Source organism: Schistocerca piceifrons, unplaced genomic scaffold, assembly GCF_021461385.2.
Source record: "Schistocerca piceifrons isolate TAMUIC-IGC-003096 unplaced genomic scaffold, iqSchPice1.1 HiC_scaffold_1872, whole genome shotgun sequence".
Classification (NCBI taxonomy): Eukaryota; Metazoa; Arthropoda; class Insecta; order Orthoptera; family Acrididae; genus Schistocerca; species Schistocerca piceifrons.
In genome coordinates this window covers 2,180,730-2,324,908 of record NW_025727759.1, presented here as the reverse complement: position 1 = coordinate 2,324,908, position 144,179 = coordinate 2,180,730, and the positions used below count along the sequence as shown (strand labels likewise).

The window sequence follows — 144,179 nt, the reverse complement described above, 5'->3', positions numbered from 1 at the left end:
CGTAGTTGTTCGACAGCACACATGTTACTCAGACGATGTCCCCTGCAAAGTGCGTCATGCGTAACTCGTGCCGCTGTCGTCAAATGCATCATTGTCAGAGCGATTCAGACTTGGGATCAGCAGTCTGCACAACCGCCACACTTTGAGACAGGGACGACCAACTCGCATCTGCCGAGGCTAAAGGCACAGAACTCATCGCTGACTGCGAGCGTTCTCAAGCAGGGTGTATGGACTATGAATCGTCCTGTTTCCGATATGCAACAACAGTTTTCAGCGCACCAGACTCAAGTAGAGAACTCTGTCTCCACCAGATCTCCAGAAACGCAACGCTACGCGAACTAGCCGAAAACCCGGACAAGAAACCCAAAGTAAACAGGCAAAGCCGCCACAAACACGATACTCCAATTACAAAAAGTTTACACTCATCGAAATACATCTCGCGAAGAACAAGGTTTACAACTGGTTGGATGCAGTTGGAATTAAGGCACATCTAACACAACTTATGGCACTTTAGCAAACCCTACAATAAACTATAAACTAAGAAGGTGGTAAAGAAACAGCCAAATCGTTGTAACCTGCACTAAAACAGTTGCCTGGGCCACCAAGTCGTTCACAGAAAAAATCCGAAAAAATCTGCAAACATCACAACACACCCATCAGATATCGAAACCCGAGAGAACAGTTTGAGTTACTTACCGATCTGAAGCAACAGTAACAGAAATCACACCGCACGCCAAACACTAAGCAAAAGAGAACCCACAGAGACTCACGCTCGCCTTTCTGATAACCAATTTTGACCGTGATACAACAAACGAAAAAACTGAAGGGTACCTAAAGGTACCGGGAAACTAAATCAAAATTCCCCGCTATTCCTTCCAGTCATCTATAGTTACAAAGAACCAACTAACAAGCTACTTGTTCACCATTTCAGAATGCACTGTGTACCTCACAAGGTTGGACTATTTAAACACTACCTCCTCAATAACAGCAACGTCCATATTGCAACACTTTCCAATAAGACACGAAAAGCTGCGATATAATTTGAAATGTGGAGAACGGAGTCGAGCACATCGAATTTTTAATTGCAAAATATACCCGGAACAAGAAACACCAAAATGCAGGAGCTACAACACTGATAACGTTAATAGTGATGAGAGTCGCAAAGAAAGACCAAAACAGCCTATCTCAGCAAACAAAACTGAAAACATTAAGCGCATTGATGAAACTATCACGGTCTTCGTCCAAGAGTGCCACGAAAACAAACGGAAAACATACTCTGAGTCTTCACTACAGCCCTTCCCAACACGATATTTGAAAGAAGGGAAATAACAGCAGTTTCTAAAAAGCTCCTACTACGTTCTTTGGCGAACACGGATCCACGTCTATATCGCCATAATGATAGACAAGGAGGCCTATGCCCAACGTAGCCTGAGACACCAGGAAACAAGAATTAACCTTCACATTCAAGCCTAAGAAAGATATTGCCGCTATCTGCATAGTTAACACACTGGGTTTCTGCTCTAAAAACAAACTCCCTAAAGGCATAGTAAGAGAAAAAGAAGTTGGTATTATAGTCGCAGCACATACCTCATGAGCAGGTAGAGAAATCAATCTAGATAGCTGTATCTGTCACGCAAACCAGACCGTAGTAGAACCTGAGGTAATGCTTCAGAGTCTTTCATATAAAACACAACCACGATGCATCCTGCCGAGGAACTGCCAACTGATCTCGTTAATTATATACCCTCATTGTGCCCAGCTAAAGGAACAGGAGACTCAGTACTAGATCTGCGATATTTGCTGAAAAATTGAACAAGAAAGATATTAAACCTGTTGTAGCCATTTTGAATCACGCAAGACTCAGAAATGACTCGCCGCCTTCTATCAATCACTATGGCACTTCTATCTTAGAACATATACTAACAACATAGCTACCCAGATTCTGAAGCTACACTGAATTTGGCGACTACATAGCTAACGAACACCTATCATTTATTATGCTGTGTATCACAAAAACTAGGAAAAAACTTAAAACGATCATAAACTCACGAAATCGGATAGTCGAAAAAATCAGATTGATAAGTTTTAATACAAAACCTAGCGAATCAACTATTCAAACCACTCCTTAAGACTCCTGACGCACATAAGAAACAAAATTGAACAGTAGGGAAATTCTATAGACCATACGGCACTAAGCAAATGGATATCCTACGATTGCCTTGAACGTTTTTAATGACCTAATAAGAAGAGAAACCCAGCAAATGATGCGCGAGGTAATCACAAGAATTAGGTCCCACAATAGCAGTAGTTTTTGGAAAAAAGTTCCAACAGGTTATAGCACACCATTTGCGAACAGCCATCCTTAATAGCAGATGAGAATGTCATTCCTTACTGACAACCTCAAAAAAGTTCCTCAAAGTGCTACAAAAACATTCATGGTCATCCGTGGTATCCAAAATCCGATGAAACCGACGAAGAAATAATACTCGAAAATCCGAATGCAACCGCTTAACATCCACTACTTTATAAGACTGACGAATATGAAATGGAAAGAAAGCAGCTCAGAGACTGGAGGCACTGGAAGATAACAAAATAAATCACTCCTTTCACAAGACACCTGCTTCAAACACATCAGACGTTTCTTCATCGCGGCCATTAAACAAAATAGTCTCTCTAAAATAGAAGCAAGCTAAAATCAAGATGATTTCCCGAAAGACCAAAAAACAACACCAAATCATAGGTTACCGTGCTCTCAGTGACAGGGAAAGCTTTCGAGACAGACTAAAAATATTCAAGGAGTAGAGCAACATAATCGCACAAGAACAAGCCGGGTTCAGCGGCGACCCGGTCCCAGGACTGAGCAGCAGAGCGACGCAGGCTGAACGCAACACGGCAGGCGTGGCGCCAGCACGCTTTCTCGTGCACGGCGAACGCGCCTTCCATTGGTTGTGGCATGCTGGGCTGCTCTTTGAAACGTTACTTTTGAACTTCGCATGCCAAAGCGTGCAGATTACTAAAACCGTTGCTGGAAACAGGTAAGTACAAGCGCTGCTTGGTGATCACCATTGGACAAGTATTATGCCAGCCGCAGAGACGCCACGTGGGACAGTCACGTCTCCACTGCTACACACCAACAACACGGCTGACATCGCTAAAGGTCGAGGATCGAAAGAAGAGCCCTGTACACAGACGACACTGCGTACTGTTGTCAGGGCCCGACATGCGGCAGAATTAACGAGCAGGTCAGCCCCTTCACAAACAAGCAGGAATCATCGCTAAGCAAGTCGAGTAGATTAAAATACAGTGGATCCACGAAATCTATCCATCACCAACCTGTGATCTTCAACCACCCCTACTTTAAATAAATATGTATTCCTCACGTCATCTTCAGAGGTACTCTGACAGTCAGTTATAAACAATGAAGAAATACACCAACTGGAAAATAATATGTTATAACACAGAGAGATGTTGTTGCGCTCCTTAGTGTGAAGACTGGTTTTAAAAATAGCTCTCCATTCTACTCTATAACTTGCAGGCCTCTTCATCTCCAAGTACATACTGCAGCCCACATCCATCCCAATCTCCTTACTGTATTCACCACCTGGTCTTCCCCTACGATTTTCACCCACACTTCACTTCAATACTAAATTGGTTACCTGTCGACGTCTCGGAACGTGTACTAACAACCGACCCTCCATTTGGTCAGGTTGCGCCTCGCATGTTCCCACATTTCTCGGGAAACCAAACTTATCTTCCCTGAGGTCGGCGTCTATCAGTTTTTTCATTCTTCTGTGAAGAATTTGAGTTAGTGTTTTACAACGATCAGTTATTAAACCGATAGTTCAGTAATTTTCACACCTACCAGCAACTGCTTTCTTTGGAATTGATAACATTACATTCTTCGCCTGTCTCATACGCCTGGCACAACAGGTGGGAGAGCACCGCCGTGGCCGGCTCTCCCGAGGCTGCCTGTACTCCTGGCAGAAGACTGTTTACTCCCTGGGCCTCGTTTCGACTTGATATTTCAGAACACTGTCAAATTTGATCTCGCACAGTTACATCTCCCACCTCATTTACATCCATGACCACTTCCCTATCTGTAATCTTACCTTCAGTGAGATATAACTACATTAGCTGAAAACAGAACCTATGTAATGTCATGACAGCAGAAATTATTAATATGATGTAGCTATGCTATTGACTATACAAAGACATAGATCACTACACCATTCAGACAGCAGTTTCTCCCACATAACATAGCACTTACCTCCGACTTACAAAGTTGTCTTACAAATCCCTTCGTATCATACTAGAGATTAGTTCCTAAGCATTAGTCTTAAAGACTACTAGTACAATGTAACAGGACACAAAATGCCATAACGATCGACAAACAATCGCAGGTGATGCTTTTTTAAAGGAAGGTTTTAACCCACTCATAAGGCGAATGCCAGGACTCAGCTGTAAGAATAACATCGTCCTCCAATCCGCCAGGATTACACGCTGCGTCCAAACCAAATAAGAGCCTCAGATTAAAGATGAACAACGTCACCACATCATTAAGCACATTTCCGTTCAAAGAGTAACACGTTTGGTAAGCCACATTACTGCTTCTACTAAACTTAAATATTTTCATTTTCACCTCTCCCCTGTCAACAGTGACTGTAATTGGGATCAGAAAATCAGAAACAGACATTCTTTAACAAAGTCAGTCTGAAGTAGTCGACGAATGATCGTGTCCTTAATCACGTGTTATTAAGACCTGACTTATCAGGTGCTGGAGATAAGTGATCTTATGTATTACTAAAAGATTAAAACTAAATTATGAAACCTTTTAATTTTCTTGATCGCAAAAACACATTGCTTTACCATTCATTACACGTTTTGCTTGCCAATCAACTATTGTCAGGCTTGTAAAAGATACAAGAAACACGGAATTGCCTTAGATTTAACCAAATTTAATAAAGTTACTTTGTATTGCGTGATGATTTGCCAATCATGGTAAATACTACCTGGCTAAGAATTCTGCAGGCTTGAGCCCCATCACCTAATAGCATTTCCTGGAGCTGTGTAAGTAATTGGAAAGTACCTATCAGGTGAATGTGAATAGTAAACTGTTTTCAGATATTAAAGAAGTAAGCAAATAGAAATAATGAAAACATACCATTCTGACTAATGAGCCATGTTTTCTATAGACTGTTGGTTACACCTACGAAGCTACAGAGTGCAACTCACAACATATAGAAACAATCAAAACACACTCTTTCGTTAAAAACAAAGGCACTAGCCCAGCTTAAGAAGCCAAAGTAATTTAAGGAAGAGACACTCTCTCTAGTTACTTATATCGAAAATGAGTATGAGCAGAAATTAGTAAGTGTAGCTGCCTTTTTGGCCCTATCGGCTGTTCTCGACACTGCTTGGTGAGAAGCACTTCTTTAGAAATTCACGATTGTGTCGTAAATTTAAGGACTTACTTAACAATATGCTAAGCAATAGAGCATTTCATATCCATTCTCACAATGACAGATGCAGGGCACTTAAAACATATGATAGTTTACTTCAAATGTCTGTTCTGAGTCCACTACCTCTTTGGTCTGTACATGCACAGCTTACTAAAAGTCTTCAAAAAATTTATTTATGCTGATGACATTTGCTTGGTTGCTCAGAGTTGCTGAAACCTCTTTATCCACTGATATGGAAGTCTTAGATGTATACATCAAGAAATAGTGGCTCCACCTAAATCCACAGAAAATACTTGTAACTACATTACATCTATGCAGAAGACAGTCAGAGTGCACACCAGAAGACAGATTCAGAGACCAAGTCTCGTTGTACTGCATTACACCATAATACATAGGAAGAGCGCTAGATGGAACTCTTGACTTACAAGTAGCACCTAAAGTCAAAACGAGAAACAACAGTCTTCAAAAATTTGTTGGTATCTTATGGGGAGCTAATGCTCGTGTTTTGAGATCCATAGCTCTAACCCTATCATAGGTGCTCTGTTGCTGAAGATTACTGTTCGACCAGGATCAATAGTGCTCATACTAAGAAGATAGATGTCAAACTGAATCAGGTATTATGGGATGTATTCAGAGTACAATCGCTCGAAGACTTCCTGTTCTCAGCATCATCCCAACCCCAGCTCTAAGAAACCAGCTCTCCTAAAGGTCTGGAAGAACATTCTGACGAATCCTCAGCTGGCCAGTCATCGAGATGCTCTACAGGCAGAACATCAACACTTGAAATCGAGGAAACCCTCATCATGCACAGCAGAAAACCTCGTTGTGTTCTCTTTGATTGTCAACCATTTACAGAAAATTCAGTGGAATCCGGCATCAATAGTCAACAAGCATCTAGTCAAGGACCCATTCATGCAGACAGGATTCGATCTCCCCAGACATCAGTAGAGGATCTTGAAATGGATTAGCAGTGGAGAAGGCAGATGTGCTTATCTTAAGCATGGGGTGAGTGTTCTAATTACAGACAATTCAATGTCACTTTCTAAATATTCCAGTTTTAATGGCCTCAGTATTATCATAACAGAAACAGGGTCACATGTTGCAGCACGCTTGAGGCAGCTGCACGTCCTGCCCGCTGCTGTGACGTCACATGATGATCAAATCTAATGCTAATTCCAGAGATCTCTTTATCCTCACACGTGCTGATTCAATTATGTGCATGCTTAATCATCAGGATATGTAATTACCCAGGGGCTGTCTTCTGGATCCTGAGGTGTATGTCATAATTTCATCAAATAATTACATATGATTTATCAGTTATGCTTCTCCCACGGTCTTGGTCTCTGTATCCTGAGGTGAACTGGGCCGTGGATACTTAAATAGTACTTAGCGACGAGAGTCGTTGCACAGTGTCATTTTCACTATCTCTTCACTGCTCAGAAAGTGTGTTAACTGCCCTGCCATTGTGCTACACTATTTTTACATTTTATTGCATTAAGGCTTGCGATTTCGAGGTCATCTATACTGCAGAGAGGTATATAAACCATACAGCTCTCTTATATTGTCAGTTCATTTCAGAATGCTACTCTTTACCAGCACATACATGTTAGCTTATGGTTCAAAACATGTAAATGTAGGATTAAATTGTGATCGTGAGTGTAGAGCTATAGTAGAAACTGTGGATGTTCGTCGTAATGTAAAACACAATTTACAGGTATGAATTAGGGCGAGCAATGTTGGCCGATGAAGCACACTGAGAGGTTGAAGACAACACACTACTATCCATTTCAACTTCCTCTTGACATGAACATCTGTAGCAATAAGGCAACCATCATCGACCTGTATAAAACTCCTAATTAAAGTTCTCATCGTCAGCACTCTTCACAGTGTGTTTATTTAAAACTTTGAAGTGTCGTGAAGTTGTATTGGTTATGCAGTGCTCCATGCATTGCAACAGACAAATACGGTGGCAACTACATGTGAAAGCGTTATTAAACGATGTTGTATGTTATGTAAGTGAATGTTGCAAACAAGATGATTTAGAACAATATGTAAACATATGTATGCTTCCAGCACCAAAGGCTGCTACTATAATCCTATAAATATTGAAACTCTAGAGCCTGGTTCACAGACAGAGAACGGAAATACGTCGTTGCTCCTGTTGGTTTGAACACAATGGAAGCAGAATGTATAGCATAAAAAAACCAATTATTTAAAGAATAATGTAGAGATATAGGACAGATTGAATATTAAGAAATGTGTCAACAATTGCTTTTTATATTGTGCATGTGTGGTTCATGGTGTGGGTTCCTGTAGTCATGTCCTAGTTCATGAACCACGGGCAACGTATGAGTGGCCAAGTAAGTGGTCCCGACAGTCGGGATACCAGTTACTTTGGGATAAGGCTGGCCATCTCTGACATATTCTGAGTCGTGGTCACCTTTGTGCTCATACGGCAAAGACTACCAAATCCACCGGTTAGTCCCTCAGCCATTAGGGGTAAAACCCAATGGGACTCGGGGCAAGTAAGACTAGCAACCTGCTTCCCTGATACTTTAAACATGATGCTGGCAACAATCAGAGCAAAGTGCCTCGGACCTTTGGAGGTGACGGAGTCCCACCTCTAACTGACAAACCAAGGACTCCTAAGATACGACTTGGCAAACAAATAGTAATGAGATGGGGAGCTATTAATATCAATGGGGGCTACTCTGGGAAGAAGGTAGAGCTGGCAGAGGCTGCAAGTAAGATGGGGCTGGACGTTTTAGCTGTTAGTGACATCCGGATAAGGGGTGAGAAAGAAGAGGAAGTGGGAGAATACAAGGTCTACCTGTCAGGAGTCAAAGCAGGAATAGCACAATGGGGTGTAGGGCTTTACATCAGGAAAGAAATGGAACCCAGCGTAGTTGCAATAAGGTATGTAAACGAACGACTGATGTGGATAGATTTGACAGTGTCTAGCAAGAAAATTAGGATGGTGTCAGTATATTCGCATTGTGAAGGGACAGATCAAGATAAGATGGATAGTTTTTATGAGGCACTCAGTGATGTAGTTGTTAGAGTAAAGGACAAGGACAGTGTTCTGCTCATGGGTGATTTTAACGCCATGATTTGAAATCGAACAGAAGGGTATGAAAAGGTTATGGGTAAATTTGGAGAGGATATGGAGGCCAACAGGAACGGGAAACAACTCTTGGATTTCTGTGCCAGTATGGGCTTAGTAATCACAAACTCCCTTTTTAAACATAAGAACATTCACCGGTATACTTGGGAAGGCAGGGGAACCAGATCTGTCATTGACTATATATAAAAAGATCAGGAATTCAGGAAGGCTGTGAGGGACACACGTGTATTCAGGGGATTCTTTGATGACACTGATCATTATTTAATCTGCAGTGGAATTGGGATTGTGAGGCCAAAAGTGCACGCGGTCAGGTCCATATGTAGGAGGATAAGAGTGGAGAAACTTCAGGATAAGGAAATCAGGCACAAGTACATAACAGCGATCTCAGAAAGGTACCAGTTAGTTGAATGTAGTCAATTACAGTCATTGGAAAAGGAATGGACAAGGTACAGGGACACAGTACTAGAAGTGGCTAAAGAATGTCTTGGAACAGTAGTGTGTAGAAGTAGGATGAAGAAAACAGCTTGGTGGAATGATACAGTCAAGGCAGCCTGTAAAAGGAAAAAGAAGGTGTATCAAAAATGGCTACATACCAGAACCCAGGTAGATAGAGAAAGTTATGTTGAAGAAAGAAACAAAGCCAAACAGATAATTGCAGCATCCAAGAAGAAATAGTGGGAAGACTTTGGAAACAGGTTGTAGACTATGGGTCAAGCTGCTGGAAAACCATTCTGGAGTGTAATTAGCAGTCTTCGAAAGGGAGGTAAGAAGGAAATGACAAGCATTTTGGACAGGTCGGGAAAACTGCTGGTGAATCCTGTGGATGCCTTGGGCAGATGGAGGGAATATTTTGAAGAGTGGCTCAGTGTAGGTGAAAATACGATCAGTAATGTTTCAGATTTCGAGGTAGAATGGGATAGGAATGATGATGGAAATAGGATCACATTTGAGGAAGTGGAAAAAATGGTCAATAGATTGCAGTGCAATAAAGCGGCTGGGATGGATGAAATTAAGTCGGAACTCATCAAATACAGTGGAATGTCAGGTCTTAAATGGCTACACAGGATAATTGAAATGGCCTGGGAGTCGGGACAGGTTCCATCAGACTGGACAAAAGCAGTAATCACACCAATCTTTAAACATGGAAACAGAAAAGATTGTAACAACTGCAGAGGTATCTCTTTAATCAGCGTTGTGGGTAAAATCTTCTCAGGTATTGTTGAAAGGAAAGTGCGAGTATTAGTTGAGGACCAATTGGATGAAAATCAGTGTGGGTTTAGGCCTCTTAGAGGTTGTCAGGACCAGATCTTTAGCTTATGGCAAATAATGGAGTAGTGTTATGAGTGGAACAGGGAATTGTATCTAGGCTTTATAGATCTAGAAAAGGCATATGACTGGGTTCCTAGGAGGAAGTTATTGTCTGTTCTACAAGATTATGGAATAGGAGGCAAACTTTTGCAAGCAATTAAAGGTCTTTACATGGATAGTCAGGCAGCAGTTAGAGTTGATGGTAAATTGAGTTCATGGTTCAGAGTAGTTTCAGGGGTAAGACAAGGCTGCAACCTGTCTCCACTGTTGTTCATATTATTTATGGATCATATGTTGAAAACAATAGACTGGCTGGGTGAGATTAAGATATGTGAACACAAAATAAGCAGTCTTGCATATGCGGATGACTTAGTTGTGATGGCAGATTCGATTGAAAGTTCGCAAAGTAATATTTCAGAGCTAGATCAGAAATGTAAGGACTATGGTATGAAGATTAGCATCTCCAAAACGAAAGTAATGTCAGTGGGAAAGAAATATAAACGGATTGAGTGCCAAATAGGAGGAACAAAGTTAGAACAGGTGGACGTTTTCAAGTACTTAGGATGCATATTCTCACAGGATGGCAACATAGTGAAAGAACTGGAAGCGAGGTGTAGCAAAGCTAATGCAGTGAGCGCTCAGCTACGATCTACTCTCTTCTGCAAGAAGGAAGTCAGTACCAAGACTAAGTTATCTGTGCACCGTTCGATCTTACGACCAGCTTTGTTGTATGGAAGCGAAAGCTGGGTGGATTCAGGTTATCTTATCAACAAGGTTGAGGTTACGGATATGAAAGTAGCTAGGATGATTGCAGGTACTAGTAGATGGGAACAATGGCAGGAGGGTGTCCACAATGAGGAAATCAAAGAAAAACTGGGAATGAACTCTATAGATGTAGCAGTCAGGGCGAACAGGTTTAGATGGTGGGGTCATGTTACACGCATGGGAGAAGCACGGTTACCCAAGAGACTCATGGATTCAGCAGTAGAGGGTAGGAGGAGTCGGGGCAGACCGAGGAGAAGGTACCTAGATTCGGTTAAGAATGATTTTGAAGTAATAGGTTTAACATCAGAAGAAGCACCAATGTTAGCACTGAATAGGGGATCATGGAGAAACTGTATAAGGGGGGGCTATGCTCCAGACTGAACGCTGAAAGGCATAATCAGTCTTAAATGATGATGATGATGATGATGATGATGATTTTGTGCATGTAAAAAAACGTTAATAAACAAAGTTATTTAAAATGTGTATTTGTCTTTCATTGAAAGAGCACCAGTGCAAAACAAATATTATGCAAGACATTTACAGATATGATAAACACGTCATACTATTCTGCAAACCCTCAATCATACATACAGTAAATATAATCACTCATTGAGTGAATAGAGCCAGTATGGTACAGTGTCAAAAAATTTCGACGATATAAACACACATTTAAAACAGCTTATAAAGGGTTCAAGTTACTTGCAAATATCCACATACTTAAAACAGAGATATGAGCAACTGAAGACGGTATTGACTTTGTAAGAGGAGGTCCAACAATACTACCTTCAGGTTTTCTGTTAGGACAATGCTGAGCATTTGATGCTAAAAAGGTTTCCAAATCCTATCTGCCTGTAGATACACACATGAAAATGTATTACATCACATCGGTTCCGAGAGATCCACAACCTGTACAGAAACCTGGAATAGAATCAAGATAAACATAATTTCCGCCCATTTTATTGCTCATGAACACCATAAATTGCATATTGTTCCACCATACAGCGAGACCTTCAGAGGTGGTGGTCTAGATTGCTGTGCACAATGGTATCTCTAATACGCAGTAGCACGTCCTCTTGCAATGATGCATGTCTGTATTCAACGTGGAATACTATCCACAAGATCATCAAGGCACTGTTGGTCTACATTGTCCCACTCCTCAACAGCGATTCGGGGTACATCCCTCAGAGTGGTTGGTGGGTCACGTCTTCCATAAACAGCCCTTTTCAGTCTATCCCAGCCATGTTCGATTGGGCTTATGTCTGGAGAACGTGCTGGCCGTGAGATACAGGAGGATTCCAGTTACATTACGTTATAGTCAGGCAGAGGTTCCGAAATCAGGTATTGGATTGTAACGCATACCCAGGAGCAGTTATAGACTCAGCTCACAATTTAATAGTGGTGAAGAGTAGACTGAAGTTCGAAACATGTCAGGAAGAAACAATACGTAAAAAAGTGGAATACGTAAGTACTAAGTAATGGAGAGGCAAGCTTAAATGTCTCTGAAGCTACTGATACTGCAATATAGAGCATTAGCCAGTTCAGTAGAACAAGAATGGACACTTCTATAAAGGGCGATCAGAGAGAAACGGTCCAGTAAACGAAGTTCTAAAACGCATACCTTATGAGCTATGAGCACTTTTTCACGTTCGATACTGTGGAACGAGCACTAAATAGTTTACCTCTCACTCTTTTTGACGTGTCAGTCCTGTTGTATTTAGTTCTTTGTACCTTACGAATATGTCTATAGTAGTGGAAAAGGCCAATCACTTGTGTCCTGATAGCAAAGTTTAATCATCCTCCACTCGACCGTCATTTCAGCATCGGCAGAGTTCTGAGCTGCAGTGATCATGGTTCATGAAGTTACTTCCTCAGTTTGCACACATACCTGCAAATCCATCGCTATCTTCCGGTGGAAATGATTAAAGTAACTGTGGCTGTTGACATGTATGAACTACGCGTGGGCATTATCGAGGCATTTCGATTTGTGGAACAGAGAATAATTTTAGGAACTGGAAAATATTTTTTAGAAAATGCTGTTTGTTCCAGATATAGGCACAGAAGCTCAGGACAGCTCACGAGAAATATGCACAGACAGTCCAGTTACGCTGGATTCCCTGAAAAATTACAGCAATCTTAGATAAATAAGGGCATAAATGAGAACAGCGCAAGGGGAAGTGGCACCTCATCTTGGAATGATCAGAAGTCTGCAGTCCTGTGAATGAATTAGACACAATCTGGCCAAAGAGCGAGAAAGTGCAACAGGAAACTAGAGCGGAGATTTTGCGTCAGTGAGGAAATGACACATGCAGCGCGAAGGAGAAGTGAGAAAGAGTGGTCTGAAACCATGAAAGAGACTATGACAAAAAATTTTTTTTTCAGCTGTTCAACACCGCCATTCTACCATTTACCACTGTCGCCTAGTCTTACAGCTGTGTCGGCTGTGCAGGGGAGATTAAAGGCTCTCTCCAGCTTGCTGAGACTGTTGAGTCTGGTGGGCCCGGAAACCGAGGGGTCACTCGACGAACTCTCCTCGGGTTATCAGCCGAGTGGCGGCGTCGTCTCGTCGCAACGCTTCAATGAGTTTCGTACCCATCATCTTCTGGCGAAGTCACTTTGTAGAATCCCAGCACAGAAATTCTGAGTCTGCCTTCGAGTGAGCTTCACCTCTTGGGAATGAACATTGTGTAGAAGACGAAAGGAATGCAGCTCGTCAGTCGACAAACTAGTTTTACTAAAACTATCCGAAATGAGAAATCGCATCGTTTGTTAAAGGTGCAGAAATCACTGTTATACCTGCAAACCTCATATGGTGTATACAGTCGTTTTTTAAGTACCAATGCTTTCCATATTAATACAGAACAATGTTTATCAGCTACATAAGGTGTATGATATGTACTGCAATGACGATAGTTGTATGCTGTCGTCCGGAAGATCCTAGTTCGTTCTATTTGGTCTTGTTCATCGCCTATCTGGTATAGAAACCGAACCTTGCCATGAAGAACTGACAAATTAACAATGTGATGGAGCGTTTTGCAAAAATAAGTAAGCACCTACATCCCCACTCGTCAGACAGCTTGGTGGTGTGCGGCGGAGGATGCCTGCGACACCAAGGCCACTGTCGTCCCCACCGTGACGTCAGCCTAGCTGCTGCACATCCCCCCTCCACCGCCATGACAGCCAGTACTTTTCCGCAGGTGTGGCCGCACTGCGTCAGCTGCTCGGGGAAGCCCCGGCCTCTGTCGAGCTTCCTGCCGCCAGTAGAGACGGGTCGAACTCGTTCAGTCGCGTGAACTACTTCATTCATGTCACTCTTGCCGTGAAGCGTTCAAATGAAGTAGTTCATTCACGAAGTACGGAAGCCTGGCGAAGTTGCTCGGCCGCGGCTACGTTCGCTTCGCCTCGCTCGTACAATGAAGCTTCGTAATACTTCATAATTTTACCAACAGATGGCCGAACTATGCAGTAACGTGCAAGCAACGTTTTACACTCTTGCAGTGTCTGAGTTAACTTAAATAGAGCATGGTCGAAGGGGAGAAATGAAAGATAAACAAAGAAGCCTTTCACATAAAAAGAAGGTATTACATTTAATCTTGCTCGACATTTTCTCATGAAGCGCCCAAAAAAGTCTTTATCTGCCAAGTGAAACCTTATTTGTTGTATTCATGGACTGAAAACTAGGGCTACCAATGAAATGCCGTCCAATTTTATTCCTTTTAAAATTTAATCCAAAATAGAATGAGTATGTTTATCACTGTCAAAACGTCTATATACCTACGTTAAAGTAATTATTCAGAAGTTTTCCTATAGATTTTATTTGTTTTGAGAATAATAAACCTCCAGATTCAAAACGTAAACTGTAACCTGTAGTCATTTATACAATTTCAGGTAAAATCCCTCTTTATTTTATTCAGAAACCAGTTTTTGTGTCTGTTCACTCTTATACTATGGCTAGCAACTCGCGATCGCGTAAAAGTAGTGAATTTTGGGGTTTCTTCGCCGATTTAGGTGATGGGAAAGCAAAGTGCAGCTGTTGTTCTAAGTGTGTTTCATATAAAGGAGGAAATACATTTAATCTAGCACGTCATGTTCGAGTGCTGCATCCAACAGTGTAATTGTCAGTCAGGCGCTTAGTGCCCCCTGCTCCTGCATCTTCTGATATTTCTTGGACAAATAACGCGGACAATCCGGAACCAACACCAGCAATTGTCAGAAGCGAACAGCAGTCGGTGCCAGAAGATAACAGTATCACTTCATTATCAGACAGCAGGCATCAATAACACAGGACATTACCTACGTAATCTTCGAAACCTCTTTCGAACAAAAGAAATCAGGAGATAGATTTCACACTTCTGGAGATTGTTGTAAAGGATTATTTGCCCTTCAACATAGTGGAAAGCAAACATTTCCAAAGTTTTGTAGGCAAACTAAATGGTGCTTAGAGAATGCCAGCTCGGAAGACCATTTCCAATACACTACTACAACAACAGTACGCCATGATGAAAGAAATTTTGAGAGTCAAAATTAATTCTGCGGAAGCGGTTGTGCTGACAATGGATGGGTGGACCTCAACCACAGATGAGAGTTATTTGTCGGTGACAGCACACTACGTTTAAGACCTGTAGCTGGCGCCTTCCCTCCTACAGTGCTTTAAATACGACGAAAGGCACAGCACGCGTCAGAAAAACTCTCCGAAGAACTGTGTCGTGTCACAAGGGAATGGGGCATTCAAGAAAAAATCGTGTGTGTTGTTAGCTACAATGCTGCTAATATTGTGGCAGCTATAAGACTCACAGCCTGGAAACACAACCCCTGCTTTCCACACACAATCAATTTAATTGCTCAGAATAGGCTTCCACACATTCAACCCATTCTGAATAAAGTAAAAAAAAATTGTTCAATTTTTTAAAAGAAGTTCACAGGCCTGCATGAAACTGAAAATGATGCAGGAACAGTTAAATGAGCCAGTTCTGACACAAAGATAGGACACTGTTACAAGATGGAATTCAACCTATGATATGCTGCGAAGAATAATCGAGGTTAAGAATTCCCTAATGACAGTTATCACTCTGAGTTATCCGGATCTTCCAAGTCTGACTGCAGAGAACATTGCAAGTGTAACACAGGCCTGTGACCTGTTGAAAGTTTTCAAAGACTGCACAGAGGAAAGATCAAGTGAAAATGTTGTCACTGCTTCTAAAGTTATACTCCTTAGTCGCTCGTTGAAAAAATGGTGTTGCAGGTTTGTTAATAACACTGAAATTCATGTAGACGTGCAGCAAATGGCCGAAAAGCTAGCTAAGGACTTAAAATGACGGTTTCGAAATGTAGAGGAAGATTCAATTTTCGCAGAAGCAACTTCATTAAATCCCCAGTTCAAAGTACTGGTTTTCCTCATAAAAATTCTGCTGAGAAGGTGAAATTAAACCTGATCAGGCACTGTGAGAAATTTGTGACGAACACATCCACTGCTACTGCAACAATCTCAGTTCTAACCACTGTATCTACTTCTGGTCTCTGGTTCGAATTTGACGAAGTGTTTTCCAGGCTGCAGAGTAGTCCACACCCGAGAGCTGCTGCAATAGTGGAAGTGGACAAATATTTACAAGAGCCCCTGCTACAGAGACAAGGCAGTCCACTTCAGTGCTGGTCTGAACGGCTGTCAGTATACCCCTCGCTCTATGAACTTGCAAAAATACAACTGTGTATTGTTGCAACCTCCATGCCGCGTGAAAGAGTGTTCTCGAAGGCAGGACACCTTATAACTGACAGAAGAAATCGCCTGACAGGAAAAAGAGGAACAAATCGTGTTATCAAACGGAAATCTCTGAACATTCGCCAAATCCGTTGATGTTTATTCATAAATATATATGTATTTTTTAAATATAATTAGGACAATCCTTAAATTGACATTTAGTGTAATTATTTAAATAATGTGTACGAGATAAACAATCCTACATGAACAATTATCCTTCAGTGTGGATTTGACTCATGCTTCAGTTCCAGTCTCAGAAGGCAAGCATTTTACTTTCATGTTGGCTGTGCGTGCTCACACAGCCAGCCTCTTCGTTTGTATCTTTAATATTCATTTGTCTGCAAGCGCTGCCAACGGTAGGCTACCCGTAGACGCGAAGTATAACTGCACAAATAGTCACGGGTAATGTTGTGAGCCCTGCAGGAAGCAGCTGACGCTGCCTTCCCCTCGCCCCTCACCTTCCCAAACCCTTCCTAAACCTATCGTTCCCCGACAAACGCGCGCGATTCGTCGACAGGCAGTGGAGGGAGGACTGAAGGGAGGATGAGTGACGTAGCGCCGATGTAGTGGGAGAGGGAGAGGGAGAGGGGAAGAGAGTGAGTGAACTAGAGAAAAGTGTGGAGTGTGCTATCTGTGAAGAGTTTGAAGTACCAGTTCATTGAAACTGAGTGGTTAGTTCACACTTCACTGGAGTGTAGCGTTCATTTGAACGACTCATTCACGAGCTCCCCATCACTAGCCGGCAGTCAACTGTTTCGCGAAGGCGATCTACCTGCCCAGTCGTCAACCGGTCAGACTTTCGTGTCCTACATGAGACTTCAACCTTGAACCTTGACCCTAACTTCTTACCGGATGAGCAACCTGGACACATCTAACGACACTGGTCAAAACACATCTAGACGTGGAATGTTTACCTACGCCGTACGCTCATCTCCATGTGAAACGGTTCTGCACTGTGCCACGTCGGTTGTAGTTCACTGACGCTGTTAACGGGTTGCCAGAGTACAGACACACTTCTACAACTATGACTGGTGCCGCTTTTATTTTGACCAACGCTTTCCCTTAACAGGTAATTTTATATAGTCAAACTATGCCGTCTACTATTTGTAGAACTTTTGCCCTACTTCGTTTTCTAACACTAAAGTATCAGTTTTTATGTAAGAGGACTATTCTGAGCAAATCCCTACTTTTCTTTTGTTTCCATTCCATCACTTGGTAGCAAGGTGAATTGATGCGACGTAAGTGACGTCAATAAAATAACAACCTATGTCCACTTGAATTTTGAAATCGCTAAAAGATTCTTTTACACATGAAAATGAGAAAATATATAGAATTGCCAAATTCGCCTGTACTTCGCCTCTCCATAAACTGATGTCAATAGCGTTAGCAGATTTTTGTGAATCGCGCTTACACACTCCATGGTTAGCGGCGCCGTCTGGCAGTCGGCGCTTTCGTGTAGCAAAAACATACACACATATATACATTACATACGCTGCCAGTTCCCTGACGGCCGTAGTACAGCCGCTCCCTGGTTCCTGCAGCGTTGCGAGTGACGAGCCATAACTACATCTGCACACGGGCCGAGTGGTAGTTACCTCTGTCAGAGTCTGTACATTCCAACACAACAGTGGCAATATGAGCAGTGGACCTGTATGGTTGACGTTGCAGACTACATATCCAGTACGACCTACTTTCAGGACGGCGCTTCAATCCCGCGTCCAGCCATCCTGATTTAGGTTTTCTGTGATTTCCCTAAATCACTCCAGGTAAATGCTGGGATGGTTCCTTTCAAATGGCACGGCCGACTTGCTTCCCAATCCTTCCCCAATCCGATGAGACCGATGACCTCGCTGTTTGGTCTCTTCCCCCAAACAACCCAACCCTCCTTTCAGTGCTTTTTTTGTGACTGTACGCATAGGTTCTCCCTACTGGTGGTGTCTCGGTCCGGGAAAAAAAAGGATCGATACCGTAGATTTTGAGATCTGGTATGATAGAACTTTATGATTTTAGTAGAACAAATGTTGTACTGACACTTTTAAAATGCGCAGAAAAGTGTTAGAATACCGTTTTAAGAGGTCAATTGCAGAAACACTCCCCTACCCCCCCCCCCCCTCCCCGCTGCCACCCAGGAAGGTCACAGAATCAAAATGCTGACTGGGAATCGAACCCCACTCATACCATTGTTGACTACACACAAAGAGAAGTCAGCTACCGAATTTTTCTCCACCAGCATCTCGTAATAACGTCCTTGAACTTACAGTGACCTCGCAAATAGTTCTGTGTCTCACTGGGAGTCAAAAACGTCAGATATCGTTAGTATTGACAACGAATGAAAATACATTAAAAATCAAAATTATTGTCCACCAGCAGGTAGGTGTTCTGATGCTAGACCATGATAATACATAATGAAAACTTTAGTGCTGGGCCTGGATTCGAACCCATTCACGCTCAAACTTGAGGAATCTGCAGATTTTGAACAAACAGCAAATTGTAGTGGAGCTGCATTGTCACGAAGGGATCAAATTCCGCGTTAAGGGCGGTCTGAGTTACATTCCCAGTTGAGAAACAATTTTATCGACATACACAAGTCCAAATAAATGATGGAATATGTGTTCTTTGACCCTACATAGCCATTGTTTTGCAACTAGAAATAAATAACTAGTATAAGAAAGGTTACTGCTGATAATGTTTCTACATGTCGCCTCTCCCGACTTTATTGTTGTGCAACCTAACGTCTACTTGCTAGAGAAGGAATATCATATTTAATGTGATTTCAGATCACAATGCCTTCTTCATTTGGCGTAGCCAGAATAGAATAGAATCTGCTCTCTTATCAAAACCCATCAGCAGAAATTGGAATCAGACCCACACCATAAGTATATGAACCTATCAACAATCCAACAGACCAGCAAATCCTCTTCCCAGTGACTCATTCTTCTATCGTAACGCCGTTGCGCCGCACTGGGTGAGATTTCTGACACACAGACTCCCTGTGGTGGTCTGCAACGTGTTCAGTACATTCATTTACTTGCTTGACCGAATCACCATGAACTAGCTGCCTCGGCTACCCAGTGCATACATTCGACTCTATTTTGGAATCACCGAAATAAAATCACGTAACTGCCATCTACACAGAACTACCTACAGTGTAGGATGCAGAAATTTAAAAAGGAAGTGTTCCTTCCGACTTGAGCTACTCTATTGCGCTATCTGTTTGTTGAAAACCTCGTCCAAAGCAAAAGCTGTAACTGTCTGTCTCTCAGAAGTCTAGATCCGGCCATATGCATTATCTCACAGCACTGCGGAATACGCAAGTTCCGGAGGAATTGTTGTTAACTTCTGGAGCTGTTGTAGCTACGTGTAAGCTAGTTGCGTGTGTAAAAAGGGCTAACTTCTGCGACATTTCGTTCTTTTCATGTTCAACAGACGGCCATGCAGCAGATGCAAATCGAAACTTGTGTATTATGTATGGTGAGAGCACGTCGTGTCAAAATACGTCAGAAAAGTATTTTCTACATTAACTGTCATGTGGTAGTGGCATTTTATTCTCCTTCAAAGCTTGTTTGACAGCTTTCGGCTGGTTCCGGTGGAGGTTCGAGTCCTCCTTTGGGCATGGGTGTGTGTGTTTGTCCTTACGACAATTTAGGTTAAGTAGTGGGTAAGCTTAGAGACTGATGACCTTAGCAGTTAAGTCCCATAAGATTTCACACACATTTGAACATCTGAATTTGACAGCTTTAACTCAGAACAAGTTTTCTACATGCATGTAATCAATAAACTGCATGTGCTTCGTCAGACTGTTATAGATAACATCAGAGAATTCCCATATATCGTTGATGATTAATTTCTCTCTCTTGTTTTAACAACACTAAAAGAAACCTTACGAAAATTGTGCACTGTATTATCAGAAATGAAATAAAACTAGCCACGATAACCTTACGACGAAAGTCTGTTTTAATAATACTGAGTACCTGTACACAGTCGTGCCTCTATCGGCACGAATTAGTAAAATACTACTCACTTAGATTTCGATTGGGTCTGTGTTTAATTGGTATGCTGCGTCATACTCAAGAGGTATGCAAATGTGGCATTTCATAAATAAAGTTATGTATTCCCAGGAACCCAAAATTTGCTTGTCAGCAGCGGAAAGATGTGTTACCTGTTGTGCAACATTGTAAGTTTCCACCATTGCACTATGAGCCGAAAGTATTTTCTTGCGATTTCCTTACCCGTGTTCGATCTGACTGCTTGTAGCTCTTTCACAGAAGGGATAAGAACGTTGCAGGCAGCGAGACTGGAACCGCAGACCAGAACTGACGCTTTCTACAAGTCAGCACGATACCACACAGCTGGCGAAGAGGTATCTTTCTGGTCTTCCTCTTACGAGGCCAATTGTGGCTAGAGCTCGTAAACCGATATTTAAAGGACGAGATTAGTTGCGATTTCCACGTGCAGCTGAAAACCGTAAACTTCCAATCTTTTGTTACACCTCAAACTATAGTAACTCAGATTATTCAATGGAAATGACAGGGAAAATCAAGTGAACTTTGATGCTTAATTCCGTGCACACCAGGAAGTAACTTGTCGATCACAGAGTTGCCAAACATACCTTGCCTTGTTGCCAAATCTCAGTTACAGTACCAACAGGGAGAAGACGAACCAATATGTTGCTACAGTGGGCTGGAAAGTGGCCATAGGTGCCGTCTCAAAGACGTGGCTGCCACAGCCTGCAATACGTAATGCGTCTGATTCGCATTTCTGTAACTAGGTTTAGGGACTGAAGCGTAGTTACTAACAACACTCGGAACCGACTGCAAACTGAGCATCATAAATCGGTAAGGCTCGTAGTTGTTTTTATATTTCTTTCATAAGTTTAATCAAAACTAAGAAGCTCACTCATTGACGTTTTCGTGCCTGGCCGATAGTCGAGTACAAAAGACAAATAAAAAAATAGAATGTGTGTGTGTGAGAGAGAGAAGAGAGAGAGAGAGAGAGAGAGAGAGAGATAAAGATAAAAAAGAAAGAAAGATAGAGTAAAAAACTGTTGTAAAGAAATTGAATCACAGTATTTAAAGAAATCTTCCATTAAAATGACACATTCCATATCATTACGAAGTTTCGTATTCATGATCTATGGAACAAGTATTTATGTAATCAAATCATATCGTATTGCTGACTAGCCATGAAGAGTCATGAACTACCGAAATGTTCGTCAATGTCAGTAACCAAATTTAAACTTAAAAATTAAAGACGTCAATTTTTGTAATAAACTGGGACTTCTATGAAGACCCTTTCGTCCCTTTTAACTAACCACGAAAGATGTCTGATGTACCTACATTCAGAAGGAAAAAGTGAGCATGCATTTAAAGATGAAGAACATGATGTTAAGTGCTGTGATGGAGATACGAACTCAACACGTAATCCGATTGTTAACTAAGTGAAATCAAATGTTACGTATTGGTTTTTCTAACCAGCTGCTAGGTGTTTGAATATCGATACAAATTTTTGTACCTAAGCGACAATCGAACCGCACACCTACCGTCCTTCTTTATCATCCAAGAATATAGTTTAAGTATCAATTGCTTACTCACCAACAGTAAGATGTGTGCATGTTGGACCAGAAATAACGACACCTTTTTGGCGACACGTGAACAGACACTGAAAATGCATGTTAATTTTCACTAGCAAGCCAGTGTGCACGTGATAGGGCTTGAAATGAAATTATGAATACTTATGTGCTGGGTCAGGATTCGGACCCACATACTTACCTTTTGAGGACGCCTAGAGATGACTGCTGTCTTGGGAAAAGGAACGAATTGATTGAACTATACTGTTCCGAGAGATTCAGATCCTCAAAAGAGGAGATACGAATTAGAATCACAGTCCAGCACAAAATTTTTCAAAGTCTCTCGTTCAATCAAGTACAAGTAAAATAAGAGCCCTGTTCCTTTAAATGGCTATCGGTTCATCAAATAAACTAAAATATTCAAGTAAGTTTACTGACGACAGTATTTCTGTGTACCATGACTTTCGCCTATGTCATTTCCCAACGTAAACCGGATCTGCCCAGTTGGTAGTGAAGCAACGTGATGTTTGATGGGGATTCTGGATTACAACGTCTTTCTCTTGAGGTTACCAGAGGTAACGTAAATCTGTTTGTGCCTCTTAAGGGTAAATGCCTGAGCTCACGCACTGCACCTGTGATAGTTCGTTACTCCAGACCACTGTGGCCACATTTCCCAGTCACATGAGTGTGCTGTAACGGATGATGTGCTTTGCTTACAAAAGTAGTCACGGTGGAAATAATTCGAGTCTACGAAATGGTTAACTAGAAGCGAGCTTCTGCCTTGGATATTACGCTATTCTCATGTCAGTAGGATGTAAAGACTCTTCTAGGCATCATAGCCTCGATGTGAAGCCATTTTGAAATCACTAATTCAGCAAATTTCTTAGTTCTAGAAAATCCACTGTGAAGTGTGATGTTGCCGGATAATTCGATTATTACCGTCATTATTACTGTCATTTTCTCCATACCGCTGCTGGAACACATTTTCTTGAAGATATTTTAATGCCTTTTGGTGATTACAGAAAGTAGTTGCCCAAGAACAGGTTCTCTCCCTGTCTACGGAATCTTTTTGATGTTAATATCAGACATCAGAAATTACTCGTAGATTACATTAAAACCAAAGTAATTGACGAAGACGTTACTTGATAACAAAAACGCGCTGCCTTACTTCATTTACTTGGGCCTAGAAATGACTATCGAATACTGCCAAACCAAAAGCCAAGGGATCTTACTGCCTTCCGATATACATCGCTGTCAGTTCTTCCATATGATTTGGTCGACGTGACCTGTTTCAAGTTCTGTATGACAGAGAATGTTTTAGAAAATCAATTGTTTTCCTTTGCAATAAAAAGAAAGATTTTCCTGCTAAGGTTTCTGGGTAGCACTGTGGTCCGAGAGCCACGTTAAACTGTAGGTTCCCCCACTAACTGGGCAGGTAAGTCAACTCAAAGGTTGGTGGAAAGCAACGGCATACCACCTCCAACAGGACCGTGCCTATTAAAGCACTGTGGTGTTCAAACTAACCTTCCAACTGATGACCGCTTTTCTTCACTATGGGTTCCAAAGTTAATGATCTTCGGGTTATTAACATTTTTGTGTTTTCATCCTGCAGGTTTGACACCAGTAAACATAAGTAACCGGCCGAGCACTGTCACCGTTCAAGTTGTCAAGGTGGTAGACGACGATACTATCGACCCCAGTTACAATCTTGGTCATGGTGATGTTTCAGTGGAATACATCTATGTACCTTTCTGTGTATTTCAAGATACAATTTTATACACTTGGTTCGCATCCAAATTGATATCTGATAGAGCTGTATTTAGCAACACGAATCAGATATGTTTTCCGAGCAGTATATCGGGCAACACGTCAGTACAGCGAGATTTTGTTTGTTGTGTGTTGCGCATGGTGCCAGAAATATTCGTGTTTTGCTTGCTTCTGTGACAGGTTTCACCCCACTGAATGCGAACAAGCTCACGAATAGATTGTCAGTAATTGTAATTACGCAATTTAATACAGTTAAAAGGTGTATATTTTCATTATGTATCCCGACGAAAATAACTGTAAATAGAGTATATGCCTACTTGCTTATTATTCGCGCTTCTCGATGCTTCCCTCAAAAAATAAAAATAAAGAGAGAGAGAGAGAAACAGAGAAAGAAAACAGAAATGTATTTCAAATATCAGCTCAGTGACGCCATGTTCATCTCGTGATGTAAAGCAAAGATATATCTCGTACTAGCGATATGTATGACTACAGGGTTCCTTCTTTTCTCTCTGCAAACAACCAAACACAGAATTCAGTAACAAAGTGGTAAGAACACATATGCAGTACGCCAATTAAACACTCAGCCTTTCTTGGTTATTTTGTTAATCGTTAACAACTGTCTGTAATTCAGTAATCATCCTTGATTACTGATTTGTTAATACTACCATTGTTATTGTCATTCGTCACCTCACAACAGCTTTCCTATCACTCATTGCTGCCGATGCACGTAACGAATGGATCAGGATGAATGGAATGTGGGATGTTTCGTCACGGAGACTATACATATTAATCTCGGCGTCTTGTGTTCAGGGTAATATGAAAATCTCAGTAAGAGAAGACGACAACGGGATTCCGGTTATGCAGGCAATAATATCCAACTATTTCTGTCGACTTAACACCATGACAACAGAGAAATTGGCGTCTCAGTGTATTTTGATTATAATTCGTTAGCCTTCTTGCGACCTCGTTCTAATACCTCGTGGGAGCATGCATAATATTTTGCTTTTTGAACACCGAGCAATAACACACAAAGGTAGTAGATGAAAGTACACAAAGAAACAATCAGACTCATGGGTGTGGATCCAGTTCATCATTAGAAGACTAAACAAGAGGGAAAGATTACGAAAGCAAGAATACGCTGGCTAGTATACATTATTTGTATAGATCTGAAGATGAAAGATCGCAGGTCTGCACAGTGCCCGCATTGGCACTTTAGTTTCTGTCTTAATGGGCATAATTTTTAGTTTCTTCCCTTCAGAATTTTCAAATGAATTGATTATTATGTAGCACAGAATAATTAGCTAACTCTGTTTCTTATAGTTTCCATTCGCACCAACATTTTTCTGCATTCTCGTGCAATTCATGAAATTCTACTTCTATGATCACAAGACTGCACATACATGCAATCTATTCCGAGGTGCAAAATGTCTGTTATCTTACTTTTCGTGACAGGTGGGCAAAGTTGGCTTCCAAAGACTTTGTTGTACTGAAATAATCTTTTGTCACAAAGTAACCAGGTAACTGTTTTACTCGTATATATTTTGTGAGAAACTGTAATCATGATGGAAGATTATACACCTGAATGTTTCACACAACTGGTAAGAGAAAACGGTGCATATTAAACAAACCCCGTGCCTCCTCTCTGTATCCTATGACACGAGCACGGGATTCTCCTCGCATACTGCTGCAGAACTGTTCCTAGCACAGCTGATAATTGGTAACGTCATCACAAACATTTGGGAACACTGTAACAGTGCAATCGCTTCTGTGTATGGTACTGACATGACTCGCTAAATTCACTTGATATTCCCTTTCCTTTTGAATGACTCGTGCTTTATAATCATCATGTAAACTAAGACACTGAGACAGAAAATTCAATTTTTTGGCTAAAGAAATGCTGTACTTCACGTAAGTGACAACTTTTATTATCTTTCAGAATGCGTTATGAGGCTGAGCGACCAATGCCATGGTGACATTGGCATGCTGGCGGCAGTGTGTCTGTAGCCCTGTGGTACCGCCCGTGTCTCGTGTCGCAACAGCTCAATGAGTCATCAGTCCTAACCGTAGTAGGGGCCAGTGTGTGCGAGCTTCTCTTTCTGGTTTACTTTGTGGAGCTGCGAATTTCCAGAAAAAATTCTGTGGCGAAATCAGAAGAAAACCTTTACACATCAACTCCTTTGGTAGCTCGACTCAGTAAGTTGTGTTAATGGTCACAGATTTTGGCTTTCTTACTGCCAAGCTGCTTCACAATACAAGTGTTTCTGAAGAAATTCGAATCGACCATCAACGATACGAATTTCAGTATTGTTCTTCCCTTAATACTCACATGCCAGGGTGATAAGTATGAAGGAAATGAACCTCTTGATTACTATAGGGCCTGTATGCTAAATTTCCACAGTAGCAATTAGGAATTCTCTGCAGACATTTGCTAACAGCGGCTCTAGCAACTTACTTTTTCTCTGGGTAGCTTCAAATATGAGCAATTTTGTTGCCTTAAATCCAATTGAATATTTTAAATATCATTTTTGAACAGCATTCACTTCTCCATTAATTAATGTATGGACGTCATAACAAGCAATTTGCATGAGTAGCTGTAGAGCAGGTTATGAAAAGTATTGACACAATGTTTCGCATCCATTTACCATACGCAATCAAAGAAAGAAACCAAACACATTGCATTGCGTTTACTCTCTGTACCTTGACTAACACATATGAATCCATGACAAAAATAATGTATTTGAAGAATCTCCTTTGAAAGGAAAAAGAACAGGATGTTATGCTTTAATTATAGCGCATTGGATCAGAAACAATGAAATTAATTCTGTGCCACAGTGATGTATTGCATATTAGTGTAATAAAATACTCATCAAATAAAAACGGTTTTGTGCCTCCGTTGCTATCGAGTGTGAAACACAAATTGTAGACAGATTTTATGGGTCACCACTCAACAACATTCAAGCATTTTACACCGTCGAGAGTGAGGAGAGGAGCAGACGTTATCGGCAGAAGGCGAGGCAGTGCAGTGCCTCACCCCCCGCTGGTAGGCAGCAAACGGGTCCCAGAGAACTCAGCTGCATGTGGTGTACAGAGGCAGATGGTCGGCCAAGAAATCTCTCGCTAAAATATTGTTGAACCAAACAGTTATTACCAATGTGACAGAAACCGAAATATATTGTAGATTCGCTTGAATTACGCTCATAGCTTCAGCACCGAGAGGAAAGGGGCGGTAAAAATTTTGTCGACGTGTGCTTTCGGTTGCTGGACATTGTATTAGATAGTCTCGCGTTTTACCTCAAGACTAAGGTCGTAGTCAAGAGTGATGTTCTCAGACTGCAGTCAGGACTTCCTCCGGGAAGAGCCGCAGCCTAAAATGGTGCCGGATCGAGCATACTGGTAGACATAGAATTCTGAGGGGAGCACGACTATTGTTCACCTTACGTGAACGACTCAGCGGTCAATTTTTTTGTCTAAGACTGTACCTACAACACATATTGCACGCTGAAGACCCAGAAGAACTAAAAAAAATAATTTTGTGAGAGCAACTTTAACTATAGTGTTCGATGTATTAATAGTATTGTATACGTGTGTGTAAACGCCTTCCAGTGCCCAGTCAAGGAAGTCAAGGATACACAGTCTAGCTTCAATATTATAAATATGCCTCAGTTTGTGGATCAACTCAGACTTATGTTGATAATAATTTTGAATATTTAGCAGTACTGTACCCATCGGTGTTAAACTCGTTTTCAACCAATGATTCCCACAGCTACAGGAACACTACTTCTGATACCTCTTAGACAAAATACTTACGCAGTGCTATAAGAAGAAAAGATCAACCTGACACAAACTGTGGGAAGTTTGTTTTACAACCTTCGTACCTGGATAAAGATAAAGAGCGTTTCCTATTTGAGATACCTATGAACGTTGCTGCATAAGACGATTAAGAAGATACTAAATTCCTTCAGTTATGACAATGTTTGAAGAAATCGCCTTAACGGCACGAAAACGTGGTTTGTGAATCGTTTACCGCCCGTACTCTGCCGCATTGCGCTGGTTGGAAGGTAAAAAGCTCACTGACAAATTTCAGAGAAGGAAAAGGGGGACGAAATGTCTCCCAATGGACGGACATGTTTTATTTAAATTATTACAAAATTAGGTAAAACAAACAGTGAGGTTGTCAGTAAAAGCACATTACTGTTGTCAGTATGATGTTGCAGTGCCCACGGCCTGTAATTATAAAGTGCCCGTTTAGGTCAGGCATATTGTATACAGAAGTGGAAGAAAGAGCACCACTAAATTCCACAATTTATAAGCATTGCATACACACAGAAATTACTGTTACAGCGTACTTACGGAGTCCAGTGAGTGAATTGCGTATTTTCCGGTGAGAAACAGCACTGGCAAACAGTCTTCTCTACATTAGGTTACTTAAACTGGTGTCACTCTGAGCAAGGATTTATGGCCAGCGACTAAGCATAAGGTTAATGAGTCAGATGCGGGTTGTGCAACTGTGAAATGCTTTCCTACATTATAGAAGCAAATATTGAATTTGAGCTAATATTGCGAAAATTTTGTTCTTGGATAGGTTAGAATGAAAATCTTTCTGTTCATTGCAAAGGAAAACAATCGATTTTCTAAAACATTTTCTGTCATTTTGAAACAGTTCTCGTCGACAAATCATATGGAAGAACTGACAGCAACGTATATCGGAAGGCAGTAAGATCCCTTGCCAGCGCACTCCGGCGGCCGGGAAATATGACCACAGTGGTCTGCTGTAACGATCTATCACAGATAAAATGCGTGGGTTCTGGCATTTACTTTTAAGAGGCATGAACAGATTTACTTTACCTCTGGTAACCTCAAGAGAAAGACGTTATAATCCAGAATCACATTAAACATCACGTTCCTTCATTACCAACTGGGCGAGCCGGTTTATGTTGGGAAATGACATCGGCGTAAGTCATGGTAAACAGTAATACTGTCGCCAGTAAACCTACTTACATTAGAAAATTTTATTTGATGAACCAACAGCCATTTAAAAGAACATGGCTCTTATTTTACTTGTACTTGATTGAACTAGAGTCTCTGACAAACTTTGTGCTGGACTGTGATTCTAATTCGTATCTCCTCTTTTGAGGATCTGAATCTCTCGGAACAGTATAGTTCAATCATTTCTTTCCTTTTCCCAATACTGCAATCATCTCTAGGTGTCCTCCAAAGGTATGTATGTGGGTCCGAAACCTGATCCAGTACAAAAATATTCATAATTTCATTTCAAGCCCTATCATATGCACACTGGCCTGCTAGTGAAAATTAACGTGCAATTTTAATGTCTGTTCATGTTGTAACCTCCCCACAAAAGTCATTCACACTTAGTGTAACCTCAAAACAGAAAAATTCCTAAACCTCTCAACAGTAAAAATTATAATTATGTCGTTCACATTCAGTGTAACGTCCCTACAAAAAATAAATTCAGTAACCTGGTAATAATACAATGTAACTAACCTCTCAATTAAATTGTCGCTCACTTATAACTTTTCAATAATTGACTGTAAATTTAACCTGGTAAATTTTGGACGTCAGCAGTGCTGGGTCATGGCCCTGAAAGATCATTCTGAATAAAAAAAAAATTCTTATCTCAATGAAGTCGCCGGATAACGCATATATATCTGCTCTTACAATAAATTTTTCTGGCGCAGCCCTGTGCAATGCTGGCCGATAGATTTGTCATTTTTGAAAGGAAACAACTAATTTTTCTTTTGCAATAATCGAGATGATCATGGATTGGAGAAATTAGTAAATTCTTTAAATTGAAATGAAATGTTGTTAAAAGTTACTTTTCGTGAGAAAGATTATTATTAGGACATTTTTAAAACATTTACATGGGACTTGAGATGACATTACTGCATATGCGCGAGGCTTCTTTTCACCTTATACAATAATGCTCAGGCTCCGGCATCGCTGCACCACGACCGGCCCAGCCAACACGATACACCAGACCAGACTGCTAGCAACAACTTACTGCTACAGCTACACAGTTCCTACTGCAGTCAACACTGCTATCTGGTCTGAGATTCTCTTATACCTTACATATCGCAGGCAGCGCATGAGCAATACCTCGAAATTACATCTGAGTCAATTGGACTTGCCATGAGCAACAAATTTTTCTAAAATCTATTTAGTTACTAAGTCTACAGTCACAGAGTATATACATTATTGATAAGTGCAGAACATATTAAGTAATGAAATAGAGTGCACACGCACTGAGTACAGAATATACTAGAAAATGACAAAAAGTAAACGCAATGAGTATAAAAGATATTAACAAATAACAAAGTGCATAACATATCATGAAGTGAAATAAAGTGCACAAGCACTGAATACAAAATATATTAACAAATGACATAAAGTGCACACACACTTTATAAGTCTTTAGTATTTTTAGGACACCTGATCTTATTAACAAATGAAAAAAAAGTGCACACGCACTGTAAAAATCTTTAGCATTTTACAAGAATTGATTACCCTAAAAATGAAATAAAGTGCACACGCACTGTAGAAGTCTTTAGCATGTTTAAGACATATCATGGAGTGAAATAAAGTGCACACGCACTGTAGAAGCCTTTAGCATATTTACAACATATCATGGAGTGAAATAAAGTGCACACGCACTGTAGACGTCTTTAGCATATGTCAAGAACTAGGAAAGGAATGGGAAGGATTGCATCATGGTTGTAGCACAGTAGGTTGCACGTAGCTGCACTGAAAGTCCATATCTTTCTACAGAAGCACAGCACCAAGTGAGACAATATGAAGTTCTCTTCCCTGAAGTATTTATCAGTGCAGCCAAGACACTGATATGTTGTATTAATATTCAATGTTATCATTTTGCTAGTACATTAGCTACACCAAACAGTAGAACCATAATGACATCTCCATCGTTCAAGGTGGTGGACGGCTTGATACGTCAACACCACATTATTGTAGAATCCATACCCTTACATCAACGTAGAATTAGTGCAAAAACCAAATATAGTGCTCCATGAGGATGGACAGGACAAACGGATATTGCAGTAATTTCTGGTAATTAGGTCAGAAGGTGAAGGACATTAAGTCTTATGCTAGTCATCATTGAGAATTACACTAGTCTATCAACCAATCTGAACAATTACTGGCATTCATTGGCTATTTACAGAGCATTTAAGTAGCATGTATGAAGTATTACAGAACATTATTCATAAGTCATCTGATTACAGTAAATATTGGCACTCATTGGCCAGTTAAAAAGCATTGTTTTATGCATTATGCAGAAGTCATCATTCAAAATGAGTTAATTATTGGCATAGCATTTATACATAATTAATATAATTATAGTAATCATTGGCATTCATTGGCCAGTTACTAAACATGTAGCAAGTATGGAATATTACAAAACACTATTCATAACTCATCTGATTGCGGTAACTATTGGCACTCATTGGCCAGTTACAAAGTATTCATATAGTTTTACAAAACATTATTCAGTATTATTCAGAAGTCATCATTCAAAACAAGAGTTAATTATTGGCATAGCATTTATAGAATATAACAAAATTATTATTTATAGAAATTATTGGCATAGCATTTATGCATTATTACAAAACATCATTCAGTATTGCTCAGAACTCATCATTCAAGTGACATAGGACATATTTAAAATGTAACACACTGTAACTATTACTCAAGGTCTGTGGTCCAATAATACATAGATATAATGGATTCAATACATCTGAGAAATTTGCATTATATTTACGACTAGAAATACTTCAACTGGTAGCATTATTTGGTTGTATACTGGTAATAGTTGGGACTGGTAATAATTTTTTTTTTTTTTTTGCTAGCAATGCATTGCGTTGGGATCGATAATTAATTGCTGGGGCATGGAAATATTTGCTTTTGACTTATTGCTGGAAATAAGGATTAATAACGTCATTTGTCATGTGTCAGCTGTAGCAAGGTTACGAAACAAGTAGAGTACATGTGATCACATTCATGAATGATACACACAAATGGGTAAAAAAAATGCAAGTACTAGAAAAGGTTTAATGACTAACTGCTTATAGCACATTAATTTCATGAATAGCTTCTCTTGGAAAAAATACAAAATGGATTATTGAGCTGAAAGAAGAAACGCATATTATGCTGAAAAGTAGTGAACTTCGAATTAACAGGTAGTGAAACGTGTACTCAATATGTACGTTCTCTAGCTGTCGTTTCCAAAACATTCAGTCATTATACCATATGACATAGGACATACTGTCAAAACGAACTGCAACAAATACTTAAATAATTACATAGCATCTCTTAACTAATAGTAGATATATAAACTTCATCATTATCATCATCTGCAAAGAAAAACTTCATTATTAATATTACCATAACTTCATCACTATCATCACCTGCAAAGAAAAACCTCATTATTCATATTAGCATATTCTTCATACAACTATTCATCATCATTTATTATCATCTGCAAAAAATAGACACTTCATTATCCATTATTCATATTACCATTTACTTCATACAACTATTCATACTATAGAGTTTCTTATTTCTAGCATATTTCATCACTAAAACTAAGATGTGTAGTTCTATCTGACAGCTTGCTCAATCACCTCGTATTGTGAAAGAAAAATAATTAGTCAAGACTGCTATCATACGATGTGTGTAGTATATTCTGGTTAATGCTTGTTAATTCTGATCCATTTACTCTTCATGACAAGATATTGCATTTTCTTTCGTTCATTCCGAAGGTGAAATTCCATTTCAGCGTAAACCACTGTGGTTTGTTTGCTTTCTGAAAATGATGAATAAGGATTAATATCTTGTATTTAAATCATATACCCATTAGATAAAAACTTGTTTATAGTAGTATAATTAAGCATACAGCATAATATGACAGAAAACGTATTAGGTCAAAAACATAGACAGTTTTCAAGTGCAAAAAATGTACACATGGTATCATAATGTAGTGGCAAAAAGTGTAGAATAGTCAAGATATTGAGATATCATAAGGAAAAATGTCAAAGTCAACTGGTATTTGTTATATCTTAAAGATTACATAGTGCATACAGACAAAAATTCTACTTTCGATAGGAAAACAATCATACATACACAAAAAATGGAAAATGTGCACGGTCTGATATATAACGACAAGAAAAGCGACCTGCTAACCTTACCTTGCCGGGCACTTGCCAGGAAAAAATATGATAATCATCAGTAAGTGTTCATACAAATATCTGCAAATGGCATTACAGTGTGATAAATCATAAAGTATATTCATTCAATAAAGGGTTTAATATTGGAGACATGGTGATTGCCCTTGCTTTTTCTGGTTCTCAAAGTTTCGACGTTTACTACATTGGGGTGAGGAATGCTGCGAATTCGATAGGGACCTGCATATAGAAGCTCAAATTTACTACATCTACGTTTTCCTCTATTAGATAAATAATGTGTGCGTACTGATATCTTCTGTCCAATGTGAAAGTCACGGCGTGTACAAACCTGCTTTTGCTGTCTTCCTCGGCGCTGTGCGGCACGCTTGATGTTGTTGAGTGCAATGTCAATTATTTCATGGTGGCGTAGTCGACGAGATGTAGGAAAAGATACTAATTCTTTAATTTTGTTGGGTGGTTCAACATTTTTCAATACAACAGTCGGACATAGTAGATTCATTTGGTATGGAGTTAATTACATCCTGGAATGACAGTATATGTGTATCCCAATCAATATGTTTTTTATGGCAGTATATTCTACATAGTTTACCAATTTCTTTCATTAGTCGTTCACAAGGGTTCGAAGAAGCGTGATACCTGGATATATAGATCGGAGAAATGTTTCTTGCTCGTAACATACGTGTCCATATAGCAGATCGAAATTGCGGTCCATTGTCGGAAATTACTTTCAATGCATGCCCTACGTGAGATAAAAAATCTTTTACAAATGCATTCGAAATAGTTTTGGCAGTAGCTTTGCGCAACGGAGTGAAGGTAACAAATTTCGAAGTGAGTTCAACAGCGACAAAGATATAGCAAAAACCTCTATTAGTTCTGGAAATCGGACCAAAAATATCTACAGCGACCATGTGTCTCAATTTAACGGGTACAATGGGATGTAACGGAGGAATATGTGAAGTCGTGTCTGATTTAGCTTTCTGGCAGATTTTACATGACGCTAATACTCGTCGAATACGTTTCTCCATGTTGGCAAAATAACAGTTCTGTCTCAGTATAAGAAAACATTTTCTGGCTCCGTAATGTGCGTAACTTAAATGAGTGTACCAAATTAATTTGTTAACAAGTTCGTCAGGAATACATAATAACCAATTGTTGCTGTCAGGGTGAGAGCGGCGAAACAGAATGTTATTGCATACAGTGTAATGGTTTCTGATGGTAACATTATTCTTATCTTGCCAAAGGCGTTTAATTTCTTTCCATACGTTGTCTTTGTTCTGTTCTTGTGCTATGTCTCGTAATGATGACGAAATAAAATTTTCGAATGCAACTTGTTGAATATACATGACTCTAAAATTCGCTTGACAGAAGTTGGTTGCGATGTCTTGATGATTGTTGCTGAGAGAACGGGATAGTGCGTCTGCTACAATATTTTGTGTACCGGGAATGTGAACAATTGTAAAATTAAATTCCTGTAAATAAAGTTTCCATCTGCTTAATCTGTCGTGTGTAAATTTTGATGAAAGTAAAAACTGTTTAGATCTATGATCTGTGTAAACAGTGGTATGTCTTCCATAAAGAAAATGCCTAAATCTCGTAAATGCCCATACAACACATAATGTTTCAAGTTCTGTAACAGAGTAATTGCGTTCAGCAGGTGACAGAATGCGACTCGCAAAGGCGATGTTTTTAATTACTGTAGTACCGTCTTCTTCAATTTCCTGAAAAATGTGTACGCCTAAAGCGATGTTAGAACTGTCGGTGGCAATGGAAAAATTTCTGGTAAGGTCTGGGTGGTGCATTCAACTACAGAAATTTCATAGTAATGCTATTTATTCCACGTTTGATTTGAAATCGGGATTTTGGCAATTTCAGCTTCATCTGAACTGCAGAAAGTACACAGCATTTCTCTGTTTTGGTGACTCTTATCAATTTTGTAAATTACCGTTCGGTTTAACAATTTCTTCAGCAGCATTTATTCGCGGTTTGAATAGAATACTTCCGACAGAACTTAAAGACAGAATCACAACGTATGTAGACGACATTCTTATTGCAGAAGCTAACTGGTCTGAACATAATTTGATTCTTGAACAACTGTTACAAACTTTTCGTGCACAAGGGCTCACAGTTAATCTTAGCAAATCGCACTTTGGTAAAACTTCCATAAAATTTCTTGGACATGTAATTTCAGCAGAAGGCATTGCGCCTGACCCGGAAAAACTTCAAGCTTTACTTGACATTACTGTACCTACGACGAAGAAACAACTACGCATCTTGTTGGGTTTAATTAACTTTTTCCGTAAATTTATTCATTACTCTGCTTTAGACACCCCTAGATGATGCCAGTTGACGGGTAAAAACACTTTTATTAGGACATTTTTAAAACATTTACATGGGACTTGAGATAACAATACTAGATATGCGAGAGGCTGCTTTTTACCTTATACAATAATGCTCAGGCTCCGGCATCGCTGCACCACGACCGGCCCAGCCAACGCGATACACCAGACCAGGCTGCTAGCAACAACTTACTGCTACAGCTACACAGTTCCTACTGCAGTCAACACTGCTCTCTGGTCTGAGATTCTCTTATACCTTACATATCGCAGGCAGCGCGTGAGGAATGCATCGAAATTACATCTGCTCAGACCTCTAACATCCTACCCCACCCGCCATATTCTCCAGACATTGCTCCCTCTGACTATCACCTGTTTAGATCAATGGCGCATGGCCTGGCTGACCAACACTTCTGATCTCATGAAGAAGTCACAAATTGGATCACTACAAAAGATGAAAATTTTTTGGACGTGGGATTCGTACACTACCCGAAAGATGAGAGAAAGTAGAGGCCAGCGCTGGAAAATACTTTGAATGATACATGTGTAACCAATTTAATTCTTTAATGCCTCAGATGTTTGGGAAAAAACGGCGGAAGCCAAGTAGTACACCTTTTAATATTCGTTAAATTATATAAAAACCGTTATTTTTTCAGAACTTTTGGGGATAAGAACATCATTGCAGGTGATCAGATTACAGTGATAACTCGGTCTCCATCTGGAAGAAGTACACTCGTAGGGCAAGTGTTAAAAGGACATTTGGCACAATCTACACCCTTTGTGCCTGACGCGGATGAGATGTATCTCATTTCGCAGCTTCCTGTGATTAGTATACTGAAACTGCAGATCAAACTTGACTTTCAGTTTAAATTTATTGAGGTTTTAAAATCTTATGTAATGCCCAAGCTTTCCTCTTGACTGTTAATGCATAAAGTCAGCGCCGGCACGCCAATCGGCAGGGAAGAGAAGGCTGTGAGGAGAGGACAGCCAATCGCACGCTCACCGACCTCCCTCCAGGACGACAACGCTACAGCAGCGGCTCCTGCGTGAAGGGGACATAAGCGCCGCGCCCGTATGGTGGGAGCTCACTTCGGTAGCAGCTTCTACGTTAGCCACTTCGTTAGGAATCTTTATGTAGCTCAGACGAAGAAGATTGGTTGTTTTGTATGTCTCCCATTGCTTCCGCACATCTATCAAAGTTAAGTATTCTATTTGTTTTGTTGTAGTAAAACTCATTAATACGAGTTGTTTGTTTGTTTGTCTACCGAACCGAGTATGCAGGATTCCTAGACACAACATCCACCATCTTCACCAAGTGGCAGCACAGTTAAACAGCATGCAGTACGATACTACGAAAGCAGTGTATGATATTGTACTGAACAAGGTGAAGAAGAATGTTCTGTTACTCTTTTAGAGCTTTAATTGCCCCTTAATTATATTCCGTATAGAATTTGGGTTCATGGACTTTAACATTATGCACTAATATTAATTAAAATAATTTTTAACGATCATAGACACGGAGATTAGAATATAAAAAATAAGACATACCTTAAAGCAACTGCGAGTTTTTTTTCTGCACTGATACGTCGCCTCATAGATGTAGATGTGTTCCTTATAAATTCCGTCTCTGACCATGCTCAGAAGCATTTCAAATCAGTCAACAGACATGCTGTGGTATTCGAAAAATTTGTCTGGATTTGCCTTCAGTTTTCTGTGTAGAAACACAAATTTTCCCTTCGTTGATCTCTCGCTTAGCAAGGAATGAATACAGTGGATTTTCTCATTTCGTAGTTTCTGGCCCCTGTGGACAACTATCGCAGCTCATCATGCGAAAACCGCATTCTTATTCAATCAGCTTCCACTCACAGCTCCAGGAGGTGTTTCCGCAGCCTGCACCGGCGCGGCGCACTGCTGACGGGATTTCCCCGGGCTTCACACTGCGTGAGGAGTGCGCCCTGCGGCTACCACTGAACAGTCTTGAGTGTTGCGTGAATTACGTCACAGACGCGGGCGAAAAACGCGTTTGCGAGGCTGTAGCCTTGGAGCCTTCTATTTTCCTCAATATTTTTCTCTCTTCTTTCTCTGGTTATTCTGCACCAACTCTTCTTCCTGATGCGTCTCAGCAGCATATTCCAGCGTTTTTATTTTTACCATTCTTTTGTCCTATACGATTTACTAATCTCAATATCTTAGCTACAAGTACTTTGATAAACGTTGTAGGTACATATCTACACCTACGTCTATATGGATACTCTGCAAACCACATTTAAGTGTGTGGCAGAGGATTCATCAACCCACCTTCACAATTCTCTATTACTCCAATCTCATATATCGCGCGGAAAGAACGAACACCCATTTCTTTCCGTATGAGCTCTGATTTCCCTTATTTTATTATGGTGATCGTTTCTCCCTATGTAGCTCCGCGACAACAAAATATTTTCGCATTCGGAGGAGGAAGTTGGTGATTGAAATTTCTTGAGAAGATTCCGCCACAACGAAAACGCCCAAATCCTGTATGATTTGAGTGACACTCTCTACCCTATTTCGGGATAATACAAAACGTGCTGCCCTCCTTTGAACTTTTCGATGTACTCCGACAGTCCTATTTGGTAAGGATCCCACACCGCGCAGCAGTATTCTAAAACGGGACAAACAAGCGTACTGTAGGCAGTCTCTTTAGTGGATCTGTTACATTTCGTTAGCTTCCTCACAGTATTTTATACGTGTTCCTTCCAATTTAAGTTGTTCGTAACTAATTACTAGGTATTTGGTTGAATTTACGACCTTTAGATTCAACTGAGTTATCATGTAACCGAAGTTTAACAGATTCCTTTTACCACTCATGTGGATGACCTCACACTTTTCATTATTTACGGTCAATAGCCAATTTTTGCACCATGGAAATACCTTTTCTAAATCGTTTTGCAATTTATTTTGATCTTCTGATGACTTTACTAGTCGATAAACGACAACGTCATCTGAAAACAACCTAAGATGGCTGCTCATATTGTCTCCCAAATCCTTTTTACGTATAAGGAACAGCAAATGGCCTATAACACTACCTTGGGGAACGCCAGAAATCACTTCTGATTTACTCAATGACTTTCCCTCAATTACTACGAACTGCGTGGACGTGTCTGATGTCCTTAGGTTAGTTAGGTTTAAGTAGTTCTAAGTTCTAGGGGACTGATGACCACAGATGTTAACTCCCATAGTGCTCAGAGCCATTTGAACCATTTGAACCTTGCTAGATCGTCACAGTTCGTAGTAATTGACCTCACTGACAGGAAATTACGAATCCAGTCACATTACTAAGACGATATTCCATAAGCACGCAGTGTCAAAAGCCTTCTGGAAATCCAGAAATACGATATCAATTTGAAATCCCTTGTCAATAGCACTCGGCACTTCATGCGAGTAAAGAGCTAGTTGTGTTTTAATATTACTAAGAACTGCAAATAAAATGTGTCAAAAAAAAGGGAAAATCCAGAAATGACAAGTTCGAAACACTAGACAGCTGTATCATTCAGTTTTGGACCCCAATATGGATGCGTTGGAACCTGTGGCGTAGGGAAGGGGCGGAGGGCGGGGGGCAGGGGGCAGGGGGGGTGAGATAAGCACCCGCCAAGGGCGCTCGTAGAGAGGGGGCTCAAAAGCTGACCGCCAAACATTAATACAAACAAGACTGTTTAACAGTGCGCAATCCTCCTGAACTGGGGAACAGTTAATAATTAAATATTAATGAAATGCAGTTGCAAATTGCGAATGCGATTGTACAATTACAGTCATCTTCGTCTGCTTCGTTGCATCCACATTCGTCTCGTCCTCCAGCGTCACTTTCGTCGTCACAAAAGAGTCGGTCGAGGATCTACTCGTACGGCAATTTTTTCACAGCCATTTGCAGCAAAACTGTTTGACAAAATAAAAAAAAACTCTATCATTCATCCCTTGGACTTGTGTAGGTTATAATTATTAAAAGTTCCTCATCTTTTCACTTTGGACTTGTCTTCTTCCTTGCGTCCATATGTTTTTAAATTTCAAATTCATTCCTATTGAGTTCTTGGGCATGAAGTTATGTGCACTGATTTTCTTCTTGTATATTGTACAAGTAATTGTCAGTAGGTCAACACCGATTTCTTTAAAATCACTTCGGGTGTCTACTGGGCAGCGTAATTTAGATGGTCGGATCCTGTTGACGATGTGGAGGATTTTCTTGATCAAGCGAGAGTCGTCCACTCTTGCTATATGACCGTAGAATTCCATGTGCCTTTTCCGTGCAAGTGAGGTGAACCACTCAGTCAGCGAATATAGTTCTTCTGAGCGTTTGCGCTCCCAGATATCATTTGAATTTTGGGTCTAAATATTTTCTGTTTTGCCGTTCTATTTTCTCCGTGTCTTTGACATCGGTAGGCCCCTCCGTCACGTGGAGCACTTCTGTGAGGCGTCTGTGTGGTGGTGAAAAGGTTGGATCTGATGGGCAGCGACTTCTTGTTGTACACAAACCACGTAATTGCGCAGGCTTGCGCAGTTTTTGTTCACGTGTTTTGTAAGCTACTCTTCCGCTGTTAGTGTTTCCAGCATTTTCCTCTAGGTACTTCAACTGTTCTACTTGTGTGGTGTTACCATACTTGGTTGCAAGTGGGAGAATTTTGGGCTCTTGCAGTCTGTGTATTGCGTTTTTTCGTAAGAGATTTGGAATCCGGTCTTGATGACAGTCTCATGGCGTGGCTGGCTTCCTTGCTAGATCGTCAGCAAAAGCAAGGCACTCGATGTTCATTCGTTTACCTTCCGTTCCCATACTTATCGCAGGTATTTATTTCTCCCGAGTTTGGTGATCTTATTGAGTGCTGTTGAATAGGCATGGGGATAGTCCAGATCTAATTTGAAAAGTTTCGGAGATTTCGCCCATTAATGTTACTTTAGAGCTGTACCTGTCGGGGCCTGTTCGATTAACTTAGTCGTCTCGTTCTGCACACCGCATTCACGAAGTACATTGAACAGGGTGATGCGGTCGAATGAAACGCAACGCTGTTTTGAAGTCTATAAAAGTAGAAACTTTGCAGTTTGCAGTATCGTCTTGCGGTTCCAGATCTGTTGCGCATCTGGTCGGCCAGGTTGGAAGCCTGCCTGTCAAATGGTCTGTCTGCTGCTCCAGTCTGGTAAGCAGAGCACGTGAGACAATTGGTAGAAGTGAAATACCTCGGTAAATGTTTGGATCTGTATCACACGCCTTTGTGTGTAGTGGCTGGATCAAAGCAGTTTTCCAAAGCTGGTATTATGCTGTTTTCCCATATATTAGCAATGATGGTTGGTAATTTGTAAACCAAGAGTTCACTTCCGATCGTGAGCATTATTATTATTATTATTATTATTGACTTTTTTTTCTCAGACTTAAGTCTGGTTAAAAATGGAACGTGACGCGGACCTCGGTCAAGCGTGACTTCCTTGTAACTGTATGGTATATGTTATATTGCATTTAGGAACTTTCGGGTAATTGAACATGTATCAATAATTACAGATTTTTGTAGTTGTATATATATGTTTGGATGTAGCTGTATTGCATTGATGTACTGGTGAATATTGTGAGGTATGACTCCTGTAGTTGACAGTATAATTGGGATAATGTCGACTTTATCCTGATGCCACATGTCCTTGACTTCCTCAGCCAGTTGGATGTATTTTTCAATTTTTTCTCCGGTTTTCTTCTGTATATTTGTTGTGTTGGGTATGGATATTTCAATTAGTTGTGTTAATTTCTTCTTTTTATTGGTGAGTATGATGTCAGGTTTGTTATGTGGTGTTGTTTTATCTGTTATAATCGTTCTGTTCCAGTATAATTTGTATTCATCATTCTCCAGTACATTTTGTGGTGCATACTTGTATGTGGGAACGTGTTGTTTTATTAGTTTATGTTTTATGGCAAGTTGTTGATGTATTATTTTTGCTACATTGTCATGTCTTCTAGGGTATTCTGTATTTGCTAGTATTGTACATCCACTTGTGATGTGATCTACTGTTTCTATTTGTTGTTTGCAAAGTCTGCATTTATCTGTTGTGGTATTGGGATCTTTAATAATATGCTTGCTGTAATATCTGGTGTTTATTGTTTGATCCTGTATTGCGATCATGAATCCTTCCGTCTCACTGTATATATTGCCTTTTCTTAGCCATGTGTTGGATGCGTCTTGGTCGATGTGTGGCTGTGTTAGATGATACGGGTGCTTGCCGTGTAGTGTTTTCTTTTTCCAATTTACTTTCTTTGTATCTGTTGATGTTATGTGATCTAAAGGGTTGTAGAAGTGGTTATGAAATTGCAATGGTGTAGCTGATGTATTTATATGAGTGATTGCTTTGTGTATTTTGCTAGTTTCTGCTCGTTCTAGAAAGAATTTTCTTAAATTGTCTACCTGTCCATAATGTAGGTTTTTTATATCTATAAATCCCCTTCCACCTTCCTTTCTGCTTAATGTGAATCTTTCTGTTGCTGAATGTATGTGATGTATTCTATATTTGTGGCATTGTGATCGTGTAAGTGTATTGAGTGCTTCTAGGTCTGTGTCACTCCATTTCACTACTCCAAATGAGTGGGTCAATACTGGTATAGCATAAGTATTTATAGCTTTTGTCTTGTTTCTTGCTGTCAATTCTGTTTTCAGTATTTTTGTTAGTCTTTGTCTATATTTTTCTTTTAGTTCTTCTTTAATATTTGTATTATCTATTCCTATTTTTTGTCTGTATCCTAGGTATTTATAGGCATCTGTTTTTTCCATGCTTCTATGCAGTCGCTGTGGTTATCCAATATGTAATCTTCTTGTTTAGTGTGTTTGCCCTTGACTATGCTATTTTTCTTACATTTGTCTGTTCTAAAAGCCATATTTATATCATTGCTGAATACTTCTGTTATCTTTAGTAATTGGTTGAGTTGTTGATTTGTTGCTGCCAGTAGTTTTAGATCATCCATGTATAGCAAATGTGTGATTTTGTGTGGGTATGTTCCAGTAATATTGTATCCATAATTTGTATTATTTAGCATGTTGGATAGTGGGTTCAGAGCAAGACAGAACCAGAAAGGACTTAATGAGTTTCCTTGGTATATTCCACGCTTAATCTGTATTGGCTGTGATGTGATGTTATCTGAATTTGTTTGGATATTAACCGTGGTTTTCCAGTTTTTCATTACTGTGTTTAGAAACTGTATCAATTTAGGATCTACTTTGTATATTTCCAATATCTGTAGTAACCATGAGTGGGGTACACTATCAAAGGCTTTTTGGTAATCAATGTATGCGTAGTGTAGGGACCTTTGTTTAGTTTTAGCTTGATATGTCACCTCTGTATCAATTATCAGTTGCTCTTTACATCCTCGTGCTCCTTTGCAGCAGCCTTTTTGTTCTTCATTTATAATTTTGTTCTGTGTTGTATGTGTCATTAATTTCTGTGTGATGACTGAAGTTAATATTTTGTATATTGTTGGTAGGCATGTTATGGGGCGATATTTAGCTGGGTTTGCTGTATCTGCTTGATCTTTAGGTTTCAGATAGGTTATTCCATGTGCAAGTGTATCAGGGAATGTGTATGGGTCTGCAATGTAACTGTTAAATAACTTAGTTAGATGTGAATGTGTTGAGGTGAACTTCTTTAGCCAGTAATTTGCTATTTTATCATTTCCAGGGGCTTTCCAATTGTGTGTAGAATTAATTGCTCGGGTGACTTCATGTTGCAAAATTATCACTTCAGGCATTTGTGGTATCATCTTGTACGTGTCTGTTTCTGCTTGTATCCACCGTGCATGCCTGTTATGTTGTACCGGGTTTGACCATATGCTGCTCCAGAAGTGTTCCATGTCTGTTATGTTTGGTGGATTGTCTATTTTAATGTGTGTGTTATCCATTGTTTGGTAAAATCTCTTTTGGTGTGTGTTGAATGTTTGGTTTTGTTTCCTTCTATTTTCACTTTTTTTGTATCTTCTAAGTCGTTTGGCCAATGCTTGCAATTTCTGCTTTTTTTCATCTAATTGCTCTATTGCTTCTTGTTGTGAGATTTTACCTAACCTTTTTCGTTTTTTGTCTGATATTTCATTTCTTATAAATTGTGTTAGCTGTCCGATGTCTTTTCTCAGTTTTTTTATTCTGACCTGTAACCTGTGTTGCCATGCTGGTTTTGTGGGTTTTTTTCTGTGTGTTGGTTTGTTCTGATCTCTGCCTAGTGTGTATATTTAGTGTAGTGAGTGCTCCTATATAAACCAGTAGTTGTAACTCTTCCATAGTTGTGTTTTCATTTATTTTGTTGTGTATGATTGTGTTGATAGTTTTTATTGTTGTTTCGACTTGTGGGTTATTTGGCGGTCTATGCAAGAATGGTCTAATGTCTGTATTTGTGTCTTTGTATTCTATATATGTCAGCTGAAATTTCTCTTCTATATCTAACACGTGTGTCTCTTCGTGTTCTATTTGTGCTTGTTCTGGTGGCTGTCTTAAGATTTAGTTTTCCTCTGATTGTTTAATTGATGCGTGTTGGTCTTTGTTTGTTTGGGATGTTTGAGTCCATTACTGTGTTTTCTTCTTCTTCTGATTGCACATTATTTTGTTCCAGTATTTGTTGTACTTGTTGTTTGATGTTTTCTAATTCTGACTGGGGTATCCTGTTATTTTTTATTATTACACGGATCTGATCAGCTAGTCGTTGTTCTGTTAAAAATTTTAATTCCGGGTATCTGGTAATAAATGTTGTGTATACTTGTGATCTGTATCCAGTTGTGTTGGTTCCTAGGGTTGTTGCTTGGTAATAACAGAACATGAGGTGTCGATTAACTTCATCTGACCATCTCATCCTCTGTCTTTGTTTTCCTTCTAGGGTGGTTGCAGGAAGCATATCCTGCAAAACACCTCTATTCGGATTTAAATCATTTTCCAGTTGGCTAGCAGTGTCGTTACCATTGTGGGCGGGCATAGGGTTCACGCGTCGTCCCCGACCATGACGGCGCTTGTCCGAGGCGTCTATAGTTCTGTCCTGAACCAAGTAATCACACTAAAAGGGGGCTTAGCCCTATTACTGGTTTGTTCTTTTCGTCGCCTTTTACGACTGGCAGAACATACTGGAGGCCTATTCTTTTCCCGGGCCTCCACGGGGTTTATTATTATTATTATTATTATTATTATTACTATTATTGACGAATTCTCCTCAGAAATGGCTGACGTTAAGCAAATAACTCGATCAATGTTTCTTTGAGTTCTTCTTGTTCCTCCAATAGGCTTTCACTCTTTCCGAAAATGCTTGTTTAGGCTCATCCTACCACTTAGGCCGGTACTGTTTTTCTTTTGGTTGTTCTGATATAACTTCCCATTCGTCTACTTTGTGTCTGAAGGTGTCTCTTTCTAGAATGTCGACTGGTCTTATGTTTGCATTATTTATGTCCTTTCGAATTTCATCTAGCCAAGGTGTGGAATTCTTAAGTGAGGTTACATAATCTATTATTCTCTTCAGTTACATAATCTACTATTCTCTTCGTCAATAGATTTTCTGGTGGTCAGCTGAGATGCCCAAGATATTTAATTCTCCTTTTCCTAATATCACTTTTGATGTTTGAAAACTTTTCTGTTGTTTAAATTGATTGTAGCCTATAATCGTATTGGGTATGTCTTCCTCCTAGAATTTTCCTGATGATCTTTCTCTCTTATTTTTTGATGTCTTGAAGTTATTGTTTTCTGTTAGGGATTAGTGTTTCACTTGCATAGAGGATTGCTGGTTTGATGACAGTATTGTAGTGTCGAATTTTTGCCCCTCTTCACACTGACATTTTGTTGTAGAAGTTTTGCGTTAACCATAATCCTTTTTTAATTTTGCAGGCGTTATTCTGAGACGTTTTCAATACCTGTCGGTTCGGTGAATTCTGCAGGGTTTTAAAGTATGGGACCCTGTTAAGTTTACTATATTTTGTTTTCAAGCTTGCAATTTCTGTTTTTGAACAAATAAATTCAGTCTTCTCAAATGAAGTTTGTAAACCTACTTTTTCTGCACATGATTTGAGTATTTCCAGCTGTTTGAGTGCAGTCTGCTCATCCTCTGTTAGTATCGCCACATCGTCCGCAAATGCAAGATATGGTATGTAGAGGTTGTTTTTGGCAATGCCCAGTCGGATTGGCTCCCAAAACCCACATTTCTTGAGCTCTTTCCCCCATTCTTCCATGACTTTGTCTAGAACTACGTTGAACAGAATAGGAGAGATTCCATCACCTTGTCTCAAACCTGTTTGAATGTCGATGGATTCTGAGACGACTCCCATAAATTTTTATTCGGATTTCGTGCCAATTAGTGTTTGTTTTATTATTTCTCGTGTTTTGGGATATAATCCCCTCTCTTCTAAAATTTGGAATAGTGAGGGCCTGTCTTTTGAATCGTATGATTTTTTGAAATCTACAAATGTGCATACTACACCCGTTTTTGTCTGAGAGCTCGCATTTTGAGTGTGGTTTTGAGGTTGAAAATTTTTCCAGACATAATCTGTTCAGTCTGAATTCTGCTTGATATTCTGCTACTTAGGGTTCTATTTGCTGTTGTGTTGTATTCAAGAGACAAGCTGATTCAATTTTGTAGGTGACTGGTAATAGAGAGATTCGCCTATAGTTGTTTACATCTGATTTATTACTTTTTTATGTAGTGGATGAATAGAGCAATCTTCCAGTCATCCAGGATTTTTTCGGTTTGCCATTATTATTATTATTATTATTATTATTATTATTATTACTATTATTGCTATTAATTGGAAAACTAGTACAGTTTCATATTGCAGTAAAAGAACTACATAAAAACGGAAATGTGGTAAGAAACGCTTAATGGCTACACTATACTGGGATAGGTGGTGCCTGAACAATACTGATACCTGATAGTGAAAAACACAACTATTTCAAAAAAGATTGGACCTGCTACAGGAGCGTAACTACGTACAGTCTTGAGGACCGTGGGGTGAATACCCACAGTGAGTACCCCTCTGTCTCCTGCTTGTCCACCCCAATGCCGACTAAATAAAACGTCACCCACACATTGGTTCTCGTCTCTGTATCACGTTTAGACCAAAAAATTTGTAGATATTCTACACCACTCATGATAAATGCTCCGTTATAGTGTTGGCCAGTCCGCAACTCGTTGTCTAGTCACTAGCGTTGCTGAATGTGGATCACGGGTTCGATTCCCGGCCGGGTTGGGGATTTTCTCTGTCCGAGGACTAGGTGTTTGTGCTGTCCTCATCATTTCGCCCTCATCATCATCATTCGTGACAGCGGCTAGATTGGACTGCGTAAAAAAATGGATTGCGTAAAAATTGGGACTTTGTACGGGCGCTGATGACCGCGCACTTGAGAGCCCCACAAACCAAACATCATCATCATTGTGTTGGCCAAAACACTTGCTCACGTCTGGACGCCTTTCGTTCTATATATTCAATGAACTGATGTCCGAGATCGATTTCAGACCTGGGTAATAGAGGTAAATGATTCTGCTATCTTAATGGGACCACACCATGGTTCAAGTAGAAAAAAATCGATTTTCGGTTTTCATCATATTTCGGTAGATCACGGTTTTATTCAAGTACTCTGAAAAATTTTTTCCCGGCATTTAAAGAGCATTTTCCTACCACATGTGTTTATGAGCCACGCCCACTTTTCTGTCACCCAGTTTTCTGCATATATTTTAGATCTTTATATCCCCTACATTGCACGTTGGGGATTTTTTTACTCCCAAGTGTGTTGGCTATCCTTGGAATGCAACGGCCGGTATTCTTTTGTTTCTGCAGTTTGTAAAATTGTTTGTAAAACTGTTCACAGGACAAGGTTGGTTAACTAAAACTGAAATAGAAAACTTGCAGGTATACTGTGGGCAGGCAATTAGGAGAAACAAAACAAAAATCTGGAGGCAATGAAGAGATATGTTTGGGCCATATTCTTCCATAAGTCCTCTACTGATGATAAGCCATTGTGTTCATCAGGAGGAAATTTGTGGCGCAAATACAATAGGGCTCAGGCAACTGGAGAATCTTATTCTCACCAGCATTCTCTTCCTGCTGCTGTTATTACAGGAATTAAATTTATTTTCAAAGACTTGGCTCATCCTGGCCTTCTAACGAAATGTGTGGAGGGGCAGACACAGAACCCAAATGAATGTTTCAACAGCATAATTTGAAACTGCCTTCCTAAAACTGTATTTGTAGGCATACATACAATGAAACTAGGAGTTCATAATGCTGTTATTACATTCAGTTGTAGTAATATTGGAAAGTGTTGGGTACTGAAAAAGCTGGAAATTAGTCCTGGTGAAAATACGATCACTGGGCAGCAACACTGCGATAAAATGAGGATACCCGATGCAGACAGGTCTGCATCTAATATGGCCAAGAAAGCAAGACAAACGTCCAGCAAGATGAAAAAGAGGGTGGAAGACCTGCTAGTAAGCCAAAGAAGGGCCATCATGTGCAGCAGGACAGTTTTAATTAACTGTAACTAACAAATTTCAAAAGTTTTTTCTTTAAGGTCAATTTCCCACAAACTAAAATTTTCAGCACATATGCCGCATTATATCAGAAACTATCATAGATAAATGAATGAAGTTTTCAGAGACTCTGCGTAACATAAAAAGCCACCTCTGGTACTACATTCATTAATATTCCCCCATTAGGAAGTTAACAAAAAGATATTTTCTGCAGAAAAGCTTAATATTTTTGTTAATAAATTTAAAAAAGTATTTCTTAAAATCTATAAAATGGATATAGTAGATTTTAGTACTGTTAACTCTATTAGCATCACGTAACATACAGTAAAAATATTAAGGTCCTGCATGAATTAGTTTTTTCATAAATGGGTCAAATACTTGCCTAAATTAACATGGGTTAGATAGGCCGAATGTGGTCCCCTTAACAGCTGAAAGATTTCCAAAACAATGCTGCCAGTTGAGTATATATATATATATATATATATATATATATATATATAAAGCACAATCTAACTTCTGCATCATTTTGGTGCAGTAATGTGTTCACTGTAAATAAGTATTGTTGTAGTTCTATTATATGTTTATTACCTTATATATAAAAACATTTTTTTTAATTTTGAATTCAGCACACTAATGCGATCTTAGTAAATGAGTGTTGCAAAATGCACGTTTCATATAGTTTCAATTCTAAAAAAAAAAATAAAAAAAAAATGACAATCATTCCATTTGGGACCTGTGGAAGGTATATTAGTTTATTTGTTGTAGTTGTAAATATTTGTCATGTGTTATTGCTTTTCTGAGATGTTCTACTTCCTAGAGGACCTCCTCACTACGGATCAATCGGAATGAAAGTTAATCTCATGAAATCTAATCTATCGATAGATCGGGTTTTGCTAGGCACAGCCTGCGTGTCGATAGGTATGGGATGAGGAGTTGGCAAAGCTTATAGGTGACAGTGTAGTGGGGGAGGGTGGGATCGCTTATGGGAAAATTCCCGTAGTTGTTGGTGCTAGAGTTGTGCCTTTTTTGGATTGAAGTCGGCTGGCCTGCTGGGGTGGCCGAGCGGTTCTAGGAGCTTCAGTCTGGAACCGCGCGACTGCTACGGTCGTAGGTTCGAATCCTGCCTCGGGCATGGATGTGTGTGATGTCCTTAGGTTAGTTAGGTTTAAGTAGTCCTAGGTTCTAGAGGACTGATGACCTTAGTAGTTAAGTCCCATAGTGCTCAGAGCCATTTGAACCATTTTTGAAGTCGGCTGATAGGTATCTCAGCTTAAGGGAAGTCTCTCTAATCAAGAATTCACCTTTAGAAAAAGTCAGGTATCTACGTAATGAAGGAATTAGCACATTTCATCAAATATAGGAAGTAATAGGGTTAAAATTAGTGAAATGCATATAGATGTTGATACTGCCATTGCTGGAATATCAGAGCATCACTTAAATAATGTGAAAGTTCATAGGCGTCCTTTACCAGTTTACAGATTAGCTGGCTAGTTTTCAAGGAGCTCTTCTCAGAGTGGGGTATGGACATGTACGTGAAAAATGGTATTCCATTTCAGTCTGTTAACACAGCAAAGCACTGCACCGTATTGTGTCTTCGAGTGTTCTGCTGAGGCAGTCGAATTTAGTGAAATTGAAGTTTTAATTACAGTTATTGATAGGTCCCCTAACTCTGATTTTAGGACATTTTCGTTCCAGCTAAGAAGAGCTCTTGGTTCACTTTACAGAAAGCACCAAAAATTACAATGTGTACAACTTTGCTTCCGCCGTTTGCCGATAGGTGGCTACAACGGTAAGTAGCGGTCGAAAGAAACAGACCGCAGACGTCAGGCAGTTAGCTTGGAACTCGGTCAACATTTGTCTATTTGTGTCTGCATCATAAAGTTGTTCTCGATTGAAAATGTCAGTTTACGAGCATAATCATCGTCATTTGCGAGAGGCGTTACTGTTTTGTTTCAGTATGAAGAAAACAGCGGCTGCGTCTCATCGACTGGTCTCAAGTACGTCTGGCAGAGACGCTATTAGTGAAAGAAAGTGTCGTGAGTGGTTTCAACGGTTCAAGAACCGTGATTTTAACGTCGTAGACCGGCATAGTGGTGGAAGAGAGAATGTTTTCGAAGATGCAGAATTGGGAACATTGCTGAGTGAAGACTCGCGTCAAACTCAAGAAGAATTGGCACAATTAGTGGGAGTGACACAGCAAGTCATTTCAAAACGTCTCAAAGCTATGGACATGATTCAGAAAGAAGGAAGTTTGGTCCCGTGTGAGCTGAAACCAAGAGACGTTGAACGACGTTTGTGTGTTTGTGAACAGTTGCTTCAGAGGCAAAAACGGAAGGGATTTCTGCATCGCATTGTGACCGGGGACGAAAAATGGGTTCATTACGATACACCAAAGGCAAAAAATCATGGGCATATCCGGGCCATGCTTCCACGTTGACGGCCAAACCGAATATTCACGGCTCCAAGATCATGCCCTGCATTTGGTGGCACCAGCGCGGTGTCGTGTACTGTGAGGTTTTAAAACCCAGTGAAACAATGACAGGTGCTCGATATCGAACGCAATCAATGTGTTTGAGCAGAGCATTAAAAGACAAACGGCCGGAATACAGCGAGAGGCACGATAAGGTGATTTTGCAGCACGACAACGCTCGACCCCACGTTGCAAAAGAAGTCAAAACGTTCTTGGAAACGTTAAAATGGGAAGTCCTGCCCCAGCCGCCGTATTCTCCAGACATTGCTCCCTCTGACTGTCACCTGTTTAGATCAATGGCGCATGGCCTGGCTGACATTTCACTTCCGGTCTCATGAAGAGGCCACAAATTGGATCGGTTCGTGGATCGTTTGTAAAGATGAACAATTTTTTCGACGTGGGATTCGTACACTGCCCGAAAGATGGGAGAAAGTAGTGGACAGCGATGGAAAATACTATGAATAATAGATGCGTGACCAATTTGTTTGATGAAAGCCTCAAATGTTAGGGAAAAAGACGGCGGAAACAAAAGTTGTACACCTTGTAGTTTGCGTGGTGACTTTAATATTAATTATACAAGTGACTGTGCAACAAAAAGAATGCTGAAAGATCTCCTAAATTCACATCATCTAATGCAGATTATATTCTTTGTAACAAGAGTGCAGGGGAACGGTAGCACAACCAAGGACAACATTCTGTTTCATTCTTCATTGCTAGAGAGGCATTCTGTTTGTGAAAGGGTGAATACCCTTCAAAACATGACACACAAATGTTAATGGTAAAAGAATCTGTGCGTACACAAATGTTAAATATAATTGCAAACTACACTCCTGCAAATTGAAATAAGAACACCGTGAATTCATTGTCCCAGGAAGGGGAAACTTTATTGACACATTCCTGGGGTCAGATACATCACATGATCACACTGACAGAACCACAGGCACATAGACACAGGCAACAGAGCATGCACAATGTCGGCACTAGTACAGTGTATATCCACCTTTCGCAGCAATGCAGGCTGCTATTCTCCCATGGGGACGATCGTAGAGATGCTGGATGTAGTCCTGTGGAACGGCTTGCCATGCCAGTCCCACCTGGCGCCTCAGTTGGACCAGCGTTCGTGCTGGACGTGCAGACCGCGTGAGACGACGCTTCATCCAGTCCCAAACATGCTCAATGGGCGACAGATCCGGAGATCTTGCTGGCCAGGGTAGTTGACTTACACCTTCTAGAGCACGTTGGGTGGCACGGGATACATGCGGACGTGCATTGTCCTGTTGGAACAGCAGGTTCCCTTGCCGGTCTAGGAATGGTAGAACGATGGGTTCGATGACGGTTTGGATCACCAGTGGTGTACGGCCAGTGTAGGAGATCGCTCCCCACACCATGATGCCAGGTGTTGGCCCTGTGTGCCTCGGTCGTATGCAGTCCTGATTGTGGCGCTCACCTGCACGGCGCCAAACACGCATACGACCATCATTGGCACCAAGGCAGAAGCGACTCTCATCGCTGAAGACGACACGTCTCCATTCGTCCCTTCATTCACGCCTGTCGCGACACCACTGGAGGCGGGCTGCACGATGTTGGGGCGTGAGCGGAAGACGGCCTAACGGTGTGCGGGACCGTAGCCCAGCTTCATGGAGACGGTTGCGAATGGTCCTCGCCGATACCCCAGGAGCAACAGTGTCCCTAATTTGCTGGGAAGTGGCGGTGTGGTCCCCTACGGCACTGCGTAGGATCCTACGGTCTTGGCGTGCATCCGTGCGTCGCTGCGGTCCGGTCCCAGGTCGACGGGCACGTGCACCTTCCGCCGACCACTGGCGACAACATCGATGTACTGTGGAGACCTCACGCCCCACGTGTTGAGCAATTCGGCGGTACGTCCAACCGGCCTCCCGCATGCCCACTATACGCCCTCGCTCAAAGTCCGTCAACTGCACATACGGTTCACGTCCACGCTGTCGCGACATGCTACCAGTGTTAAAGACTGCGATGGAGCTCCGTATGCCACGGCAAACTGGCTGACACTGACGGCGGCGGTGCACAAATGCTGCGCAGCTAGCGCCGTTCGACGGCCAACACCGCGGTTCCTGGTGTGTCCGCTGTGCCGTGCGTGTGATCATTGCTTGTACAGCCCTCTCGCAGTGTCCGAAGCAAGTATGGTGGGTCTGACACACCGGTGTCAATGTGTTCTTTTTTCCATTTCCAGGAGTGTATTTAGAAAAGTTAATCCAGCGCCAACAGACGTTTTTTCGAACCTCATTAAAGAAGAAGAGTGGCAGGACGTTTACACTGCTGGTAACATAGACGACTGACAAAAAAACGCTTTCCTTATCACATTTCTCATGGCGTTTGGAAGTCGCTTTCCATTAGAACACTGAAAACAGGATACTAGCACTAACAGGCAATCTAGGTGGCTGACTAGTGGGAATTTATAATGTTAGAAACAGCCACAATCGAGTTGCAGTAGCCCGTCACGAACAGAACTGTACACTGCTTAAAAGTGTTATTATGGAGGCAAAAAGCGTGATATGCAAATACAATACCGAATTCTCTGGATAAAATTAAAACCATATGAGCAATATAGCAGGTGAATTAAATAAAACTTAGGCTTTTCGAGACTGCATTCTGAAACACGCTTCAGTTATACTGACAGAGGGGGGACTGAGTCAATACTTAGATCGCTGCAGACTAAGGGCTCTCGTAGATATGACGTGGTACGTAGCGGAATACTAAAGCACTGTGATGCGTATGTTATACTAGTAATTTTTCCTTTAGTAATGGTCAGTTTTCTGAACGATTTAAGTACTCAGAAGTGAGACCACTTTATAAAGAAGGAGAATGGGATAATCTCGACAATTTGAGACCTTTTTCTATGGCATCGACGTTTGTTGAAGTTGTCGGAAAGACTGTACATATAAGCTTAATTGATCATTTTAGTTTACATAATTTTCTGTCAAGTGATCAGCTTCATTTTAGAAGTGCTTTAACAACTAAAAATGCTGTATTCTTTTTTCTCTGTGACTCACTTAACGCAATAAACAAAAATTCGCGAACACCAGGGATGTTCTTTGATTTAACTAGGGTGATTCATTGTGTTGGTCACAAAATGTTATTACAGAAGTTGGGCCATTATGGAATAAGATGAGTAACACACAACTGGTTCTACTCATATCTTAAGAACATACAGCGGACTCTGACTGGGAGACGGTTATGTAAAGCAGGGGCAGAGGGGGGGGGGGGGGGGGGGCTGAGAGGTCGGTGCTGGGACCGTTCCTGTTCCTTATATATGTGAATGATATATGTTTATATCACAGGTGATTATGAGATATTTCTGTTTACTGATGACGCTAACTTCATAGAGAAGGATGTCGAGTGCAACATAGGCAACGTATCAAATGGTGCAGTTCAAGAATTAAGTTCATAGCTTGTAGAAACAAAACTGATGCTAAATCACAATAAGACTCAAATTTTACGCTTTCTATCAGACAGTTCAATCAAAACTGTCGTTCTGATTACACAGCGTGGGCAAATAATAAGTGAATCTGAACACTCAAAATTCCTAAGAACTATGCGGTCATGGAAAGCCCGTGTTCAAAAACATGATGCTGCTTTATTTACTATTAGTACAGTATCTGCAATAAGTGGTAGTCGAACGTGGAAATTAGTCTACTTTGTTCATTTATTTATGGCATGTAATATTACTTTCTCTGGGGTAACTCTTCTTGTTTTCAAAGGGTATTTTTGGCTCAGAAATGGGAAGCTCGAGCAAAATGTGGTGCACGATTGCGAACCTCTTGTAGACGCCTGGAATTCTGTCACTGGCCTCTCAACAGGCATTTTCTTCAGTTCCGTTCGCTGTTAACAACATGAGCCTACTGCCGAGGAGCAGCAGCTGTCCGCTCGGTTAATACCAGGCAGGAATCCAGTCTGCACTTGGCCCGCACCTCATTTACCGCTGTACTCCGGTGCATCCATTTTCGGTAAGCTGCCACGAAGAAAACAGCTCACTCCTTCTAGTATGTCATGGAGTTCCTGGATAAAAGAAAGAAAATTCGTGTGTTATATTGTTGATTATGCTAGTTTTTGCTCATCATCGTGTAGATGTTATCTGTTGTCAACGTTTCTGATGTTAATTTCATGTACTGTCTCGTTCCATGACCACGGACATTTCCTCGTAAATTTGGTCCTAATGAACTAGACGTGTAAAATAAAAAAAAAAAAAAATAAACTACTTGGCAGAATGCAATTTTCACTCTGAACAGAGCGACCGTTGATGTGAAATTCCTGGCAGATTAAAACTGTGTGCCAGACCGAGAATCGAACTCGGCAGCTTTGCCATTTGCGGGCGAGTGGTCTACCAGCTGAGCTACCCAAGTAGGACTCACGCCCCGCCCTCACAGCCGTACTTCCGCCAGTACCTCGTCTCCTACATTCCAAACTTCACAGAGGCTCTCCTGCGAAACGTGCAAGACCGGCGCTCCTGGAAGAAAGAAACTTGCGGAGGCGTTGCTTGGCTTCAGCCTGGAGCTACGCCGTGTCTCCGCAATATCCTTTCTTTCACGACTCCCGGTCTTGCATGTTTCGCAGGAGAGCCTCTGTGATGTTCGGAAAGTGTTAGACGGGGCAGGAAGTAAGGCTGTGCGGGCGTTGTTTTCGGCGAAATTGCCCCGGACACCACAGCCCATATACGCCTCCTGTAATTATACGGCGATAATTGTCCTCATACCCTCTTAGAGTAAACAACAGCAATCGCGACGTGACACAGTTTTCAACAATACAGGAGCCTCTCCGACGCCCCGTGTCGTGTCTTAGCAACAGTCTGAGACGAGTCGAATGGCGAGCATCACGAATGGTTCTGTCCGCGTTCAGCAAAACCTTAAAAAACCGTGAAATGCTGTAGCGGCACGGGCAACGCCAATAGCCGTCTCTGGTAAGTCTTGAACCAGCATCTGTTTTCCGCCAATCCTTGGCAGCCAAACCACAGGCGTTAAATCGCTGCACGATACCGCGGACGCATAACTTTACTTCTCACATCACGTATGTTGGGTGACTACGGTCTTCGACACAGCGGTTATATTCGAGGTAATTTAGTTTTGCAAAACAGGCGTCCAGACTTTTTATTACGATTCGTCTAAAGCAGTTTGTGTTGGAGAACCGTTAACTTCATAAATCATGTAATTAGAGTAAGCTCGGAATTACTACAAATTATATATGGTGCCACGAAGATGCCCATCCGAAGTGCTTGCTGTATTCGCTCGCGTAGACAACGTGACGTGTTCAGTACATCACCGTGCTGCCGTGAAACACACATTTTCCAGGGCAATATCGTAAGAAGCAACGTATTTTAAACACTTCCTAACTTATTTTAAATGAATTTCGGGCATTAAATTCTATGTTGAAGCAAATCTATCGTCCGTTTCTACCTGTCAGCTTTGACCAATGACATCCCGAGTGAAGGACGCCATGAGTTTACGATGTTCAAGTGACTTGTTATTAAATTTTATCTGTGGTTGTCTTAGTGTCTGATGTAAACTACGCTGTTTATTATAAACATATCTCGATTTACTAGGTTGTGGTTAGTCAAGAACCTAAGTGCACAGGTTAAGTTGCTGCGTGTCAATCAAGTAGCAATCGTATTTATAATCGTGTTCTCGTAAATATATATGGCTATTTTCTCCTAATACGCCATGATTTCCGATGGCGGGGTTGGACAGGAACTTAAAGAGTGTAGCTGAAATTGCTGCGTGTGAGGCGACCCTCAGTTGCACCTGTAATCTTGCTCCCCACAAATATTTGGCCGTTTTCTTCCGAATGTACCACGATTGCCGAGGGTGAGGTGTGGCAGCAACCAAAGACGACAGTTACATAGGTCAATTCTAGTTCTCCACCCCTCGGTTCGTTATTTTTCGTGGTTTTTCAAAAGTGTTATTTCTTCTAGGATTATTTACTTATTTATTGTCTGATATACGCTAGGTTAAGTGTAGTTGTCGATTCCAAAGTTAGTAATGTTTTTCGTGCTTCCAAGAGCATAGCAAGCGATACGAAAAAGTTAAACCCTTGACGAAATAATTAACAGCCAATAAAAATCATGAATAATAATAGAACGTGGAATCAACAAATGAAGTGATACCATACATGGCAATACTCAAAGAATGGACAGTACACAGCTACAGTAACAATAGTAGTACCGAAAGCAACACCAAAACAGATGTTGTTGTGGTCTACAGTCCAGAGACTGGCATGGTATAACAAACCATTGCACGCACACTCCTGCTATGCACTCTTTTAGAATTTTCAAGTCGGTGTCGCTCTCATTATTGACTCCACGTTCCTTTATTACGTCATTTTCAGGAGGCGTGAGTCCCTAGTTCTTTTAGGACTTATCTGTACTCCGTCAATTCTCTCTGGTAAGGATCCCTCACCGGGCAACACTATTCTAAGAGACGGCGGACAAGCGTAGTGTAGGCAGCCTCTTTAGTAGATCTGTTACATTTCGTGTCCTGCCAATAAAACGCAGTCTTTGGTTAGCCTTCCCCACAACATTTTGTGCGTATTCCTTCCAATTTAAGTTGTTTGTAATTGTAATTCCTAGGTATTTTGTTGAATTTACGGCCCTTGGATTCGACTGTTCTATCGTGTAACCGAAGTTTAACGGTTTTCCTTTAGCACTCATGTGGTTGACGTCACACTTTTCGTTATTCAGGGTCAACTGCCAGTTTTCGCACCATACAGTCATTCACCATGATGACTTCGCACGGCGCCGTTAATGTTTCAGGCTGCCCTATATTGCACTTCTTGTTCTTCAACTGTTCACTGTACCTATTTTGCTTTTTTTTCCACAGTCCAGTACAGCGTCTTCCTGTTTTCATGCTTGGTCTGTGTTCAGTTTTTGACGGGCTATCCTATTCACTGGGCCATCTTACCACTAAATATGACGGAGGTGCGATGGGGAGTTAACGTTGTAAGTAGCGACCGTGACTTAGGTATGACGTCATTGGTGGAAGCCGACAGTTGGAAACGGAAGCGAGAATTTATCCTCTATTTTCGACAGAACGCTTATTTGCCATTTCAATCATAGCTGTCTAGTTCATGGAACGAAATGCCTTTCGAAATTGTTTTCCTGTTCAAGGGGACCACACCCTGCCTATCTAACCCATGTTAATTTAGGCAAGTATTTGACTCATTTCTGAAATAAATTATTTGATGCAAGACGTTAATATTTTTACTGTATGTTACATGAGAGTCAACTGTACTAAAATCTACTTTATCCATTTTATAGTCTTCAAGATATACTTTTTAAATTTATTAACAAAAAATATCAAGTTTTTTCAGCAGAAAATATTTTTTTGTTAACTTTCTAATGGGTAAATATTAATGAATGTAGTACCAGAGTTGGCTTTTTATGTTATGCAAAGTCTCTGAAAATTTCATTCATTTATCTATGACAGTTTCAGATATAAGGGGCATATGTACTGAAAGTTTTAGTTTGCGGAAAATTGACTTTAAAGAAAAAACTTTTGAAATTTGTTATTTACAGTTAATTAAAACTGTCCTGCTGCATATGATGACCCTTCTTTGGCCTCTAGCAGGTCTTCCAGCTTCTTTTTCACCTTGCTGGATGTCTGTCTAACTTTCTTGGCCATGTTAGATGCAGACCTGTCTGCATCGGCTATCCTCATTTTAACGCAATGTTGCAGCCCAGTGATCATATTTTCACCAGGATTAATTCCCAGCTTTTTCAGTACTCAACACTTTCCAGTATTACCACAACTGAATGTAATAACAGCATCATGAACTCCAAGTTTCATTGTATTCATGCCTACAAATACAGTTTTAGGAAGGTGGTTCCAAGTTATGCTGTTGAAACATTCATTTGGGTTCTGTGTCTGCCCCTGCAGACATTTCGTTAGAAGGTCAGGATGAGCCAAGTCTCTGAAAATAGGTTTAATTACTGTAATAACAGCAGCAGGAAGAAAATGCTGGTGAGAATAAGATTCTCCAGTTGCCTGAGCCCTATTGTATTTGCACCACGAATTTTCTCCTGATGGACACAATCCATGCCATGGCCTATCATCAGTAGAGGGCTTATGGAAGGATATGGCCCAAACATCTCTCTTCATTGCCTACAGATTTTCTTTATTTCTCCTAATTGCCTGCCCATAGCATACCTGCAAGTTTTCTATAACAACTACTCGCAATCACACCTGAACAAAACTAACCGCGTTTTTGAAAGTGTGTTGTTTACAAACAGCAGAAACAAAAGAACACCGACTGTTGCATTCCAAGAATAGCCAACACACTCGGAAGTAAAAGAAAATCCTAACGTGCAGTGTAGGGGATATAAAGATCTAAAATATATGCAGAAAAGTGGGTGACAGAAAAGTGGGCGTGTCACATGAACACACGTGGTAGGAAAATGCTCGAAAAAAATTTTTTTCAGCACAAGCCTTTTCGGATTTTTTAAATAAACCCTAAATCCATCGAAATATGATGAAAACCGAAAATCGACTATTTTCGACCTGAACCACGGTATGGTCCCTATAAGTGTCGTTAACTAAGGTGGAGTGTTTTATCGCCTTTGTGCTAGTGCAGTTCACATTCTTAATAATAGTTTAGTGCTCCCACATTTCCTTGGCTTCTCGTCTCCTTTGTAATGAAGTGGCAGCGTTCGCTCGAATTCCAGCTGCTGATAGGTGATTCATTTTGCATTCAGGTCGTACTGTGCGCCATGTGCCAAACGCCATAGTCGTCATTGCTTATAGTAAAACAGGAGCTGAAATCTGTTAAACCTTTCTTTAAAGTCAGTACCGATATTAGACTGTTGTTTATCTGGTGTTACATTTACACTTACAAGATAAATATCGCTTCAAAGTGCCATTATCAAGTGTTTTAAGTGTTTGCCTAAGATGGCATACTGTCGTATTTAAAATACACTATTAGACACATTGTCTAAGGGTCGATATTTCTGGTAAAGCCTACTGCTTTGTTTCATCACTGAGTATACCATCTTGCAAATGAACGACAGTCTAATGGCGGTACTGACTTTAAGGAAATATATTATGACTGGCCCCGCATTATGAAAAATAAATCGGTTAAACATGCTTTGGAATGTCTCCGGTTGGAAACCGTAACATATCAACTATGATGGTATTCAAATTTAAGTTATTTACTCTTTTTTCTCCTGGCCTGTGTCCTATATCTTCACAGGGTCAGTATATTAATCTGTTAGTGGTATAAGGTGGCAGGATTAATTAATTCTGCCAACTTATATGTCTTACAACGAATTTTATGCTGTGCTGCGATGATTGTCATTAGTTAATTTTCCTCAAAACTGCCGGAACGAAGTGCTCACGACAAGTCAAACCTCTTCATGCAAGATATGTGTTTTTGCTAACTCATGCCCCGATCCCCAGAACTCCTGAAGATAGACGTTGACTGTGGATATTGTATCACAGACACATTCCTCTTGACTAAACCCGCCCAAAGGTGTAAACAACCATGCCTGTTAGACGTCGGGGGACCGACAGCCGATCAGTTCCAGACATTCCATCAAGAAGAAGGTACACGGCTCGTGTTGTCTGTAGTTCAACCATGCCTAGACGGTCAATACCGCGGTTCGATCGCGTCCGCATTGTTACTTTGTGCCAGAAAGCGCTCCCAACAAGTGAAGTGTCCAGGCGTCTCGGAATGAACCAAAGCGATGTGTTCGGACATGGAGGAGATACAGAGAGACAGGAACTGTCGATGTCATGCCTCGCTCAGGTCGGCCAAGGGCTACTACTGCAGTGGGTGACCGCTACCTACGGATTATGGCTCGGAGGAACCCTGACAGCAACGCAGCCATGTTGAATAATGCTTTTCGTGCAGCCACAGGACGTCGTGTTACCACTCAAACTGTACGCAATGGGCTGCATGATGCGCAACTTCACTCGCGATGTCCATGGCGAGATCCATCTTTGCAACCACGACACCGTGCAGTGCGGTAGAGATGGGCCCAACAACATGCCGAATGGACCGATCAGGTTTGGTATCACGTTCTCTGCACTGATGAGTGTCGCATATGCCTTCAACCACACAATTGTCGGAGACGTGTTTGGAGGCAGCCCAGTCAGGCTGAACGAATTAGACGCACTGTTCAGCGAGTGCAGCAAGGTGGAGGTTCCCTGATGTTTTGGGGTGGCACTATATGGGGCCGACGTACGCCACTGGTGGTCACGGAAGGCTCCGTAACGGCTGTGCGAAACGTGAATGCCGTCCTCCGACCGATAATGCAACCATATCGGCAGCGTATTCCCGAGGCATTCGTCTTCACGTGCGACAATTCGCGCCCCCGTCGTGCACATCTTGTGAATAACTCCCTTCAGGATGACTACATCATTTGACTAGAGTGGCCAGCATGTTCTCCACATATGAACTCTATCGAACATGCCTGGGGTACATTGAAAAGGGCTGTTTATGGACGCCGAATCACCGTTGAGGAGTGGGACAATCTGGACCGGCAGTGGCTTGATGAACATGTGGATAGTTTGCCACAACGAATACAGGCATGCATCAATGCAAGAGCACGTGCTACTGGGTACCGGTGTGCGCAGCAATCTGGACCACCACCTCTGAAGGTCTCGCTGTATGGTGGTGCAACATGCAATGTGTGGTTTTCATGAGCAATAAAAAGGGCGGAAATGGTGTTTATGTTGACCTCTATTCCAGTTTTCTGTACAGGTTCCGAAACTCTCGGAACCGACGTGATGCAAAACTTTTTTTGATGTGTATAAATAGCGTCATATCAATGGCTGGAAAAATTTGGAGGATTATTTCTGTAAACATACAGGTTGACAGAGGGCTAGTGGAATCGGCGGTGCTATTTACAAAACTATACATTACTTCAGTTAATATATTTTATATTTAGCTCATGTCAAAATTCTGTACGACTGATGCACATCTTTCAGTAATATTCGCTGCGAGATTGGTATTCCCGCCACGTATTATTTACTCTCTGAGCGTTTTCCGCGACGAATAATTTCTCTCTGAATGGCGTATTTATACGAGCAGCTGTCGGTTTGCGACACTTGTCTTGTTGCGCTGCCCTCGAGAGTGCGATACGACGCGATTTCGAAGCTTGCAGAATTCTACAACAGAGTTCTGTAACAGAAGCTTTTATTTTCGGTTTCCAGCGTCCACCAGAAAATTCTCTCGGCGAAAAGGTAAGAGATACTCAACTTTTGTAGCGCAAGACGTGGCTGACGCGTAATCAATAGCGATCGTGCTCATAGGTAGTTGCGAAAATGTGTGATGTTGGTGTTCTTCTAGGATGTTAAGGCTTTTGCGTCTTTATTAGACATGTCAACATATATGAAAAACATACGTGGTCTAAATGCACGCAGTTTCTCGTGTTCTGCAGCTTCTGGGACAGTCATTTCCTTCGTGATCACCCATAAGCAAAATCGCTACGATAACTGAAATGGTGTTTCTTTTGGTTGTCAGTGGCTTGGAATAGTAAAAAACTAGCTGCGTGTGTCTTTAGTGTCGCTGCTCCGTAGTAAGTTCCTGGTCGGTTTTACGTTCATGATCTACTGCCTGTCGAGTTAATGTTCAAAACTTACAGCCGGCCGGAGTGGCCGTGCGGTTCTAGGCGCTACACTCTGTAGCCGAGCGACCACTACGGTCGCAGGTTCGAATCCTGTCTCTGGCATGGACGTGTGTGATGTCCTTAGGTTAGTCAGGTTTAATTAGTTCTAAGTTCTAGGCGACTGATGACGTCAGAAGTTAAGTCGCATAGTGCTCAGAGCCATTTGAACAATTTTTTTTTCGAAACTTACAAACATTCTGTTGATGGCAATGACTGCCTTGTAGTTTAGTACCACTCAGCTGGTGCTATAGTTCCGTGAGGCGTTTTCTCTAGAATGCGTTTAGTCAGTCTTGGCACTATGTGCAATAATGTAAATTTTTTGTTAGCAGGTTGCGTAAAAGTTTCATGAGTTCATTTTTGACAGTGTATTTGAGCGCGCAAACTCGCGCATGCGCACACCTACACGCTTTCATGTGCACGCACGGACGTGTGTGTGTGTCTCTCAAGATGGGAATTTTGCGCACCCCCCCACCCCCAAACCCCCCCTCCCCACCACACAGTCACAGCCCCCTCTTCACGGAGTAACATTAGATGCAACTTCAACGGCATTTTAATGAAAAATTCGTATTCCTCTGCTACAAGTTTCAGGTCACAAATATAAAGCGGGTTTCTATCAGTTACGTAGTCTCTTGTCATAATATAATAAATGGTAGATGTCTTAGGTTTCGTGATCATTTCTGAGAAGGTATTTGTTAATGTGTGGCTGCAATTGAGGTTTTTCTGTCGAGTTGTAAATTACATCATGAGAACTATTGGGACAAAAATTCTGCTTTATCTCCATCCAGACTGTCTACTCTAATCATCCTGATTTAGTGACCGTTTTTTCTCAGCAGTTGTCCGCTGAAGCGTATAACCATTCTGAACGGATATTCAAATACACCCGATCTGTGTTGGTCAGATGGAATCTTTCAATACAGATACAGCAGAGTTCGCATCTCGGCAGTAAGTGCAGAGAGCGCCTATACGCTCATAGTTAACTGCACAACGCAAGGCGTCCCTCTACAGTAATTGCTGATCACAGTCGTAGCGAAATCTTCTTTACGTGACCTGATGAACGGTGAAGAGTTTCTTCTTGATAATTCTAAACTACAGGTTATCAGAAACCTTAGGAGCTCCCGTAATTAGAGCAAACGCAGCAGGGGTCTATGGAAACCAGGCGCGAAAGAAGCAGCGATCTTTCAGGTAGGAATACGTCCTCTTGGGAGTACAGTCAAAAAACTTAGGCCATTGTGTAAACATCTACAATTGTAGATCTAGTTTACTGTGCGAGGGATAATTGTTTGAAACAGGGTTGTGGCAGCTGTTCCAGAGAGTGAGGACCCGATGCTCGATGGCCTCCAACCACTTTTGAGGAGGCGGGTGTGCGACGCATTCGGTGAGTGAACTTCGTTTGATTATCTAACGTCTGTCTCGTGTAGGTCATCACGGAATACCCGCCCTATTTTGTCTTTGTGCTACAAGTACCCATGGGGCGAAACGTCTCTACACCACGTACACTATGTGATCAAAAGTATCCGGGCACCTGGCTGAAAATGACTTACAAGTACGTGGCACCCTCCATCAGCAATGCTGGAATTCAGTATGGTGTTGGCCCACCCTTAGCCCTGATGACAGCTTCCACTCTCGCAGGCACACGTTCAGTCAGGTGCTGGAAGGTTTCTTGTGGAATGGCAGCCCATTCTTCACGGAGTGCTGTACTGAGGAGAGGTATCGATGTCATTTGGAAAGACCTGACACGAAGTCGGCGTTCCAAAACATCCCAAAGGTGTTCTGTAGGATTCAGGTCAGGACTCTACGCAGGCCAGTCCATTACAGGGATGTTATTGTCGTGGAACCACTCCGCCACATGGCGTGCATTATGAACAGAAGTTCGATCGTGTTGAAAGATACAGTCACCATCCCCAAATTTCTCTTCAACAGTGGGAAGCGAGAAGGTGCTTAAAACATCAATGTAGGCCTGTGCTGTGATAGTGCCACGCCTAACAACAAAGGGTGTAAGCCCCCTCCGTGAAAAACACGACACACCACAACACCACTGCCTCCGAATTTTACTGTTGGCACTAAACACGCTTGCAGATGTCATTCACCGGGCATTCTCCATACCCACACCCTGCCATCAGATCGCCACATTGTGTACCGTCACTCCACACAAAGTTTTTCCACTGTTTGATCCATGAATGTTTACACTCCTTACACCAAGCGAGGCTTTGTTTAGTATTTACCGGCGTGATGTGTGGCTTACAAGCAGCTGGTCGACCATGAAATCCAAGTTTTCTCACCTCCCGCCTAACTGTCATAGCGCTTGCAATGGATCCTGATGGAGTTTGGAATTCCTGTGTGATGGTCTGAACAGATGTCTGCCTATTACACATTATGACACTGTTCAACTGTCGGCAGTGTCTGTCAGTCAACAGACGAGGTCGGCCTGAACGCTTTTATGCTGTACGTGTCCCTTCACGTTTCCACCTCACTATCTCATCGGAAACAGTGGACCTAGGGATGTTTAGGAGTGTGGTGATCTCGCGTACAGACTTAGGACACAAATGACACCCAATCACCTGACCACGTTCGAAGTCAGTGAGTTCTGCGGAGCACCCCTTTCTGGTCTCTCACGATGTCTAATGACTACTGAGGTCGCTGATATGGAGTACCTGGAAGTAGGTGGCAGTACAATGCACCTAATATGAAAAACGTATGTTTTGGGTATGTCGGTATATTTTTGATGACATAGCGTATGTGCGTGCATTCCAAGTCACAAAATTGCTGAATTCGTGCACAAACATCATATACTTGTTTTCTCCTCGACTAAGGCAACCCAGAAGTCTGAGTGACAGAATTCACGCAGATTTTGGGCAGTCTGTCAGGATCATTTAATACGAGTAATGTCACCTTCCTAACTATGATCATCGTTCTACTGAGAAAGGGAAAATTTATGACTGGGACTAATGAACCTTAAACGACAGCATTTCAGACGAAAGTGAGACATATTTATCAATTTAATCCACCAATATAATTCAGCAATAATATTGCAACAGAGTTTCTGTGTTGATCATACATACATCAGATAAGGTCATAGACCATCTTTTTCTTTTCTGTGCAGCAACTGCGCTTAACTCAGTGTCTGCGTAATCAACGAATACGTGATCGAAAAATCAGAGTTACGATATCACAAACTTCAACTAGCTAAACATACTGACGGAAAAAAATCGCAATACATCTGAAAAAAGGTTGTTGTTGTTGTGGTCTTCAGTCCAGAGACTGGTTTGACGCAGCTCTCCATGCTACTGTATCCTGTGCAAGCTTCTTCATCTCCCAGTACCTACTGCAACCTACGTCCTTCTGAATCTGTTTAGTGTATTCCTCTCTTGGTCTGCCTCTACGATTTTTACCCTCCACGCTGCGCTCCAAAACTAAATTGGTGATCGCTTGATGCTCAGAACATGTCCTACCAACCGATCCCTTCTTCTAGTCAAGTTGTGCCACAAACTCCTCTTCTCTCCAGTTCTATTCAGTACCTCCTCATTAGTTATGTGGTCTACCCACCTTATCTTCAGCATTCTTCTGTAGCACCACATTTCCAAAGCTTCTATTCTCTTCTAGTTTAAACTATTTATCGTCCACGTTTCACTTCCATACCTGGCTACACTCCATACAAATACTTTCAGAAACGACTTCCTGACACTTAAATCTACACTCGATGTTAACAAATTTATCTTCTTCAGAAACGCTTTTCTTGCCATTGCCAGTCAACATTTTATTTCCTCTCCACTTCGACAATCCTCAGTTTTCTTACTCTCCAAATACCAAAACTCCTTTACTTCTTTAAGCGTCTCATTTCCTAGCCTAATACCCTCAGCATCCCCCGATTTAATTCTACTACATTCCATTATCCTCGTTTTGCTTTTGTTGATGTTCATCTTATACCCTCGTTTCAAGACACTGTCCATTCCGTTCAACTGCTCTTCCAGGTCCTTTGCTGTCTCTGACAGAATTACAATGTCATTGGCGAACCTCAAAGTTTTTATTTCTTGTCCGTGGATTTTAATACCTACTCCGAACTTTTCTTTTGTTTCCTTCACTGCTTGCTCAATATACAGATTAAATAACATTGGGGACAGGCTTCAACCCTGTCTCACTCCCTTCCCAACCGCTGCTTCCCTTTCATGCCCCTCGACTCTTATAACTGCCATCTGGTTTCTGTACAAATTGTAAATAGCCTTTCGCTCCCTGTATTTTACCCCTGCCACCTTCAGAATATGAAAGAGAGTATTCCAGTCGACATTGTCAAAAGCTTTCTCTAAGTACAAATGCTAGAAACGTAGGCTTGCCTTTCCTTAATCTATTTTCTAATATAAGTCGTAGGGTCAGTATTGCCTCACGTGTTCCAACATTTCTACGGAATCCAAACTGATCTTCTCCGAGGTCCGCTTCTACCAGTTTTTCCATTCGTCTGTAAAGAATTCATGTTAGTATTTTGCAGCCGTGGCTTATTAAACTGATAGTTCGGTAATTTTCACATCTGTCAACACCTGCTTTCTTTGGGACTGGAATATTCTTCTTGAAGGCTGAGGGTGTTTCGCCTGTCTCATACATCTGAAAAATGATGTATGTTTCAATTTCTTGCCAGTCGCATAGGAGTGGCGATAGCTGCGCCACTACGAGACAGCAAATCAGGTTTGCTCTAAATACGCGCTGTAACGGTCTTCAGCGTTAGTTACCTTTGAGACTGGACGTGGCGAGTTGATGTTAGTCGAGAGAGCCTTTAAGGCGAGAACGACGCCATTATCAACTGGTGACGGCTATCCGGGAGACCCTCCATACTCTTGTCCATTGCTGCCACTGTGTGGTCTCTGCGTGGACCCCGGGTCGTGTCGGCATCCCTTGAAACGGACGTGTCGGCGCGCCCGCCAAACGGGCTGTCGGTGCACCGGCTTCGGAGGTCGGCCTTTCGGAGAGTGACCTCGGGTCAGTTTTGCGGCAGAGGGTACTTCACACCTGGGGTGAAGAATGGCGCGCCCTTCCTTCACCCGACAAACTTCAGGCCACCGAGGCGGCTACCGGTGCGTGGCGCTTCTCCTCGCGGGTCTCTAGTGAGGACTCTGTTGTCCTCTGCCGGCTGTGCATGGGCCACACCAGGATGACACACAGCTATTTACTGAACCGCGAGGATCCACCTTTATGTCCCTCCGGGTCAGCTTCGGCGGTGGTCCACATCTTGTCGGACTGCCCGCTTTTAACTCCGCTCGGGCTGACTTTTGCGCTGCCGGGTGCGCTTCCTGCGCTTTTATCGGACGATGTTGCAATGGCAGATTTAGTTTTGAGTTTTATTCGTGCAGGGTTTTTTTATCGCTCGATCTAAGCGTTTGTCCCTTTTTTTGTGTGGAGTCTGGCCTTTGGCCTACGGTTTTAGACTGGGTTTTTTAGTGCGTTACTCGGTGGTTGGCTTTTTCTTTCCGTCCAATGTTACACTCGGTGTGATTTTACACTACTGGCTATTAGAATTGCTACACCAAGAAGAAATGCAGATGATAAACGGCTATTCATTGGACAAATATATTATAGTACAACTCACATGTGATTACATTTTCACGCAATTTGGTTGCATAGATCCTGTGAAACCAGTACCCAGAAGAACCACCTCTGGCCGTAATAAGCGGCCCTGGAATGCCTTGGCATTGAGTCAAACAGAGCTTGGATGGCGTGTACAGGTACAGCTGCCCATGCAGCTTCAACACGATACCACAGTTCATCGAGAGTAGTGACTGGAATATTGTGACGAGCCAGTTACTCGGCCACCGCTGACCAGACGTTATCAATTGGTGAGAGATCTGGAGAATGTGCTGGCCAGGGCAGCAGTCGAACATTTTCTGCATCCAGAAAGGCCCGTACAGGACCTGCAACATGCGGTCGTGCACTATCCTGCTGAAATGTAGTGTTTCGCAGGGATCGAATGAAGGGTAGAGCCACGGGTCGTAACACGTCTGAAATGTGACGTCCACTGTTCAAAGTGCCGTCAATGCGAAAAAGAGGTGACTGAGACGTGTAACCAATGGCACCCTATACCATTACGCCAGGTGATACGCCAGTATGGCGATGACGAATACACGCTTCCAATGTGCGTTCACCGCGATGTCGTCAAACACGATGTGATCATGCTCTAAACAGAACCTGGATTCATCCGAAAAAATGACGTTTTGCCATTCGTGCACCTAAGTTCGTCGTCGAGAACACCAGCACTGTGATGCAGCGTCAAGGATAACCGCAGCCACGGTCTCCGACCTGATAGTCCGTGCTGCTGCGAACGTCGTCGAACTGTTCGTGCAGATGGTTGTTGTCTTGCAAACGTCTCCATCTGTTGACTTAGGGATCGAGGCGTGGCTGCACGATCCGTTACAGCCGTGCGGATAAGATGTCCGTCATCTCGACTGCTAGTGATACGAGGCCGTTGCGATCCTGCACGGCGTTCCGTATTACCCTCCTGAACCCACCGATTCCATATTCTGCCAACAGTCATTGGATCTCTACCAACGCGAGCAGCAATGTCGCGATACGATAAAGTGCAATCTCGATAGGCTACAATCCGACCTTTATGAAAGTCCTCCTTACATGAGGCACAACAACGTTTCACCAGACAACGCCGGTCAACTGTGTATGAGAATTCGGTTGGAATCTTTCCTAATGTCAGCACGTTGTAGGTGTCGCCACCGGCGCCAACCTTGTGTGAATGCTCTGAAAAGCTAATCATCTGCATATCACAGCATCTTCTTCCTGTCGGTTAAATTTCGCGTCTGCAGCACGTCATCTTCGTGGTGTAGCAATTTCAATGGCCAGTAGTGTAATTCCTTTTTTCTGGTCTCTGTCTGTGTCTTTCTTGTTCTGTGTCGTCTCTTTTCATCTCCATTGTTTGTTCTTATTCTTTGTGGGTGTTTCAAGTTCAGTTTGGTAAGCCGTACGTAAGTAACCAGTATCTGGCATGTGCCTATCATTCCGCCTGAAGGAACGCTCGTCATTATCTTAGTACTACTCCGATGAAGAGAAGGAATAAAATCGTTTGGTAAGTTTCCATTCCAGTGGCTCAGTGTTAAAAATACGATGGGTTACTGGAATTCCACAAAAATTCCAAAAGAATTGGCAATCTATTTTTGTGTTAATTGTTAACCTTTTCTCATTCGAAGAAGCATTACCGTTTGTGAGTAACGGCCATATTTCTCTTGGTGACTGGTTTAATTGTACGTCCTTTGTCACAGTGTAATTTGACAAACTCATCTCACAGTAGCTATTGCGACAGAATTCCGAAACGGAGTGCCTCATTAAACAAGTAATTGGCAATCACAGAGCAACAATAGCTTACGAAAAACCTCATAGTGTTGGTTTGCAGTAACATACAAGAAGAAATTTCATGTTTATTTTCATACTAGGAAGCTCTTGTTTCGCTAGCTGTCGATAACTCTTAAAAAATTAGTCACTGGAGTGAAATAAATAGAAAGGGAAGTATAAGTACTGATATATCGCCATAGATGAGAAACTTCCGTGTGCTTAAGAGTTGGCAAAACACTCTCCTCCTTGTGTGCTATCATTCGCCAAACTTTCGTTTCGATGTCTCGAGCGGTTTAGAAGATATGAGAGATGTTGCGAGTCTTTCATTCTCGCGGGCGTGAGATCGGAAGTGAACGCGCTACGTAGGATCCATTTTCTCGAGATCGGAGGCAGATAGTGTAAACAACAATTCAGCATGTTAGCTAAATTTCATACGCAGCAACATATGGTGTAATACGTACCAAACGCAAAATCACAGCGACCCCTAATTTTCGTTGCAATCTTTTTGAGTTTTGCGTAGTGTCTTACTAAAACGGGTACATCACAAATGGTTCAAATGGCTCTGAGCACTATGGGACTTAACATCTGTGGTCATCAGTCCCCTAGAACTTAGAACTACTAAAACCTAACTAACTTAAGGACATCATACACATCCATGCCCGAGGCAGGATTCGAACCTGCGACCGTAGCGGTCACACGGTTCCAAACTGAAGCGCCTAGAACCGCACGGCCACACCGAACGTCATGAGCACTTCCTCTCATTTTCCGTCAAATATTTTCTTTCGAATTTTTCCTTACAAGCGAAAGGTCAAAATTTAATTTCCACCTGCGGTCCCCCTGCAGGAGCAGCCTGTGCTTCTACAAGTAATTCCACACTCATCGTGTCTCCTTCACTTAGGTCTGCACTCAGATGGTCGATAACCCATGGCGTGTGTTCACCCACCGACTTACATTGCAGGACATTCACAACGGGTACCACAACTCTAGAGACCTCGCTACTACTATTCTGCGAAGAGAAGATAAACTACACCAACGTTGCCTTTAACATGTGGATAACTGAAAACCACTTTCTGTTACTTGGTAAGTAATTACATGACTAATTTTTTACACATTAAATGCCATTATCTCACACACTCATTACAGATTCATACACGTCATGTAGTAATACGCTTATTCTCCTGTTGTTCATCAGCAGCATGACAAGTACCGCCTGTCTGCCACCATTAACTCTGCAGTCGACTGCCTTTCATCTGCAAACAGAACATGCCCTGCTCGAAAGCTGCCCTGGAGATGTAGGGATGTGTCTTTCTTTCTTTAATTTGATAAAAATGATATCTACAAATTCCTATACGAAATGTAGTTAATGTACACAGATGGGTTACTGCTGCTACGATGGCAGCTTATCAACATTTAAGTGAGTCTGAACGTGGTGTTATAGTCGGCGCACCAGCGATGGAACACAGCAACTTCGAAGCAGCGATGAGGTGGGGATTTTCCGGGACGACCATTTCAGTGGTGTACCTACGATATCAGGATACAGGAAAACATCAAATCTCCAACGTCGCTGCGGTCTAAAAAACATCCTGCAAGAACAGGAGCATCAACGACTGAAGAAAATCGTTCAACGTGACAGAAGTGCAATCCTTCCGCAAATTTCTGCAGATTGCAATGCTGGGCCATCAGCAGGTGTCGGCGTGCCAACCACCCAACGAAGAATCATCGAAAAGGGGTTTCGGATGCGAAGGCTCACTCGTGTACCCTTGATGACTGCACGACACAAAGCTTTACGACCGTCAACACCATCACTGGACTGTTGATGATTGGAAACACGTTGCCTGGTCGGACGAATCTCCTTCCACATTGTATCGAGTGGATGGACGCGTACGGGTGTGGATACAACCTCATGAATCTGTGGACCCTGCATTTCAGCAGGGGACTGTTCCAGCTGGTGGAGGCACTGTAATGGTGCAGCTGGAGTGATACGGGACCCGTGACACGTCTAGATACGACCCTGACAGGTGACAAGTACGTAACCAGACTGTCTGATCACCTGTGTCCATTCACGTCCGTTGTGCACAACGACGGACTTGGGCAATTCCAGCAGGACAATGCGACATCCTGCTCGTCCAGAGATGCTACAGAGTGGCTACAGGAACACTCTTCTGATTTTAGACACTTCCGCTGGCTGTCAAACTTGCAGCATACTGGTCAGAGGAGATCTCCACCCCCCTCGTTCTCTTACGAATTTACGGACAGCCCTGCGGGATTCATGGTGTCAGTTCCCTCCAGCACTACTTCAGACATTAGGCGAGTCCATGCCACGCCGTGTTGCGGCACTTCTGCATAAAATATGTCGACTTGAACAGCAAATTATACGTGTGTCTTTAGGTTTACATCTACTCCTTTTCCTGAAACTGCTCCTCTATCGTTATTCTTTTCTAATGGGACTGTAGGGCAAGAATTATTCGGATTGCGTTTATTACATGCTACGTCACTAATCAATGTAACTGGAGATCCATAGTCAATTACTGCGGTGAAATTACGTGAGTCAATTGATATGTTGATAATCGCACGATACACATTCTCTTGTGGCTGTTCTTTTCCCTGCAATAACGTGTCTATTATATCTTCCAGTGTGATAATACGTTCTGTTACTGTGTTCATATTGTAAAAATGTGCAAACTGATTAAATCCTCAACCTAACTATTGATCTACTAAATAAAAAGAAAGTGGTCCTCGTGTGTTAATGCTCCTGTTGGTGAAATGATCCCTGTCCATTGACGATTTTCGTAGCAAACAGATCCTGGAATGAAAATATCTCACCTCGTAATGTAACTGTTTTGTAAGTAGTGTCGCCTACTCGCTCATAAATTATTGTGCAGAACGCTTCGTCCATTTCGTGCTCAGGTGAACGCCAAGTAAAGTTACAAATGTTGTTCACATATGTGTTCAGGTGTACTCAGAATACGTTACATTTCGTTTGAAAGAAGTGTGCACAAATGAAGAAAATGGTTACATTGATGGCATTATTTTTTGTCGTTTTGCTGCACAAAATCTCGTGAGACTTGTTGTGATTATATTGTCTTTTAGTCGTAGCAAATATGTATCGAAGCAATGTCTTTTCGTGGTTTTCACACACGCAGCTGTTGGCCTGAGAGTACCCAGCACGCTATGCAGCACATGTTGAAGTGTCTTCCAGCACTCGTGACGTTGTAACACCTCACCAGGTGAAAGCGTCGTATCGTGACTGTGTGGGAGGCGGCTGAGAGCAGACTTGGTGCACTCCGTACGTGTCAGTGACAAACCCAGTGGCAACTCGGAGCCAGACCGCTCACAGAAGGTACCTCCGTGTCACTTTTAACAAAATGTCTGTCAAGTCACCAAAAATCACGATAATCGATGCGGCATGTCGTGGTGTAGAAAACGTTAATAATACCTCCAACTTTCTCACAGTCCAGACAATAACTATACTCGAGTCCCCGAATGTGCCGCTTTCACAAAGTACGTATATTCTGTTACGATACAGTGAAACAAAATAAAGCTAAGACGTTTATACTGTGCGAGAGAAAAGGAACATTAAGATATAGTAATAATTACATGTACAATGCATTGTGAAAATATCGATAGGCAAACATTGTTATCAGTCTTCCTACATTTTACACGTGCATGAGTCGACCACTCGTGTTGTTATGCAAGAGTACAATAGTTATTTCTGCACAGTGTATGTTTTTATATACTTGAGTACACTCGTGGAAGGATACAGCCTAAAGGGAAGGACAGGAAAGAAATGTGAACAATATTTTACTGCTGTAGAGGAAAAAAAGAAATTATCACATTTGTCTGCCATCTGTCAGTCATAAAACATAAAGCAAATGAAAATGTATTCCGAAAACTTTAACTTATGCACACGCCAATTACTTATAGTTACCCCAAATGCAAAATTTAAGTAGTATCAAGACGAGTACTTAATGTCTGTGAACAAGTAAAGTCAACGTGCAGAATGAAAATAAATAGGAAATTCTCTCTTTCCGATGAAGTCGACTAACTATAGGCGGAAAACAATGACAAATGATATTATCCTGTGAATGAGAAGAAAACCGATTAGCTCAAGCAAAGTCACAAATCGATCAAAGCAAGTACATGGCATGGCAATAAGGGTCTTCAATCCTTCACGTTGCCGTTCACAAAAAGATGCATTCTGCTGAATGAAAGTGTTTATCTTCTCGTAACTTCATAGCCTCGTATTATCGTTTTGCAACACCTTGTCACAGGCCGTTGGAAATAGCAGTCGTCAGAGATACGCAGCAAAACACAATCAACAAATCACGCACCAAGGCTAAAAACATCATGTAATCCCTAACAACTTCTAGCATCAATATGCCACACTTCATATAAATCATAAACGCCTGCATAATAGTCATAAAAAGTTCGCTATCCTCACTTCCTACTATTTCATCACATCTTCAATATAAAATTCCATAATTCATTGCTACACATACTTCATCTATAATTAATCCTTGTCATCACTTAACATACGACATCTATAGTAAATCTCTTACAGTCAGTGAAGAAACCCTGATTGTACCTCCGTGTTAGAGTATCTCAGTGGAAGACGCTGAAATCAAATATCTCCTCCGACTGTTGAGAGTACGTGTTATGCCTGTGCAAATAAATGTACTCTACCTGTTTTCTCAGTACTATCTGGAATCCGTTACTGCATACTTCTGTACGTTATCCTGTAAGAGAAAATGCATTACGACGAGCAAAATTCGATGTTATTGTTTCTCATGTTGCTTTTATCTTCTGTGATGCCTTTTCTTCTTCGAAAAACTCATTGCTGTCTTCTTTTACGTAATCTTTGCTTGTAAAATGATGTATTCTAAAGATCTGGGTGAGTTATGTTAGAACATGACGTGGTATATGCTCTGTAACAATCATTGTATCTGTTACATAAAAGTCGTAAGGCAGTGAAAATAGACGTACGAAATGGCTTGTACTTATAGTACTGTATCAGGAAAAATATTATTTTCGTCATTTACATGCGAATGAAAGAAAACTCATAGAAACAGCTTGACTACTGTGTACAAACGGTTGATGTCATACGAAAATGAAATACGTGTTGTCAGAACATAATTGTTATATGTCGGTATGGTGCTGTCATCATTAAGGAGAAGGAAGTCAACCAATTATTTAGTGAACGGTTTTATATTGGTGATGTGATGAAGACCTCTCGAAGCTTTCGTTGTGAGTGTTTCAAGATGTCCTGCGTTCGGAAGTGGGATTCGTCGAGTCCGAAATTGTCCGTTATAAAGTAATACAAATTTCTGACACCTGTTCTTTGCTTTACCAGATAATGGATGTGCTCGAACTAAAACTGTTTGTCGAACTTGAGATATTCCAGTGTGATTTACCTTCTTTTGTAACATTTCCTCTTCTCACCTGCCTCTTTTGTATTAGCCATTGCAATGTCAATGAGTTCACGATGACGTAGACGCTGTGACCAGGGGAAAGAAACAAGTTCTTTTATTTTGACCGGCGGATTTTTATTCTTCAAAACTAAATGTGGCGAGAGCAAAGTTGAATCAGTAGGAAGTGTATTAACGGTGTGCTGAAAAATCTGTCCCATTCAGTGTGTTGTTGGGACCGTCTGTTGGTGCTTAAAAGCTGTCAACTTTGTCTTCGATTACACACCTGCATTGTCGGTAGCAAAAGACGTGTCAGTGGAAAATTGTGTACACCATTGTGTGTTGTTGTGCGCGAAAAAAGCTCTAGTCTGTTAATTTCTCGTTCGTCCATTGAAAAGCTCGGCTGAAACTGTAATGCCGGTTGCTGGTGAGTCATCATACCTGGTTCACATTTTTAATTTTACATTCTGCTACCTCAAATGCTATGTCCTGATTCCTATATGAAATTCAATAACAGAGCTGTTCTTTATCAGCAGGTTAACGACCATAGTGTGGCTGCCACCATTTACTCTGCCATCGAGTGCGTTTTATCTGCAACGGGAAGATGCAGTAGTCGAAAGCTGGACTTGAGATGACGGAAAATGAGAATCTGTTTCGTTTGATAAGTAATTGCATCTGGTTAACATTGTCAACTTTACATTCTGCCACTTCAAATTCTGTCTAGACGTTCGTATGTAAACAATAGTAATAGAATCGTTGTGCAGTTCTTTATCATTATTCATGGGGTTAACGAGGATCTTCTCGCTGCCACCGTTTACTCTGATCTCGACTGCGTTTTATTTGCAAAGTGAAGACGCCCTGCCCGGAAGCACGCTTTTAAACGTACACAAATCAGTACCTCCCTCTTTCTTTTGGTAAGAAAGTACATCTGGTTAATATTTTTTTTTTTTATCCCGCCTGGAGGGCGGCGCGTGGGTCTGCTCCTGAAACGGAAACGTTGGACGAATGAAGGAAGTGAGTAGGAGCAGGAAAAGGTAAAACTCGTCGGTACTGCAAATAAGTAAAAGTGGTTTACTGGTGCATGGATATATACAGAGGCATGCCTAACTTTGTGCGTGGGTGCGAAGCCTTAGACGCGTCGTAAGCAGAGCGGAGTGCCGACAGGGGGCGCAGTGTCCCGGCCGCCTGCCCCTGATCAAGTGGGCTGAACGCGCAGCGCAGCAGAGCAGCACAGCGCCGGCCGGCTAGAAGCCGCTGTTCGGCGTGCCGCCACCTTGGGAACTTGCACCTACGCCGTGACAGCGTAGCTATCGATACCACAGTTTTTACTACATTAACAGTGTTGAAATTTCGTGATAATAACGGAAAAGAAAAATGTTGTTATTTAATGTCGTATTACCAAGACCTTCGTGAGTGTCTCTGCTGTTTCTTTGCGATAGTCTATCGTTAACTGAAGACCATGGCATGCGCCTCTTGCTCTCACACTGTGGTGACGTCATAACACCACCGTCACACACGCTGGCCCCGTTGCCTCTCACCGGAACAACAAGTCAACACTTTGAAGTCTGGAAACAAACTGAAAGGCATTTACTAAAAAATATCTTAATACACAACTAAATTAAATTACAATTTTTTATAAATAATTTGTATACGTAATTGGCTTTCGTGTGAAATGGTTCAAAGCATTCTGGCATGCACAGCGCAACATCACACACTGGACAACAGTATGTTGTTTCTTTCCTTTCCCACACTCCAGTTTCTTTTTTAGCTTTGCTACCAGACACTTTACACCATCTCCACGGCCTCGCTTTGCTGTCAGTTGGAGGAAATTGTTTTCCAAAATGTCTCCCAGTTAGTCTGTCGCCTGCAGTCGAAGGCTTCGCCCCTACTTGTTCCTTTCCAGCTACTGTGGCCAGTGTTTCTCCAGTTAACACACATGAGTTTATGTTGAGGATGTGGTTACCTGTGCAGCATTTTATACATAATATAACTGCTTACTACCCCCCGAACGAAAATTCTGTAAATAAGTAAGTCGTATCTAGGACTTGCCTACATGTTATGTATTATTTACAGTCTGATATGTCACGTTATCGAATTATTTTTTTGAGTGATGTAGTGGCAATTACTAATTATTCTTACAACTTTGAAATAATTCAAAATGAAATTCACGCTTTACTTCAATCCTGTAGGCGAAATTTGTAAATAATTTCCGGACACCGGGTTTTGCAAGGTTCAGCCGCCACTCACTCGCGTTACTGAAGAAACGTTTCCATTTAATCCAGGATTTGTAGCGAGCAATTAAATCCATATTCACCCATGTTATGTGGAGGAGGTTACAATTTAATTTCCAGTATCCTCTGCCAATTATTTTGGGACGAGGTAGACCTTTTACTTTCTCACTTACAGTGTCACGGTCAGAGAAGCTGACAGGGGCTGCGTCGTAATCCTGCACAGTTGCTCACAGCCCGCTGTGGTGTGGAGTCTGTCAGGCCTCGAAGCCGACACTGGCGAGGCGTGCGTGCAGTGAGTACGTGTAACGGCGCGCCGCTCAGCTGCGGCTTCCGTGTCCAGACCTGCAGTCAGATTTTGCAGGGCGCCACAGAAGGGTGTCGCGCCTTCTGAGTCGATGGCTGAAAAATCTTTCCCTTGGAGCTCTCTTGTTTGATGCGGAGGGAGTGCAGAGGTTTAGAGAGGTGACCACATTCGCAACGCCTGTCACAATGCGTCCTCCCGGCTCTTTTTCTGCATCCTTTAGTTACTGTGTTCGTGAAGAGTTACTCACCGCAAAAGGCGCAAAATCTGCATTACGAAACTCTCCACTTGGCCGGTGGCCACCCGAGCGAGAAGCAGAAGGCGTACTTCTGCGCATGCGCGGGCGTATCGAATCCCTCTGCTGGTTCTGTGATGCTGGCACCCTTTCTGCCTCCAGACGGCTGTCGCGCTGGACCTGTCCCGTACGTTTTTGACAGTTCGGTCACTCTCTTAATAGTAACTGATTCCAGAACAGAGGAGCGTTCCGTTCACACAGCTAGGCCAACAAATTTAATTACCATCAACGTTCATGTCCACTGTAAGGTACAGTGATTGTCACAATGTATCTGTGAAAATATATCATTTCAGAGGTTCCAAATACGTAAATGAAGTCTAAACATGAAGATGAACAATCTTCAGGGCCAACATTTTAATCAGAGTAATTTGTTTTGCAGACAAATGACATATACAAATTACACTGAAATCGGCCTGCTCTCTCGCAGGCGAATTGTTCGATATACTGAGTAGCCTCTAATTCGCATCGTGTAGCGTGTGCTTCGCATACACACATTTACCAAAAGACGTGTGACATCCTGATTAAAAAATAGTCCGATCGTGCATGTGTAACGTCAGTCCCAGATGGCGCGTAAATATTTAAGCGGAATGTCTCAGCGACAGAACATGCAATTGCACGTCTGCTGGGATAAAGTTGGACGTTTTCAGGTGTAAACCCATCCCTTAAAAGAACTGCCGTTGCGCTGTTTATTTCTGCATCGATAGTAATGACAGCTTGAAAGCCAGCGGATGTTCCTACAGCTGCCGTTGAGACTTGCTGCAAAAATAAAACATTACATGTATTAAATCATCCAGAGCACTAATTTTAACAGAGGTTGTTATCGAAATAATGTTTAGTGTTAGTACGTAGTGGACTGCCATTAGACAGATGTAGCGTGCTCTGACATAACTGCGAAATTGCTGCGAGAGCGGGAGAAAATATCTTTGTAATACCGGGACATTAAATGGCAGCCGGACGCTGGCGTCTGCGATCATCACTGATTTATAAACTGTTGAGTACAACTGTAGCTCTAATCGCTAAACAGTGTTACACATTTTATGCGGGAAGTGATCGTCCTGATTTAGTTTCGGCCCCCCTGTCGTGTGGCCGGTCTTTTCTCCGCCGCCGTGGTCGGACCGCCCCTACCGCCTGCTCCAAACCCCTCCGCTGCTTCTGCGCATGCGCGGCCCTCTGCCGGATTCGCTGCCCGCATTCTGCGTCGCTCCCCCACCTGCGAGTTTCCCCTCGGCGACTGCGCCGGCCGTTAGCGCGGCCAGTCTGACGCCACCTGTTGCTGTTTGCACGTGAATAACAGTGCTGTAAGCGTTTCTGCATTACAGACAAGACTGAATGTTTACACAGGCTTTCGTTACGTAGAGAGTAATGCAACATGTTACAGATACGTTGCTCTTTCCAGAAACAACTGTTTCTTTGGCGTCATTTTTATCGATGAAATTCGGATCTCGGAAATTCCTTTGTTATCTCGTGATCTGGCGTGCGCAGACGCGCACTTAAATGAAACGAAGTGCTGTAAACTCATCGCTGTGAAACTGGGCTTGAAACGCATTTGGTCGGTACACACCTGTCTGCAGCGTAATTCACAATGCTCTTCAACTGCTTCCACTGATACCCGCGCTGTTGCTGCTGCAGAGGTAAGGAAACCTGAAGCCTGTTTCTCGTCGCTCTTGCTAAGCACAATAATATTCCCAACTTATTTTCTATTTATGTTTACGGTCGTATTCAGTGACACTGTAACGCTCCTGTCATAGCTGATTCCCCGTTCTACCCTAACAGATTCGAAAAGTTCGGGTCTATTTGTCACTCGCAAGTCTAAGATGCTGTCTTCACGACTCGTTTCTCAGATTAATGGCCCGAGGTAGTTTTTGAGTGAAGCACTTGGATCAGTTTCTCACGATTCCCTGGTCCTGCCGTCAGTCTCAGCCACCTATGTCGCCCACTGCAGAGGTGGCAGGTTAAAGGTTCCACCTAAACCTGTAACATGGCGAGGAAATGCACCCCAGATGTTCTCCGGGTTTCTTACTTTCCATTCAGAGCTCTTAATAGACGAGTAGTTCAAAGATATTTCTAGCATCGCGACTGCAACAGGAAAAGGCCGGAACAGCTGTGGTACTCAAACTGTCCTCCGCCACACACCAGAATGTATCTGTGAAATTATCATTTCAGACTTTCCGAATCCCTAAATTATTTCAGAAAGGCGTTATCTTGTGAATTTTGGAGCAGTTTTGACACAAAGCGGGATGCGTTACATTTTATCTTCATTTGCACTATAAATACGATAGCAGATCTGGTGCAGTTATTGTTTACAAGTCTGAAGATAAAGATTTACAATATTCAGGGCAAATATTTTAAATTGAGTTATCTGTTTTGCAGATAAATTACATTGAAAACGACCTCCTCTCTCGCAGGCGAATTGTTTGTACCGGCTAGCCTGGATTTCGCATCGTGTAGCGTGTGCTTCGCATACTTCGGAACAAAATTTTATTTCTAGACTTTTCTGTCGCACTGGACTGAGATTTACGTATTTCGATATCAAAATAAATTTTAGCCATTTCTCAGATACCAACCACACACTTACAAGCACTAGTTTAAATAAATGCGAACACGTTTCAAAATATATGTCGTCCGTTTCGACAGCGGATGTCTGGCGTGAGTGCTATTGTGTTTGACGATGCGAAGAACGCAGGTGGAGTTCTGGGCTGTTTTCCGTCTGCTGACGCGTGCCATACCGTTCGAAAGTGCCGTAATAGCAGAGTGCAACAGGTGAATGGCGTTAGGCGCGATCCGAATTTTGGGGAGTCACCGTTTTTTTAGGACGCTCTAGCGCGGTCACCACTCGTTGTCAGAAAATCACTGCTGATTGCTGCATGTTGTATACTCCATTCACCGAAACAAGAGACGTACTGTAAACACGGCAAGGCGCGTGACCACAGCGCTGCCATCGAGGGGTGTACAAGGCTGGGGCGTCAGAAACTAAAAAATGAAAGCCGTGTTTTTTATAATTTGGCACCTGCACATGATAAAGTGATCCGAGAACTACCATCCAACACCTTTATTTACATCACATTAAAATTTATTGTCCGCCCTCGTGGTCTCGCGGTAGCGTTCTCGCTTCCCGAGCACGGGGTCCCGGGTTCGATTCCCGGCGGGGTCAGAGATTTTTCCTGCCTCGAGATGACTGGGTGTTGTTGTGTCATCTTCATCATCATCATTCATCCCCATTACGGTCGGAGGAAGGCAATGGCAAACCACCTCCATTAGGACCATTAGGACCTTGCCCGGCATCGTTCCCCTACGCTCTGTAAAGAAGCATGGGACTTCATTTCCATTCCAAAATTTATTGTCACTCAAAAAGAGAAATATTTAAGCTTTCAGGAAAAGTTGGTTTTTCGCGTTACTCTATATTTATCACGCCATATCTCCTAAACTGTGTGTCGCACAGCAAAATAATTTTATAATTGCCTTCAGTGCTATATGTTGATGACGTCTGCAAATTTTCTGCCCAATAGAGTCAGTAATAGTGAAGCAATGAATTTAAATCTCATGTCTGATATAGAACTTTTACCAAATCATCATCCGAAATATAGTAAGCGACAAACTTTTTCCCTTTAAATTCTTTTGTGGGGGTGTAAGCGACAAAAGTTTCAGAAAGGTATGAATTTAATTTTCTAGTTTGTTCGAATGTGATGGGTGCAACCGTTTGTCCTTTATGAACGATGCATTGTGCGGTCCGCAGGCGCGGCGCTCAGTCAGTGTGGCCGCCTCAGTTCTACATCTACATTTATACTCCGCAAGCCACCCAACGGTGTGTGGCGGAAGGCACTTTACGTGCCACTGTCATTACCTCCCTTTCCTGTTCCAGTCGCGTATGGTTCGCGGGAAGAACGACTGTCTGAAAGCCTCTGTGCGCGCTCTAATCTCTCTAATTTTACATTCGTGATCTCCTCGGGAGGTATAAGTGGGGGGAAGCAGTATATTCGATACCTCATCCAGAAACGCACCCTCTCGAAACCTGGCGAGCAAGCTACACCGCGATGCAGAGCGCCTCTCTTGCAGAGTCTGCCACTTGAGTTTATTAAACATCTCCGTAACGCTATCACGGTTACCAAATAACCCTGTGACGAAACGCGCCGCTCTTCTTTGGATCTTCTCTATCTCCTCCGTCAGACCGATCTGGTACGGATCCCACACTGATGAGCAATACTCAAGTACAGGTCGAACGAGTGTTTTGTAAGCCACCTCCTTTGTTGATGGACTACATTTTCTAAGGACTCTCCCAATGAATCTCATGTATGTGTGAGCTCGTTAGTGCGTGTTGTACAGCGGCGATTTTAGGATATCTTAAGTTCCTCTGAAAAGACACTTGAAAGACTAGTTGTTGATTATTAGAGTAAGTATATGTGTTTGTAGTCACGCTGAGCATTCACTGTTTATGTGCGCATCCAATAGCATCACATGGTTTCTTATTTTATATATTCACTTATTTCATTAGCATCACATACGGCTGTCATTATGTCATCCACGGATTCAGCGAGAGAGGTCGACGAGTCAGAAACTGAGTCCACCAAAGAAGCGAGCAAAAAAGAAAACATTAAGTTCTTCTGAGAAGCACATGGTGCTTAATGTGTATAAAACGGAACATTTACATCCAGAGCAGTCGATGAGTGACATTGTTTCGAAAACAGCTGCAGTTACAGGTGTTGGACGTTCTTCAGTGTATCGTGTGATAAGTGAGTACAAGACCACACACTCTTTGAAGTCTACCAAGAAATGAAAATTACGACAAACTTTCTGAAAATGTTGATGATTTCGATAGAAATGCGATACGAAGGAAAGTTCACGAATTTTTTTTTCGTAACGAATTGCCATCAATTGAGAAAGTGGTTACGGTCGTGAACGAAGATGCAGATCTGGTCAATTTTCGGAGAACTACATTTTATAAGTTATTGAGAGAAATGAATTTCATAATGTCCGGCGTGCGCGCGATAGCATGCTACTAGACAGGGACGACATCTTTTTATGGAGGCGGCGTTATCTTCGAACCATTAAACGGTTGAGAGATGAAGGCAGACCCATTTACAATTTGGACGAGACGTGGGTGAACGCAGGACATACACGAAGTTACGTCTGGGTAGATGACACTATAAATTCCTCAAAACGAACGTTTCTGTCCGGGCTATCCACCGGCAGCAAGGGCCCGTCAGGTAAAGGGAAACGCCTGATTATCGCACACATTGGCAGCAAAGCAGGGTTCGTTGAAGGATGTTTGTGGACTTTCGAGTCCAAGAAAAGTGGAGATTATCATGAGGAGATGTGCGCCGAAACCTTCGAGAAGTGGTTTCAAGATGTTCTTCCTTGGCTTGCAGTTGTTGTTCTTGATAACGCGCCGTACCATTCTCGGAGAAAAGAAAAAGTTCCCAATGCGAATTCCAATAAGCACGAAATATCAGAGTGGCTAAAATCTAAAAACATCGATTTCGAAGACGGTATGTTGAAGAAAGAACTTTTAGATGTAGTTAAAAATCACAGAACAGCGCACAACGAATACGCAATAGATGAAATGGCGAATAATGCAGGGAAAACAGTTCTCATAATTCCTCCGTACCACTGTGAATTAAACGCCACCGTCTTAGTGTGGGCCAGAATCAAAGGCTATGTTGCAGCGAAAAGGAAAACATACAAAATGCCGGAAGTTAAAGTACTACTAGAAAAAGCAGTAAGAACAGTGACTGCAGACGATTGGAACAAGTGCGTCCTCCATGTCGTAGAAGAAGTGGAAACTGAAATGTAGAAATTAGACTGCGTTATAAAGGAGAGAGAGGAGCGGTTTGTTATAAACCTCAATGAAAGCAGTCCAAGTTCTACAGAGTGAACCTTGTTTCGTCCTTTATCATTATTATTACTGGTATTGTTATTAAAATTAACAATTAATTGTGTTTTAATAGAGCGTTTTGTTAGCAACCTGAATGAAAATAAATCTGCTTCAACAGAATGAACTCAGTTTAACATTATTTTAACATTATTGTTAAATTTATTTCGTAGATTTTTGCCCAGGTTTCTCACGGTCCGCTGTGACAGCTCGGCAGCCAGCCGAACGCCGCCAGCTGCAAAGCGTGCGCCAAGGATTTTCCACACCCCTACGTATCACGTGAACACCGAATGCTTTCTCCGGAAACGAGCGTAGTCGCTCACGTGACACTGTTTATGTTTCGTCCCAGCTCTCGGTGAATAGACTATAGAAGAGTTTGTCCAATTTAATTTTGTGTTGAGTTTTCAACTTTGAGAAACACGTAGTCTTTGTGAAATAAATGAAAATCTGAGAAAAGTCGGAAAATTTTGAGGCTTTCGTTGTGAAGTCGACATACTATAGGGCAGGAAGCACGAAATTTGGATTTAGGAGCCCAAAACATGTGATTATGGAATCGCTGAGAAAAGATGTACTGCAATTTGTTACCAATTGGTATTTTTGGTCATTGCACGTAGCGTCGCTCTGGATAGTTACTGCTAGATATTTTACGGTAGGTAACTTACTGTTTCCAGCAATTTGTGATCAGCAGTGTAATTGTACAGTAGTGGATTTCTTTTCCTGTGTATGTAAGGTATATTACATTTATTTATGTTGAGGATGAAGTATTCATCAATGCCGTGGAGGTCACTCACCAAGTCAATACTGCCTTCTGGCGCCGCTGCTTCCTCACAGAGAATGTTAAGGAGCTTCCGTGTGTAACGCCGCCACATGAGGGCCACAGAGGCTCTTGTTCAGAATGCAGTCTGCCACTTTGGTCACACATGCACGCATGGGGATGCCAAGTCTAATTGTATCACAGCAGACAGGGGAATGAATGTTCCAAATGTGGTCTGCTTCCAAAACGTCTACAGAGACGCAAAAGTGTACTTTGGGAAACTGCCGTATAATTCCAGTGATCGCTCCATGTTTCACGTGATTGAGTATAATTCCTTGAGAGATGGTAGTTTGTTCTGTAAGAGCAGCAAGGGAGGTGTTTAGGAGTCTAATGATTTTAGGTGGTTGTTCAATTCTCTTTATTTGAAGGTGAGCTGGCAGGAAGGCTGCAGATGGTGTGAGCATTATGTGGTGTGAGCACTGCTACCAATGTGACATTACAGTTAAACATGAAAAGTACTTGTGTAGTGCAGGCACAGAAGTGAATTCAGTGTGAAATCTGAAGATACATTCTAAGTGAACAGCTTATATGGCAGTAATATGAGTATGGTGCCGTTTGCAGTGATGCAATGTAGCAACACAGACACTGCTAGCAAATAGTTTGCAGTAATTAGGTAATGTAGCGGATTGGTGGAAAGAAGTGACGTTATCGCGGCTGGGCGACGTGTTACACAACAACCGGTATTCTCGCATTTGTCTCTTGGAAGAGATTGCGTGTTTACGTTTCGAAATACAGGCGGTTGTGAAAGACGTCGGCTGTATTCTTGTAAGCTGTTTGAATATTGTATGTGGGACGAGAAACACAAGAGAGGGAGAGAGAAGTGGAGTTTATGAATGATGGAGTGTTTGTCAATTGTTGCTGAGCTTTTGCAGAAATTGATTGTGAAATGTTTTACAGAGTGAATTCTCAAAAGGAAGGTTTGTCACGTTGGTTTACAGATATCTCCTGTTGTTGCAGTAGTTGTGGTGTTACTGGAGTAATTGTGTGGACTGCAAAAGGTAGAAATGAATAGAGAAAGCGATCTTTTCTTTCAATTTTTTATTTTAATATTATGTACAATGAAGTACATGTAATTTCCTCTACTGGCACGTATTAACGCTCTGTTAGCATCTCGACGAGCTGCTGCCGGTTTCGCTGCCTGGCGTAGTCCAGGGGGGTTAGCCCCCAACCATCCCTCACCCGCCTGTCGGCTCCGGCCTGCAGCAACGCAGCTGCCGCTTCCGCATGGCCATTCCATGCCGCCAAGTGCAGCGGCGTCAGCCCCCCCTGATCCCTGGCGTTGGAGTCGGACGCCGCAGAGAGCAGCAGCCGCACCACAGCCGCGTCGCCTCTCGCTGCAGCGCAGTGCAGGGCGGTGAACCCGTACCCGCCCCTCGCCCCCACGTCCGCCCCAGCCGCGAGCAACGCAAGCACCTCCTCCACCGCCCCCTCCTCAGCCGCCTCTCTCAGCCTCCTGCCTCGCTCTGCATCAGAAAGGCTCCTGCACAAAACATCGACACATTTACTCTCAACTATCGAGACACACACACCAAATGAAAGAAACTGTCACAGCCGCAAAACTGCCAACAATTCGGAATACACTTCTTCCGAGCGACAAGTCACAAATCTAGAAATCTCGCTTCTGCGATACGGGTTAACCAGCGTATTACAGGCAGATCCACAGCACTAGCCCATAATCAAAAACTTCACCCATCTCCCATTAAAAATAGGTGCACTCCATCCCGTAACAAATACATTTGGCACATTCCCTCATAGTTCACTCCACAGATCCGCCTCCTTTCACCTCGGCATGCAGTTGCTACCCAATCCTTCATCTACATTCAAACACACCCCAAAACTACCTTCTCTGGGTACCAATTCCTTCAGTCACTTAGGAAGAAAACAATAGAAACTAAATGCATCTGTAAGCACTGAAATACTACTTCCTCACCAGACAGCTAAGTGATTCAGACCAGTAACATGGAAATTTCCTGACATACCGACATAAAATATAAAAGTCACTGCTTCGTACACAATAAGTCGGTCGACATATTTCAAATACAACAAGGGCACCAGGTCGACTCTCCCTGACAGACACACACACACACACACACACACACACACACACACACACACAAACTACCCGCTGCATAATAATCGTCACATGTGCTCATATAATCATGCATGCAACAAGAGCTACATCCACTGGAACATTCATTTCCATCTACTTACACACTTTGCAAGCCACCATATGGTCTGTGGCAGGCGGTATCCTGCACAACTACTATATTCAGTCATGTTAACTTTGTGCAACTTTTTGCATTTTCTGAAAATTCTGGACACAAAATAAGTTACACACCACTACAGAAGGCGTAAAACTTTACATTTATACTTAAAAAGGTCTAAGTAAACTTAAAGTGTACACCAGCTACGCTGCTTCCGAGTAAAATTTCTCTTTCAGTAGTAGTACAAACACTTAAACCGTAACTTTAGACCAGTCTCAAAAAAGTACTGTATTTCCTGTATCTAATGCAATGCATAAATTAGATCATGCCAGAAAGAAATCAGGTGCCTGTAAGAAATACAAACAGAGTGTTGATTCATTATCGCATGTACACTTACAAATATCAAAATACTTGTATAGATCTGGCATTGCTGAACTTTAACCAATGTCGCGGGAACCTCTCTCCACAGCTGATGCAAGTTAAAGGCTAATCCCAAGCGAGAGAGCCAGTAAGAAGCTCCAAAGACAAGTGAAATACCAACTAGAAACTACAGACGTAATAAAACTGCTGCATTCAGTACAAAATAATCAATGTAGGTGGAGCAGCAACCATATGAAACAATAGTAGTAACTGGTACATATAAAAAGTTCTCAACTGACTGCAGTCATCTGCTTTTTCCGTTCCGCTCCCAAGTAGAGCGAGAAAGAAACGACTGCCTGTATGCCTCTGTACGAGCGACAATGCCTCTCAGACTGCCAGTATGCCTCTGTACGAGCGACAATGCCTCTCACCCTATCTTCACACGCCTTGCCTCAAGTGTACATTGCCACAACTAGAATTGTTCTGCAGTCAGCCTCGAAAGACGGTTCTCTAAATTTTCTCAACAGAGTTCCTCGAAAAGAACGTTGCCTCCCCTCCAGTGATTCCGATTCGAGTTCCTGAAGCTTCTGCACAATACCTCTGCGTCACTCTAAACTACCGGTAGCAAATCTAGCAGCTCAGCTCTCAGTCCTATAGCTGTCTTCCTTTAATTATACCTGTTGCGAATACCAAACACTCTAGCAGTACTCGAGAATAGGTCGCACCAGCGGCCTACATGCAGCCTCATCTACAGGCCAACCACACATTCCTAAAATTCTCCCAACAAACTAAAGTCTACCTCCCGCCTTCCCTACCACAGTCCTCTCAACCTCGTTCCATTTCGTATCACTTTGCGAACTCTCGCTCAGACATTTAAGCGACACCTCTGTGTCTAGCGGAACACCTCAACACTACGTGTCTGTTTTTCCTACTCACCTGCATCAACTTACAGATGGCTGCCATTCGACACACCAACTAGAAATTTTGTCCAACTCGCCTTGTGTCCTCCTACACTCACTCAACGACGACATCTTACTGTACACTAGGGGACCATCAGCAAACAGCCGCAGATACCTGTCCACCAGACCATTTATGTATACAAACAGTAACAGCGGTCCCACCACCCTTTTCTGGAGAACTCCTGCCTCTGGTGAACGCTCGCCACTGAGGACAACATACTGGGTTCTGTCACTTAAGAGCTGAGGTCCACTCACATACATGGGAACCTAATCCACACGTTTCTATCTCCTTCAACAGTCGACAGTAATCCACCGTGTGAAATGCTCTGTGGACATGTACGAATATGTTATTCAGACATGATCGACAAGTGCACCACATCACAGGAAAATCTGCATAATGCAAAGAATTACGATCTTTGGGGTAAAAATGGCTCAGTCACCTCTGTTGCAATCACGGATTGTATTAAAGAGTCAGCACAGAGAGAACTGGGGGCTAATGTTGCCAGTCTCAAAAAGAAAGGATTGTAGTTTACACACAAGTCAGCCTTGCCGCTATTGGACCCATCAGAAAGGCGACCGAAAATAAACCACGCGGTTTGCCAGAGCCGCCAAGAAAGTGCACTACGAAATTTGGAGTATAAATCCATCATTGCAAGCAGCTTCTCAAAATCGGTAATTTGATTAATCATAGGGACTTTTGTATGGCTAAAAACTAGTGCTGACATTACACAAATTAGTTGCCATAAAAACAAAAAAAATTATTTTCCTTCGAAGAAAGCTGTTTAGCGTAAGACACTGCATGAAATGCGATTTACTTGAAACAGACCTCTAAGTAAAGGAAACATCCCTCTAGAGAGAAGTGATGACTGACTGGCGATGCAAATACTTGATACAAGTCAGGAAATTAACAGAACTCTTATGTCGACGAAACTTGGGTGGTGAACCAACGACATTCCTCTTAGAAGACGGTGACAGGGTCGTGACATTGGCACCAAAATGGACAATATGATAGTGGAAGAAACAGCGGTGAATGTTGAATCCAATACTTGGTTTATTTATTGGTCTCCATCAATGTCGTCTCACCAAAATATTTCCCATTACATATTATACATTTATTCCAGTGGTTCTTGCAATGCTTAAAACTGTTCTGGAACAATCCTTACGGTAGCGTTTAGTTCTCTCAGATGTGCAGTTTGAATCTCTTATCTTCTGTAAAAGACAGCTCTTTAAGGTTTGTCGTTATTTTTGGGAACAAATGTCACACATGGAGCGAACGTGGGGCCAAGGACATCACTACAGTATTGTTTCTAGCCAAACATGCACAAGCACGCACAAGCACGCAATGAAGTGTGAGCAGGTGCGTTATCGCAGTGCAGAAACGGTGAATTGTTCCGCCACAAAGCGGGACACCTTTCCGCGTTGCTTCAAGCCATCTGGGTTGAGCTGGTGAGAAGATCTGCCTACTGGCCGTTTCATCTTGGGACAAGGAGTCGTGGTGCACTGTACTGTTAAAACCAACGATTACCGTCAGACACGTAACATTCACATTTCAGTGGTCTCGGCCATCTGTCACCGAGACGATCGAGTGTTGGTTTACGCATCGTTTGGTTTGACTCTCAGTTCGTCTTCTATTACGACCTTCTCGTCATCTTCATCTTCTTCTAAATGTTTATACCACTCATAAACACCTATTTCACTCGTAGTATACTCACCAAAAGCAGTATATAATATTTTTAAAACCATGATGCATTTTAATCGGTTGTCATAGCAAATTTTAATACAAATGCGGTAATCCGTTTTTAAACAAATAATTGCTGATACTCTTAAAATACCAGTAACCTTTCTAACACGTGACAACACACTAAATAACCGATACACATAACATTGTACACACAATGACAAAAAGGAAGTAGGAATCTGAGTAATAAAACGCGTGAAATGACGAGTTTCCCGTATCACAAGAATGGTAATGTTTCAATCCACCCAATCAAGGGGAACTTTTACCTCTTAGAGGAAACACAATGGAAGAGCAAGTCTTCAGTTGTCCGGCATAATTACACCACATTTCGTTTATAATCGCTTCGGAATATATCCATCCATTTTGGAGGAAATTGTAGATGAAAATGCATTCAGATGAACAGGCATTCGGTTCTGACGTATATTCGTAATAGATGTGGCAACCCTGGCTTTTGATTTCTGTTCCTGTGTTGATGTAATTTACTCCACAATGTTGTGTTTCGGGAGATGGCTATCGACTGCTGTCTCGCAGTGGTGCCAACTCATTTACCTAAAAATGAACGCTGCCCGGATGGGTCTGCACAGTGCGTCGCCACCGATTTAAGGCGCGCGCCGCGGAATCGCCGGCACGGCATTTCGGAACCGAGGCAGATAGAAAAAGCAGGCAGGCCATTCCGGCCCCTAGCGAGTAAAAAACTCGCAGACGCCCTCGCGCGCCTTGACGTCACGGAGAGGAGGCTGCAGTGCCGAGCATTCAGTTTTGAGACAGCCACGAGCAAGGCTCGCTGTAAGTGTGCCGTGGCACATTGCATTAACAGTGTTCGGACGACGACGGACGTTACGTATCACGTTTTTCCCAAGGATGAGCACTTGCGACGTGAATGGATGGTTCGATGTAAACGCAAGGATAAAGTGAATGTGGAAACTGCACGTGTGTGGTCAGCTCATTATCGGCCAGAAGATTGTGAACGGGATTTGAGAAATGAGCTAGGGTTACCTTCAAGAAAGAAGTTATCACTAGCAGCAATCCCCTGCATAAACATTCCGAACTGGCGTGGACAAGAAATTGCGGAAAGCGGTGATGCAAACGGAAGGGTAAGACGTCTGCACATACGTAACACATTCAATAATTGAAACTGAAAAATTACCGTAATACAAACGAATTCACATAAATGCAATGCTTTTTGACGCATTACTATATTGCTTTACGGGAGTGAATCACTCGCTATATTGCACAGGCAATAAATAATGTTGCTTAAGTGTATTTGCTTTTCCTCCTGGATATAATAGCTACAGTTGTCTTAGAAATAGCCGTTTTTTTAAGTATTCTCGATATGTTAACTATTTTAAAGCTAGTATATAGTTAAAATGACAAAATCATCATATTTCGCGTAATTTGTTTACATTTACTTCTGAAGCAATAGCTGATGCTGACCAGTTGACTTCGCAGCGTAGTGGTATGGTTTCTGACTCCCATCTTGGAGGTTAAGCGTTCGTATACTTGTATTTTCTATTACATTTTTATTTTATCAAACTAAGCTATTGTAGCCGCTTATGCCACTCATATTGCATCGCTTTTGTCAATTGATCTGATTTTTAGTGAGAAATTAATGCAGTTGCATAGTACTTGGTCAAAAATTTTACGAATAGTAGGCCCACTCCGTAAATAATTTTAGGAATAATAAAATTAAAATCAAATTCATTCCTTAGGGATCCGGAAGTCGTGCACAACGCTGTGGAGCAACAAGTTTGCAAAAGCGAGCTTTGACGGCTTTAGAAACTGTGTCACCGAAAAAAAAAGAAAGTCGACTGAAGCACATGTACAGACTGCGTTCATGAACCCGCTGAAGTAGTGAATAAGGATTTGGAAATTAAGGAACTCAGGGCCGAGATTGAACTTTTAAAAAAACTGAATGCACAGAAAGAAGCGGCACTAGAAAATGTGATGCAGCCTTACGAAGTAAAACGAAAGATCTCAGACACGTTCTTTCGTTGAAGCGGGCAGAAAAGTCATCTGACGTGAAAGCAAAAGTCGTATTGCACAAAAGTGTAAATAGTGTATTGTCAAAGTGTTTTACACCGGCACAAATAAGATGTCTATTAAATGAAAATAAAAGGGCAAAGTGGAATTCGGAGGACATTGCCCATGCATTAACTTTAAGAGCTCTGTCACCTAAAGCATACACTTATTTGCGAAAGCGAAAAATTGCTTTGCCTTGCAGGGCAACCCTTCAGAAACGGACGAAGGAATTTAAATGCAGAGCGGGTATTCTTTAAGATATCCTGTGTTTATTGAATGAGGGGTCAGCCAGACGAGTGTCACTCGCACCTCGCATTTACATTGATGCCACCCTTACCATCTCAGACTCCACTGGGAATTCCTGAGGACGTGATTTTGAACGTGGCTCAAAATTTTGTCTTTCTGCACTGCAGTGCATGGCAAACGATTCTGAAAATGTGCACTCACTTCATCAGGTAGAATACTAACGGTATTGAATTACCAATGTATGATTTGGCACAATACGAAATTATACTGTGGGACCTTCCTTCAACCACGGTGTGATTAAATGGAAACACGTATGCACATATTCTTACTAACATTCAGCCTGTTCTTCTGGAGGTAGTTCTGTGGACAAGCGACAGTGTATGTGGATCCAACACGACCGCTGCCCAGAGTCTTCGCCTGCTCCAAAGTGACCAATGAATGGAAAGTTTCCTGGCCGTTGAATGGGACGGAATGCTGCAGTACATAGGCCAGCCAGGTACCCTGATCTGACTCAAATGGATTTCTTTCTACGGGGAGCACTGAAAGATACAGTCTGACATGAACCCCAGGTATGTCAGATGATACGCGCGAGACCACACAACGACGTAACATCCAATGTAGCTTGTCCAGTTTATCTCTCTCTCTCTCTCTCTCTCTCTCTCTCTCTCTCTCTCTCTCTCTCTCTCACACACACACACACACACACACACACACACACACACACACAGCCATTCCAAATGTGTCTAGCAGTCGATGGTGTGCAATTTGACCATATTGTTCATTAAAATGTGAAACCATACTTCACTAAGGAAAGTATTTAGTTTGTGGATGACAAGGCATCACTTGTTTTGAATAAATGTTTAGCTTCTTTAAAATCTATTCCGTCTACGTACAATTTCGAGTAGTTTCTGATTTCTAATTGACAGCAGGTCTTTTGCGCTGTAGAACCACCCGGGTGCTTCCAGGCAGAGACAGGCTGAGCTGACAGAAGGTCATGGGATAGCGATATCTACGCATACAGATGGCAGCAGTATCGCGTATGCAAGGTATAAAAGGGCGGCGTGTTGGCGCCGCTGTCACCTGTACTGAGGTGGCTCCAGGGAAAGGCTTTCCGACGTCTTGATGGCCGCACGAGGGGAATTAACAGACTTCGATTGCGGGATTATAGAACTTGTTTATGACTGTTCATATTTTTAAAATGTAGTTTCTGATGTATCGAAATTTAATAAAATGCCGTTGTGGCCTTTTGTAAATGCTCTGCAAACAAAGTGCAGTCTTTGTTTCACCCTCGCCACAATATTATCTGTGTGGTCATTCCAATTTAAGTAGCTCGTAATTGTAATTCCTAGGTATTTAGTCGAATTGACAGCCCATAGATTTGTGCGATTCATCGTATGCCCAAAATGTATTGGATTTCTTTTAGTACTCGTGTGGATGACCTTGCACTTTTCTTTGCTTAGTGCCAATTGCCACTTGTCACACCACACAGAAGTCTCTCTAGTTCATTTTGTAATTGGAATTGATCATCCGATGATTTTAGTAGACTGTAAATTACAGTGTCATCTGCAAACAATCTAAGAGGGCTGCTCAGATTATCTCATAGATCATTTATTTAAATCAGGAACAGCAGAGGGCCTTTGACACTACCTGGCGGAACGCCTGATATCACTTCAGTTCTACTCTATGTTTTGCCGTCTATCTGAGCTGTGACCTCTGTGAGAGGAAATCACGAATCCAGTCACACAACTGAGGCGATACTTCACACGCACCCAATTTGATTAATGCATGGTGTCTACGCACAGAAGGAAAAAAATTCCCGGATTTTTCCCAGATCTTCCGATTAAAAATACAGACTCCTCCGGGTGAAAAAGACTTTCTCCCAGGTGAAAATACACTTTTTCCGTGTTAAGTGAGAGTATACTTTCCCTCTGAACCGTAAAATTTATCAATCATTTGAATGGTTATGGTTTTATACAGCGGCTTAGAATTTCCCGGTACTTCAGGAAAGGGAACACAGGGGGGAAAACACGTTTTGGGAAGTTCTTTGATGTGCAGCAACATATACGTTGCATATTTTAGTATTACAAAAGTACGAATTCGAATTTCACAAAACACTGCATGTTACGTTCCGAAGCATTGAAGTGGACATTGTTATGCGCTTTTGTAAGCAGTCACAGCTCATGTCACGTGATCTCGCCAGCTGATGACAGTGGGTATTCAGAACATAGGACACGTGATATAGTCAGCGAATAGCAACATCACTCAATTAGGGCAAAAACACAAACTGGACAAGTTAACGGTTTAAACTAATTACATAGTGTTGGTACAGGAAAAGCAAAGCTTTCATATATAATATTTGTCGCGAAGATGAATAAGCTACAAGAGAAGCTAAGCTTTCACATATAATGTCAATCTTTCTTGCGCGTTTGCACTTTAAGATACATCACACAATGTGCCAGTAAAATGTTTAACACCAACATAAATCTCTGATGTTCTGGGTTCGAAATTTTTCTAAATGGCTTGTCATCAAAGAGTTGGTCTTTAAATTAGAGCCAAAGGCTCTGCGATTTAAGAAATTCATCGTAAATTTTCGCACATAGTTCATGGTAGAGGGAGACCGAGAGATGAATACAGTAAGCAGTTCAGAAGGATGTAGGCTGCAGTAGGTACTGGGAGATGAAGGAGCTTGCACAGGATAGAGTAGCATGGAGAGCTGTATCAAACCCGCCTCAGGACTGAAGACCACAACAACAACAGTTCATCTTGTGTAAAAGGAAATTTACTTTGAAGATAATGCTTTTCAAACCACAATTCGTAATATTTCCCCTCGATCTGTCAGAAATAGATTTGTTCCAGCAGCTGCCAGAGAGCTTCAGGTAAGAGGCGTCCCTGCGCTTGCGCAGCTATGACGACGTAGGAATCCCGTATGTTCTTATGAGTAAAACATTAAAACATCTTACATTATGTCATAAAAGGAACAAGGGATCAGAGGATAATACAAGAGAGCTGGAATTTCTTGAACCATACTGAAATGAATAATTTGCGTTGAAGTGCACATGCGTATGTCCACATTCCCAACGAAGTAGGCTTCTATCTGATATTAAGCTTTTCAGTGTGCTTTTCGGGGTGTAAATTTTCTTGGAGTACCAGCACTGTATTGTCACATGTTTGGTTCTTTATTATGGCGTAATGCCACACGTGCTAAAAAATGAAAACTTGCACTTGAAATGAAGCGAACAGTCGAATCTAGCCGATAGTGTGGAATTAAACACATAATTTCAAACAAACAGGCTGACTCCGTGGAAAAGATAAATAAAAGCCGAATTTCTTTAGCAAAGTGACAAAAATAATTTCGTTGTTATGCAAGGCGATTAATGCTCGACAGTCAGAAAGGTGGATATTATATTAAAATCTGGAACTAGTAAATTATTTTAGCCTTACGTAATTATGTGAATGTATTTTAATTCACTTGGTAGTTCCCAACGACAGAAATCTTTTTTTTTCCATTCGCGTGAGAAAAGTAAACGAAGAGGAAACAGCAAAATCACTAAATGTAAACACCCCCCCCCCCCCCCACAAACCACTGTAAGTCAAACAGCTCTGCACATCAGCCCCAGATCTATGATATTTCGTACCAGGGCAATACTGGACGGTTAGATGGTGGCGCCACCCTAGCCGCTTTGTGAAACAAGGTTATTTCTCCTCAAGAATACGAATTTCCCCCCCCCCCCCCCCCGGCCCCCTCCGCCGAAATTGCCGCCCGGTTCAGATATTCCGGTTTGCTGCGTACACAACCAACAGCGACATTCCTGTTTCCAGAAGCGGGAGAAGATACTACTCAGACGCGACTCAACTGCGCATGCGCGTGATTCCGCTTGTAACTGCTTAAATTAATCTGATGTAAACAGTTGTGACTTAACGCTCATCGGAGGTAATTTGTTGTTACGAAGCATTGCATTGTCTTCCTACAGCCTTTCACACATTTTGCTGTTGGCAGACGCTTGTATGAGCACTGTGTTTTATTATATACACTCTTGGAAATTGAAATAAGAACACCGTGAATTCATTGTCCCAGGAAGGGGAAACTTTATTGACACATTCCTGGGGTCAGATACATCACATGATCACACTGACAGAACCACAGGCACATAGACACAGGCAACAGAGCATGCACAATGTCGGCACTAGTACAGTGTATATCCACCTTTCGCAGCAATGTAGGCTGCTATTCTCCCATGGAGACGATCGTAGAGATGCTGGATGTAGTCCTGTGGAACGGCTTGCCATGCCATTTCCACCTGGCGCCTCAGTTGGACCAGCGTTCGTGCTGGACGTGCAGACCGCGTGAGACGACGCTTCATCCAGTCCCAAACATGCTCAATGGGGGACAGATCCGGAGATCTTGCTGGCCAGGGTAGTTGACTTACACCTTCTAGAGCACGTTGGGTGGCACGGGATACATGCGGACGTGCATTGTCCTGTTGGAACAGCAAGTTCCCTTGCCGGTCTAGGAATGGTAGAACGATGGGTTCGATGACGGTTTGGATGTACCGTGCACTACTCAGTGTCCCCTCGACGATCACCAGTGGTGTACGGCCAGTGTAGGAGATCGCTCCCCACACCATGATGATGTGTTGGCCCTGTGTGCCTCAGTCGTATGCAGTCCTGATTGTGGCGCTCAACTGCACGGCGCCAAACACGCATACGACCATCATTGGCACCAAGGCAGAAGCGACACTCATCGCTGAAGACGACACGTCTCCATTCGTCCCTCCATTCACGCCTGTCGCGACACCACTGGAGGTGGGCTGCACGATGTTGGGGCGTGAGAGGAAGACGGCCTAAGGGTGTGCGGGACCGTAGCCCAGCTTCATGGAGACGGTTGCGAATGGTCCTCGCCGATACCCCAGGAGCAACAGTGTCCCTAATTTGCTGGGAAGTGGCGGTGCGGTCCCCTATGGCACTGCGTAGGATCCTACGGTCTTGGCGTGCATCTGTGCGTCGCTGCGGTCCGGTCCCAGGTCGACGGGGACGTGCACCTTCCGCCGACCACTGGCGACAACATCGATGTACTGTGGAGACCTCACGCCCCACGTGTTGAGCAATTCAGCGGTATGTCCACCCGGCCTCCCGCATGCCCACTATACGCCCTCGCTCAAAGTCCGTCAACTGCACATACGGTTCACGTCCACGCTGTCGCGGCATGCTACCAGTGTTAAAGACTGCGATGGAGCTCCGTATGCCACGGCAAACTGGCTGACACTGACGGCGGCGGTGCACAAATGCTGCGCAGCTAGCGCCATTCGACGGCCAACACCGCGGTTCCTGGTGTGTCCGCTGTGCCGTGCGTGTGATCATTACTTGTACAGCCCTCTCGCAGTGTCCGGAGCAAGTATGGTGGGTCTGACACACCGGTGTCAATGTGTTCTTTTTTCCATTTCCAGGAGTGTATATATATGATGCATTTCCTTTGCAATTTAAGTTTCTTTCTCTCGTTCATATTTTGTAGATGCAGTATTATTCTGCAGTAGCAGGATACAGTAATACCCTTTGTTAGAGTATCGGTTCTTAACAGTCAAAATGACAAAAATTAACTGAAAACAAAAGCAATGAAAAACTCCCAGATTTCTAAAAAATCCAAGGTTTTTCCCAGTTTTCTTCGGGATGAAAAAATTCCCGAGTCTTTCCCAGATGTCCCAGGACGTATACACCCTGTAACAGTCTCTTTTGATACCATTCCTCACAAGCCTTCTGGAAATTTAGGAATATGGAATCGGTCTGAGATCCCTTGTTGACAGCACTCATTATTTCATGGGAATAAAGAGCTAGCTGTGTTTCAAAAGAACAATAGTTCCTGAATCTGTGTTGGTTATGTATCAGTAAGTCATTTTCTTCAGGATGACTCATAATGTTAGAGTACAGTATATTCTCCAAAATCCTACGGCAAATTGAGGTCAATAATATGCATCTGTAATTCAATAGGTTACTCCTATTTCCTTTCTTGAGTATTGGTGTGACCTGTGCTACTTTCCATTCTTTAGGAACAGACCTTTTGTCAAGTCAACGGTTGTATATGATTGCTAAGAAAAGCACTATTGCGTCTGCATACTCTGAAAGGAACCTGATTCGTATTCCATCTGGACCACAAGACTTGCCTTTCTTAAGTGATTTGAGTTGTTTCACAACACCTAAAATATGTACTTTTACGTCACTCATGCTAACTGTGGTGTCACCGCCAGACACCACACTTGCTAGGTGGTAGCCTTTAAATCGGCCGCGGTCCGGTAGTATACGTCGGACCCGCGTGTCGCTACTGTCAGTGACTGCAGACCGAGCGCCGCCACACGGCAGGTCTAGAGAGACTTACTAGCACTCGCCTCAGTTGGAGTTGTACAGACGACTTTGCCAGAAGGGCATCACTGACAATTACACTCTTATTAACCGAGACGATAGTTAGCATAGCCTTCAGCTACGTCATTTGCTACGACCTAGCAAGGCGCCATTATCCTTTGTTATTATTGCTATTATACTTCTGTGTCATCAAGAGCGATGTTCTACAAATGTGGATTAAAGTTAAGTATTACAAGATTTTCGTACTTTATTGCAATTCTAAAGACATTGTCCTGTTCCAGACCTCACGCCAGTCTGCGTGTATGTAAACGCGTGCATTTCGGCCTCCTCTAAAAATACAGCACTAACAGCTGTTCTGGTTTCGAATTCTTGAATAGTTACTTTGCCTTTTTTCGTGAAGGAATTAAGGAAAACTGTATTTAGTAACTCCGCTGCAGTGGCACCACCATCGGGAACATTTCCATTGCTATCACACGGTGACGGTGTTGACTGTTTTTTGCCACTGGTGTACTTTACATACGACCAGAATGTCTTTGGGCTTTCTACCACATTTTGAGACAATGTTTCATTGTGGAAACTATTAAAAGGGAATAAGTCGAGTCCATTCAAAAGACTCCTGCCACATTATCCACATTAAATTACTTGTTTGGCTCCCACGTTTCCCTTTGTATAGGGGAGAAAATTTCTGTATTATACAATAGCTTATTGCATTCTGCTCTGGTTAATTTCAAAAGGCATGTCGAAGAGTCTCACTGCTGTTGGTCCCAGGTGTGTGTGTGTGTGTGTGTGTGTGTGTGTGTGTGTGTGTGTGTGTGTGTGTGTGTGTTACTGAAGCATAAATTTGAAATCCACCAGCTATTGAGCCATTTTGCAAACATGTCAGTTCACTTTGAGATGGCAGTATATTTTCAGTAGGACCAACTATCTTTGCCCACATCGGTTGCCCTTTTCTAAAAATAATAGTTAACTATACCATGGAATTATGCAAAACTTCTCCTCGGTGAATCAAATCCACTACTCATCACACCTGGTGACCATCATCCATCGAATACAGGAGTTTGTTTACGAGTGACGAGCCATACAGTGCTGTACGCACCTCCACTCAGCCACACCCACTGCATTTCTCACTTCTCGAGAGCAGATACCTCAACCATTAGACCAGCTGGATGCTTTTGCTGGCGTAGAATTACCATTGTGGATGATGTTTTTTACCCATGATTTGCTAACACTACCAGCAGAGATTCTGATGTACATCCTCTGAAGTAAGATAACACATCCACCGATTCAATTTCCCTCTTGCTACTCTTCCCAAAAGTGGATAAACTCTAGAGCAAGTGTCGATGAGGTGTGCTCAGGCAGCCTACTGCTCAAGGAGACTGCCTGCAATAAGCAGCTAATCTGGGTTCCTGTTACAGTGCGGCACGGATTTCCAATAGTCACTACAGATGTAACTGACCAGGGAACCATTTAAGGAATATTCGAATTACATTTTAAGACATACCCAAAACAAGCTGTATCCTCATTACTGTACTAAATATTAACTTTTTGTCATTATTACTTGTATTTCTGTTTTCCTTTCTTTCGCCATTTCTTCCTGAGTGTCTTCAACAACATATATCTACAACCATTCACATAGGTTTTGTTGAGTGGAATTGAGTGAAAAATCCCGTTTCCACACCCATTTACTTCAGAACCAATTTGTAAGACACACAAACATCACTAAAAACAAAATCTATATTAAACACATCAATACATAAAGAATTTGGAAATGGGTATGATTTGAATGGGACACTTCCTATGTAACTACTGTTGAGTGACTCTGAACTGAACGTAATTCTCACGGCAAATACAGAGAACGAGAAATCTTCTGCATATGTGCTCAGTCTTCAAAATATCATAGCCAAAAAATTGAGAAAGGAGTAATGTTTAATGCCAACTGTAACCTCTATCCAAAAACTGAAGGAATCTGTATTTTATTTTATTTCTATATTGGCTGGTTAATGCCAAAATAAGCAGTACTGTTGAGGGTAAGACTTGGGCACGTGTGGCAACACAACTCACCGGAAGCGAGAGACGGCTGCATCATCAGGTGGAGGGGTGTGTCGGGCAGACGTGGGAGGCGCAGCTGCAGCAGGAGTCTGGCTGTGGCCGCTGTAGGGTTGACGGTCAGAGTTGGGGGTGGGCCCGCCCCCTGTGGCGGTCGGCGAGCTGCACAGAGAAACACTGTGTGGGTGGGCGTGTTCACATAGGGGCTCACTGCAGGCGGTACAGCTGAGGGACTGACCACCGGGGCAACAGAAAACACAGTGCCAACAACACCAGCCTGTCACTTAACATGACTGTACCACCAATTAACTCGTCTTTTTCTGCACTACTTCTGCTATATTCTCCACTGGTCTAGCTTAAGATGCAAAACAACAGATTGTTCACAATGAAGCACAAACCAAATCCCAAACATAAGGACCAACAATTTTGCTGCCCTGACAGAACAACTATCAGACAGAATTTAGAAGCAGTTAAAGTCAACTGGCTGCTACTTTTGGTTGTGCGGTAATTTGGAAATTGATGTATGGATGCTGAATTATATCACTGCAGCCAGAGAGGCAGAGAGAGAAAGAGAGAGAGGCAGAGGCAGAGAGAGAGAGAGAGAGAGAGAGAGAGAGAGAGAGAGAGAGAGAGAGAGAGAGAGGCAGAGACAGAGAGAGAGAGGCAGAGACAGAGAGAGAGAGAGAGAGAGAGAGAGAGAGAGAGAGAGAGGCAGAGAGAGAGGCAGAGAGAGAGAGATAGAGAGAGAGAGAGAGGCAGAGAGACCCAGCGATAGAGAAACAAACTGGTGAGTTGGGGTATCAACTTACTGTTGAAACTATATGGTCATGGATATGCAAGGGCTGTTTCATGTGAAGCCCAAGGGAATGAAGAAGATGGACAAGAATTACAAGAGCTATGCTATGAAAGTTATGAAGAGTATATTCAAAATTTGCATTTGAGTAAAGCAAATAGAACTATATATATGCATGTAATGTCTCCACAATTCGATTAATTGAAAAGACAGCAGTGGTGATGTGTTTCTTAAACAACAATTTTCGTGTTGAGCAGTTTACAGTAGAGGCCACCATTAAAAGAAAAAAATGGGTTACGCAGTGTATGCAATTTTATCTGATGGACAATGTTTACAACTTGTGAAGTAACCTGTAGTTTATTGAATATGGATTTTTTTTAATTGAAAAGGAAACAATAGAAACTTGTATGGAGCATATGTATCCGAGAGACAGAGGCAACAAATGATAGCTGGATGAAAACATCACATCAATACTGACGTTGTGGGAGATATGTCGTACACCTGTAGGTGGACAGCGAATATAATCTGCTGTATCCCAATAGCAGGAAACCTGATAGGATTCCCTGGACGACCTCTGGTAACACCACAGGGAACTTCAAACAAGAAAGGGGGGCAGAGATTTCCTGTCTGTTTAGTGAAAGGGAATGCACGGAAAAAATTCGGGGCGATAGCTGAACAGAGACGAGAAGGAAAAGTGATTGTAAGACACAGCATTGAGTGTGACAATGTTATTGTGCTGCCTGGAGCATTCTCTTCTTGTTTGCCCCCAGTGTGCATGAGTAGCCCCAGTGTTCATAGCTCCTGCTTTACTGGACATCTCATCTCCAGGAGTCATACCCTACTCTTTGGGGTCAGTCACTTAGGGGTAGCGTCTTTTTTAGTAATCAGGAAAGTCTTCAGTCCCAGGTTTGAACCTCACCAACACTTGAATTTTGAATACGAATAATCAGCATTAGTGTCTGAAGACTTCCACCATCAGGTGTCACCCTCTTTCAGTGAACAGCCTTTCCAAAGAGGGCGGAGGGGCCGACAGAGGTTCAGGGCACTCTCTTTCCCTTGAGGCCTGAAACTGCTCCTAAATGAGGAAGAATTGGCAATGATCAACAACGTGAGGATACAGAAGGCAATGTAAACCACTGCATAAAGTTACGTAACGTGCATCAACATGTCATGTGGCATGTGATTCAATAAGAGCCATAACGGTCTCTCCATTAGCAAAAGACTAGTCCCCCATTCAAACCTCCAGGCGAGGAGGCCCAAGAGGGAGGTGACACGAGAAAAAGGTTGAGTAACCAACGAAAGGATAACATTCTATGATTCGGGAGCTGGAAAGTGAGGAGTTCGAATGTGGTTGGGAGGCCAGAAAATAAGAAACGGATTTCTGGTCACATGAGAATAGGGTAGTAGCAACAGCAGTAGGATTCAGTATCAATAGAAAGGCAGGACAGAAAGTGAGTATAGATATGTTCTCTTGAGAATCAAAAGCAAACCAACAACATGCATAGTTCAGGTATACATGATGACGTCGCAAGTTGAAGGAGAAGAGGGAGAAAAAGTGAGGATATTGAACAGGTAATTCAGTACTATGTAATAGTCATGGAGGGACTGAAACACAATCGTAGGGGAAGGAGTAGAAGAAAGGGTTACACGAGAATATGTACTTGATAATAGGAATAGGAGAGAAGAAAGGCTAGTTAAGCTCTACAGTAAATTTATCCTAGTAATAGCTGGTATAGTATATTCAATAATCACTAGACGAGGGGGTATACTTGGAAAATGACCGAAATATGGGAGGTTTAAAGTCACACTATATTATTGTCAGGCAAACATTTTGAAATCAGATACTGGACTGTAAAGCATACCCAGGAGTAGATATAGAGACATAACAATTTAGCAGTGATTAAGAGTAGGCTGAATTTTACGAGACTCGCCAGCAGCCATCGATGTACAAAGAAGTGGAATACAGTAGTACTAAGGAAACAAGAGATGAGATTTATGTTCTCTGAGGCTACAGATACTGCACTAATAAGCAGCTCAATAGGTAGTTCAGTTGAAGAGGAATGGATATCTTTAACAACGACAGTAACAGAAATTGGAAAGAAAAACGTAGGTACAAAGAAGCTAACTGCGAAGAAACAATGGAAAACATAAGAAATCCTTCAGTTGATCAATCAAAGAAAGAAGTTCAAAAATATTCAGGAAAATTCAGTAATAGAGAAATATGTCACTTAACGATGCAATGAATAGGAAGTACAGAGAAGCTAATGTGAATTGGCTGCACGAAAAATGTGAAAAAATCGAAGAAGAAATTATTCTTGGGACGACTGACACAGCATATAGAAAAGTCAAAGCAATCTTCCACGGAATTAGAGGCAAGAGTGGTAACATTAAGAGCACAATGGGAATTCGAGTGTTAAATACAGAGGCGAGATCGGATAGTTGGAAAGAGTACACTGAAGGCCTCTCTTATTGGAACAACTTGTCCGATGGCGTGACAGAAGAACAAAGAGGAGTCGGTATGGAAAATATTGGTGATTAGAATCAGATTTTAAAAGCGCTTTGGAAAATTTAAAATCAAAGAAGGCATAAGGTATAGACAGCATTCAATCAGAAGTTCTAAAATCACTGGGGGAGGTGGCAAAAGGTCTATTCTCACTGGTGTATAGAATGTATGAGTCTGGCAATATACAATCTGACAGAGAGAAATATAATCATCACGATTTGGGAGACTGCAAGAGCAGAGAAGCGTGAGAATTATCGCACAATCAACTTAACAGCTGAAGCATCCACGTTTCTGACAAGGATAATACACAGGAGAACGGAAAAGAAAATTGAAGTTCCGTGACGTTCATAGGATTTGTGGTCCTGGAGAAAGCGTTCGGCAATATCAAGTGGTGCAAGATGTTAGAAATTCTGACAAAAATACATGTAAGCTATAGGAAAAGACGAGTTATTTGCAATATGTACAAGAGGCAAGAAGGTAAAATAAGAGTGGAAGACCAAGAATGAAGTATTCGGATTAAAAAGGGTGTCAGACAGGGATGTAATCCTTCGCCCCTACTGTTCAATCTATACATCGAAGAAGCGATGACGGAAATAATGGAAAGATTGTAGAGTCGAATTAAAATTCAGGCTGAAATGACATAAGATTTGCTGATGACTGGTTCCCTCAGTGACAGTGAAGAACAATTAACGGGTTTGCTGAATGGAATGAACAGTCTAATTAGTACAGAATATGGAATCAGAGTAAATCAGAGATAGGCGAAATTGATAAGAAGCAGAAGAAGTGAAAACAGCGAGAGACTTAGCATCGTGACCGATGATCAGTAAGTAGATGACATTAAGGTATTATGCTATGTACGCAGCGAACAAACCAAGGCCGAACGAACCAAGGCCGAACGAACCAAGGCCGAACGAACCAAGGACGAACAAAGCAAGGACGAACAAAGCAAGGACGACGTCAAATTCACACTAGCACTGCCAAAAAGGGAATCATGCTTACCTGGCTTCTGCTGGTGGCTCACCGAGCATACTGCAGACTTCAATGACTTCTTGCGGGTACTCGAGCACAGCGTCCGCAAAGCCCCGCGTGGCCATCACCTGCGGGTGGTCCTTTATGAAGGCGACGGCAGCCCTCGTGGCGTCCGGGCACGAGTGCCTCACTGCCCTGATGGCCGTCGCCACTGCGGTCTCCACGGCCAACTGCGCGATCAGCTGCCGCTCGCAGGCAGCCTTCAGGGCCGACAAGCCGTATTTGTCGGCTGCCGAGAGCAGCTGGGGGGCCGTGTCGGGCAGCTGGGGGGCCTGCAGGGTATACGTGTAGGCCACCAGGAGCCTGAGCACCGGGCCCTCCACGTCGTCGATGCTCACCTGGCCGCAGCTGGCCTCCAGCATGTCGTGCGCGAACATCGCTGCGAACACGGGGCTCGCAGCTGCCAACACGGCCCTGTGAGCCGCCACCCTCGTCTCGCCCGCAACCAATGTCACCAGGGCGCCTTCACCCCCGTCTACCAGGGCGGCCAGGGCCTCGGTTGTGGTGTTCTGAACCTCCGGAACTGCCGACATGGTGGGTGGTCCTGAAACACAGTGCCACTGAGCAGCCCTCGCACTGCACCCTCAACACTTAAACGAGGCGCATGCATACCTGTATGAAACATCAGCTGTTAAAGTGTTGTACACCCTAAATCAATTGCAACGTCACCAGTTTCCTTCAAATGACAAGGGTCCGTACTGCTTCGTGATCACCTAAGGTTTGTGTCCGTACTGCTTTGTGATCACCTAAGGTTTATAACTACCAGTGTGGTGCTATGATAGACTGCTTTCACCTTCTACAAGTGTTATTGTTCTCAGTCAAAAGATGGTTTATTTATGTCTCAGCAAAAAAATTGGGAAAGCAACAAACTTCTTTCAGCCCTAAAGTTACACGACATTTAAATCCAAGCTCGTGGCACCTCTGAGAAAAATTTTCTTACTCCTTATCTCAGGTTCCTCAGACCCGTGACACGTCATCAGAAGCAATGCACATGTAATGCAGAAATCAGTTTCGTCGGTGAATTTCTCAGGGTAGGCACAATTAAACTTGACCTGCCATGGTGGCCAAGCGGTTCTAGTCGCTTCAATCCGGAACTGCGCGCCTGATACGGTCGAAGGTTAGAATCCAGCCTCGGGCATCGATGTGTGTGATGTTCTTAGGTTAGTTAGGTTTAAGTAGTTCTATTGGACTGATGACCTCTGATGTTAAGTCCCAGAGCCATTTGAACTGTTTTGAACCACTGTAACAGTCTAAATTCATTGGTATGTTTAAATCTCCTTTGAACAGATTGATATCTGCGTCTTCTTTCTTAAGAAAAAGATGCAGCGCCCACCTCCGTGGTAAAGAATGCTGCATAATACAATCATAAATCATGTCGCCATTTTATCCGATTGTTGCGAGCTATGGTGTACCCAGGTATTTCCAGGTTGAGCAGTTTTGCAATGGAACTCGTTGCCTCCATTTCCAGAACGTGTGTTGTGGAACTTTCGCACAAATATATATTTGTATCTCCTTTTGGCGTGGATCTGTTTGTATACCATCTTTGCCCCACAGAACGTTCGGATACTTATTAGATGACAGATATGTCATGGCTAAACCAAAGTAAGCTCTATCACAGCTCCGACATCACTCTTGACTCTCCTGGTCGTATGAGGGGGCAAACGACAGAGTCCGTGAAATAGTTCCACACCCTACACTGTAAACTGGTTTCCGAAATTCAGACAAGTGGGTTTCACGAGCACGGCGTCCACTTTTTTCGAAACGTGCCGACTTAGCATCTCCATTACACCAGCGTAAGAGGTCTGCCGGATTGTTACGGTGCTAGCAGAGCGCCTAAGAATTCGTCCCAAGGCTTCTGTCACGCCCGCTCGACGTGGATGGAGACGCCGAGGCAGTGCTGTACAGAGCGTAGCGCCGGAAGTCAGCGCAGGGTCGCAGGCCAACACGTCCACTGCAGGCTTCTGGAAGCCACCCGACAAACCCAAGTCTTCCTTTCACATCCCTCATTAGTTAGTTGTACATTTGCTTCCGTTTTATATCGCTTTGCGGTTTTTTTCGCCTCCCCATACCAAGTATGGACTCAATGTTATAGGCTCAAAACTTTGGACACTGGCGTTGTAATCGCATAATGAACGACTTTTTACTGTTGTTTAAAGGTGTTGTTACCGTATTTTCCTACATCCAAGTGGTGCTGCATGTAAATAAACGTTGCGGTAAAAGCTGTAAAGCGGTTTACATTTCCATACAGTCTTCGAGCATCGATATGTTCCTCGTCTAAGAAACAGACCTTCAGCATATTTTGGAGACACAATCTTCGTGCGTGTCTGCGCCATGTAACCGACAGAGAAACGTGTGTGAAACTCTAGTGGACTGGATATGCAGGGCGCGGCGGTGAGACACTCTGGACTCACATTCGGGAGGACAGTGGTTCGTCCACACACCGTGCAGTGGTCTGCAGCAGGTCTTCAGACGAAGGGCGAATGCGTGGACGTGGCTGCTTCTCATTTGTGTCTTCTGCACCGGTTTTCTGTTTGCTGTCCACCCACACAGGTTTTTCTTCATAGAGTCTCTCTCAATCGGAGTGCCGTGATGGTGCCCTAGGAGAGGCATGACCTTTAAGGCAGCCCTACCGGTCTTCATTACCGAATGTTCCACAAATTGCAACAGGTATTTAGCTGTCGGTGTGTCGTTTCCCAGGAAAACCGTGAGGAAGTGGTCTCATTTCGTCCATCATTAAAGTTGTTTACAAGCTTTCCAATGAGTACGACGTGCATTAAACCACTTTTCAATATTTATATAACTTCCAATGGTGGTGATGGTTTCTTCTTCAGTGCAATTTCCGTGTGTGGGTCACACAAGTCAGAAACGATTTCACGGTGCCATCAATTTGGAATCTTTACAGTCGCCTCATCAGTATGAATTGCAGACTTCTTTATTCTTTTTCCATCCAAATTCAAAATTAATCAGCCTTCTCGAAGGTTTTTTTTATGAATAAACACTTGGCTGAGCTTTTGATATATTAATATCAATTTCTTCCACCCCTCAGAGGCGTTTTCGATGTGATGGGGCCTTCCACTGCAATTCCACATATCTGATGGCATCTGGTCGTCATCAACCAACAACTGGTCCAGAAATGGTCAAATAATCGACGAAACACTAGTTTTTCACACAGTATTTTCTGAATAGACAACCAACCATTATCCAATATTTCTAAGACAATATATCGTACTCTGGATAGATTGTTAGAGAACAATGTCTTTCTTCGTTTTTCTTAAGAGGGGACTTCTTTCCACGTTGTTGATTAAAATGAAAATTGCAACTCGTAATCTCTGGTTCAGGAAATAAATTTCCAGCTGATTGGAATGGGCATTAGCAATTTCCAGAGTCATTATGAGAGAACAAGGTTCGATCCGAGCACATTTTTATTTGTTAAGTAATAGTAAATATTAGGACTATGTAGTTTGTCTCAAACAGTGAGGTGCATTCTGACTCCTAACATGTACACAATTGTCTTTCATGATTCAAACCAACTGTTAGCAGTGGTTAAATTGTGCTCTGTGCAAAATTCTGCCAGGCAGCTTCCCCTTTCATTCCCTTACTTCAGTTCTTTTTCCTCCAACTTTTCTTCCACTTCGTATTCCGACTATCGATTTCGAATGCCGCATCACAAGTTTTCATCTCGCTTAACGATCTGACCAATTTCTTTTCTCTCAAAAAGCATTTCCTTAATCTCTTCGTCATTTTCGGAACCAGTTGACGTGCAGGCCAGTACTTCTGTAACTGGTTTGGCTGTGTGTCTGTCCTGGCTGTGGTAGCGACTTCACTGTGCAGCTCAGATAGCAGTAAGATGTTAGTGTTTTCGGCCGAGAACGATATTAAACAAATTTCCAGTGACCTCAGGGAGGAGGAGCTATTCTCAAACACACGCATTTCTTGCTACCAGATGCCGAGAAGAAGACAGGCATTGTGAAGAATCTAGCCACACCAAGATCAAGGACCCTGATTAAAATACATAAGAATAATCATCCTACTGAGCTAATTATAAAACTCCGGAGGCATTCGATCTGCGACTCTACACTTTTTTCTCGGCCAATTTCTGTTGGAAAAATGTGAAATTTGTGAGACATCGTGGAATATTCCCTATTCAGCCCCTACAGCTTCATGAAATTCCATCAGCTGACAGCACTGTATGTAGCCTCCAAAATGGCGTCCGTAAAGGAGGTGCTACCCAAGCTGAGAGCTGTCACTGAGTTTCTTTAGGATGAAAACCAGAGCATCGGAGATCTACATATCCGCTTGCAGAATGTCTGAGGAGATTTGGCAGTGAGTCGTAGTGGGAGGTGTCTGTCAGCGTCAGAAGAGCTCACTGGTGATCCACGCCTAGCCTAGCAGCGCCATCGTCGCAACAAGGTTGTGCATATCTGGCCGACCCCCGCGTGTCGGTCAGCTGCAGACGGCTGTGACTCCTGCGATGTGGGAACGTGCTCTCATTCAAGGTGACCGGTGGATCACTCAGAGCTGAACAACCCGCATCTCGCACCTTCCGACTTCCGTCTGTTTGGTCCAACGAAGGATGCACTCCACGGCAAGCAGTACACGGATGATGGGCAGCTCACTGACGCAGCAAGACGTGAGTGGCTAATCAACTGTTTACTCACTCGGTCAGTTTTATCAGTTGAATGAAACAACCAGATGAAACTGGCCATGTCAGCTATATGAACACTTTTTCAACCACTTTCTGGGTTTGCAATGTAGCTAATTATTACGAATTGTCATCTTACATTGAAAGCGTAGCTTACCACGGAGCTGGGAGGAGAGCAGAATTTTGGTTCTCACGCTGGCCCAGCTGATTTCAAGTGAATAACTTCAGTACTTTCGGAGATATAAATTTTTACCTAAGGGACGACTGTGATGGATTCATCTATAGTATCAATTGAAACTACAACTACAAGTACTGGTCCATAAAATTTAATTGTCCGGAATTTTCTTTCGTTTCATTACGACAGATTTCTGACTAAAAAAAAAAGTACTTTGGAAAATTATTATCTCATCATGTTTTGCCTATGCACGTGTTTTGGCCATGCACGTGTTTTGGCTACGCACGTGTTTTGGTTACGTAAGTGTTTTGCAGGGTCTGAGGAGATACGTTGAAATTTCATGGAAATTAAGTAAATGTATGTGTGAGAACGTTTCTTGTACAATAGTGGAATTTGTGGCGTATGCTCGACTTAGGTAGATTTCGTAAAAGGCAGCCAGAAGGGTCGTTGAGCATTAAACTTGTAAGTAATTTATGTTAGGGAATGGAATCTAATTTTGTCTTCATTAAATTTTATTTTGTTTCGGAATCACGTGATTTCTCGTCTAAATTACCTGCAGTAATCTGATTGGCTGACATTCAAAATACCTTAAGTATACAAGTGCTCGAAATGATCTGATTGGCTGTTTAACATATTAGCCAATAGGAATTAAGCATATCCCGTGCGTACGAGTATGGCTTTGTGCCTCCTATCTAGGAGTCAATTAAGTCTTCTGGTAAACGCCTGTGTTAAATCGCACTGATCAAATTTATTCCAAAATAAAGAAATTTGCGCGTTTTATTGCTTCTCTTGCCGTTGACACTGCGCGGCGTGTTTCGTGCAGATTACGAGACATTATATGCATTATAGGAATGTTTCTATACTGAGTCTGGGTGAGTGATTTCACTGACTTTTGTTTTCAAGGTTTATTGGATTGCCGCATTTGTTAAATGAGCCCAGAATTTTGCCATTCTGCATGCTTTTCGAGGAGCTAAGGACTGCACTCAATGCAGGTGATTTCCGGAGGAGACAGTATTCCATAAAACCACATTTAGAAAGTCTGTAGAACCAACGTCAAATCCTGACTCTGCGAATACATCTTAACTCCATTCGTATGGCTCTCGCAGAGATCACGAAGACAAGTTTAGACTGATTACTGCACACACAGAGGCACTTTAATGATTCTTCACACACCCCTGAACGTGAATGGACCATGAGAAAGTCCTAGTAAGTGATACAATGGATGTACTCACTGCCATGCACTTCACAGTCGTTTCAAGAGTGTAGGTAAGTGAGACTCAGTTTTGGAGGAGGAAGAATCACACTACCCTTTAAAAGACTAACTGATTGGTTTATCCAGTAAATACAAGGGCCTTGCTGCTCTCACACGTAAACAACTCAGGTAATACATAACGAGTCCGTAATTATGACCAATACATCATCCATCCGCGGTAACTATAGACTTTGCATTACTGTACTGAAACTTCCTGCAGAGCTGAAAGGAACATTTAGAACTTAACGGTCGTTAAATACTGGAAGAAACCCATAGTGTGTGGCTCTTTCAGTCCTTATTACGACCATGTGCTCCCTCTGAACATCATCACGTCATCAGCGCACACAAATGCAACTGTGAGGCTACATAAATGGACGGCTGTGTGTCTATCAAACGTCAGTTTTCGTCATTTGGTTTTTTTCCCTGTATGCAGACATCGTGAAGTGATCAATGGGCAGAATTACTCACAACAGAGTCAGTGCCCATACTGACACATACGATGAGTTTCATTATGCACTTAGTCGGGGAACTGCGATTGTGCAGCACTATTGCATTGTAGGTAACATATGAGACACGTCGCCCGGCTAAAAACCAGGACGCCCTACCTGCTGAAAAAGACACACGCGAGATTCTCCTGTCCTCCGGCAAAGTGGCTCTGCTTCCCCACTCTAACCACCAACCTCCGAAAACCATGCAGTCCTTAAAGGACTGCTTAACACCTGTTCGTGGCTCAAAGTCAGAACCCATATCAGTGAAGAGCCGTCGAATGACTAATCAGTTGGGTGGAAAAAGCTAGTCAAGAGGTATCCATTACATTTACCAAATCACCCACCAAATGTCTGAAGTACGGCAAGCTGCAATCATTCTAGAGTGTTATACATGTGAGAAACATTTCCTCTGGAAAAAATTAACAGCAGCTACTGCACCTTACAAACACATTTTCTTTTGCGAACTTCCAGCATGTTGCAGTACCTTAGGGCAACAACTACTATCAGTAGCATAAAAGAACAGCGCAAGTTGCAAATTTTTACTTTTTATTCATACGATGACCAGTTTCGAGCCGAGACCCATTTTGAAATCGTCATAACATAATCGGAAATGACATTTCCGAAAATACCAATGTGCAACAAACATTTTTGACATGTTCGTAAATACTATTTTTGATTTGTGATTTGAAAATGGGTCTCGGCCCGAAATTAGTCATCGAATAAATAAAAAGTAAAAATTTGCTACTCTGACTGGTTTCCCATTCTACTGACTGTTTTTTTGCCACTGAGTTTTTGGTCGTAAGTTTGTCTTTATAATAAATGCCTATGAAAAATCTACACGAGACAAAATTCTAACTTCAATAAAAGTCGAACTGAAGAATCGTTAATCTCGCAAACTAAGAATCAAAAGTAGTCTTGCCTCACCTGGGTTCCACGAGTTCCGGAACCTGTACAGAAAAATGGAGTAGACAGCAACATGAACATCATTTCCGCCCTTTTTATTGCTCATGAAAGCCACACATTGCATGATGTACCACCACACAGCGAGACCTTCAGAGGTGGTGGTCCAGGTTGTAATACCTCTAATACCCAATAGCACGTCCTCTTGCATTGATGCATGCCTGTATTCGTCGTGGCATACCATCCACAAGTTCATGAAGGCACTGTTGGTCCAGATTGTCCCACTCCTCTATGGTGATTCGGCGTAGATCCGGCAGAGTGGTTGGTGGGTTACGTCGTCCATAAACAGCGCTTTTCAATATGTCCCAGGCAAGTTTGGTAGGGTTCATGACTGGAGAACTTGCTCGCCACTAGTCGAGCGATGTCGTTATCCTGATGGAAGTCATTCACAATATCTGCACGATGGGGGCGCGAATTGTCGTCCATCAAGACGAATGCCTCGCCAATATGCTACCGATATGGTTGCACTATCGGTCGGAGGATGGCATTCACGTATCGTACAGCCGTTACGGCGCCTTCCGTGACCACCAGCGGCATACGTCGGTCGGCCCACCACATAATGCCACCCCATAACAGCAGCGAACCTCCACCTTGCTACACTCGCTGGACAGTGTGCCTAAGGCGTTCAGACTGACCGGGTTGTCTCCAAACATGTCTCGGGCAAATTGTCTGGTTGAAGGCATATGCGACACTCATCGGTGAAGAGAACGTGATGCCAATCCTGAGTGGTCCATTTGGCATGTTGTCGGGCCCATCTGTTCCACGCTGCGCGGTGTCGTGGTTGCGAAGATGGACGTCGGGAGTGAAGTTGCGCATCATGCAGTGTATTGCGCACAGTGAGTCTTAACACGACGTCCTGTGGCTGCACGAAAAGCATTATTCAACATGGTGGCGTTGCTGTCAGAGTTATTGCGACGCATAATCCGTAGGCAGCGGCCACCCACTACGGCCTGAGCGAGGCACGTCCTCGACAGTTCCTGTGTCTCTGTATCTCCTCTATGTCCGAACAACATCGCTTTGGTTCACTCCGAGATGCCTGGACACTTCCCTTGTTGAGAGCCCTTCCTGGCACAAAGGGACAATGCGGACGCGATCGAACTGCGGTATTTACCGTCTAGGCATGGCTGAACTACATAGAACACGAGCCGTGTACCCCCTTCGAGGTGGAATGGCTGGAACTGATTGGCTGTCGGACCCGCTCTGTCTAATAGGTGCTGCCCATGCATAGTTGTTTACATTTTTGGGTGGGTTTGGTGACATCTCTGAACAGTCAAAAGGACTGTGTCTGTGATACCATATCCACAGTGAACGTCTATCTTCAGGAGTTCTGGGAACCGCAAAACTTTTGGTGTGTGTGTGTGTGTGTGTGTGTGTGTGTGTGTGTGTGTGTGTGGAGGGGGGGGGGTTGTAGTTACACTCACCGCACGAGAGGGCTCCCATGAAAAGTGAGCCATGGTAGGGCAATGAAACAACGTTGAAACATTTGTTAGGACATGGGGAAGAGCAACAGTGTACAAACCATTAAAAATGGCATTTTAATTTCCACATGAGAGGGTAAACGTTAATTGCGTTCAGTGTTTACATTCCGCGTTACGAACTTCGGTCAGTGTGGAGACGGTGTGCATCGGCGGCAGCCCCGTCAGCTCACCACGCCTCCCCTGGACACGCGCGGCCCCGCCTCTTCCCCACGGCGCCACGGGCAGTGCTGACGCGGCCCGCGCCACCGGCAGAGTTGAGGCGCGCCGAGTCACAGCCTCCTGGGTGCTACGGACGTGCGTACAGCTAGGCACGGCGAACGCCAGGTCTGCTGCAGGCAGAAACGCCTGGGCGTGCTTATCACTATAAATCTCTTATTTTGGGGCGAACTGTTTGGTATTGTTTTGGATTCTGCAGTTTTATTCAGATGAAAGATTTTCTTACTATCGTAAAGCTACAAATGTGATCATACTTCTCAATTACTGAATCCTGTTGAAACAAACGTAGATCAACATGAGAAGATGATTTGCCCCATTGAAAGCTTCGGAAATTTTACATTCAAGAAACTACATTTACTTGATCTATTTTGTTATCGAAACTTACCCCAACCCCCTTACAATGAACTCGTTTCTTTTATTTATTTTCGTTTCACATCCTCATTGAAAATGCGAACTAATTTACATGTGTAAAAGTCCAACTGTTGCCAGTCATTAGATTACAGTCGTTTTCAACGAAAGGAATACTAAACAGGAAATAAAATAGCTTCGTACATCGAAAATGCTGCTGAGCTTAAACTTTTTTAAACATGCACATTAGAAAAGATAAATATTCCCCTCTTGCAAGTGAAAGGAGAAACTTTACAAGATAAAAAAATTTTATTTGATAAAACAAGTATCTCTCTCTTGCCTCCTCTTCTGTCCCCGACCCTCTCCTCCAGCGTGTACAATCGCAAGATATTTCATTAACATTCAGTGCTCCTCACCCCATAGTCAACCAAGATACCTAAAGAAGAGCACCAATATGTTCACAGTTTCGTGTAAAAGCAACCCAGTACAAACCTAACTTCCTCAGATTTACAAATAAGGTAAAGAAGCACAAATTCTGTTGTTTTTGTATGTCCGTCCCTAAAACAAGTGGAAATTTAAGTTCAGGAGTACACTATTTGTGAACAAGTGTAATGAACTGCATAATTAATTGATTGCAGAAATCTCTCAGAACAATGTGTGTTGGTCAGCTACCGCCAATAGTTTCACATTTTCCTTTGTCAGGGTGGGAGACACCACCATTACGTTTCTCCCTGCAACAGACCTGGCGTTCGCCGTGCCTAGCTGACGTGACGTCACCAACAAGCGCCGAGGCCTTCCTTTGAGTCGGTGTTGCCGCGACCAGGCAAGTGGATGTTTCTTTTTTTTTCCACAGTGTGCTTGTCCGTGACGTTCATAAAGGTACAAATATTTTGTGAATCTATTTTGATATTCTGTTGCAAAAACGTTCTTGTCTCTTACAGTCTCGCATCATCTTCGGATGATGAACTAGTGATAGACTCCTTGGTGCCGAGTATAAGCAACTTTATTTCTCCATAATTTTTCAGAACCGGACAGCCGATAACTGAAAACTATCCTCTCACGATTTAGCACCTTCCGACTACAGGTGTTCATGAAATATGCTTTATGGCGAAAGCTTCATGTCCTATAAAACATACGGTAGTTTGTAACCCGTAACACAAGATTCACACGTCATTTTTAACTTATTTTTCTTCAGCCTTTTGTAAAATATTGTGTTTCCAATATCACTGTTACCGTGAATGACCGAAATTGGAGAATGTCGACTTTCTACGGTGAATGCCAACAGATACCAAATACGTCGGTGAAAGATCGAATATTTCATTACACTGTTGTACATTCGGACCCTGTCCGGTGTGTGTCGACAGTCACAGATATGTTCTGGTGGAGGTCCAAAACAGAAGAGTCAAAAAAACAAGCGACTGGCTCTCTACCGCCAAATCCTTTGTTCTGCTCGGAGTCAATCAGCTTTGTCAGTCTTACGCAAGCTTTGATAACGCCAGCAACGTTTTCGTAATTTTTTCCGGTACCCTAATTTATACTAAATGGATATTGCAGTAAATCGTGATCTTTTTCAAGTAAAGTTAAATGCATTAATTGCGGGTAATGGAGAAGACACCCTGTTTTTATTTTTCTCAAGAAAAGTGCTCTAAAACGCTTTCTGAAGTGGTTTCCGCTAAAATTAAATGCAACATACCTTTGGATCGCTGACGATTAAAACGTTTTGATGTTTTAAAAATTAATGACGAAGAGAAGTTAATACTACCATTAAAACCAGGGGAAACAAAACATACAGTATTATCTTACCAATGAAGAATTGTACAGTATAGTCTAGTATATGAAACATCAGAATAGGCCACCGAGGAAGAACACGCATGCTTAAAGAGTTGCAAGTTAAATACAAAAATATTACGTATGGACTTGTAATGTTGTATTTAAATTTATGCAAACAGTGTCAAATGAAACGCAGTGCACCTAAGAAAGGTATTGTTGTGAAGCCAATGGTTAGTTCTGAATTAAACTCAAGATGTCAAGTTGATCTGATAGATCTGCAGTCCAACAGAGATGGCGGATATATGTTCATAATAGTGTATCAAGATTATTTAACCAAGTTTGTCCAGCTAAGACCTTTGAAAACTAAAAGAGCTGAAGAAGTAGCGCATCACGTTCTTTGAATATTTTTAACATTTGGTGCACCAGCAATATTGCAGTCAGATAATGGTAGAGATTTTAGTAATCAAGTCACATCCGAAATATGCGCTATGTGGACAGATGTTAAAACAGTTCATGGAAAGCCTCGTCACAGTCAAACAAGACTCAGTTGGAAGGGCCATTCAGGATATACAGAATACGCTAACTGCATAGATGAACGGTAACGACACAAATAAATGGTCAGATGGTTTGTCCTTTGTTCAATTTGCCAAGAACACTACATACCACGAAGGAATACGCCAAAGTCCTTATGAAGCCATGTATGGCGTTAAAACAAAAAGAGGCATAGCATCATCTTTTTTGCCTGGCGAACACATCGCAAATATTGAAACTGAAGAACTCTAAGAAATTGCCAATACTTCTGAAACCGAAAGATAGCTTGAAGAAGCTGTTGCTTATATAAAAAAAACTTGAGCTGTGGTCATACCGAAAACCACATTCCAAAGAAAAATATTGAAGAGGACCTACACCCTACAACGTCTTCACATCAAATTCTGTCTGAAAAATACGAGTTGATTTCTACAAAACGAGCGGCCGCGAAATAAAATCTCCTACTGCAAGCAACAAAGATGTTACGAACCTCACAAAAACAATTTCCTCCTGCTCAAATTGGTGATAATGTACGAATACGAGGCCCTGACGTCGACCGTAGTCGTACAGATAGCCGAAATGTGTTAGCGGTTGTTGTGGGAATAGAAGACTCCCACTTCTATAAACTGGCAAATAAAAATGGTACCTTCATGCAGCTTTACACACGTAATCAGTTCGTAATTTGTGAACATAAGCTACTTTCCATAGATGAGATTTCCTTTCAAGAAATGACGCTGAGAGAAGCAGCTGCACCTAATTCTAGAGGCGGGGGACAAGGCTATACAAGGCGTCGTTGCAAAAGGAAGAGTTCCACAAATAAATGCAGTTGTAGAAGCGAGGGGCTCTTGTGCAATTCCAAGTGCCATAACAGTTCAAGTTGTTGCAATAAATAAGATTTGAATCATATAATTCAGTAATTTTTATAACTATTATTTTCTTTTCTCATGTAGAATGTACTGTGTACTTTAAGTTCTTGGTCATTCCTTTCAGAAAGAGGCGAAAAAGTTACGTCACACTTCTGACGTTTTATAGCGACTGAATTACGGAGAAGAAAATATAAATCTCCAACATGTTCAAATTTCAGCATTAGTGCATGGTGAATGTCAACATTTACCGGTTTAAGTCAGAAATAAGGGTGTTAAGCAAATATTTCGGACATACACTAAGCGACTACGTGAATGTTGACATTCACCAGTGAAAGTCGACATTCTCCAGATTCCGGTGTTTCACTGTAACAGCACCACCACCAGATATCCGGCAATTGCTTCCGAAGTCTAAAATGATACACTCGTAATGTGCGTTTACTGTCGCAGTCGAAAGCATGCTACCATTGCCCTCACATTTACTACTTGACAGTAGCGTGAGTTGGCTGTTGCAACTACCAATGAAGAGAACCACAACATTCATTCTGCCCCGTCTCCAAATTGCCATTATTGTTGACATCATTACCAAGATAGACATTACGCTATCACTCACACCACAGGCAATGAACAGACTGAAACAATGTACGCTAAAAGAGATTAACCAGGTAAGCGGGACAAAAATGTAAAATGTGGTGGGAGACTGGAATACGGTAGCAGGTATAAAAAGAGAAAATAGTAAGAAAATATAGACTTCGGGGGAAGGGATGAAAGGGGAATCCATCTGACAGAAGTCTGCACAGACCATAATGTAATGATCGCAAACACTTTGCTCGATAACCATGAAAGAATAATACATACTTGGAACAGAAAAAAATGGTTTAAATGGCTCTGAGCACTATGGGACTTAACAGCTGAGGTTCCATGCCCTAGGCAGGATTCCAACCTGCGACCATAGCAGTCGTGCGGTTCCGGAATGAAGTGCCTAGAACTGTTTGGCAACCGCCGCCGGCCTAGGAACAGAGTTTTCGAACCAGATTTTAAACTGTAAGCCATTTCCTGGTACAGACGCACACAGACGATAATTTATTGGTTACGGACTGCAGTTTACAACTACGCAAACTGACAGTAAACGGAAGCAGATAAAGACGTGGAACCTGAATAAGTTAAGGCGCAGAGTTTTTCGTTAATGTTACAGGCAACGGCTGATTGAAATAGAGAAAGGAATCGATTACAATACGAATAGATATCTTCATTGAGAAGAAGAAGTGGTGGTGAATGCAGCAGAGAATGTTAATCGGAAAAGGTACAGTTGAAATCTTTGGATAAAACACGAATGTTTAATTTAATAGACAAAAAATATAAAAACGTAGCAAATAAAGTAGACCATGGGGAACAGAGATGTCTAAAAATACGCTGACAGAGTCGAAAATCGCAAAAGCGATGTTGCACTTGGAAAACTTGGGTGCCGACATTAAATAAGAAAAAAAAACTTTGCTCAAAGGAGAACGAACTGCCGAAAGCTCATTTGGGTACCCAGAACTAAGCAAATAAGAGAAGGATATATGGTGGAAGGAGTATGTAGAGAGGAGAGGGGGAGGGGCTATACGAACTGATATGAACGCAATGTTAGATTTCTGTAAAATGTCTGAACACGAGAGACAATACTGATCCTACCACTTAGCTAATTAGACAGACTGAAGAAAAGCAAACCTGTGTTTATAGCATTTGCATATTTACAGAGGTTTTGACAATATTAACTGAAAGACACTCTTTGAAGCTCCGGAGGTATCAGTGGTAAAAAACAGGGACGCAAGATTATCTACAGCTTGTAAAGAAACCAAACTCCAATGACTTTGAAGGGAAGCAGTTATTGAGAAAGTAGGAGTAGAGAGGATACAAAATGCACACTGTCAGTAGCAAGAAAAGAGTTTCTGAAAAAGAACATTTGTTCACATCAAATTAATTTTAATGGTTTTTTTTTGTGGTTTTAGGGCGCAAAACTGCTTTGGTCATTAGCGCCCAGTCCGGGACTTAAGAAACAATAAAAAATCTAAAATAGAAACCAGCAGCAGTGGGAACGAAAGTCATAAAATTGGAGAAACTAAAAACAGAAGGAAGGCTTAAAAATCCACTACAGAAAGGGGCTGGGTATCCCAAAAATAAAAATCAAATGACTGACGTCATTTCACTGGCACGAATGAACTCTAGAACGCGATCGGCCGATCGCATGTCATCTGCTAAAATTGACGATATATCAGGCGACAGCTGTAGACGGGCGCGTAACGGAGTAAAATAGGGGCACTCAATTAAAAGGTGTCTTACCGTCCACAACTGAGAGCAGTGGGGACAGAGTGGGGGAGGTTCGCCGCTTAAAAGATGTCTATGGCTAAAAAGACAGTGCCCTATCCGGAGTCTAGTTAATATTACCTCCTCCCGACGACGCGTTCGGGAGGAAGAGGTCCAAGCACAAGGAAGAGTTTTCACGTCCCGCAATTTATTTTGGGGAAGAGTTGACCAGTGCGCGTGCCATAAATGAACAACACGACGACATAAAACGCGCCGTAGATCGGCGACGGGAATCTATGGAATAGCTGGCCGAAGAAGAGAGACTGCAGCCTTGGCTGCAATATCGGCCGCCTCATTTCCGCAGATACCAACGTGTCCCGGGAGCCAGAGGAACGCCACCGAGACGCCCCCCAGGTGGAGCAAGCGCAGACAGTCCTGAATCCGGTGGACCAGAGGGCGCACAGGGTAAAGAGCTTGGAGACTGAGGAGAGAGCTGAGAGAATCGGAGCAGATAACGTACTGTATCCGCCGATGGCGGCGGATGTAGTGGACAGCCCGGAGAACAGCGTAAAGCTCCGCAGTATAGACCGAACACTGGCCGGGAAGCCGAAAGTGAGTTGGGGTGTCGCCAACAACATAGGCACTCCCTACACCTAACGATGTTTTCGAGCCATCGGTGAAAATAAATGTGGCTTCCGTCATTTGTGCACATAGAGCAGCAAATGCCCGACGATAAACAAGTGAAGGGGTACCATCCTTGGGAAATCGACAAAGGTCACGGAGCAGGCAGATCCGGGGACGGAGGCAAGGCGGTACTGTACCCCAAGTTGTCAAGAAGGTTGTAGGAAAGCGGAAGGAAAGAGAATGGAGCAGTCGACGGAAGCGGACTCCCGGTGGTAGTAGGGAGGAGGGGCGGCCTGCATACCCTACATCAAAGTAGGCGTCGATAAATATGTCATGGGCTGGATTAGCAGGCATGGAAGACAGATAGCTGGCATAACGGCTCAGAAGGACTGCTCGCCGATTGGACAGCGCAGGTTCAGCAGTCTCAGCATAAAGCCTTTCCACAGGGCTGGAGTTCCAGACACTAAACGTAATCCACGGTGGTGGATAGAGTCGAGACGCCGAAGAATAGACGGCCGAGCAGAGGAGTAGACTATGCTTCCATAGTCCAATTTCGAGCGCACTAAGGCGCGATAGAGGCGGAGAAGGACCACTCGGTCCGCTCCCCAGGAGGTACCATTCAGGACACGGAGGGTGTTGAGGGATCGCAGACAGCGATCCGAAAGATACGAAATGTGGGAGGACCAGCACAGTTTTCTGTCAAACATAAGACCCAAGAATTTAGCGACGTCCGAAAACGGAAGGTTGACAGGTCCTAGATGTAAGGAGGGTGGAAGAAACTCCTTACGTCGCCAAAAATTAACACAAACGGTCTTACTGGGAGAAAAACGGAAGCCGGTTTCGATGCTCCAAGAGTGGAGGCGATCGAGACATCCTTGAAGACGTCGTTCAAGAAGGCTGGTCCGTTGAGCTGTAGTAGATCGCAAAATCGTCCACAAAGAGGGAGCCCGAGACATCAGGAAGGAGACAATCCATAATTGGATTTGATGGCAATGGCAAACAGTACAACACTCAGCACGGAGCCCTGGGGTACCCAGTTTTCTTAGGAGAAAGTACGGGAGAGAGTAGTGTTCACCCGCACCCTAAATGTACACTCTGCCATAAATTCGCGAAGAAAAAGGAGCAGCCGACCTCGAAAGCCCCAAGAGAACAGTGTGCGGAGGATATCTGTCCTCCAACAGGTATCGTATGCTCTCTCCAGATCAAAATATATTGCTACTGTTTGGCGTTTCCGGAGAAAATTATTCATGATACAAGTGGAGAGAGCAACAAGATGGTCAACGGCAGAACGATGCTTTCGGAATCCGCATTGGGCAGGTGTTAAAAGACTGCGGGATTCCAGCCACCAAGCTAAACGGTAATTCACCATACGCTCCAAAACCTTACAGACACTACTCTTGAGAGAAATGGGGCGATAGCTAGAGGGGAGATGTTTGTCCTTTCCAGGTTTCCGAACGGGAACGACGATAGCTTCCCGCCATCGTCTGGGAAAAGTACTGTCGGTCCAAATTCGATTATAAAGGCGAAGGAGGTAATGCAGACTATGGGTTGATAAATGCAGCAACATTTGGACGTGGATACCATCCGGTCCTGGGGCGGAGGAGCGAGAAGAAGAGAGTGCATGTTGGAGTTCCCGCATGGAGAAAACAGTATTGTAGCTTTCGCGATTTTGAGAGGAGAAAGCAAGAGGTCACACTTCCGCTGCACGTTTCTTCGGGAGAAACGCTGGCGGGTAATTTGAAGAGCTCGAAATCTTAGCAAAGTGCTGACCAAATGAGTTAGAAATTGCGACGGGGTCCACTAATGTAACATGCGCGACAGTGAGCCCAGAGACCGGGGAGAAACTAGGCGCGCCTGAGAACCGTCGAAGCCGACTCCAAACTTCCGAGGAGGGAGTGAAGGTGATAAATGAGCTAATAAAGAATTTCCAGCTTGCCTTCTTGCTATCGCGGATGACACGACGGCATCGCGCTCGGAACTGCTTATAGCGGATACAGTTGGCCAAAGTAGGATGGTGGCGGAAAACGCGGAGAGCACGTCGCCGCTCACGTATTGCGTCACGGCATGCCTCGTTACACCAAGGAACTGGGGGGCGCCGGGGCAATTCGGAGGTGCGTGTATTGAACGTTCCGCAGCTGTAAGAATAATGTCGGTAACGTGTGTGACCTCATCGTCAACGCTGGGAAAGTGACGGTCATCGAATGTCGCTAGAGACGAAAAAAGTGTCCAGTCGGCCTGGGCAAATTTCCAGAGTCTCGGACGCATATATGGCAGTTGAGGCTGCAGTCTAAGAACACATGGAAGGTGGTCACTCGAGTGTGTATCATCAAGGGCGACCCATTCGAAGCGCCAAGCCAGCGGAACAGTACCGACCGCAAGTTCCAAATGAGATAAATGTGTCGTGGAGGCAGACAAAAATGTAGGGACCCCAGTGTTGAGGCAAACTAGATCCGCTTGGTGGAAGACGTCTAGCAATAGTGAGCCACGTGGACAAGGATGTGGAGATCCCCAAAGCGGGTGGTGGGCATTGAAGTCCCCAACCAGCAAATGGCGGGGTGGAAGCTGACTAAGAAGATGAAGGAGATCAGCTCGTGCCATTGGTGTGGACGATGGAATGTATACAGTACAAAGAGAGAACGCGTATCCGGAAAGGGAAAGACGGACGGCGACAGCTTGGAAGGAAGTGTTTAAGGGGATTGGATGATAATGGAGAGTATCGTGGAGAACAATCATGAGTCCTCCATGGGCTGGAGTGCCTTCAACAGAGGGGAGATCATATCGGACGGACTGAAAATGAGGGAGAACAAAGCGGTCATGGGGACGCAGCTTTGTTTCCTGAAGACAGAAGATGACCGGCGAGTAGGATCATAAGAGGATCGACAATTCATCCCTATTGGCTCGAATGCCGTGGATATTCCAGTGGATAATGGACATGGGGTGAACACAAAAATGGAGGAATGTGACCAAAGTTGCTGTCAACTCAAAAACTGCTCGGAGCTAGCGACCGACAGCATGGAATGGCATTCAGCCGAAGGCAGAAGATCCTGATCCATAGGTTGGTCAGGAGCAGCTCCTGCCACCAGCGATCGGCTGGTTGACCGGCCACCAGCAGTGCGCCTCGGCGACACAGAAGACGGCCGAGGGCGATTTCCGCCAGGTGGTGCTGTAGATGGGACACGCCTTGGCGGAAAAGGAGAGGAACTGGGTTTCTTTTGAGCCTTCTTAGAAGTATGATGTTTAGATGAAGGAGGAACCGATGGTTGGGAAGTTGCGGTACGTAAAAACTCTTCACGAGTATGCTCTTTTTTGGAAGGCTTGGTGTCTGACTTTTGGGCTCGAGATTTAGCAGAACCCGATGAAGGGTGAGCCATAGAGTGGGCAGGCGAAAGTGGTGAGGTTGAACGCGCGATCTTTGCGCTGGCCGATCTGACGACCGTGGTACTAAAGGTGAGGTCGCAAGTCTGCATGGCCGCCTCCTTTGTTGGCCGAGGAGAAGCAAGGACAGTGCTGTATTTTCCTGTCTGAGGCACGGTGGGCTGTCGACTGGCGAATTCCTTCACTTTGATTTCCTGGATGAGCTTTTCGTCTTTAAAAATGGGGCAATCTCGAGAGGAAGCAGCATGGTAACCCATACAGTTGATGCAGTGAGGGGATGGAGGTGGACAAGCACCCTCATGGGCATCCTTGCCACACGTAACACATTTGGCCGGATTGGAACAGGACTGGCTGGTGTGATTGAACTGCTGACACCGATAGCCACGCGTAGGGTTTGGGACGTAAGGGCGAACGGAAATTATCTCATAGCCTGCTTTGATTTTTGATGGGAGTTGAACTTTGTCAAATGTCAAGAAGACAGTGCGGGTTGGAATGATGTTCGTGTCAACCCTTTTCATAACTCTATGAACAGATATTACGCCCTGGTCAGACAGGTAGTGCTGAATTTCTTCGTCAGACAATCCATCGAGGGAGCATGTATAAACGACTCCACGCAAGGAATTTAAGGTATGGTGCGGTTCCACCCGGACAGGGAAGGTGTGGAGCAGAGAAGTACGCAGCAATTTTTGTGCCTGGAGGGCACCGACTGTTTCTAACAACAGGGTGCCAGTCCATAATCTGGAACAAGACTTTACAGGACCTGCAATTGCGTCGACACCTTTCTGAATAATGAAAGGGTTGACCGTGGAGAAGTCGTGACCTTCGTCAGACCGAGAAACAACAAGGAACTGTGGGAACGACGGAAGAACCGTCTGTGGTTGAGACTCAGTATACTTACACTTGTGAGCAGACATAGTGGAAGGTGAGGAAACCATTGCGGAAGAATCCCGCATGATTACCGGCGCCTCCGATGGCGCGCTCCTCCATTGTGGGGGCCCTAACTGAGGGCACTCCCACCTTAGGTGATTGTTCACACCTCAGGTCACACCTCCCGACAAACGGACGGAGGGAGCAATCGGCACTTTCGGAAGGTATCAGCTCGGGTAATCACCCTCCCTGGGCCTGGCCGTTACCAGGGGGTACGTACGTGTCCTACCTGTCTACCCGGGGCGGGGAATTACGCGTTACCCCGTCACTGGCTACGCATGGAAGTGCGTGGATCGGCCTTCAGACGCGCACAGGGAGGAAAAAAGAGAAAGGGAAAGGAAAGAAGAGGGGTCTCAAACGCCGCAGCGGAGAAAAGTGCAGAGAGAAGCGGGAAGGAAAAGAGAAGGACAGAGGAAGGACGAAGACTTTCAAGTATAGAAAGCAAGGAATTTGTGACAGTTTAGAGCGTCCGTCTCCGGACGTAGGCACAAACCATACTCCCAGATGGGGAGAAACGGAAGGAAAGAGCCAGAGGTGAGGGGAGCAGGGGCGAAGATAGGGGATGGGGAAGGATGCGGAAAGGGAAGGTATGCAGCTCAGAAAGGAAGGAAGGCCACATTAGCTCGGGGTCCTGTGCTCGCTACGCACGTATCCACAAAAAAAGTTGTGGACCCCTGGGGGGAATTTTAATGGTTGAGTGGTATTTCATAATGGTATTTGAGTGGAGCGTAGCCTCTTTCAGCTATGTAAGTGAAACATGGACGATGAACAGTTCTGTCAAGAAGGCAATGGACGCTTTCTAAACGTGATAATAAATAAGAATGCTGAAGATTAGACACGAAGATCGTATAACTAAAGAAGAGTTAGTGAATTAAATAGAGGAAGAAGAGGAAATTATGGTACAACTTGTCTACAAGAGGAGTTGGTTGACAGGGCATATTATGAAGCATCAAGAAATCGTCAGTTTGGTAATGGAGGCTTAATTTTAGGGAAAGATCGAGGCTTGCCAATGGTAAGCAGATTAGAATGGATGTAGGATGAAGTAATTAGGTGGCGATGAAGAGGCCTGGAGAGGATAGACTACTGTGGAACGCTATCAACACACAGACGAATTGTTTTTATTATTAATGAAGCCCAACAGCAAATAACATCACTTTTCATTACGTAAGTCAGTTGCGTATTTATTGCCAGAATATTTGTTTAATGTAGCCTCTAGCACACATACTTGTGATTTATTTGTGTATATGTCTCTATTAGTTTCTGCAAACAGCCTTATGTTAGGGCAAAGTTACGACTTGAACGCAGTTTTCTTATGGTGTCTGTCAGCAAGTGACAGTTATTACAGGGTGTATATGTGCACAAGGAAAAAGAATTACCGTATTTTCACGGGTTTTCCGGTAAAAAATGAACTTTCTCCTGGGTGAAAATACACTTTTTCCGTGTTAAGTGACACACTATTCCTCGAAACTGTAAAACTTATCAATCCTTTGAATGGTTGTGGTTTTATACACCGGTGTATAATTTCCTGGCACTTTAAGAAACGAAATTCAGGGAAAAAACACCTATTGGAAAGATGGCTGATGCGCAGCAAAATCTACACTGTATATTTTCGTGTTACGAAAGTATCAATTCGAATGCCACCAAACACCCCATGTTACTTTCTGAAGCATTGAAATCGAGATTGCGATGCACTTCTCAAAGCCAGTCATAGCTCATGTCACGTGATCTCGCCAGTCGATGTAGTGGATATTCGGAGCACAGGACATGATGGAGGCAGCCAACAGGAACATTACTGTCAAGTAGCGCAAACACACAAACACGAAACATTCATGGTTCAAATTAACATACGCAGTGTTGTTACAAAAAAAGGAAAGCTTTCACATATTAGTGTCTAAGATTATTAAACTGCAAGAGAAGTTAAACCTTTACATATGTTTATTTTATTTTTTTTTTTTTTTTTTTGCGCGTGTCGCTTTTAAGATACACTACACAAATGGGCCAGTAAAATTTGTAACAACGACATAAATGTCTGATCTTCTGGGCTCGAAATTATTCTAAATGGTCGTCCTGAAAGGGTAGATTTTTAAATGAGATCAAATGCTCCGTGATTTAAGAAATTCATCGTACATTCTCGTACATACATCATCTTCCGTAAAAGGAAATTTACTATGAAGTAAAGCTTTTCAAACAATCATCCGCATTATTTTCCCGCGACCTGTTAAGATATAGGATCGTTTCAGCAGTTGCCAGAGAGCGACAGGTAAGAGGCGTCACCACGATGACGCAGGAAGCCCGAATGTTCGTATGTATAAAACATTGAAAGATCTTACATTATGTCATCAAAGAAAAAAAGACATTAGAGAATACTCCAAGGGCATGGGAATTTGGAGCACCATACTAAAATGCATAATTCGGCTTGTAGTGCACATTTGCATGTCCTGATTCGGATGAAAATTTTTTGGAGTACCAGTACTGTATCATCTCATGTTTGGTTCTTTATTATGGCATAATGCCAAACGTGCTAGAAGATGAAATTGTGCACTTGAAATTCAGCGAACAGTTAAAGCTAGCTAATAATGTGGAAATATACACTTCATTTCAAATAAGTTAACTGCCTCTGCGGAAAAGGTTAATAAAGCCAAATTTCTTTAGCAAACTGACAAAAGTAACTTCATTGTTCTGCAAGGCGATTAATGGTTGACTGTCAGAAAGGTGAAAACAAAATAGTCTGAAACTAATAACAAATTTTAGCCTTCCGTAACTATGTGAGTATTTTATTTCATTTGATAGCTCCCGGGCACAGAAAAAATGTTTTGTTTTCATTTGACGCGAGAGCAATAGACAAAGAGCGAACAGCAAAATCACTAAAACGTAAACATGAGCCACGTGGAGACTACCCACCTCTCCGCCACAACTCAAGACTGCTCTGTGCATAGCCCCCGTATCTACGGTATTTCCGACCGGGGTAATACAAGAGCGTTTTTTTCATATTTTCAAAAACTATGTTGATTTTGTAGCGCACATCTTTCTGAAGGGTCTGATCCATAGAACACACGTGTTCGAGGAAATGTGAGACATGTCATTTGGTCAGCAGTGTGCCAAAGTGCAATGCCACGCCTCTTCACACAGCATTTTTCTATCGCCCGTCACAGTATTTCGCTCTGTGAAATTCAAACGTGGAATATTGTGTAATGGAAGCCATCAAACTATATTCAAGACGGTGGAAATTAAAATGTCCTGCGCTGTCTCACCCGCCCCTCCTAAAAAAACTCTGAATTAATATTGGATGGGATTATTTGTAACCCGAAGAACAAAAACTCTTTACAAAATTTGCACTCTCTATTGCTTATTAGCTAACAACTTGCTGTTTTGTGACATAAAATTATATATAGGGTACATAAAACCAGTAAAGACAAGAGACAAGCAAGACAGTACACATTTCTTCAACCCGTAAGTCCTAGCATCTTTCTCCCTACTCTTGCTACAGCTTTACATGGCGTGCTTTCTTTTCTGGGAAAGAATCTATTACCTCATCAAAGTCCGTCAAACGTTTTGCTACATGAGAAAACGACATGTCGCTGTCCAGTACTGAAAAAGCTGTTAATACAAATAGTAACTAAGACTACTGTGGTTTCTCGATCTGATTACGCGTATTTTGTCACTGTCTGGTAGACGAAATAGGCCTGCCTAATATTGCAGCCGTTTTTACACACACCAAATAAACAAGATGTTTTGGCATTTTTTTATTAGGCGACCTACAAGCAAAACGTTTGTGTGTTAGGAAACAGTTACACATTTCAATCACACTCTCTAGCTTCTCAAACATGAGATCGGAAAGTAGTAGTACGAAACTTGATATAAATTTGGAATCTCCATATTTTCCCGTAATATGTGTGATGTCCCCGTTTCTTCTCCTTCCTCGTCCGAACAAACAACCTTGTTATCACTTATTTTGTAACTTTTCCTGCCAGTGTCAAAAATTATTCTCCGGTTAACTCCACTAACCCTACCACAATCACCGGTTTAGTTATCCCACGTTTATTCTCCGGTCAGGCGTAATTACGTGTTCGTACAACGCGTTTTCCGCGCCACTACCAGAATACAGCTTTAGCGGCTGTTATCTGGGGACTGTGCGACTGGCCCTTACTAGTCTAACGGTGTGGCCAAAACTTTCCTATCAAAATTTCCTTTTCATGGATAGAAAGAAGGTAAGTAATCTTTCTTACCTCTTATTCCTGTACTCGTTTATTTCCACTCTGGTAGTCTCAGCCTATGGATTCCGCTAGTAATTATAACAACGCTGATCATTCGCAATCCTAGTCAACCATACAAACAGCGATTGGCATTCACCCGTTCGGCTTTGTTCCGCCCAGCTTGTGTAGCCCTGTCCCCTTTTGTCTGCAGGAAAGTTTATTTCTAGATGCGACGGCGATTCCCCTGGCATACACATCACGTACACTACGCACGCATACAAAAATTCAACTTATGATTCATTCAGAAATCGACTTATAATTTGTTCAAAAATGTTCAAAATCCTACAGTGATGCGTTTCAAAATCATATGAAGACTCGATAGACCAACGTGCGCTGGATACTAGGCGCTTTGAGAAACGATGTCTTTTCCATCAAGAATAGAAATTTTACCCCCCTCCCCCCCACGACATTGCCGCCCAGGACAGATAGCGCGGTTTGCCACTCGTCCCCTAGACCCGGGCCTGTTACGCATGCGTGAATGTGCCAGCTTAGGCGCGCGTCAGTGAAATTTTTCCGGGTAGCACCTGGCTGCTGGCTGCTTGCTGCTATTGCTCATGCAACTAACTGCCACACTTCTGTAACCAGAAACGGGACAAGGTACTGCTCATACGCGACTCAACTGCGCTAGAGCTCGCTCGCAACTGCTCAAAAGAATCTAATGTAAGCAGTTGTGACGTCACGCTCATCAGAGGCAATTTGTCGTCATGAGGTCTTCCTAAAGCCTTTCACACATTTTGCTATTGGCAGACGCTTGTATGAGCACTGTGTTTTTATGTTGTACATGGCGCATTTCCTTCGCAACTCCAGTGTTATTTTCGTTTTCTATTCTCTCGTTCACGTTTTATTGCTGCAGTATTATTCTGCAGTAGCGAGATACAGCAATAGCCTTTGTTAGAGCGTTGGTTCTTACCAATCGAAGTTATAAAAATTTAACTGAAAACTAAAACAATGAAAAATTCCCGGAATTGTAAAATATTTCTGGGTTTTCCCCGGTTTTCTACCGGATGAAAAAATTTCCGGATTTTTCCCTGATCTCCCAGGCCGCGCGCGCGCGCACACACACACACACACACACACACACACACACACACACACACACACACACACAGGTTAATAACCATTTTGGCCACTCTGCCATTTGTAGCATTTTCCGTAAGACATGTATTCCTTCATGAGACAACAAACAATGAATGGTTTCGTATTATCCATGACTTTAGAATGCACTGATAGTACAGACATTTTTTCTTGTTGTTTATTTTTTTGTTTACACGTCAAGCTCCGTAGGGCGAAATTGAGAAGCAAATCTCCAATCTCCAAGGTCATGGAGCCTGTCAGTACATGACATTACAACATAAAAGTGTTGACAAAAATAAAATGTTAACGAACGCGAAAAAGTCAATCCATAGTAGTAATAGTAGTAGTAGTAGTAGTAAAAGGGTTTTGTGGGCGCACGACAGCAAGGTCTTCAGCGCCCGTTCAGTACCATAGTGAGACGGGTGTCAAGAAAAAAACTCAGAACATTCACAACAAACGGAACATAAAACACGGGGAACAATCATTGAAAAATATGTGCTCACCCACACCGAAGCGTGGGATGAAGCAGGGCGTCAGCAGGAAAACATGGACAACACAAGAAGAAAAAGGTAGAGGGAGCTAAAACAATATAGCAGATGGAAGTGGCTGGCTGACTGCAAGGAAAAAAGGGAGGAGTCAGCCACTCTGCAATACACTGAAACCGCCAGCCTAAAAGTTTAGGCCAGAGTCCAGACACATCACAAAACTTAAAAACCCTAGACACACAAGTCTCATCGTTAGCTAAATCACAGGGCAGATCCCCATCAACTTTTGCTTCTGCCCTTGCATCACGGTATAAAACGCAGTCCGTTAAAATCTGCCGGACAGAGATGGGCACACCACAAACATCACAAAAACGGAGGATCCTCCCGCCGTAATAAATAGCTATGTGTGAGAGGACAGTGCCCGATCCGAAGACGTGTGAGGGCCACCTCTTCCCGCCTGAGCAGCCGGCAGGAGGAACGCCACAGCCGAGTGGTCGACTTTACCGACCGCAGTTTATTGGCCGTCACCGCCAGCCATTCGTCCTCCCACAACTCAGTGTACTTCCTGTGGAGTGCAGCGATGACGGACTGCAAGGGGATAGGACAGTGGATCACATCCTGCTCTCTGCAGGCCTCCTTGGCAGCCCGATCAGCCTGTTCGTTGCCCCATATGCCGACATGACCAGGCACCCAGCAGAAGGATACCTCTTTACCCCGCCGTTGGAGCAAGTACAGTTGGTCATGTATCAGCTGGACCATCTCTTCAGTCGGTATAGGTTCTGCAGTGATTGTAAGGGACTAAGAGAATCGGAGCAGAGAAGAAATCGATCGCCCCGAACACGATGCATCTGCTCCAGTGCCGTCAGGATCGCGTGGAGCTCCGCTGCGAAAACGGTATATTCGGCAGGGAGGCGAATCCGGGTAACATGATCAGGGAACACCACAGAACAGCCAAGGAAACTCTCCTGTTTGGAGCCATCAGTATAAACGACAGTGAAACCGTGATGCACATCTAAAATGTTAAAAAACAGAGATTCGAACGTAAAATCTCGTGTGCCAGCTTTCTTAAAATTAGTCAAATCTAAAATAAGTTTGGGTCTCCCGAGGAGCCAAGGTGGAGATCTGCTCCAACCGCGACGTAAAACACGAAGACCAGCCATAGACATCGCACCGAGGCAATCCTGTGCGCGAATCGCATAGGGCTGCGTCGCACGTTGCCGGTTATGAAATCGTGCCAGAGGAGGCTGAGCAACGGTATGGTATGCAGGGGTGTAGGGTGTGGACAAAGTTTTATACGCCTGGAGCACTGTTAAGTAGCCGCCGCCGCATATGAAGTGGCGGTTCACCAGCCTCTGCACAGAGGCTTGGTATGGGGCTAGTTCGGAATGCCCCAGTGGCCAACCGAAGCCCTTCATGGTGCACAACGTCCAACAACTTTAAGTAAGAAGGCCTCGCAGACCCATACACCGTGCACCCATAATCGAGCCGAGATCTCACAAACGCCCTGTAAAACTGGAGCAGACAAGTCCTGTCAGCTCCCCATGTACTGTAGCCAAGACATTTCAAAATACTTAAAGCCTGAAGCGACCGCCGTTTCAGGTCTTTAAGATGAGGTAACCACGTGAGCTTCGAGTCAAAAATGAGCCCCAGAAATCTCACACTGTCTTTAAAAGTAAGAATAGCGTCCCTCATCCTCAACTCAGGAAAGGTTAAAATCGAACGAGAACGGTTAAAAAGAACACATACAGAGTACAGACTTCAAGGTGGAAAACTTAAAACCACTCTTCTGCGCCCAGTCATCCAAACGCCTAATCGTAAGTTGCAACTGACGAGTTGTCGTTGCAAGGCTTGAAGAAGAGCAAAACAAAGAGAAATCATCCACAAACAAAGAACATTGGACAGGACTTTTCATTATGGACGTAATGCTATTAATAGCGATGGCAAAGAGAGTCACACTTAAAACGCTACCCTGAGGGACACCGTTCTCCTGCTCAAAGCGATCAGACAGGACGTCACCAATCCGGTATCTAAAATATCGTGGCGAGAGGAAAGACTGAATAAAAAGAGGAAGACAACCACGAAAACCCCATTCGTGAAGCTGCTCCAGGATGAGACGCCTCCAAGTAGTATCGTAGGCCTTCTCGATGTCGAAAAATACACCTAGAAGGTGACGACGGCGTAGGAAAGCTTGTTGTATAGCCGCCTCCAGGAGGGCAAGGTTATCGAAGGTGGAACGAAACCTCCTGAACCCACACTGAAAGCGACTAAGGAGTTGCCGGGATTCTAACATCCAGACAAGGCGGCGGTTGACCATCCGCTCCAAGGTTTTCCCTATGCAACTAGTGAGGGGAATACTACGGTAGCTACTTGGGCTCGTGTGGTCTATCCCAGGTTTTAAAAAAGGGATTAAAACTGCCTCATGCCACGCGTCAGGAAAGTGACACGACGCCCAAATGGCATTAAAAAGTGCGAGGAGGATTTCTCTGTTGCGCATTGTGAGGTGCCATAGCATACTGTAATGGATCCTGTCGTGACCAGGGGATGTGTCACGAGCCCCAGACAATGCAGAATCCAGCTCCCACATAGAAAATGGGCAGTTGTAAACTTCATGAGAGGTGGACTGGAAGTTCAGACTACATCTCTCAGCAACCGCTCTATGGCACTGGAAACCGGGATCCTGACTGGTTGTTGCAGTAACTGTGGCAAAATACGCTGCCATAGTCTGGGCAATGTCTCGCGGATCCGTATAGAGAGTGCCGTTAGTCATTACAGCAGCTATGGGGCACCTCCCTCCTCTGCCAGAAATTCTCCTGATGGTCTCCCACACAATGGAACTTTTGGTGGAACGATTAATGGTGTTCAGAAACGTTTGCCACGACCTCTTCTTGCTCTCACGAATAATGCGGCGACATCGTGCCCTCGCCACCCGAAAGGCTGCAAGATTCTCAGCAGTCGGCCGACACAGAGCCGCACGTCTGGTCCTGATCGCAGAGCGGCATTCGGCACTGCACCAAGGCACAGGTGGCCTCTTCCGGTGGCCTGTGGACTGTGGAATGGATGCTGCAGCGGCGTGGTGGACCGTTTTGGTAATATGATCCACCCACACTTCAACATTCGCACAGCGTTCGAATTGGGCCAACTGGCTATAAAGTGTCCAGTCAGCCCCACTGAGCACCCATCGTGGTGGTCTCCTTTCGGGGCACATGCTATCTGGCAGGTGAATCCAGATTGGGAAATGATCACTGCCGTGCAAGTCAGCGACCACTTCCCAGTGAGCACTGGCGGCAAGAGCTGGAGAGCAAAGCGAGAGATCAATGGCAGAGAACGACCCAGTCGCTGTGGAGAAATGAGTACTCTGTCCTCCATTGAGCAAGTAGGCACAGGATGACAGGAGAAGCCTCTCAATTGCTCTACCCCTGGGGCAGGTAATTGCAGAGCCCCAAAGGACATTGTGGGCATTAAAATCACCACAAATAATGAATGGCTGGGGGAGCTGGGAAAGAAGGTCAGTGAGGGCCACTTCATCAAGAGCATCATTTGGGGGCAAGTAAAGTGAACATACAGTCAATGGATGACGCACGTGCACGGACACGTCAATCAACAATACAACAACTATCACCTTAATTTTTCAACGAAATCTTCGACAGAATAGAAGGACTGGACCAATGAGGAAACACTTCAATTTCGATTTGAATGTGCGTGATGTACTACTAAGATTTTTGAATTCGAGCGGTAGCTTATTGAAAATGGATGCAGCAGTATACTGCACACCTTCCTCCACAAGAGTTAAGGAAGTTCAATCCAAATGCAGGTTTGATTTCTACAGAGTATGAACTGAGTGAAAGCTGCGACATAAGCACATATTCACGTTAATTTTTTTTCTTTACAATTTTAATATTCTTTGCGCTATTTGGTGTGGACCACAATTAGTCTTCTATCACTAGCGGTGGATATTTTGCCAAAAATTGATTCAGAGTCGTAATTACCGTGTGTTCAATTTAGGTCTCTTATTTGATTTGTTTATCTACACGTTGCCAACCTAACGAAGTATATGCTGAAACTGAAGTCTGTTCCCTTTGAGTGTGTGTGTGTGTGTGTGTGTGTGTGTGTGTGTAGTTAGCTAGGGTGCGTTGTAGGACACTGAATGCTAAAGTAGTATCTGCCAGAGCGTAGTTAAGAGTTTTCATGTTCAGCTGCTTTTCGATTTTTTGTTTAAATGTTTTTGGAAGTGTTCATGTAAGAGTAGGGACAAAGGGGTTGGGTGCTAGTATTCTGATAATAATCATCATGCTTCGAAATGTTATTCTACTACTGTATCTAATAATGTAAGTAGTGAATTACTCTTACATGAACTCCTCCACAAAACACTTAAACCAAAACTGAAATCAGCTGCGCCAATTATTGCATTCACTTCTAACTTTCTATACCTCTCACTGAACAGAAGTAAACAAACGTTAGTTTTCAGCATATAATTCGTTACGTTGGCAGAATGTACATAAACGAAAGAAGAGGAGACATGAATTGAACACACTGTAGTTACGACCTTAAATTACAGCTTTTGGTAAAACGTCAACAGCTACTGACAGGAGAAAAAAAGAGTGAACACAAAAATGTGTTGACCAGGTGAGAAGAAACGCAGATTTCCGCCAAAAACTATTTAACTGTACGTAATTACCTTTTCACACAAAAATACGATTAACTTTTATAACCTACAAGCGTCACATATCAAAACAAACTGAATCATTCTACATTCCACCAAAGATGCCTTAAAGCAAAGGGCAAAACACGTTTTCAGCAAATGAAGTACACTGCAGCAAGAAAAAAGGATTCATTACTTACGAAAGGAAACGATCAACAGCTGTAGATAGTTAGCAAATTACATCTTATGACATACCATCAAATTAGTTTCTCTTTAGCTTCTGTAGGTCAATTTAGAGTATTGTAAATATTAAAGTGCTCCATGTCACTGCAATTCTCATTTCACTTGTTATCAAATGCCGTTTAAAAAATTAAATCGATCCTTGGTGAAAAACTGTAGTTACCTTCACATCTCGATAGGTAAATAAATTTTGGATATTTATCATCCGACGAAATATTGGACTCATTAGAAGTTATCGTTCGCAAAAAAAGAAAGTTTCGATTTCTTGAATGGTTTAGGAAATCTGGGGCCGATAACAACCACGTGGTTGACGAGGAGCAGGGCCAAGTGTCTGCCGCATGGCGGGCGGCCCGCCGACGAACCACTGAATATCTCGGGAACGGTGATAGCTACCGCTCTGCTCTCAACTTTAAAAACAATTTCGGCATGTTGACTATAGGTTCGTTTGAGCAGTTACCAGAAAGCGCCAGACAACAGGCTGTACTGCGCATGCGCGGCTACGATGACGTAGGCAGCCCGTGCTCGGTGCTTGCTCTGCTCACACGCTTTTCGTCGTATTTCTGGTGGGGCATCACGTGACCATGTGTAGCCGTGCCGCTCGTGTGGCATGTTGTTGAGAGGACATACTGAGTTGTACTTAGAGCAATTGTTTCATCGTATCCCACACACATAAAGGATGCAAATAAGGAAAATATCATTTCAGCTCGAAGTACCATAAAATTTTGCTAAGGGGTGACTGACAGATTTTTTTAATTCGTACTGTGCAATATTGTTATGTAGCATTTCCAACAGGTTTACGTCTACACAGCACTGCAAAAAGCTACTAGGATGGAATACAAATTACTTGCAAGAAAAAAGAGACAGTTTCTTGTGTAGCTTACACCGGAATAAGGGACAATAAAATTCAATACTATTTCAAAATGTGAAAAAATTAACATGGTTGTCTGTGAGGCAAAGGAACTGTACAACTGACAGTTTATATTCTTCTCTAGGAATAAATATGAAGCCATGTGGGAAGTTAGAACGATAAAACATGGTATGCTGCCAGTCTAAAATTTAGCATAGAATGGCATTCTATAAATTTAAGACGTAAACACAAATTAAGAAATAACTTCTGGCGCAGAGGAAGTACTAGACAAGTGCCTTGTGATCGAAAAACACTTTCACAGAAGGCAGATCTATAAAATTCTGCTACAGCTGTCATTATATTTGAAACAAAATATTTTGTTCAAAACTACTGACCAAATTTGCCTACTTAGCTTCAAGTCAATGTTTACAGAAGTTCGTACGTATATAGCATTAAGAGACTTACAGTGTCATAAAAAGGAACAGGACATCAGAGACTACTCCAGCAGCATCGGAATTTCATAAACCATTCTAAAATGCTTGATTCCGCTCTAATTGCACATTTCTATGTCCAGATGGACTCTGAAGTACCTGATATTCAGCGTTTCATGTGGTTCTCGTGATACCAATTTTCTTGGAGATCCAGTACTGTATTGTCATGTTTGGTTCTTTATTGTGGTATAACGTCATTCTTCCCAGAAAATGAAAATTTGCACTTTAAATTGAACGAGGTTGAAACTAGCCAATAGCGCGCTTTCGTTTCATATAAAGTAACTACCTCAGCGGAAAAAAAAAATTAACTGAAGCACATTTCTCTATAAAACAAGACAGAAATAGCTTCATTAAGACATTAATGGTTGATTGCTAATAACGTGGAAATAATATAAAATTAGAAAATTGAAACTACTAACTTATTTTGGTCTTTCATTGTTATGAGAATGTATATTAATTCACTTGATGGCTCCCGGCCAGAGAAATCTGTTTTGTTTTGATTTGACGTGGGAGCTGTAAACGAAGACACGAAACACATACACGGCTGCGGGTCACGTGGGGAAAGACCCCCCCCCCCCAACTACAACACAGCTTGCTCTGCGCATGCGCGAATCTGGCAGCTTGGGCGCGCCAGGGAAATTTTTCCGGGTAACCAAGCGGGAGGAAGGCACTGCTCATACGCGAATTCAGCTCTGCGCATGCGCACGAGCCCGCTGGCAACTGCTCATACGAAGCTTATATTCCATACGCAATAATGTATTACGTCAAATGAACTATAAGCAAAGCCCACGCAATGGAGTTTCACCTCTGAAAGTTCATTAAAAATTCGTGTAATGATTTACGTAAATACGATGGAGCACGCAACCACGACGAATAACTAAAAGAAAGTCAGTTCTTTATCGACAAAAGGCATCAGGCCGTAAGTCGCAGAAGAATAAAATTTTTTCACCGAACCGTTTCCTTTAAATCGGATGGTAAGTGTTTCATACCTGCCGCCGGGTCTACGCCAGAGCGCTTCGGCGAAAGTTCGTGTGGCCCGGGGTTGTGTGACTGACGTCACGCTCAGCGCGTTCTGTGATTGGCGGCGCGGCACCGGTTCGTGTGCAAAGAGCGACGCACGTGGCAACGGAGGCCCAGCCCCGTGGTTTTTTGGCGGGAACGGGCCTTACACAAGTTTCTGCACATGCGCAACTGGCGTGACGTTTAATTCCCTACCGGCCTAATACATAGGGTTTGATGAACAATTACTCGTTACGTCAATGCCACCACTTGGTAGCACCCGGCAGCAAATTTATCTGCGTTCGCCATAAATCCCGCTAGCGGCAGCATACACCACAGACACACACTACACATAGCAAAATCAGATCGGACATTAGCGTATGTTACACTGAGGGGAAAAAAAACTTGTTTTCTGAAATTCTGAACGAGATGTTTTGGAATTTATCGTACAGTAATACATTTGTGGGGCTGAGAACCATAAAGCACCTAATCGTCGATTGTTAGACAGTAGCATTTACTCATGCTTCTGACATCTGTTGGGTCAGTTTATTTGTACTGTAGGGCCACATTTTACTTATATCTGAACACTGGTTTCTCTGATATTCACTTAAATATAGGGGGTCGAAGACTAAGTGCCCTTGGCCGTTACGGCTCTTAACGCCTCACTTGTGTTCTAGTTAAGTCACCTTGTCGGCAAATGGTACCAACTGAATTTCATCATTTACGCAAACGGCTGTTTATGTCTGGATTTGGCTGTCTACTGTGTACAAATCGGCTTTCCAGTGGAGTAGCAACATTAACTCCATTGAACCTGAATCAAGTGCTAACAGAAAAGAAAATTACCTGCAAAAGTTGGCCGCAAAGAATTTACGGCATTCAAGACGAACTCCGTCGTCACAGAAAATGACGAAATCAAGCGTGACTACAATAACCGTAAGCTGATGCAACGTAAGAATGCCCGATTTTCGGCCCAGAAGTTTATTAGTTAACTAACAACACATGAATTAGGAACCTTGCCGAAAAAAATAAAGAGCCACGAAAACTCAAAGTTACACAAAAAACGCGAAACGGAGGGTAGTGGAAGCTCAAACATTATTCCGTTCTTACCATAAACTAGTTAATTATGGACAAAACAACAAAACCACTTCTTCCTCTTTGCAGAGAAGTAATGCCTATTACTATTATTATTATTATGGACAGCTGCTGATGAATGTGTTTATGAGCATAGCTGTTAGATAGCAGACGTTATTAATTTCGAGCTATCACATTTATCTGAATTTAAAAATTTGTCAACACCCAGAATGTATGCCTGCGAGGAACTACAGGCACATCGAAACAATGCCCGACGGAATATGGCGCTATTTTCCGTTCGTTCCACATTATTCTAATGGAAGCTTTCAGCAATCAGATGACTGTAGCATTACGGCAAATAACAAGCAGCGAATTATTAACCACCGGACAGGGAAATTTAACACACTATTCGCCATTCGTTTGTTGGCAACAATTCTATTTTGTAATTAATAGTACGACAATGGATTAGGAGCAGGTCCGCCGTGAGTTAGGCGACAAACCAGACAAAAGCGTGCAGAACATCATCCACAGCTTCCTGAAATCCCAGCACAGGCCAGCTGCCCGCCTTACCTTCCTCTGGTACTCACGCGGAGAAGAGATGCTCTGGCGGCGCACTGCTCCCCGTACGGCTGCTGCGTCACAACTGGGCCGCACCGACAGCCGGGGCGCGCGGCTGCCCCCACCCAGCTGTGACGTCACGGGGCGGCGTTGCCAGCTGGGCCTGCGGTAGCCGAGGAACGGATGCAGCAGGGCCAGCGGGCCGGGGCGTCTACGTCGGTGTCGGCACTGCCGGGCCGCCTGCCTCCATCCCTCCCCCTCGTACCATGCTGTAGAGCTGGCAGCACACACCCCCTACGCATGGCGTTCCAAAAACCGACTTTCTTATATCGACTTCCCGATACCTCTTCTGGGTGGTTATGTGAAGCCTTAAAAATCTATTTTTGGAAACCGCTTCTAGTTGCCTGTTTTCCAATTCCGCAATCGATTTTCGCTTCCATGTAAACGCATCCGGTTTTCAAACATGCTTAGGCTGAGAGGCTTTTTCTTATTTTTAAAAACTTTCAGGTAATATGGACGGAGTGGCTTTTTGTACAGTGAAGGACAAGTAGAAATATTAGAACAACTATTTACACCTCGTCTACGTACATAGGAATAGCAGTTGCACAGACTAAATCAGATAACGTAACAGCTCTTTTCCTGGTGCCATATTTAACTGGGCAGCAAATGCGTTTCAGGCCTTAACATGTAACCACGAGACCGAAAAGCAGTTTGCGAAATTCGGTTTTCGTCTTTCCGATGAGGTGTCGCATGTAGAACCCATTTTAAGGCATGTACACACCAGGACCTAGGCTAGCGTCACCAGAAGCCCCGTCTTTAATGGGAATGGCCATTTTTTCGTTCTGTGTCCCGTTGACTATCCAATGGGAGGAAAAACGCCCCGGCTTTTTCGTAATCAGAAGTGACATTTTGTTTCATTTTGTGTTTTTAATTATTTCTACGTGAATTTTGCATGACAGACGTTTTCTAAACATTTTCGTGAGTCTTGCTTTGTCTAGAATTCAAAGATGGAATACAGAAGCTGTATTTTGGTCACAGGATGAGGAGAGGTGTGAACAGAAGATTTCCCGTCATCACGCTCGGTGAAAGTGACTCAAGCGTGAGCTTCGCGATTCGTATCCATCATTTACTGCTGCAGAAATAACGGACGCATGTAACAAGTTTTCGTTAAAGAACGTTACAGGGCTATCAACGTGCAATTGCACTTGCAGTTACGAACTAGCTATTCACTGGTCGATGACATACATTTACAGTAGATGCGACCGACACGATGTCTTCAGACTGTTTGAGAGAACAATGAGAAGCAGGCGGCAGTTTCAACACTAGATTTGGCAAACTTGCTTCAGTGCGCTCCATTCTCTGTTGTCCGTTGTGTGAAACTAGCTTGAGCCCGTTAAAACGGGGAAACGAAAATCGTCTTGCTCTAAAACCATGGAAGACGAGTTCCCTTTTTTGAAGGAAACCACGACTATACGAAGGTAAAATGTGTGCTGCGTCGTTCAGTTTTTTCCACTGAACAAACATCGATGGCTTGCCGATATAACGCATCACACGAAGAAAAGTAAGTACCTGTGTGCAGTTTCTTCGCCGGCCGCGGTGACCGTGCGGTTCTGGCGCTGCAGTCCGGAACCGCGGGACTGCTACGGTCGCAGGTTCGAATCCTGCCTCGGGCATGGGTGTGTGTGATGACCTTAGGTTAGTTAGGTTTAAGTAGTTCTAAGTTCTAGGGGACTTATGGCCTAAGATGTTGAGTCCCATAGTGCTCAGAGCCATTTGAACCATTTTCCAGTTTCTTCGGAAACTGACAGTGTAACTTCTTGCTTTGTTAGTACGAATGAACTACAAACAGACGAAGATGAAAGCATCGCTACCGCAAAACACATACGATCTTGCCGTTAAAGGACTGCATGGTTCTTGTCATCAGAGACCTGTTTCAGAAGAAACATGTTCTAGGACAAAATGCGAGTGCATCTAAGTGAACGTTTTATGGCCTTACGCAGTACGTTAAGTTCAGTCAGGATTTGAAGATGCAATGTCCCTGTGATGGCTGATGATGCATCAAATGACAAAACGTGGAAGTTGGTGCCGATTCTAGCTGGATAATTCATTCGTGCAGAAAGTTGGTCAGCGCTACATAATCTCTCTTATGAACAATGGCGGAGAAGCGGTAGCATTATTAGCTAACTGTAGTCTGGGTATTTTAAAAAAAGAAAAATATAGTTTACGAGATTGTCACATTTTGTGCATATAATTGTAATTTCAACGTTGGTAGGCACAAGATGGCAGGAACAAACAATGTTTATTGCAAACTCAACGGCGTTCTCGAGATGAGCACTGAAGGCATCTGTTGTGCTGTCCACGTGGTACAGAGCGGTGGTAGAGTGCAGAAATTCTCCCCACTGACACAGAAACGACAGCGAATTAAGTTTTTCCAGTATTTTCACATTTACACTCAGCGTGTGGAGAAACTGAAATACTTCTGTGATTTCGTTGATACTGAATACAAACAAGTTCTAGGTAGTATTAACACTAGATGGTTGTCATTGTTGCCGGGAGTTACAAGAGTTATTGATCTGTATAAACCTCTGAAATCTTATTTTCTGTCTCAGGATAGGTGTCTTACATTGGTGCAAATTTTGTGAGAACCCACGGACACGTGTTTGGCTTCATTTCACACAAAGCTAATGAAAATCTTTTCAGAGTCAATCCATAAGTTTGAAACAACCACGATTTCAGTTACACATTCAGCTAAAGAGGTAGAGCTGCTTAAAGAAAAAAAAATCGGTGACAGGAAATTTGGTAAACTTCAAACTTCAGTTGGTTTTTCGAATTTAATTAACTTGGTAGAGGAATGCATTTTCAGTCCGGTATGAGCCTGTTATCAATTTATTTTATGACACTTTTGTGACTTTTTTAGAGAAGGGAAGAACTTGTGTGTTTCATCCTCTGAAATAGTTTCATTGGGTGGCACTGAAAATTTCCGTTTCTTGGGCTTAACTTTTAAATTGTCTGAAATTCTTAAGACAGTAGACTGATGTGCAACATTTCAGTTGAGACAGGATGCCTGAACAAAATTGTATCCCAGAAACTTGAGGAATGGGAAAAAAGCTAATTTGGAAACTCTTGAGAGATGGTGTGATGTATTCCATACACTTTAAAGTACAGGTACTTCATGTAAAAATATAGAGACGCATGTGAGGTTTGCTCGTGCTTTACCAGGCACAAATGCTGTTGTGGAAAGAGTATTTTCAACTGTGAATTCCTTTTGGATTGTTAGCAAAAACCGTTTTACGACAAACTGTTGAAGCAATTGTTATAGACTCGTTATGAAGATCTTCCCTGCAAGGATTTCTGCAATCTGCTACTAACCTAGTCAAAGCTTTCGGAAGCTGTTAGGTCTTCTGATAAGTACCAAGTTAGTAGCAGGGCACGCCGTACAGTAGCTAAACTGTTTGCTTATTTTTGATGTCTACATTATCGTTCATTTGTCAGAAATCCTTCTTTCAGCTTCTCATTTTCAATGTTAATCAGTTCCTGGAAAAAGCAATGAATTATCATATGAAGCAGTGGCATTACAAGCATGTTTTGAAGTGCATTGTTAGAATGTGTCTTTATGTGTATAAAATTTAGTTTTTATGTACGTTAGTAAAGCAATGCAGTCATATATGCAGAATAGTTTCTTTTTGTCCAGTGTTCTGTTTATCGCAATTTTCGCAAATACCCCGTTTCCTCATGTCGGAAAAGAGGCCGAGAACTGTTCAGTGTGTGCAGACGGCAAATCCGGCCGGCCTCTCTTGCAGTTGGGTCTGCTGGCGGGAACACCAAAGCGTCGCCGTCTGGCTGCCGCCGGGTCCCCACTGCCGGTGCTCCCATGTCCGTCGGCTCAGCAGCGACTAGCCGTGTGTCTGGAACGGCTGTGGAAGTTTTCGACGATAGCCACCGGTCGCACTGAGTGTGTTTTGTTGTCCGGTTTCGCTCTTTGAGTGAACCAGACTGCCATGAGAAGCTCTGGAATTTACAGTATCAAATACATTAGCTGGCCGTTATTCTACGACCAGCATGAGAGTAAACCGGATGTAAACATTACACTGTGTGTTATTCCGCTTCTGCTGGGATCTCATTGAGTCGCGTTTCACGAGGAGCGGCAGCCGAGCTGACTGCAGTGCAGTAAGGATACGTTTTCCGCTGTGCGTTACCCGTACCAGCGAGCTGGTTCAATTAACCTGCCGCGATTTGAACGTTGCAGTTAAATCGTAAGAAGGGACGAGCAGACAATATACGTAGCTTAGAATGTCATTTAGTTTTTGAAGAGAATGAAGTAATGTTCGGCACTATTCCAGCAATACCGCTCGCTTCTTGGCGGACCGAACAGAATGCGTAACATTCTCTCGTTCTTTATCTTAGCTAAGAAGGGTGATGGAAATTCTAACTTAAACACCGTAAAATATATCTGCGTCAGATACGTGTAATGCAAAAGCGTATTGCACAGATCCAGTACGGGTATGTCAAGTGTTGTCTGGGAAACCTCACTACGTGCCGGTAACGTTGGAAGCGAAGGTAAGAGCGTAGGCAGTCCGAAGGCTCGAACACCCTCGCCTGGTATAAGACATTCTGTATACCCGTATATCGGTGGTAAGATTGTCATTAACCGTATGTTTTGATATCTATGTAAAGGTTTGGTTCAAATGGCTCTGAGCACTATGGGACTTAACATCTATGGTCATCAGTCCCCTGGAACTTAGAACTACTTAAACCTAACTAACCTAAGGACATCACACAACAGCCAGTCATCACGAGGCAGATAAAATCCCTGACCCCGCCGGGAATCGAACCCGGGAACCCGGGCGTGGGAAGCGAGAACGCTACCACACAACCACGAGCTGCGGACTGTGTAAAGGTTTCACAAGGCTATTGAGTCATATTTAAAGAACAATATTTGTAAGAGGAGAAACGGCGAGATCGGAATCCTACGATGACGGCCTGGAAGGAATAAGACTAAATAGAAAAGTATGAGAACTATCCTGGTAAAGCACCTAGCCCAGAATCGCTCTGAAAGATGCGATGAATGGGGAAGTATGGCTTCTGGGTGAAAGTGGCCGTCGTGAGTACTCGTGACAGGTTTATTGCAAATTGTTGTATTTACATTCGTTATGCTCATGTAATTTTTTGTTTGTTTTTTTTTTGTTTTGGTTTTTGGGCGCAAAACTGCTATGGTCATTAGCGCCTGGTCTGTGACTTAGGAAACAGT

General features: G+C 42.8%; 1 protein-coding gene across 1 annotated transcript; it reads right to left on the bottom strand.

Moving 5' to 3' along the window:
- Positions 1-85,186: 85,186 nt before the first annotated feature.
- On the bottom strand, positions 85,187-139,019 carry LOC124741137 (TD and POZ domain-containing protein 1-like). Its single transcript, XM_047248665.1, has 4 exons — positions 138,944-139,019; positions 104,313-104,886; positions 100,033-100,179; positions 85,187-85,574 (listed from the first exon to the last, which is right to left on the bottom strand). Exons 2-4 carry the CDS (start codon positions 104,873-104,875, stop codon positions 85,187-85,189), a joined length of 1,098 nt encoding a protein of 365 aa, XP_047104621.1. The 5' UTR covers positions 104,876-104,886; positions 138,944-139,019.
- Between the last annotated feature and the right edge of the window lie 5,160 nt (positions 139,020-144,179).

Excerpts from the sequence above, each read along its gene's own strand:
- LOC124741137 (XM_047248665.1), bottom strand. The coding sequence starts at position 104,875 with ATGTCGGCAGTTCCGGAGGTTCAGAACACCACAACCGAGGCCCTGGCC. Across the intron at positions 100,180-104,312 it reads GAGCCACCAGCAGAAGCCAG|CTCGCCGACCGCCACAGGGG; the intron begins GTAAGCATGATT and ends TTCTCTGTGCAG. Across the intron at positions 85,575-100,032 it reads GCAGCCGTCTCTCGCTTCCG|GAGCCTTTCTGATGCAGAGC; the intron begins GTGAGTTGTGTT and ends TGTTTTGTGCAG.